The 144179-nt window shown below is 37.8% G+C and overlaps 2 protein-coding genes across 9 annotated transcripts; one reads left to right on the top strand and one right to left on the bottom strand.

Moving 5' to 3' along the window:
• The first annotated feature begins 12077 nt into the window (after nucleotides 1–12077).
• Nucleotides 12078–45227, top strand: LOC117019933 (neuroepithelial cell-transforming gene 1 protein-like). 6 transcript variants are annotated; one of them, XR_004422597.1, is made up of 5 exons: nucleotides 12078–12337; nucleotides 20080–20146; nucleotides 23430–23468; nucleotides 24579–24638; nucleotides 45081–45198. XR_004422597.1 is itself a non-coding variant. In XM_033102155.1 (4 exons), the coding sequence occupies exons 1-4, from the start codon at nucleotides 19234–19236 to the stop codon at nucleotides 45195–45197; spliced, it is 282 nt and encodes a 93-aa protein (XP_032958046.1). In that variant the 5' UTR covers nucleotides 19078–19233; the 3' UTR covers nucleotides 45198–45227. The 6 variants fall into 6 exon arrangements, 2 of the variants coding, with proteins under 2 accessions (XP_032958046.1, XP_032958047.1); XR_004422595.1 differs by lacking the exon at nucleotides 12078–12337 and adding an exon at nucleotides 19078–19268; XR_004422596.1 differs by lacking the exons at nucleotides 12078–12337; nucleotides 45081–45198 and adding exons at nucleotides 19078–19268; nucleotides 42561–42616.
• On the bottom strand, nucleotides 44227–67613 carry LOC117019932 (fibrous sheath-interacting protein 2-like). Of its 3 annotated transcripts, none has more exons than XR_004422593.1 (4): nucleotides 67354–67613; nucleotides 57175–57238; nucleotides 51772–51829; nucleotides 44227–45859 (listed from the first exon to the last, which is right to left on the bottom strand). XR_004422593.1 is itself a non-coding variant. In XM_033102153.1 (4 exons), the coding sequence occupies exons 1-4, from the start codon at nucleotides 67478–67480 to the stop codon at nucleotides 45680–45682; spliced, it is 402 nt and encodes a 133-aa protein (XP_032958044.1). In that variant the 5' UTR covers nucleotides 67481–67613; the 3' UTR covers nucleotides 45659–45679. The 3 variants fall into 3 exon arrangements, 1 of the variants encoding a protein (XP_032958044.1); XM_033102153.1 differs by lacking the exon at nucleotides 57175–57238 and adding an exon at nucleotides 48138–48174 and having other exon boundaries at nucleotides 45659–45859; XR_004422594.1 differs by lacking the exon at nucleotides 57175–57238 and having other exon boundaries at nucleotides 45725–45859.
• Nucleotides 67614–144179: the final 76566 nt, after the last annotated feature.

A 144179-nucleotide genomic window follows, 5' to 3' on the forward strand; every position in this document is an offset into this window, starting at 1 on the left:
GGGAAACCGGTTTGGAGAAAGTACTCACCTGTGTACTCACCTGTGTTCAGATGAGAGAAGACACCAGAGCTGGACCGTGGACCCCAGATCCAGGCCTCTAAATGGAGCCTTGCCTCATAGCCAGACACCAAGGCCTGAGCAGGATCCCCTACCAGGGACCCTGGACCCTAATCTCCAACCCTGACCCTGACTTCTAACCCCCTGCCTCCAACCCTACAGCTGTAATCCCCTGAACCCTTAAACAGTTAACATCCCTGAACATGAACTGTTACTATGAAAAACACCACGAGATCAAATGCTTCGGAAGAGAAAAGGATGCCATCAAGAGACAGAGTAGATGTTAGGTGAACCAGGCTGCTGCTGGTGTAACCCCGTGTGTTACAGTGTCAGGAAGTCCTGACAGTGCTGTTCTCTGGACAGTAACAGAAAAACCCCACTGCTCAGCAGGAACCTTGAATGAGTCGTCATTTTGGTCCAGGTTCTCCAAAGGCCCAGAGAAAAAGAGCGACGTTTCTTCTGGTCTGGATATTCTCTGAGCTGAGAGCTCACACTGGTGTCTGCTCTGTGAAATACACCAGCGGTTGTGTCAGTTTTACGCTGTAGGACAGCGGTCGAAACTGCAGAATCCTGAAACTAAAGCATTAAAATTCAGATGCCCTTTCTCTACCTTTTGACTTAAAGCCGTAGATGAGCCACGTTTTATGTTAAGTGTGTAACTAAAATGTTATGAAAATCTTTCCCCTTTCTTAAGAGCATCTCAGTTATCACTGAGAGGTCACACCACCATTTCAATGCCCACACTAAGTACACGTCAGTTGCCAAGAAAACATAGTAAAAGCAGACATTCTGTTCACAGATATTAATATCAAAAGTTTAACATTTTCCAAGTCCAAAAAGAATAAACGACCCATGCTTCCTGCTCCCTGCATGGGGTTCATCAGTGACAGTTTCCATGGGAGTCCCAGAAAGACCACAGAGCGTTTTACAAAGCACAGGCATTGGGTCCTATTTGCCCCCTGTGCACAGAGCTGTGTGTGGGATACTGGCAGCAGTGACTGGAACTCATTGACTATAATGAAAGGACCAGGCAGTGTTACTGCGTATGGGGCCGGGGTCTGCAAACATCCCATCACCCACTGCTCCCACTGCATGCCTCTATAGTAAGGGTGAGATCCAGGGAAGCAATAACACAGTTAGACGTAGCTAGTTTGCAGTGTGACTCACCGCATAGCTCGCTATCTAGCCGCCTGTAATTAAACCTAGTTACTGATCCATCCTGATACTCAGCTGTTTTCTCTCTGTTTCTCCCCTCAATGATTAACTGTTTGTTCCCTTTCTCAAGTAAACCCATACCTCGTTCGTTAACTAACATCCTAACCTGGAAAGAGCAATTTCTTAATCCTCAGGCACCCGGACACTGGAATCCAATTTACAACTTCTCGCAGTTTTTTACTGGTGATGCACTCGAGTCCCAGGCCGCTATGGCTGAGTCCTAGTTTGGAGTCCGGACATAACATCGTCTTCAAACAGACCAGACCCAAGAAGGATGTCAGCCCTCAAACCTGCCTGACCGGCTCCTCCTTACCTAAGTAAGAGAAAGCTAACCTGGAGTTAGGCGCCGCTGTGCACCCTCAGACACTGGACTCCGCCCCGGTGACTCCCCCTCCCCCACACCCCACCCCTCGCCCATGTTTCTCTCCTTCCTACCAGAGGCAGCCGTCCTTGTTGGGCACTGCCATGGGCATTCTCTCTCTGCCCTAACTGTCGTAAAAACTTCCTTTGTGGAGTCTGTCATGCGGGGAGTCAGGCAGGGTCTCTGGTCCCGCTCCCTACACAAGAACGCAGGATATGGCTAGGCCAAAAAGGAACACGCACGGAGCCATAGGTAGGGAAGTCATACCACTATGGTCTCACTGGAGGCTGGGTTTACACGACGTGCGACCTGCTGTCCACTTTGCAGCCAACCGACCGACTCTCCTCCACTCTCCTCCACTCTCCTTCAGTCTCCTTCAGTCTCCTCCTCTCTCCTCCTCTCTCCTCGACTTCCCTCCGTAGCCGCGGCAGTTATATTAGTGGCCAATGGCTCAATGGTTACAGCTGACGGCCAACCAGCCACAGCTGATGGCCATCTACTACCTGAGCCAGCACCTTTCCACATGAGGCCGAGAGCCTGGAAACTGCTTTTTGGGGCTCTGTCCCCACAGAATCTGTGAATGCTTTCACCTTTTGTAAATTCCACGCCACGACACCTATCTGTCCACATGGCTAAAAATTTGATTTTATCTTATTAATCTGATTCTTAATTTAATGATTAGCTCAGCTAGAAGAAGTTTTCTTATAGGCAGAGAGAACAGTGCCTCAGGGAGAGACGGGAGGAAAAGAAGGAAGATGTGAGGTGAAACAAAGAAAAGAGAGATGAGATCACTCCTCAGAAATGCTACAGCTACAGCTAATTGTACAGGGTTATAACACTGTCAGCATTGCAGGCTGGGAAAAACCTCCCCCCCTGTGTCCCCAGGACAGTTCCCACAAGGAAATCCCTCTTCCTGGTGGGAGGGAATGGTCAGCAGAGACCCACCCTGGGAACGCCCCGGAAATGCCCTGGGCTCACCTGTGACTCCACTCCTGAGTGTTTCGCACCCCCATTCAAATATCATCCTAAATTTTCTTTGTTTCAGCACAGTCGCTCTCCTCCTGAGCCTGTGCACTCCTGCATTTTGGGAATATATTTTCTTTTTAAAAGTAAATCCCGGTCTGCTTGCCTTTGTTCACAACGAGTTGTTCCTACATCCTGGAATTCCTTCCTGTGATGACTCTGACCTGCTCTCCGATAACACACTTACTAGGTTAGAGCAAAAGAAATGATTGTTAAGCCCCCACAGTATTGGGGGAGCCTGCGAGGAGAATTACTGGCCGGGGCACTGCTGGCTCCCGGCAGCCGCTGCAGCTGGCAAGGACGTCTGCCGGCAGAGATAAGCGGTGTTTTTGTTCACCCTGTGAGCCTCTCTGGTGTCTACATGTAGACTGGCAGGAAAATATATTTGTGAATCTAGCTTCTCGAGAGTAGCGACTCACAGGTTTTCTTTATTGAAACTTCCCTGCCAGAGATGGTCATTTTTTGTGTCTCTATGTCTCTTGTGTCGTTTGTCCTGAGTGACAGAAAGCCTTTGGCTTCCTTGGTTAACCTGTAAAAAGGCTTTTTGGTTTGAGTAGCTATTAAATCCTACCATCAATGGCCAGAGTATGGATCCTTTGAATTGGAAAAACTTCTAAATTGGAAAATGTGTTAGAGAACTCTCATAACAAAGCTGTTTTTTGGAACATAGAGAAAGACCACATGTTTAGTACAAAGGGATACAAGGAAATTTAACTATTTTTAAGCTTTTGAATTAGTTCTTCAGCTTCTTGGGTCTGAATAGATGCTAATATCAACATTAGATTTTAAAAAGGCAGAAGAGAAAATCAAGAGATGTGTATGTGTTAAAAATCTTTATGGAGATTTAAGATTTTGAGAACTGGTATGTTGAAACCGGGTTTAAAGGATTTAATAACCAGTCAGAAATTTGAGAAAAATGGAAGCTGATTTTTCAGTCTGGTAGAAGTGAGAAAGTCTCACCATCACCCCTAGGCTCTCTGCCAAGTAGATCTGAAATGGAAACAGAGCCCACAACTGCCCCAGGCCCGCTGAGGTGAATAAAATAAAAACTTCAAAAGGGGCAGTTTTAACAATACAAGCCTCCCTCTTCCAGCCTGGCTCCCCGTTTCCTGCCTCCTTAAAGACTGTGAAGCACAAATAAAACCCTGAGCACAATACCCTTAGCAGTAGAGAGGAAGACTCCATGCAGGAGCCTCACAAAACTTTACCTGCCACGTGTGTTGAGCTTTTCCTGAATTACCTGTAAATCTCCCATTTTTACACCTAAAGCCTAAGAGCCAACAGCCACCCTTGTGTAAAATGTCATATTTACCTGATTTCTCCTCACTGTCTTTGGAAATTTGTGTGTGTGTGTGAATTCTAGGAGTTCATATATTACAATTCCTGGTCTCTGTCAGCCCTTGGGCAGAAGTTAGCAGGGGTGCGAGGCCTTTGTCTGCTTTCTGAATTTAGGTCGGCAGATAAAATATCGGTGCAGCTACTTCCTGCACCTAGAGACTCTAGCGTTTTCTTTATTCTTTCCTCCCAGAGATGTTCTTTGTTTCCTGTGTCTGTGTCTTGCGTGTCCTTTGCCCTAAGAAGGAACTACCACGGGGACAGAACACAGGCACAGGCTCCCATAAGCCTGTCGTTGGAGACGGCCCCACAGGCTGGAGAGTTAAGCAGCTCTCTCCAGACCAGTGTCTGCGGAGACAAACTTTGCTGTGGGTCCCTGTCTAAAAATCTCTTTAGGTTTTTCTTTCCTTCTCGTTCTGTGTCCCGGGAGTTTGGCTTTGTGACCGAGGAAGCTAATCCTCTCCAGTCCCCACCATCGGTCAGGTGCACTTACTCCATTGAGCCTGGTGGCCAGTGGGAGAAGCTGGGGTTCCCAGTGCACCTCTGCCTGGCTGTGCCAACTCCCAGGGGAGTGTGTCCTGAGGGGCTTCTGCCCATAAGGGCCATCTGTCCCCCCAGCCTTCCTTACCCCTTAGTGCTGGACAGATCCCGGTCCAGTAGCACCTGCTCAGGGCCACAGATTAGTGGGTTTGGGGCTGGAGGTGCCTCACATTTTGTGGGAGACCTGAGACACGCTGTCCACCCCACCATCCCTACTGCCTGGGTGAGGAAGGTCTGTGCTTTCTCTGACTGTCTTTGAGGGTGACCCTTTGGCTGTAGGAGGGCTGCTTCCTCTGCACTCTGTGTGGAGAGGCCTCTGGCTTCCTGGCCTGAGCTGTAAAGAGGCTGGTTGGTGTCTCACCGTTTAGACCTCACTGTCCATGTACAGATGATGGGTCCTTGGAATGGGAAAAACTTATAAATTTACATTGTGTTGTAGAACTTACATTGTCTTGTGACAACCAGCTGTTTTCTTGGTAAAACATCTTGTGTGTTCTCTATAGTTATTACTAATTCTGTTAATTTGTGATCTCTGTGTGAAACCAGTTTGTGTTTGTGTGTGGTAAGATGTTTTGTAGCTCCAGATGGTGTTACCAGTTTGTGATATTTGATTGGCTTGAACAAATTAAATGCTTATATAAAGTAAAAAATAAAATACAAACTAACCCAAATACTTTATGATCTGGTGAAATATTTGATGTTAAAGCTGGTTTTAGTTTGGTTTGATTACACAGTCATGCGTTTAAAAATTATCAGCACAAAATACAATTTTTTCTAACTGGGTTTATAAAAATTAGTTATCTGTTAAAAAATATGTCAAGAAAATAGCTTTGGTAATTACTGACATTGAAATCTCAAAGTTTTAACTACTATATAAAATAGGTACAATTAAAATAAAAGATATTTAGGTAAACTTTTAAGTGATAATTACATTGTATACATACATTGAAAAGATTTTCTAGGTGTCTTTGGTAATTGGAAATTTTAAAGTTTTATCATATAAATTAAATGAGGCATAGTTATTGAATGTCTAGAGCATTTCCAAATAGGAGAATAATGAAACACTAATTACTGAACATTGATTTATCAACTTTTTGCTATTTATTGTAGATGAACTAAATGTTTTTGGGTGTATTAGTAAACATGTCTTCTGCCACATTAAAATTTTTTTGCTGTTAAGGTCCGGAATTGTCCCCCCTCAGACAGACAGAGAACACACACAATAATACAAGTCACACAACAAGGTTTATTTCCAGCCAGCTGGGGTCCGAGTCTCTGCCCGACGCAGCGGGTTTTAACAAGGACCCCAAACACTTAAAGCCAAGGGTTTATATAGCATTTTCAAGGCTTTCCATAGCTTCAGAGAGTACTAGATAAACTACAGGACTTACATAGCTTCAAAGAGTATAAGATTTACTACAGGACAAGGCGACCAGGAGTATAAGATAAGCTACAGGACTTGCATAGCTTCAAGGAGTATAAGATTTACTACAGGACAAGGAGACCAGGAGTATAAGATAAGCTACAGAACTTGCATAGCTATAAGGAGTATAAGATAAGCTACAGAACTTTTAGTCTCCATGCTGCAACTGCCACATCCTGGAATTTACAATTATGTTGTTTCAGTCTAGGGGCTGTTAACCCTGACCTTAAGATAGCAGTTCTCATGCTAAAGGTCTCTTACAACTTAAGTAACTATTCATTATTGTCCCCAAGGACTAAACTCAAGAGAGGACAAAGGTGTCCGTGCATTTTACCTCGCAGCACAGATCAGTTTAGCGATGGTAACCTGGGTCTGAAGTCCCCAGAAACTCTAAGAGCATAACTGAAAGCAAAGCAATTGATTGCTATAGAAAAAATCAGCACACCAAGTCTCAAACAGATGAAAAACTGAATGCTTCAGCACTTCAATTAAAGGCAGTGAACAACTGCAAATCAACTAAGCTTCCCCCGCCCCACCCCAAAGCAGCAAAAACCACAGCTGAATAGATAAAGGCTTATTCAAATCTGCTTCAAATGTGGCCATTGAAAGAAACAAATGGCTCTTTAAAATTTTCTTCTCTCATATTAATAATTTATTAAGAATTGCTTGGTGGAGAAGAGGGCCAAATACGATTTGTAAAATTTGCTACAGCACCAAAGCAACACTGTCAACAACATACAAGTACCGTGGCCACTTACCATGCTGATCTAAAGGTGCCCCCAGTGCCCCCTGGTAATGACTGAGGAGTATGCCCAGGTGAGCCTTATCACCGGACAGGAAGTGACTCCACCTGCAGGCTGAGCCGCTGGTTTCACTTAAAGCAGCAACAGCCTCTTTTCAGGTTTTCAGCTTTCTAGTCTCAAAGTAGCTGTAGTGGCCTGAATACCCCGAGATAAAGCTGTAATTAACTGAGATTTGCAAAGGAATTAAGAGAAAACGAGAAAAATCTCTTTTATAATGTAATTTTTTAATGAACCTTTTTTTAAAGTAATTTCTTTCTCCCTTGAAAAACTAAGTCTGAAAAGAAAAAAGTTTCCTCAAGTAATAATAATTGGAATTTCAAAGCCTGGAGAGGTCTTCTGGTGTGATAGTTTTATGTGTCAACTTGGCTAGGCCACAGTGTTCAGTTATTCAGTCAGACACTAATCTAGGTACTGCTGTGAAGGCACTTTGTAAATGTGGTTAACATTGACAATCAGTTGACTTTAAGTAAAGACTGCCTTTGATAATGTCGGTGGGCCTCATCTAATCAACTGAAAGGCCTTAGGAGCAAAAGAGCAGCTTCAGCTCCTAAGCAAGAATTGCCAGTCTGCCAGTCTGCCCCACCAATTTCAGTCAGACTCTACAGCGCCCATCGTCACATAAACCAAGTCCTTGAAACAAATCTCCATATATAAATATACTACTCCATTATCTCTCATATATAAGTATATAAATAAATTTCCATATACAGAGGGTGCCAAAAAAATGTATACACATTTTAAGAAGGAAAAAACTATTAAAATGGTAATAATATACACCGATAACAAAAGATGAATACAAATCATGTTTGACTTCTGTAATTACAAGAGGTGCTCAAAGTGGTTACCATCAGCGTCCAGACACTCCTGATTACGGCAAACTACTGCTTGAACAATGTTGACCAAAGTGTCCACTTGTATACTTTTTTTTGGCATCCTCAGTATACACACACACACACACACACACACACACACGTATAGTATACTGATAAATGATAAAAGTGAACTGGCATCTTAAGATGATTAACCATAGAGCTGGGAGGACCATGGGGTGGAGCTGGGCCCCTTATTAATTCTCTAGTTCTGACTTCCTGTTAAACTTTGTGGTAATTTCCGTGGCAGGGATTCATATAGAAAGAGAGAGAGAGGGGCCATCTTGGGAAGGCTCTCTCTTGTTTTTGCATGCGCTTTCACACGCTGCTGTGGTGGTCTCATTTCTTTTTCTTTTCCCAAATAAACTGCTCTTTTGGTGGACTACCTGGAGAATTAGTTTGTCCAGTCAACAACATATACATACATAAAAAGTCTTAAAAGTAAAAAGTGTGTGCGTGTGTGTGTGTGTGTGTGTGTGTGTGTTCTGCTTCTCTGATAGAACCCTCACTGACACACAAGGTGGCTCTTTTTAGGTCCTGAAAAAGAGTGAAAAAACTTGCAAGCATTAACGTTTGGTGTCTACGGTTAGGATTTCATTCCTTTCTTAAATCTTTTTTAATATAGACTAGTCAATTACTGGCTAAGGTAATGAGAAAAGGAAAATCTTCTAAGAAAATCTCGTTAAAAAAAAAGAAATCGTCAGCTCTGAGAAATAATTCTGAACGATGTTCTGACATTTCAGAAGTTATCTTTGCTAATTCTTTGTTGGCAGCCCTGACTGCCCCAACCCAAATCACTTTCCATTGTCAGTCCCACACCCACAATGCCCACATTTCTCTCTTTTTCCTCCCCATCCTCCTCTCCCATTACTAGCATAATTCAGTATTTTAACGCTTCACTGTCCTCTTTGTAAGATAGTGTAAACATACAATAAATTAGTCTCAATCGACTTCTAATTAATAGTGCTTTTTCTGGCCACATATTTTTCTTCTCAAGTTTTAGTCTCTTTTTAAAACCTATAGTAAACACTCCAGTTTCTAATTTTTTGTGTGTCTCTCATTGGAATGTCTGAAAACAAACCTTTAGAGAAAATAGATGATTGACACATGCAAAAAAATGAAACAACTTTCCTTCCCCACCACACACAATGGATTTTAAGCAACAGCAAATCTGATTTCAAATTTTCTGCCCCATTATGCCTATAAATACTCTTCAGCTTAACAGGTAAGATTATTAAAAGTTTTTTTCGTAAAATAAGTTTACCGTAGAGGAAGCTTCCCATTGGCAGCTTAAGAAATCATAGCTTCGATATCTTTAAAGCATTCTTCTAATTCTGATTTTTCTGTAAAACAGGCATCTGATGAAAGAACTGAAGTATCTATGATGCAGAGTGGTAGATCAGATTGTTGCAAGTGGCAGAAGACAAAACAACACGGAGCTCACGAGAAGAACTGTGAATTGCCAGCATTGTCCCTCTAAAACCCATTGTAAAACAGCTGGTATATATTGTGTGACCTTACTGGTTGCTACAACCAGCATATGTATCACTTGGTAAGCAATTTTACAAAAATGAGTTTGACTTATTTAGACAATGTAAGAGAATAATTTTTAGAATTATTAATTTACATATTAATTTATACTAGTATACTAGTTGTTGAATATGTTTAATATCAACCTACATGATGAGTGCTGTCATTGAGTATGGCCGAAGATTTTGGAAGTGATCTTTGAGGATGTCCCGCAATACAATATTTGTAAATCTGCGGTTGAAGAAATTTGAATAATGTTTAGGTCCAATTAAAATAATGGGAATATCTTCTCAGGGAGGGAAACCTAGAGTCTGATTTTTATAATATATATGAAAGCTGAAACTTCATCAATTCCCTCAAACCTTGCCCTAAAGAATATGTTAATAGAGGTGGATGGTTTGCATGGAGCTGGAAAAAAGAGGAGATTCAGGGAACATTTGTCATATATTCGGGCAGAGTTCTAGGCAGAGTAAGATGTTGCATTTAGGGGCAGGGATGTTCAAACTCCAGAAAGTTTACCTCTTGTAGGATTAAGACAGTTCACCGGACTTTACCATGTCTCCAATGACCACCCTTCAGAATAGTAGACTTTCCTTTGCTCGGCATCTATGGTACCCAGCAATTTTCTGATTAAAATTTGTCTCCTATTAATTCTTTCCCTAGTATCCAACACAGGGCCTGGTGTATTATAATAGGAGTTCAATAAACACTTGTGAATAATTGAAGAAAATATAATAGTAAGTTCCCAAGTATCTGAAAATTGGAAAGAGGTTCTCAGCAGTATTCTGAGAATCCCCATTCAGTTGATGTGGGGGTTCTCCACACCGAGGATCCCCACATCAACATCCGGGATTATCTATCACTTTGGGAACTGATTATTAAAGTTCCCAGAGAACTGACCATCTCTAATTATACCATCAAAACCAGTTTCAGGACCTGCAGAGCTGACAGACTCTAAATTCTGGAGCTCTCACTAAAATATTAGGTTGAAATGATGAAATTGCTGCTTTGAAAAGGTCAAATGTTGGCGATTTCACAAGGTATGATCTAAATGCGTACATCCTATAAAGCTCTGTCCGGGTAGAGATCAACTCCCTAGGTGGCATGTCTGTGTTGTTTTGCTCTAACAAAGCAGTACTTTCTTCTTTAATTTTGGGGGGTGGTAGAAAAAGGTAAAATGGAGGTGGATCTTAACTATGGGCATCTTACTCCCTAACTTCCTACCCTCCTTAAAACTAAAACATGTTTTCCCTTGTGTTATAAATGTGATGTGAGTTCAGTACCTCACCAGTAAAAAAATTATAAATACAAGAAATTAAAAAAAAATTTAATACCCAAAGTCTGATCTCCTAGAGACATTTTAATACATTGATTTCATATGTTTCCTTTGTTAAGTCTCTTATGCATAGCTCTGAATACACAAAATATACCTTTATATTCCATTTTTTAGAAAACTTTTATTTTGTGTGTTTTTCCAGGACCCATCAGCTCCAAGTCAAGTAGTTGTTTCAATCTAGTTATGGAGGGCGCAGCTCACAGGGCCCATGCAGGGATCGAACCGGCAACCTTGTTGTCAAGAGCACTGCACTCTAACCAACTGAGCTAACTGGCCACCCTATATTCCATGTTTTATTTAAAAATTACAATATACTATTCTATAACACACTTCATAGTTAATTTTTACTGGCTGAAAATATTCTTTCCAGTGGATCAACCATAATTAACCATTTCCCTATCATTGTTTATTTAGATTGTCTTTACTTTTTCTGATGCCATTAAATAACAATGCCATCAATAACTTCATGTTGTAGGGGAAACACAAGTTTACCCTCAGGGTGTCCAACTCCGCATGAGCGTTAAAATGACAGATGACAGATTAACAAAGGAAAAGCAAACAGAGTTTTACATGAACATGGGAGCCCCCATAGGAAAATGAAGACCCAAAGTGGCAAAATCTAAGTGCTTATATACTAAGACAAAGGAAGAGAGGCAATTGGGGAAAAGTAACTAAAGTATATGGAGAGACCAAGGGAAGATAAGAGCTATTTTAATAAGGTCTGTTTGTACAGAATTTGGTCTCCCTTGACTCCCCGCCATCTTTGCCGATAAACATGTTTCTTTCCTCCTGGTATAGGGAGGGCAGCTTTCACGTGGCTTTTAGCTCCTGCTTTCAACAAGAGACCGGGAGGCCAGAGTGCCCTTCCCGCACCTGGTGTTCTTTAAGTGCCTGTAGTTCAAAATGATCCTAATGCCAAAGTAGCACATGTGGTGCTGGCATATTCTGCCACCCTTCACTGCACCTATAATTTTATTTCCTAGGACAGATTCCCAGAAATAGAATCATAGTGTCAAAGGAGAGGTTACTTTTAAAGCCTTGGACACATAAAAAGCAATATTTAAAATCAAAGAATGTACTATTTAGCATTTTTTTATTTGAGAAAGTCCTTATTTGACGTTGTGCATTTTGCTGCCTTCTTTACTCTTTTGCTGACTGTCTCTTCCGCACTGGGAGACAGAAGGGCGCATGATTAGATTTTACTGGTTTCCTAGAGACATCCCTGAAAACACATTTCCATTACCTTTGGTAATTGGGGATTTATCTTACATGAATAATTTAGCAGGTAGGTGGCCAATAAACAAACCTCATCTTAAGTCATTACTTTCAACCTCTCTTGTGCCCTGGCCTGCGGGGCAAGTCCTAGTAACAGTGAGAGGTATCAGGCCTTGAAGAGTCAGGAATGGAGTCAGAATTAAACCCAAGGCCACTCACTAACGTGCAGGGATATTCCCTCCAACCATCCTTCCTTTCCTGCTTCTGCTTCAGCGCCAGGAAGGGTAGGGAGAGGGGCGGGACTCATGTTTCCTAGCAACTGCCCGTTGTCCCCTGATTGGCTGGTCGAAAAGCGGCCGCCATTTTCAAACCCCGGAAGATGGCGGGGGCTGCGGCGGCGTGCTCCTGACTGAAACTTTTCTGCGGGCAGAAGTGGTCCGGCGCGGTGCCCGTCCCTGAGGGCCTCCCGGGCACCCGGCCACCGCCCCACCCCTCTCCGCGCCATGGAGCCCGAGCTGGCGGCCCAGAAGCAGCCCCAGCCGCGGAGGCGAAGCCGCCGGCTTCCGAGCTCTGCGCGGGCGGCGCCGCGGGGCCTTCGCCGGACAACCCCCGCCCGGAGCCTGCCGGCAGGTGAGCGCAGGAGCAGCAGCGACTGGGGACCCAGGCAGGCGGTCCGAGGCCCGGGAGGGGGACGGGGGGACAGCCTGGTCACCCTCCTCCTCCTCCTCCTCCCTCCCTCAAGTGGGGAGCGCGGGCTGACCGCGGGGGGCCGGCTCTCGGCGCCAGCGTCTACTGGCTGGGATGGGGGCGGTTCCGAAACATGCAAATGAGGAGGCTGAACCTATCCAGGAGCCTGTGGGGAAGGGGGAGAGGGATTGTCACCCGAGCGCGGCGACTTCTGACAGACACCCAGCAGTTAACAATGCCGGAGCCCGACTGCCTGACGTGAATCTTGGTTCTGTCACCGACAAGTTAGGTGATGCATGGCCCCAGCTCCATTTATGAAGTGGGAGTGGTCATAATACCTGCCTTGTAGAGTCGCTGTGAGGATTGTGAGGTAATGCAGGTAACTCATATACGCATCTGAAATGCTTAGAGTAGTGCCTGGTCCATAGTAAGCATTCAGCAAAATTTGTTGCTGCGATTATAGAAAAGCATTGACTCATCCATTTTAGTATTGAAAGAGGAGGCCATGGAAATTAATTAGTACAGCTTCTTTTGTATATTAGGCTTTTTAAAGCTCAATGAAATGTCACGGCTAAATACTGGGCAGATTTTGTCCTGTATTTCCAAACTCCTAATTTAATGTTCTATTTGCCATGCGTCCTCCACTGTATGTCTCTAAAGATTTGTGTTAGTAATATTAATCAGTGAAGGAATTACTTTGACTCACATAGCCTCTTTCAAGGAGCTCTTCTTTGCAAACATTACAAATATTTTAATAACATTTACATAATTCTGTTTCTGCCCTTTGGGGCCTTAGGAGAATCACCTGTATGGCTGGAATATAAATATATAGTGATCCTTTTAAGGGTTTTATAATATTTTCCTTTTAACAGACTCTAGCCATTGATAGAAAGATAATACCGGGACCTATGATGTATACCAGTAGTGACGGACTTACTCTTTGAATTTTGTTTTTCCAATAAAATCGATGACTTGTAGAATGAATATGGTTTTAAGGTAAAGTCTCAAGCAAGGCTAGCTGTTTTATAAACTCAGATCTGAGAGTTCCTGTTCCTTTTAAGGGAACTTCACTTTTTGAGTGGACTGTTTTTCAAAACATTTTAAATTAAACTAGGGCCTATAAACAAACTGAACCAGGACTGTCATTATTATTACTATTTGTTAATATTAATAGTTGCTAAAAATAACAGGATGTCCACTAGCTCCTAAGACTATTTGCTTCCACATCAACTGGCTGCACTTTTTAACAGTTTGAGATGTGATTTGCATATCATAACATTCACCCATTGTACGTGTGCAATTCAGTGATTGTAAGTAAATTTATAGTTGTGCAACCATCACCACAATCCACTGTTAGAACATTTCGTCACTCCAAAGATGACCTGAAGTTTGTTGACAGTCCCCACTCCCACCCCCAGGCCTAGGCAGCGATTCATCTGCTTTCCATCCCTCTAAATTTCTGTTTCTGGATATCATATAAATGGAATCAGGCAATATGTTATCTTTTGCACCTGCGTGTCTTTCCTGTTATCCATTATTAGGCGTGCATCAACATTTTCATTCCTTTTTATTGCTAAAGAGGATTCTTCCACTGTGTGAAATGAATATTCCGCATTTTGTCAGTCCATTTACCAGTGGTTGGAGATTTGAATTGTTTCCAATTTTGGTTATTATAGATAATGCTGCTAGGAACGTTTACATGCAGGTCTTTCTGTGGACATGTTTTTGTTTCTCTTGGGTAGATTCCTAGGAGTGGAATGCTGGGTCACTTGGTAAACTCACGTTCACCTTTTTAAGGAATTGCCATACTGTTTTTCAAAGCCTACTAGATTTTTTAATGATGTATGTTTTCAGATTTTTTTTTTATTTCCTCACTGTTACTTGTTGCTGTCATTGTGCCTTGTACCCTTGCTCCTGAATTTGATGCTGTGGGCAAGGCAACCTGTAAGTATGTTAGAATGGCATAATACGAAGGCTCTAGTGGGATGTTTGGAATGTGTGTGTGCTGGTTTCTACACGCTTAACTGTGTTCTAGACTAGAGATGTTCTAAGCTGTATCTGTTATTTGGGACTCTCAGAGACAGGTGACAAGCCCCATGTGGTAGGGGATATATGATTATCAGCTCCCCCAGAATCTTTATGAGGTAGGAGAAGAGACAGTTCCTTGGTAACAAACATGCTGAGCAGTCAAAAAAGCAGGAGATGTCTATTACATCAGACTGACCCAAATAAATGAATTGTTTCCGTGATAATTATCTTTTTGTTTTGCCTGATTTGCAAAGAAACTGAGAACCCGAATAATAGTTAGCATCCCCCAAATCAACAAATGTTAACAATAGAGAATAGTTTACATCATTCTTTCTACATTCATAGTAAAATGTTAATCTTAACATTTTTACTTTTAGCTTTTTTTCAGTTATGTGTAGTATTTTGTAATTAGACTGAGGTATTTATTTGAGTTTCACTTAACTCAAAGTGGTGTGTGGGAGCAACTTCCTTAGCCCAACAGCTACATTTCAGTACTACTGTATTCTTGTTTTCACATAGGAAGGGATTCTCAACAGATCTGGAGGCATCCCAAATAATTTTCAGTTACACTTTGTCATATTTTGGGTGTCCCTATGCCTCAAGTCTTCCTTCTTGCTAATTTCAATGACTTACACTGCTATAATACTATCATTAGTCCTTCTGTTTTGCTTGCTTTTTAAAAACTTTACTTTGCTAACTCATTTTGGTTGTTTTTCATTGTAAACCCCTAAATATCTTCCTTATTATAAGCCAGTATCTTTATGTTTTTGTAGCTTGTTTCCTTTGTAATTGGAAGAGTAATGTCACTTATGTTGTGTGGTACACTTTATGAAAATATTCATTGAGGTACCTTTCTGCCATTTATAATTCCAATTCAGCTCTTAATTATCTACCATGATAGGGGGAGGGCAGTGACACAAATCATAACCTCTGAAAATATCATTTGGCTTAAGAATGAATTAACAGGATAATTCCCTTTTTGAACAACTTCATCATTGCTTTCTTTAGACTAACACTAACTTAGTGTAGAAATAATATACATTGTTTGAAAACATACCAAATAATATGAAAGGAAGTATGTTAGAGGCCAAGGAGTAATCCCAAAGAGGTTAATAATAGGAAACACAATTTTATATACCCAGCTAGTTCCTTCATGTATTAGTTTATTCTTAAGCCTTAAGTGTTATAATTATTTAGATGTATGTAAAAGGGATTTGGACAAAAATTCTTGAAAAGAGGAAGCACCATCCCTTCTTATTTCAGCCTTTAAACTCCCCTCTAAATGGTCTGTATTGGGTATCTTCTAGAAAGGGCAGTTATAATCGTAATGCTTTGTGAAATCAAAAATTTTTTTTCCCCACAAGGATTTAAAACAGCTATTATATTTTGAGTATGACCCCTGTGAAAAATGACTGTGTCTTTCCAAGATTTTTGAAAGTTGGCACTGTCTCACATGCTTTCTGGACACAATTTGTTTTTTGGGTTACTTTTTTCCATGGGTATTCAAAATAAATAGTTACTTGTTATTGGAATGGGAAAAAATAGCATTACTGTAAAGCTGATTACAGCAAGTGCTGGAAAGAATCTTGCCAAACAATTGGAAATATTTTTCCAGTTTAACCTGTTTAAAATTCCTAAGAACTGTTTTTCTTTCCAGCTTTCAGACATTGAATTCATTCTGAGGTCAGTATGGTCAATTCTAGGGAATAAATAAAAAAAGCTTTGGTTTTGTGTTCTCCTTAACACTTGTCTTATACCTAAAAGGCAGTGTTTATTGAATATTTTAAGTGCCAGTATGATTACTACTTTGTAATAAATATTTGTATTAAATTAAAAATAGTTTGAGAAATCACAATTGCTGCTTTCTCAGCCCTGTCTCCAATTGAAGGCTCTGTTTAACCATGTAGTATGTAACACTTCCCTCGAGCAGTGTTTTTTTTTGTTGTTGTTTGTTTGTTTTTAGTTTCAAGTGTACAAAACGTAATAGACATTTACACCCCTCACAAAGTGATGCCCTCCCCATCTACTACCCCTCTGACATGGTATATAGCTGTTACAATAATACTGACTATATTCCCTATGCTGTACTTTACATCCCGTGACATATATATGTATATATATATGTGTATATACATGTACACACATATATATTTAATTATAGTTGACATACAATATTATTCTACTTCAGCTTCAGGTGTACAGCGCAGTGGTCAGGCATCTACACAGTCTATGAAGTGATCCCCCTGATGAGTCCAGTACCCATCTGGCACCTATATAATCTTTACATTATTGACTGTATTCCCCATACTGTATTTCGCATCCCCATGACTATATTGTAACTGCCAATTTGTACTTTTTAATCCCTTCACCTTCTCCCCCTCCCATCTAGCAACCATTAGTTTTTCCTCTATATCTCTGAGTCTATTTTTGTTTTGTTTGCTTGTTTATTCTGTTGTTTAGATTCCACATATTAAGTGAGATCATAATGGTATTTGTTTTTATGAAGTGTGATGTATGGACTTGTGGTATGAAGGTCCTGTTTTCCCTGTAATCTTGTAGCATTTATTTATAATACAGCTATGTATGTTTAGTCATATGAATTATAATGTATTTCAGATGTCTTTTGTGTTTAACTTAAACACCTTGTTCCAGTGTTTTATCAAAAATCATAGTTTTCTTCATTGTTGCTTGACTTTTCTACAGTGGCAAAACCATTTCCTTAAGTTAACTTGCTCCACTAAAGAGACCCTTAAAAATATTTTTTTGAGCTCCAAGAGTAATACAAGGCTTACTGTGTTTTAATTTGTTGAATAGACACAACAGACCCAGAATGGAGTCAATTGTGCCAAGCTCCACATCAGCAAACTAAGATTTACTACTTAACCTAATTGCAGTTTCAGCTTCCCAGGAATGTAACCTTTTAACCAGGTCACGCGGAATTACCTGGTCAGCACTAGTGAGATGATCTGTCTGATAGGATAGGTCCCTTCCCCTCAGGAGGGTGACTGCCTGAAACAGTGCATTCTTTACTAATAAGGTGCTTTTCCCACCCCCTTTCTGCCTCTAAAAACCTTCCGTTTTGTACAGCTTTTGGGAGGAGCTCCTTTCTATTTGCTAGATGGATGCTGCCCGATTCATGAATCGTTCGATAAAGCCAATTAGATCTTTAAAATTTACTTGGTGGAATTTTTGTTATTTAGCAAATCTTTCCCAAATAATTATTTAGGAAATACTTGCTTTAAATACCTTAAGATCTTTCTGCATCTATTTCTAGTTGTTATTAGTGACATCATATTTCACTGTGCTAGGAACCTTGGTAATAACTGAGCAGGCATAGGGAGGAAAAGGGAAATCTACCCGTGTTGTCATTGAGCCCTGTTTCTAATTTCTTCTCAAATCTCGCTGCTATTGCTCAGCCCCTTACCATTATTGTAAGCAGTATTGGAGCTGCCTCCTAACTGGTCTTTCTGACCAATCTTGCCTTCTTCCAATCCATCCTTCTCCTTACTTAGAATTCAGTAGCTGATGGCGGCCATGCATATTCAAGATCAAATCCATACATACTCTTTAAGGGTTGTATGTAAGGCCTTTTATCATGATCTAGCCCTTCCTTATTTCTTTTGATTCTCAAACGTCAGGGACTACTTGCAGTTTCCTGAATATAATTCATTTCACTCCTTAACAGGTGCTATTCCCTTTGCACAAAGAGCCTTCCTGGCTCTTGTCTGCTGTGCTAATTGCTGTTTCTCTTTGATTCAGCATTTGTATTACTTTATTAATTCTTCTGTGAAGCCGTTTTGACATCCTCTTTCTCCTGTAGCCCTTTTCCCTGTGCTCCTTGCCAAAATGTAAACAAACTTCTGCTTTATAGTTAGCTTTGAAAACTATAGGAGCCCTTGTATTTGATTTAAGCTTGTAAATTATTGTAGGAAAAAACAGCCATCTGTGGTGTTTCTGTAACTTACAGTGAACAAAGACCATGAGGATCAAAGGATGGAGACAGAATATACAAATGGATAATGGACTTGATAATCCAAGAAGTTAAACAATAACTTCTATAACAATTGGCCCCAAATGACCAGGACTTGATAAATAACTACCAGCTTCCCTAATTTTTGTTCTCCCTTCTGACTTAGAACCAACTAGAGTAAGCCAAACTGCACCCTTAATCAATCACATAGGATGACCTCCTTCTATTAGGTTGGTACAAAAGTAATTGCGGTTTAAAAGTTTAAAAATTGCAAAGACCGGGGATGGACCGGTTAGCTCAGTTGGTTAGAGCGTGGTGCTAATAACACCAAGGTTGCCGGTTCGATCCCTCCCTGCAGTGGGCCAACCCCAGTTACTTTTGTACCAATCTAATAGTTAGCCTGCCTGCAGCTCCCCTGCTACAGCCTCGAATCAGGGCATATGTGAAGTCATCCCTTTTTTCTGCTATAAGGCTTTCCCCTCTTCAGTCTGCCCTTTTTTTTTTTTTTTAAAGATTTTATTGGGGAATGGGAACAGGACTTTATTGGGGAACAATGTGTACTTCCGGGACTTTTCCAAGTCAAGTTGTTGTCCTTTCAATCTCAGTTGTGGAGGGCGCAGCTCAGCTCCAGGTCCAGTTGCCGTTGTTGTTGCAGGGGACACAGCCCACCTTGCGGGAGTTGTGGTTGAGAGCTCGTGCACCGACCAACTGAGCCATCTGGCACCGGCCCATGTGGGAATTGAACTGGCACCCTTTGGTGTTATAAGCACGAAGCTCCAACCTCCTGAGCCACCGGACCGGCCCCCCTCAACCTGCTTTTGAGTCTGCCTAAACGCAGGCGATGGTGGCTGACTCCCTTGCCATAGCAAGCTTTGAGTAAGTAGCGTTTGCTTTTCTCATTTGGTTCATCTTCATTTATTTTTACACGGGAGAAAAACGTAGTATATTTATTTACATCTGAAGCAATTGACAATAAGTATAGTTTATAAACTATCTTCATTTCCTGTGCTAGTTCTATTTTGCAATTTTTCTGTGTGTTTTATAAACAGAGGTTTATATTTTATAAAAGGTGAAGACAGGTTTTTGTCATAAGGATTCTCTTTATTTCTTTACGTTGAATGAAAAGATGACACAAGAAAAATCTGTCACTTAACAAAGAACAAAATTCTAGTCAAATTTTAATCTTACCAGTCTGAATTTTGTCTCAGATGTAGTATTCAGAGCTTTTTATTTGGTTTATTAAATCATAGTTTTAAAAAATCAGTACATGAAAGAGATTTAATATGACATATAAATTAAATGCATTTGTTTTATATCAAATAATTTTTTGCGTCATTTACTGTTTTTATGTAACTTATTTGTGCAATATATAATGAAATTTCATATAATTGAACCATGTATATGTTCCTACAATAAACTGCTTGGTTTGGCGAATTATTTTCTTTAAGTACTCTTAATCTATTCACTAATTTTATAAAGGTTCTGTCACCTCTGTAGAGATTCTGAGAGTAACCAAAACCTATACCCTGATTGGTTTTTTTTTGCCTACCCTCCCTCTTATTTCTATGATTGGATGACTATAAACGGCTACTTTAAACAGTTTTGAAACTATGAAAAAGATAGCTTTTTATCTGTCTAGTGCTTTACTAAAGTCACTCTATTTATTGTTTTTATTTTCTATTAACAGATACTCCCTTTGGAGAGATAGCTCCTTCACATTTTTAACACCTGGCCCACATTGGGACTTCACTTTGGTGAGTAGATGCCTGGATATCTTTATCTCAAGACATTCGGTAGAATTAATTCCTGGGTTGTCTTTCAGTGTGGTGTACAGCTCATTTGTCTGTACTTCTCTGAATATCTTGACATACAGAGTTCTTGACATCTTTGGCAGCCTAATTTAATTCTTTTCTGCAAACAAACTGAAAGAAATTTTTATTTCAATTAAATATAAAACGTATTTTGAAAAGTACCAGACCTATTCACCTTTAACTCTATGTAATCCTTTCTCTTACTCCTAACAGTGTTAAAATTTAAGAGAATATATTATGAAAGGTGAAGTTTTAATGTACATACTCTAACAGCTTTTTTCTTGGTTGAAAAATATAAAAATATATATGATGAATGAATTATTTTCCGTTATTAATCATTTTAGTATAGAGGGACTGCTTCATTATTTTTAGAATGAGACTTTATAGAGGCATCTAACTTTGTGCAAAGTGACACCAGAAAATTGATTCTTTTGTAATTAAAACCTCATTATTTCATAGTACTCATATAAATGAAGTATGTACAAATAGGGCATGATTCTTAATGCTTTTCTTATTTGGGGAAATAGCAAAGATCTGTTTCTAGTTTGCCAAACTTCATTTGTGTGCATGTGTTGCTGATGGGTTCAGCAATACTTACTTAATTTGTATTCTGTTCTTTGTCTTTCATTTATATTTCTGTTGGGGACTCCTGTTCAAGATTCTTGTACTCTTATACTGATTACATGCATTGATTCGTCAGTAAAGCATTTATAGAAAGTTGTCTGATTTTAATACAATTTTACATTTTCCTTTGAAACTGTTTCATCTTGGTCCCTTTCCCTTACTAGCTGACGAGCCTAAACTTAAATAGAAAAAGTTTAGAAGTGTCTCCAAACTTGATTTTGCAAGCCTATCAGCAAAACTATTTTGACCCCGATACATGTACCCCGATACAATTTTTATGCGTGTACCACCATTATTAGCTAATATCTTAAAGCACAGTACTCACTTAGAGTGAGGTTAATGATAGTGGACATAAATATGTATTTCAAATAGCCATGATAATTTCACAGTTTGGGACTGTTTCTTATTTGATCTAATTAGATCGCCATTGTCTTTAACCTTATAATGTGAGTGATGATGAGCTCATCATCTGTATATTAAATATTAGTAAAGCTTTTAAGGATTAAGAAATACATAAAAATAAAAATTCTGATATTTTCCTCGTGTACTCCAGAGAAGGTATCTTGCATATCCTCTGGGAAGGGTGCCTCCCACTTGTGAAAACACTTTCGTAGAGGTCTCCCATGACAAAACGTATCTCATGGTTCATGTATTAAAACTGTTGGAATGCAATTGAGTTCTAAGAGGAAGATTTAAAATTTTTAAATACATAGTTTAAGAAGAGAACAAAAATTAAGCATCTAACTCAAGAGCTTAGACAAAGAACAATAAAGTAAACCAAAGAAAATAGAAGGAAACATAAGAGTGCAAAAAAGTAAAATCAGCACCCAATCATGATAAAATTCTTGGCAAACCAAGAACAGAATAGAAAACTTCCGTAGTCTGAGACCTACCACAAACAACATACATAATGATAAAATGGTTAGAAGATTCCTTTCAAATTTAGAAAAAAGGCTGCTGTCACCATGTCTGTTCAGCATTGTATTAGTGCTCCTCTCCAGTACAGTAAGACAGGAGAACAAGTAGTATACAAACTGGAAAGGAATGGACAGTATGAGGACATTACTTAGAGAAAATATGTAGCAAAATTGTCTATATAGAGCATCCAAGAGAATATTAACAGTAGCTGTTAGAACTAATAATAAGAGTTCAAGCAAGGTTATTGGCTATAAAAGGTATAAAAAGAAATCGATAGAATGTATATATACTAGCAGTAAAAAGTTATAATTTTTAAACACGCATTTTTTTTTTTTTTTTTTTAAAGGAGGGCACAGCTCACAGTGGCCCATGCGGGGATCGAACCGGCATCTCTGGTGCTATCAGCACCACGCTCTAACCAACTGAGCTAACCTGCCATCCCTAAAGATGCTTTCGCTGAAATAAAAACAATTTTGAAATCTAGGAATAAATCTATGAAAATATTTGTGAGACTTTAATGGGAAATACTGGAAAGCATTAATAAAAGAACACCTAATTAAGTGGAGACGTACCATACTCATGCAAGGAAAGACTCAATAGCATAAAAATGTCAATTCTCCCCAAATTAATGCATAAATTCAGTGTAGTTCTGATAGAAATCCCACTGGATTGTAATAGATCTCATTCTACAATTCAAGTGGAAAAGTAGAAGGTCCAAAACAGCGAAAGTGGTGTACAAGTTGGAGAGCATATGACTTACTTATTCGCTGTTAAGATGTACTGCAAAGGTGCAATAATTACACAGCTTAATATGGGTGTAGGTATGCATAAGTAGACTGATGGAACAAAACAGAGACCCCAGAAACTGACCACATATATATGAGAACGTACTGTATCATAAGCACTATGAAGGAATGGTGTTGGGGGTGCTGACACGCTGGCTATGTTACCTCACACCACATACATACAAAATAAATTCTAGGTGGATCTGGGGGAGGTAGATGAGGGTAAAGGGGATCACATGTATGGATGGAAGGAGAACTGACTGTGGGTGGTAAACACACAATGTGATACATAGATGATGTATTACAGAATTGTATACCAGGAATCTATGTAACTTTACTAACATTGTCACCCCAATAAACTTTAATTATAAATAAATAAATAAATAAATAAATAAATTCCAGGTGGATTGAACATATAAATAGGAAAAGCAAAATTAAAATATTTAAAAGAAAATACAGTAAAATGTTTAAAATCTTAAATTTCTTCCTACGTAGGCCCACACACATACAATTTTATATAAATGCATAAATATGATCATGTAGATCATGTGTGTGCTTTTCCCCCCTCAGTACAATCTTTTTGCCTGGCAGTTTCCTCCTCCATTCTCCTTCCCATATAAGTCCTTACGCCCTACAACCTTCAGTCTAACCCATGTCAACACCACCATATGTTTCCCTCTATATTTTGCTCATATAGTTATTTATGAATGTATACACAACCTCACAGATAAGATACACATATGCAGAATTTTTGCTTAGTCTGCTTTTCAAAGTTAGGATCTTATTATTCATACTTTTCTGCATCTTCTGGGTGTGACCTTAAGATCAATAAAGATTTCTTGAGTTCTGTCACCTCAATTTTTATTTTCTTCTCACTCTGATTTATATTGTTCTTTTAGGTGCCAGTAGGACTGAGTGAAGGCGATGAATAACTGAAGGTATTCCAGTATATCATTTTCTTAATGTCTTTTAGCTAAATTTGAAATAGTATGTTATAGTTTTTCTCTGCTTCTTTGAACGTTTCATCCCCTGTAGGAATGTTATTCTGCCCCTTATTCTCCTTTTTTTTTTTTTTTAGAGTTATTTTGTGTAAGATTTGACTTGGACAATTTTCTGTTCATTTTAATGTGGATTTAGTTTTTCTGACCTTTTCACAATTAGGCTTAGTTCAGATAGCTTTTCTAAATTCGTAGAGCTCCCTCTTTTGTTGTTTTCATAGTGGCTTGCTTCTGAGACTAACTGGTTCCATATGTTTTCCCCACTTCTGTCTGGACTTTATTTTTCCTGTATTGTTCCTGTCTTGCATGATTCTGATTCTGCTCCCACTAGTTTCTCCTCATGGTGGGGCCAGGTCCTGGAAGAGAGCTCTGGCTGGTCAGTTTTGAGAGTTCACAAGAGCTAAGCTGTATCACAGGTATCTGAAAAGATATCTTGGGATGTGGGAGAATGAAGTGCCACTTAAAGATTCTACTTCAATATTGATTAAGGACCAGAAATTAAAGCTGTGTACACAGTTTTGCCTCTACTGGTGCCAGTAGGACTGAGTGAAGGCAATGAATGACTGAAGGTATTCCAGGATGAGTATGTTCATCTTCCAGCTGATAAATCTCACTGCGGGCAACAAATCTTAATTACTTTAGGCCATGAGAAAAGGATATTTTTTCCTAGTGAAGACACCTCCCTCCCATAGAATAAATAATATGTGTTCCTTTTTAAACAAAACTTGTTGCCTTTATATATAAAACATATTTACTTTTTCTCTAACAAGTATAGGCAGCCCTTGACTTATATAAGTGTTCTGTTCTGAAAAACTTTACATAAGTAATTTTTTAATAGGGTGGAATCACTTCACAGAGATGATTTAGAGGGAGAACTATTTAGACAGTATATTTGGTAGACATAATTTATGAGCATCCCTCACAAAAGTATTCTTATAGAGCCAAAGGCTCCACTTTTAAAAGTGATTTTTGTAGTCATATGGAGTGTTTGCTTAGTGGAGTAACATTTATTCCTTCTCTATAAGGATGAAATATTTTTTTTTCTTACAGAAAAGAAAACGAAGAGCGAAAGATGATGATGTTGTACGCCTTAGCAGCCTTGATCTGAAGGTAAGTCTTAACTGCTCTGTCAAAAAAAAGCATTTACAAATATGCAGATAGCATTTATTTCTGTGCTAGAAGAATAAAGAATGTTGATACTTTTTTTTTTCATTTTTAAGTATAAAACTGAATGATATTGGCTCTTACCACCTCTTTTTTCCATTTTACTTCTTTGTTAAGAATGGGGAGGAAACTTCCCTCAGAACAATGTTAGGCTGTAACTGGTGATCACAAACTCAAAAGTCTAAGGAGACCAGGCCTATATAATATGTGCAAGGAAAGGAGGTTCGATAGGGGCTGTGGTAAAAAGGAGAACGCATACCCCTGCTGAAAAAGGCAGCTGGTACTGTGCTGTAGCCCATTGCTGCATGTAGCACTGTTGAAATCTGGATTTTATGTGAAGTCTCTTGAATTTTAAATGTCAGATCAAATTTTTTCCTATAAAAAACCACGCAAGCTGAGCAACTCATCTACAACTCAGATGTGTGTGACCTATGAAAAACTGAAACTCAGTGCACACTTAAAAATAATTTTGTCCTTCAGTGTAAAACTTGGTATCTTTGGAATTATGTATTCCATTTTCTGTCATTGGACAAATTTTATGGAACCACCTTGGTTCTGTAAAATAATTTTAAAAAGAAACCTTTTTAAAATGATTGTTATAAAAAAGTTATACATTTTTAGAGAGATTTAAAAAAAAATAGTTTGACATTGTGTTTAATGATGGCAGATGCTTTTACTTCTTAAAGACAAGATATTTTCTAAAAATTAAATTTTTATAGGTCTGCACCATTAACATTTTAGCGAATCCAACAAGCCAGAATTTGTTGTGTGTGTGCATGTGTGTGCATGGGCGCGGGCGCGCGCACATGTTTTGTAAAAGAGTTGTGTTTTAAGTGTTAGGTCTTTTGCAAAACAGTTTTCGTTGCATTTTTTTAAATATTCAAAGAAAGCAAAAGTATGAAATGGCAACCCTGAGTGTTTTTAGGTATGCTTCAAAACAAATCATATATGGAAATAAGACCGTGTTTGTAGTTTGCCACAATAAAATCACGGTTAAATTCAATTAAAGACAATCCTTGTCTTCACCCCAGTTTCAGCAGTTATAAATATGCAATCAGATAGGTCTAGTCTCATCTCTCCACTTCTCCACTCCTTTGGATTATTTTGAAGTAAGTCCTATTGTGTCATTTCACCTCTATCATCAGATTCAGTTGTTCATTTTCCTGGGTTGTCCTACACATTTTTTTTTTTCATTTGGTCTGTTTAAATTGGAATTCATATAAGGTCCGTACATTGTGATTCACTATATCTCTTAAGTATCTTTTAATCTACAAGTTTCCTCTCTGTTTTCTTACAGTTTTGTTGTTGTTGTTGAAAAAACCATGTCTTTGTTCCTGCAGAGCATTCCCCAGCCCGAATATTTATGATTGCATCCCTATGTTCCTCTATTCCCTGTATTTCTGATAAATTGGTGGTTAGCTCTAGAGATTGCTTTGGGCTGTGTACTTCCTTCAGGGGATGTGTAACATCTTTCTGTGATGTTTTAAAAATTAATCATCATTGCCTAGATCAGTTTATTCGCTGGATGTTGCAAAGTTGTGAGATTGTGCTTTTATCAGGCCTGTGTTTATTATCTGGGATATTTCTATAAAGAGAAAACAGCCCTCACCAACCATTTGGTTACTCTGAGGTTCTTATTTATAATAAAGGTGGGACAAGTGCTTGATTCCTTTCATCAGGTTTCAAAAATAATGAGTTTTATTCATTAACATTCTCTAAAAGTGATTAATGGTTTTTTCTTCATAATATTATGAAATCATGGATTTGAACACCTTTGCTGTGTTTTGATCCATTTTGGTTATTACTCTATGATCCAATTACCCCTTCTTTGGCCACTGGACACTGCTTGAGGATGGCTCCTGTGTCCTTCACCGACCCCCAGTTTTATTAAGATATAATTGACAAGTAATTATGTGTAAATTTAAGGTGTATAGTGTTTTGATTTCCTATGTCCTTTTGATGTGACGCTCACTTCCTATCTAGAGGCTTAATCCTCCTTTTCTTCCAGGATGACAAGTTATTCCAGGCCCACTTGTACATAGGAGGTATGATCATAAAATACAGTGAATGTTTCAATAAAAAAATTATTACAGTAAAAAACATATTGCCATTAATGCCCCTCAGAATACTCCCCCTCGCTTCAAAGACACTTATCCCATTGTTCTAGCCACTTTCTGAAACAGTTCTGGAAGTCCTCTTTCGTGAGTGTCTTCATTCTCCATCATGAAAACTCGCCGTGTCGTGTATCGCTTCTGGTACAGCAGTTTCTGTCAAATAAAAACGTTTAGGGTGTGCCCTCATCCACCTTATTCTGGTACCATGCGACTTCTGGCTCTTCCCCATTGAAAGGAAAACATTTTGAATCTATTCAGAACATTGAGGCAGCCATGACAACATAACTAAAGACATGAAAGAGGACTTCCCAGAACTGCTTCAGAAAGTGGCTAGAACAACGGGGTAAGTGTGTTCAATGCGACAGGGAGTATTTTGAGGGGGGTTAATGGCAATGTGTCTTTTACTGTAATAAATTTTTTTAAATTTAAACATTCACTGTATTTTGTGATCACACCTCATAGGTTTTTTGTTTTGTTTTGTTTTGTTTTCCTGATCCACACTTGGAATCAGTCATTTCTAAAAGTCTTAATTTCCTTAGGAAGTGGTAGAGGCTAAATTCTGGGCATTGTGAACTACTTGCTATTAGATTGATCATTATTTCTAGGCCTTTTTATTGGACAAAGCTAGGAAATATAATTTTTTAAGATAAAATAAATTACAAGTTTATATTGATACTTCACATTCAAGGCTAACGGGTTTTTTTTTTACTTAATCTCATCAATCTTACCATCTGGATCTCTTTCAGCTGCACCAAAAATCTGGGTTCTGGGGGATACTTGACATAATTATTCACTTGATTTACCCAAGGTTTAAGGACAACAGTCTACATGACTACAAATGATATGATTACCGAAAATATTTTATGTTATTTATATTCTTCCGTTTTTCTTTGTTGTTTTTTTTTAAAAGATTTTATTGGGGAAGGGGAACAGGACTTTATTGGGGAACAGTGTGTACTTCCAGGCCTTTTTCCAAGTCAAGTTGTTGTCCTTCAGTCTTAGTTGTGGAGAGCGCAGCTCAGCTCCAGGTCCAGTTGCCGTTGCTAGTTGCAAGGGGCACAACCCGCCATCCCTTGTGGGAGTCGAACCGGCAACCTTGTGGTTGAGAGGATGCACTCCAACCAACTAGCCATCTGGGAGCTCAGCGGCAGCTCAGCTCAAGGTGCCGTGTTCAATGTTTTTTTTTCCAGTTGCAGGTTGTGCTGCCCACCATCCCTTGTGGGAGTCGAGGAGTTGAACTGGCAACCTTGTGGTTGAGAGCCCGCGCTCCAGCCAAGCTCCAACCAACTGAGCCATCCGGGAGGCAGCTCAGCTCAAGGTGCCGTGTTCAATCTTAGTTGCAGGGGGCGGAGTCCACCATCCCTTGCGGGGACTCGAGGAGTTAAACTGGCAACCTTGTGGTTGAGAGCCCGCTGGCCCATGTGGGAATCGAACCGGCAGCCTTCGGAGTTAGGAGCATGGAGCTCTAACCGCCTGAGCCACCGGGCTGGCCCCTATTCTTCTGTTTTTTACACATAGACTGTAGTAAGGATATACAAAGGATGTACAAGGATATACTCTGGGGTTTTTTGTTTTTTGTTTTTAATATTATTGGGGAATATTGGGGAAAAGTGTGTTTCTCCAGGGGCCCATCAGTTCCAAGTAGTTGTCCTTCAGTCTAGTTGTGTAGGGCGCAGCTCAGCTCCAAGTCCAGTTGCCGTTTTCAATCTTTAGTTGCAGGGGACGCAGCCCACCACCATCCCGTGAGGGAATTGAACCAGCAGTCTTGTTGTTGAGAGCTTGCACTCTAACCAACTGAGCCATCAGGCCACCCCTCCGGCAGCTCGTTGTCTTCAATCTACTTGTGGAGGGTGCAGCTCACTGGCCCATGTGGGAATCACACCTGTTGTTCAGAGCTCACGCTCCAACCAACTGAGCCATCGGGCCGGGCCACCCCAAGATACACTCTTTTTAAATTATTGAACTAGTTCTTTTCTATGTGTCATTACGTCAACAACTCACTTGTTTCTTTTTACTTTCAATTTTATTTTTCAATTTTTAAGAATTACTACTTTTTTAAGTTTCGTTTTTCTTACAATTACGTAACAAAATTGTATACAATTTCAAAGTCAGTTCTTTAATATTCTTGTTTCTATCCTGGCTCTTCTACCCTACTCCTTTCTTCCATACAGAATCTTTTTTATTTGATGGTGTATGCTCCCCTTTAAAAAATATAAGCAATTGCAGGTATATTTGTAGATCCCACTTTCTTGAATAAACAATAGCATGCTATCTTTCATTATGTGTCCTCTTTTATTCTCTCCTTTTTTGTTTTACGTGTGTGCTTTTGATTTATCTTTCAATATTTAGGAAGGTTCATGTTTGTATTCTTTTGGTTATCTTTATATAACGCCTCTGGTTTCCTCTTTGGTAATTGTGAATTGGCTCATTCCTATCAGCATTATTTTAATTAACTAGCACCTCTTCTTCCCTGATTAAAGCAATATCTCTTTATTCTAAATTAATACGTTTAAAGTAATAGGTACTTTTCATATACACTCACCATTCTCCATTTTTAAACATAGTTCTGCTGTATCTAAAGGGCCAGAGCATTTAGCCATTACAAACTATGGTGTGTACTCTTGATAACCATCACTTAGTCTTAGTTCTACAAGTAAATACAGATTTCATGCTCAGCACCAGTCCTTATCTCACTACCTTCCTAGGTTTTTGGTTTACTGAGGTTCATTCTCTAGTACAGGGGTCAGCAAACTGTGGCCCATGAGTCTTGGCTGCTTTTAAAAACACTACAATGGCAGAAGTTGAGTAGTTGTGACAAAGACCACATGACCTGCAAAGACTAAAATATTTACTATTTGGCCTTTTACAGAAAAAGTTTGCTGACTCCTGTTCTAGAATTGAGTGAATTCAGAGGAACTGTTCATGGGAACCGTATTCCCTGAGTTAGTGAATGTTCCTATCAGTTTGTTTGCAGTCTTTCTAGTTGAAGGTTAGTTTGGATGGATGTGAGAGATCCATGGCTCACATTTTCTTGCCTTGAATATGTTAAATATTTTACTCCGTTGTTTTCTGCCATCAAGTCCACCCTTAAAAAGTTATAAGTGGGTAGTTTCGAGTCATCTTTTAGGAACATTTTCTTCTTGAATTATAGTTTTCGGTATTTTTTCCTATTCTATCGTTTTGTCTTCCCTCGCCACCCTTTATACTTAGCTTGGATTTTAAAAATATCTTTCATATTTATCACTTTCTCTCAAAGCATTTTTTTAAAATCTCTTTATACGTTTTTACTTTACTTACCTTCCTTTTTGTCTCTTTTTTCTCTTAATGCATTAGTCATTTGTTTCATTCTGAAATAATATTTCTTTGATTTTTAATTTTTTCCTTAGTTCTGTAACTTTATTTCACATTTTCTTCTTTCAAAGCTTGTATAATTTTCATAATTTTATGCTATAGAGATATTCTACTCCACATTTTCTGTTTTCTTTATAATAGTTTTAAATGGGACTCATGATTCTTTTCTGTTGCTCATTTTTTAAGTGCAGTAAGTTTTCCTGTATTTTTAGGTGAGAGAAGTGGGCCGAGAGAGCCTGTTTTCAGCTTCATCAGTTCCCTCTTCTATTGTTTTCACAAAGTGATTTTAAAAAATACAGGCTCATGCTTTCTGAGATCTTTCTTTTCTGCTCCCTCTCTCTTTTATCTGGACTTTTTCTTATCTTTACTGCTATTGTCCTGTTATGCTCAATTTGGATCCTACTCCTAGCAGTTTTTCGCAGAGCAGTGTTAATCTCACTGCTATGGCCCAGATTGCTTTAGCACCTATAAACCCCTTGCATGTTAGCGTTCTTGCCCTCAGCCTAAGAATTTGATCCTTAGAGTCTTTCCCAGGTTAGACTACTGTTCTCAGATTAGCATGCCATTGTGGGGTTTCCCCTATTCTCAGGACCATCAGAGAAGCCCACTGGCCTTCCCGTTGCTTCTTTGTGCACAGACTTGATGCCATGTGGGTCTCACAGCTGTCTGGTTCGTCACTGAACATTTCTCCTCACATTGTTGTAGATTGGGTTTTCTGTTTTGCTATTCTAGTTGCTGTCTCTGCTTTTTTTTTTTTTCCTTAAAGAGTAAAGACCTGTCAAAGATGTACGTGTAATTAATGTATTAATGAGTGAACCAACCGAATGATAAAGCTGGTCAAAAGACGATAGGGGGCAGGCTTTCCAGGGCCGCTAACACACCAGGAGCTGCTGTTCACACAGCAAGTGGTTTCTTGCCATGGAAAGCAGAGTCTCGCTTCAGTACCTGGAGATCTGCGTTGCAGTCCTCCCCTGGCCTTGCCAGAGACATCACCTAGCATCCCTGTCTACCATGGATGCCTCAAGCCTGACCAGAATGCTGGGGCAGCTCGCACCACAGCCTGGACCTGCTACAGAGCCTTCTCCCCTGGATCTCATTCAGAACTGCCAGCGTTTCAGAGTACCCCATTAATGGGTCAGCAGAATCTCCAAATGCAGTACACGTTCCCTCCACCAGGTAGAGCCCTACCTAGTACCATGCCTCTTTCTTCCTACTGGGGGATGCAAAGTGCAACATCAGGCCGTTGGACCTATTTAAGCTTCTCTAATGTTGCAGCGCCTGAATTTTCATGGCATGCATTTGACCTCCTACAGTGTCCACAATGCTTGCCATTTCCTGTTTACCAGGTCCTGTTAGTATGATGTCATCAGTGTATTAGACTAACATGTTCTTCTGTGGATATAAAGGTCCTTGTGGACACTCTGTGATAACAGAAAAGTTAACAGCCTCAGGACATAGAATACAGACTGCTGTCCTTCCCACGTAAAAGCTCAGTGCTTTTGATCCTCCTTACTAATGGGAGTTGAAAAAAACACATGGGCCAGATCAATAGCCATATATCAAATGCTAGAGGATGTGTTGATCTGTTCCAGTAAAGGTTCTACATCTTGCACAGTAGCTGAGATTAAGTTTACACTAGTCCACTGTTAGCCATCACATTCCCTCTCATCGTAGGAAGCACACAGATTAACTGAATGGAGATACAGTGGAGACTACCACTCCTGCCTGCCGTAACTTTTGATGGCTATTTCTGCATTTTCTCCTGGTGTGCAATTTTCCTGCTATTTATTATCTTGGCCCAGGTGGAGCGGGTGAAATTTCAGGGGCTCCCACTTGGCCCTTCCCAGCAATAATGACTGAGAACATTATGAAGGTACCAGCTGCTTTTTCAAGGCTTTTAAAGCAGTTAACAAAAGCCAGCCAGCTCAACAATCCGTAACATTACTATTGCCCCTCTGTTGTTCACTTGCCACCACTGCTACATGACTTCGCCTCTCCCTCTGGACGCAATCCATATCCATAGTCCTTCTCACCATTTTACCCATGAGTGACCCATTCCAGAATCCCATCCTGTGTGTGTATAATTCTCTAGGGCCAGTCTCAGCGTCAGTGTCTTAGCCAAGCTTCCCTCCAGAAATCAGAGCCTGACTTTATGTAAGTGTAACTAAGCTGGTCACCACTTAGTGGGCAACTGAGGCTTGATCTTGCTGGGACCTTCTGAAGAGCTGTGTAAAATACACTGCAGAATTGCCTTCTCAAGGAACTGAAAGGGGAGCTTTTATCCACCAGCTCCTGGGCTCCATTTTGAACAGTTGCCCTGGGGGTGTTAGTCCCTCACACTACGAGGCTACACATGTAAATGCCACACTCTAGCCCCCGAGAAGCCCAGGGTGGAAAGCAAGAGAGACACGGTACAGCTGAGGCAAGGTGCTGCCGTGGAGCTGGTTGCTGTGGCAATGACCGAAACAAAAAGTGGGCTGAGATAATAGGCTAGAACAAGACACATTGTCCATCTACAGGTTTTGGCCTTAGCTGAGTTTCAGGGGAAAATCCCACTCATGTAACATCCTGTTGTTACATGAACATAAGTGATCTTATGTTCTACTGGAAATTATTTGTTATCCTGTGTACTTGAGATTAAGTCACACCTAATAGCACCAATATCCCATTTTATATGCCGATGTGTTATCATTGCCAAAAGAACCATGCTCTTGATTAATACCAAACTTCTGAGCCTGTCAACTATTCTGTTTATAGTCTTTCTAGTAGTATTTAATTGATCGAAATTGATCTTGTCCCAAACCAAATTTTTAGTAAAGCTTGGAGACACTCAAATTTTTAATCCAAATAAGTTTTAAAAATTCAGATCCACATATAACTTCATTACCAGCTTCTTTCATACTCATCTAGTCCAAATGCAATTACCTTTTTTGTTGTTTCTTTAACTCATTACTAGATAGTTTGGAATTCTGGTTTCTCTGAAGTTCTATTTTGTTAATAATTCAGTGTTGTTTTTTTAGTAAAATTTGAAATTCTTTTTTTAACTAACCTATTTTTAGTGAGATACATAATAATTATTTATAATCTTGAACTCTAGAGTTTTAAAGTAGAACATAGTTTTCTTATATTTAGAAAAAGCCCTTGAAATATTTCTTGTGAACTGTGGAATCCTTTTATACCATCGTATGATTTTTAATTATATGTTTAACTTAGTAATATAAAACATGAGAGCTACACGAGGGCTGAGAATACAAAGTCTACTGTCATGCATATTTCTCTACAGATTAAAAGATTGTTTATGTATTCCTCCGTGTAAGATCCTTACGTTAATTACCATGTTGAAAAAAGCAGGTTGTCAATTGCATTTCACAGTATCCCATGTAGAGGGCAGCAGAGAGCTTGGATTTAGTTTTCTCTTTACCCATAATGGCTTTCCTAGCCTCGTTTCTAATTACTTGTGTGGTTGTTTTAGACAAAAGTAAATAAAAAATAATATCTAGACTAAAAAAAGTAAAGATTATTCTTCAGCTCTAATTTATTTCTACATTCCAGAATTCTAATTTCACATTAAAGGGAGAAAACAAGGTAAGTATAGCCTAAGGCTCCTTTTTCTATAGAGAAGGGAAATAATCCTATCTTTCTCTTTGCCTTATTCATATTTTAGGAAAGAAAATATTGAAGCCCCCATAAAAGCAGAAGAACAGGCGCTATAACTAAATCTGGTCTTTGGGAACCAGTAATTTTACCAAAAACTTGGTATCTTTTGCAAAGCTGCATTGTTATTTTTAGATAACTCAGTTAAGTTTATAAATTCTAGGTTTTCTACACACAGAGAAGACACTTAACGAATCTTCAATTATGTCATTTATAGAAAGTCTTATAAATAGTTGCTATTAATAATATCATTAAACCATCAATTGGAATAGGATTTCTTCTAAAACTTAAACAACTGGAACTATTTGATTATCTTTTTATGTACCTGCCTTGATATCGAAAGGCTAGAAGGCAAGTAATGTCTCAATGGCATTGATTAACCATGCAACTTTGAACAAGTTTCTTCAACTTTGAGTCTGGTTTCCTCCATCTGTAAAATGGAGGTAATAATACATACTTCATACAGTTGGTTATAAGATAATATGCATAAAGCTCTTAACATAGAGTAAGGACTAAAATTTCCCTTTCCTTTTTCACTGCTGTCCTTCAGTTTCCTCCTAAACAAAAACTGAGGAGGCCACAAACCGAAACATTCCCAGTGAAACTAAGATTTCAGGATTGGTGAGCTGTGATTTTTGTACTGTGACTATCCCTATTGGACTCTATTTGGCTCCTGTAGGCTTTTTATTTTTCCATATAAAGACTTCTACCTTTACCTTGTGGATCCTCAGCTAAAGGCGGAAATGAAAGATACTCCTTCCCCTCATTATCTCGGCCTCACCTATATCAGAACTGACACAGTTTGGAGAAAGACCCATGAAAACTCCCTAGAAGCTTCTTTCTTCTCCCTGTGCATAGGTCCTTTATTCCCTTAGGAAACTAAGTGGCCATAAACAATTGGCCTTACTTGCACCAATTTTTAACTGATGAGACTACTGATGAGACTACTGGGTTCTAGCCTAGCCTCTTACTATCTCTGATGGGCTTAGGCAGATCAGTGTTCTTACCTATAAAAGTAGGGAACTGGGTTCCATGATCGCTAAGGTGATTCCACCTTCAGGCTGTACAGAACTGTCTTCTACAAGCAGCCACTCTTAAGGCCAACTGCATCATATACACACTGCCCAGGTGTGATTGGGTAATAACACAGGCTAGATGATGAAATATAACCAATCACCATTAGGTCTCAATGCAGAAAGACAAATAATTAACATCATCTTGAATACAAAACCCACTGGTGTTTACAGAAGGGCAGCGTTGGCCCTTCCTCAAGAAGTAACACTGTCCTGCAAACCTTAGTAAATTTTTTTTTATAGGTTGTTTGTCCTTGTAGTCAGTGCCCACTATTGATTTGTTCTCACGCTTCACCCTCTGTAATAGGTCCTCGTTAAACTTGTAATCACGAAGACTCTGTTCTTACCCTTCTTAACCTTGGCTGTAATTAACACCTTTTGTCCCCTTGGCATCTTATTTTGCCTCCTTCTGACTGTTCCTTTTCAAAGTTCTTTTTCCCTTAGCATTTCCCTAAAGTTAGATCCTCGGACCCTTGTTCTTTTTGTCCAGATTTTCTTTCCCAGGCATCTCATTCACTCCCAAAGCTGCGACTCGCTATCTGACTCCCCAGTTTAAACGTACCCTCTGGTCTCTTCCAAGTCCTTGGCCAGCATTTCCAAGTACTAGCGCGGTATTTTCATTTACGTGTTTTTCCACCACCTCAGACTCAGTATTTCTAAAATGAAACTCAGAATTTTCTTTCAAAGCTTATTCCTCCTTATTTATTTGCGTTAACAGTTACCCCTCCTAACTTTAAAGTCATAGGCATCTTTGAGTTCTTGCATATATTGTCTCTTGCATGTTTCCTTTTCCTATCTTACACAGAGTTCTTGATACCTGATGGTGGTTTTTGCATTGTTTCTAGTCCTCTTTCAAACCATCTTAAACACCGTCTTACAACATAACTTTTGCAGATGACCAGCATTATCTGTCTCTTGCATCTGCTCAGATAAAACCCTCTGCAACCCTGTCTTTACCCACAGCTCGTGACCTCACTCCCTCATGTTCCTTTGAGAAAATCTTGCACTCTTCCCTTGCTTAGACCTATGAAAAACATAACATGGCCTTCAAGGCACCACTAAAATAACATCGTAAAGCCTTGCTCATCTCAGCTTGGAAGACTGCCAGAACTGGCTCCTCCTTCTGACCTCCCATAGCACTTGCTAGCTGTACAGCTTACTTTGGAATTTTCTAAAGCTGTCTTGTATTGTTCTCTCTTAGTGCAGCCTAACTTTACACAATGGTCCATTAGCACTTTAGGGACAGATAGGAATCCTGTTTTTGTGTCACCCTCGGTATTTAGAACGGTGCCTTCTACATAGATTTTTCAGGTTTCTCTGCTCCTAATAAATCCTAAGAATAGAAATGCTTTCGCAGATTACCAGCATTATATCATTCGTAGTAATATATACAGCTAGGATAAAAATCCTACCTTTTAAAACAGAATGCAGTACTTTCTGTTAAAGAAGAAAGTGTGCTTTGTAGCAAGCCTACCAAACCAACAGAAGAAGTGTTTTTACCAGACAAGAAAGGATTTAGACTAGAAAATTAGAGACTGTCACAAGTATGTGGCTTCCGGCAGGTCACTTCACCGCTGTGAACCTCATTTCTTCACCTGTAGGTCTTTTGACCCTATTAGGACTATATCAGGATTGGTTAATTTGCAGTAGAGGAGGACCCCGTGATACATTTTTAGAACAGAAATCACCTTTTAGGGCCAGCCCGGTGGCTCAGGCGGTTGGAGCTCCGTGCTCCTAACTCCGAAGGCTGCCCGTTCGATTCCCACATGGGCCAGTGGGCTCTCAACCACAAGGTTGCCGGTTCAACTCCTGGAGTCCCGCAAGGGATGGTGGGCAGTGCCCCCTGCAGCTAACACCGGCAACTGGACCTGGAGCTGAACTGCGCCCTCCACAACTAAGACTGAAAGGACAACTACTTGAAGCTGAAGGGCACCCTCCACAACTAAGATTGAGAGGCCAACAACTTGACTTGGAAAAAAAAAATCACCTTTTATGTATTTGCTATACAACATCTATTACACAGATACCAAAGGTTTAAAACATAGAAAATAAAATATCTGCCTTTAAGTCTAGGACGTACTGAACTTTAAAATCTGTAGCCCAATTATACTTTACCCATAGCCCTTGGGAGATTTACTTCAGGAGCAGAATGAACTGAAGAGTGCATACTGCACTTACTCTGTGGTCTTAAGAAAAATGGTAGGAACCAGTTTCTGAAGACTCAGATTAATTTTCCAGTTGTGAGTATACTTGTGCTCATGCAAAACAAAGGCAGGGTTCCTGGGTAATTAGGCTTTTCTTTAGTATGTACACTTATATACTCCGAATTACGATTTTCTTATTTACAGTTGTCAAGTTGTCTATACTAAATTCCTTTCTAGGTAATAGGGTTTTGTCTGTGATTAAGTACTGAAGAGTAGGTAACCTAGATGAGCAGTTAGTTCCCTTTGGGAATGCTTTTAAGTCAGGAAAAGCCTTACATTAACCCAGTTATCTTTTCCCTTCTCATAGAAATTCCAAACCTCCTCTTGATAAAGAGCTTTCTCTTGCCCAGCGATAACTGAGAAGCCTAGGTGTGCCCTGCTGACAGTTAACTGGAGTCATGTGTCCCTTAAGTGCCCGCCCACAGAGCCTTGAGGTGTGTGTGTGTTTCCTGCAGCTCCCAGAGGCAGTTAGCTCCACCACGAGAAGGAGGCATGGGTAAATGGCTGCCAAGGGTGGCTGAGCACTCAGAAGAAAAGCACTGTTTCTGTACAGTGCTGGGCTGTAGGGCTGACTTGGGTGTGGATTAATTCTAAAGATTTGGAGGGATACTCGGTAAAGTATGGTGGCACATGATGAGATTGGAGGTCTCCTACCTATTAAAAGGACTATACGAGTCCTAGATGTGAATAATCAGTCCTTCAGAGAACAAGAGGTAAGACTTTCAGAGAAAAATGAAGCCTAAGGAATGTTTTCTAACTCCACAGAACTTTTAAGATTTCTTTAACAGTTTCTTCACGGTATAGTTTTAAACTTTTGATCTTGCTGAGTGTTAAAATGTGTGACTAAAGGCACATTTGAAATGTGTCTAGGAACTATGGTGTAAGTTTAGGAACTGTGGTATACTTAGGTTTATATATAGCATGGCGTGAGTGTACACAAATTTTATTTAAAAAAAAAGATTTTAAATGTATATGCTACTCAATTTGGTTAAATTGGTCACATTTCTGATGCTTAATACAGTTTTTTTTTTTTTAACTTGCATTTATATTACCTAGTCTTAGGAAGTACATTATGGAGTGAAGACGACTTCCTTCCTTGCAGGTTAATGCTAGTAAACACACAGTAACTAAAACGTGTCTGATCCAGTGCTGATTTTTATTTTTCTTTCCCTAATAAGTTCAGTCTGTGTGACTTTTTTTCTTCCGAAAGGAGAGTGTTAAAATATTTAAACCAGTGAATCATTATTTAGGTGCCTCCTTCCTTTAATTTTCTGAAGTCATTGTGTTTTTTAAGAATCTTTATGAACATTTACCAAAATAAGTGATTTTTTTAAATGCTATTTTAATTTTGACAGTTTAAATACTATATGGGTATTCCATTTATACTGTGTACTATAGAACATATACTACAGTGTTCCTCTGTTCAATTAACTGTATGCTACTTATATTGATTGTGGTGATGATTTTGTGGCTATATACATATATCGAAACTTATCTAATTATATATTTTAAATATGTGCAGTTTTTTGCGTACCTCAGTAAAGCTGTGTATCACACATACACCTTTTGGTAGTTCAAACAGCTGCTATCTTTAGGAGGTATGCTTTCATTTGGTGTGGTTTAGCTATGGTTTGTTTTTCTGTTTGTTTGATTTGGGTTTTTGCTTCTATGTTTCAGTTTTCTCAAAATGTCTAAGCATTTCCATTGATTAGGGCAAGTTGTAGTGGTCATCAGTGTAAATAATGAAACTCATCATCTTTTGGACCATCAAGAAGAACTAGTCTTTTTTTGTTTGGTATCAGACACTAGCCATTTTTATGACATACCTTTATTCCAAAGATTAAAAGCACCAGGAGTGTTGTCAGGTTTTTAGTACTAGCAACACAGCCTTAAATAAATAACTAAATTTGACTATTTCTGTTACTAAGTAGAAAGGGAAGAAATCCTATGTGATCATAACTCATTTTTGTCTTCTTATAACTTTTTTTCATTCTTATTTTAAAATTCTTGCCAGATAGAGAAGATTATTTATCCGGTAACCAAAATGAATAAACCCAGACACATACAGTATTTATTTAGGTGTCTTGGTTTGAAGAGACCCTCCTGAAATACATACTCTTACATTACACCATTAGTAGAAAAAACCTTTTTTTAAAGCGAACGAGCAGCAGATGACAGCACAGAGGGCTACTTTTTATTTATTTTCTCTAGTGTATGTTCAAGTTTAGAGGATCTTTTATGAGTTTTCAAATTCAATTTAGAACTGTGTAGCTTTTTAAGCTATAAATTGTTTTCTCTGTTTTAAAGTTTGATCTTACACCACTTTTAGTTGCTGTGTGTAAGAACAGACAGAAAATGGTGGAATTTTTACTCAAGAGACATGCAAACATACATGCAGTTGATAAGTGGAAAAGGTACAGTTATTTGTTCTTTTCTTAAAAAAACTTAGTATTGTTTTAGAGCAGTAACAGTCACTCAAGACAGAAAGATTAAATGAATAAGAAGAGGATTAACCTATAATTACAAAGTTAAAAATATCAGCACATCATCAGTTAGGAAGAAAAGCAATTATTCTGACTGGTGAACAGGAAGAACCGTATCGTGCAGGATACGTATTCATTTATGATATCGACTGATGTCATTTGTCATTGCGGTTTTTAGTCACATGGTATTATATTAGCTAAAGGGTTTTCACAGTAATTTTAGTAGTTTTGTATAGTAGGGACTCTTTTAGTTTATGATACAATATTGGATTTAGTCTCTCTGACGGTTTTTTTAACCTCTACTGTATATTCAGTTTTCCTTAAAAGATGCACGTTAAACATAAATAGGAGTTGATTTGTTGTTTGGATAGCTCTGCTTTAAATTGTTTTCTTCAAGAAATACTGATGTTTTAAGGTTTTCCCTAAGTGACTGTGAATTACTACTACCAGATATTCCTCAGTTTTTATCCTTTTTCATTTCTAATCTATTTTGATATTTGTTTGTTTTTTATTTTTAATTGGTATGGGTAGAAGGGAGAAAGACAACATTAACTGAATAAACTTCTTTAATGAAACAAGTCATGGATGGGTGATAAAAAAGAGATGGGCTTTCAATTCACTCAGGACTGGGTTCAATGCTCAGCTTTCCTACATGTCACGTGTGACCATGGGAACATTACTGTCATCACCAAACATGTTTCCCAATGTGGAAACGAGGGAAATAATATCTCCTTCAAGGACGGTCGTGTGTCATGACCTGGCATGTGATTCAGTGCCCGGCACATGCTTATGAGCACCATTAACTGAACAATGACAATGATTACTAGAATTATTACTAATATTATTGTTTTGAGCCTGCCAAGTAGCTTTAACTTACCTGACTTCTAGCTGACTTTGGATGTACCATATATAAGACTAAGGAAGAAACGGGAAGTTCTTCATTGAAATCTTCACCTACTTCAGATAAGTGACCTCAGCAGAGTTACCTGTCTATTAAAGAACTTTAAATTAGCAACTTCTAGGTAGTACCCAAGTGGGGCAAGAGGCTTTTTTGGTTTTTTGTCCCTTGATTTTAGCCTTGGACAAGATGAACACCTAAGCATGTAAATGGTCAATTCTATACAGATAAGCAATATATTGAACTTGGTAAAGTCTATCAATGTTGCTGTTTACATAACTTAAAGTTCCTAAGGGTGAAGTGATCTGTTATTTCAGAACGGCCCTCATACTTGCTGTAAAGGATAAATCCTCAAATACAGTCCAGCTTTTGCTTCAGGAAGGTGGGATGTCTTTGCTCGAGATGTCAGTAGATGGACTGCAGAATATGCTTTCTCCAGTGGTTTGAAGGCATAAGTGTTTTGAAGTGGTTTGAAGGCATTGAAATGCTAGTTATCACAAAACTGAGCTTCAAAATACTTTAACTGTTACTTCTTAGGTAACAGGTGAGACTTCATAACTGGGTTCAGGCAGTGGGGGAATGGCAGTGAGTTAGTAGACATCCTCAGCCAGAAACCAAGCAAACGGTCAGACGCGTAAGACGTAGCAAAGGGACAGATTCCTTATCTCACAACTTTGAAGACCTTTATCTTTAGGGATCCCAACGTTCTCCATTTCATTCCAAGCATAACTCTTGTGTGTCCGGTACCAATAATGTCTCTTCTCTGACTTTTCGAACTAGTTATTTGGGGGTGTAAAATGCACAGTTTAGCAGGAAATTCTTTATTTTCTGGAGGCTATCGGCTATGCTCTCCCCCTTGAATTTTTCAAGAAGCCAAAGTGTTCCCTAAGTCCAAGGGGGACCATCCTCTTTCACAAGTCAAATGGAGAGGGAAGGAAGGTCATTCTGGTCATTCATTGGTTTCCATTGATTGTGTTGCTGCACGGTTGCTATAGAAATGGGTCCTGTCATCATGATTACCTGTGCTCCCAGGCTGCCCTTGCTGATCCCGAGTCCTGGTGTTCATGGTTTTCCACACTTGGACTTGAAAGTGGCAATATTTTTTACTTGACATGCAGGTGCTTGCTTACATTCTCAGCCCCTATTCCAGAGCACCAGCACCCTGTCCCGGGAGCTTGGACTTTTAGCTTTAGCCACACACACCCTTCCCCAACACTGAAAAACTATGCGGGGCTCACATCTTAGCCCAGACCTCATGATGACTTACTCTTTTTAGTGTCTTGTTTTGTCTTCTGCTAGCACATGTTAGTTGGAACATTCTGAGCTGTCAGAGAGGTGCCAGTAATGCTGCAGGAAAAGATCAGACTTTCCTTTTTCCTTTGTTACCAGATCTGTACCCCAAGGCCACTTGCTATCCATGGAGTATCTTTCCTTAGGTCCTGGAGGGTCCCATAACGCCTTTCCCAGAGTAGTAGGCACTAACTTGCCCTTGATTCCTTAGTTAAGATGAGGCTCAATGATCTGTTTTCCAAAATAATGAAAATCTCAAGTGACTTGACTCTCCCTCAGGTTTCAGAATATTTAAAGTTTTGCCTGACAATGGAAGCCAGTAAACAGAAAGCTCTGGATCTAAAGGAGGTTACTTGGTGTTAGAATAGCTGCACCCCTTCCATGCCTCATAAGTGTGCATGTGTTATATTTTCCAAGTCAACTGGGGATGCCGAGGAAGGTTAGAAACATCTGATAGTTCAGAGTTTCAGGAGCTAGACATGAGACAGTAGTAGTCCAAGCCAGGTCTTGACTTCTATCAGTTTTCTGCCACTGGTGTGATTAGCTACGATAATAGGGGGCAATTAGGTTATCTGACTTTTTGAGGTAACATATTTCTAAATACATTTAATTACAAATTATATAATAGCTGAGATGTACTGAATTACAAACCACAAAGAGGAGCTACTAACCAACATTGAAAACATTTTCTGTAAACTGCAACATTTGAATGTTAGATAGAACCTATGAAAAGAACACATTAGGTTTATTTGGAATTCCAAAATAATTTCAAAAACTAAAGCTCAAAAAAACTTATTCCAGAGTGACGTCATAGGAATGGCAGCGGGGCGCACTTTTTGAGTTCTCCGGATCTTATCACAAACGGGACATCTATAACACATCAAAGGACTCTCTGCTCATCACGCAGAACAGCTAAGAGACTCATGCAAGGATTACTTGAAGGTGGGCAAATTGGTCGAGCAGGGGAAGAGGGAAGGAAGCGGAGTGGAGACGCGGCCTGCACCTTCAGCTGTGGAGACGCAGCCCCCATCTGCAGCTGTGGGGAGGCTGCCGGCATCCGCAGCTGCAGAGACGCAGGGGATCCCAGGACAGAACAGAGAACACAAAAGCCAGGAGATGGGCTCTTTACCTGCGTCCCACAGCTGATCTCTCCTGCCAAGGGGGCAGCATTTGAGGCAGTAACCTCAGCTGAGACCTCCGTTGGGCTCTACCTCAGACAAAGGACACAAACTTCATACCTGGGCCCCTCCCCACCTTCCATTCCTACCCCTGCCCTTCCAGAGATTTAAACTAGCCCCCCCGAACTGAGGAGTAATGTCAGATTACAGAGGAGCCTTAGTGCTCAGGCTCTGGGATGATCTGGATGCTCCATCCATCCATCCAGGATGGAAGACCCCTCCATCCCCAGCCCCCACCCTTTCTGGCTTGCCTAGGGCAGGGCAGTTACAACTGCAGAGGCATTCCCAGGGATCAGCAGTAGGCGGCAGATGCAGCTCTGGACTTGTAGCAGCTCAGAAATCTCCCGCCCGCCACACACACACACACACACACACACACACACACACACACACACACGGAAGTGCCCTAAGACTCAGGAGAACTGGACACACAGCTGGCTGTGATACTCTCAGTGCGCATATGTGCAGACAAGAACAGAAACTGCGCTGACTTTGTAGAAACTACCATCCAGACCCCTCAGCCCCACACATCTAAATCTGCAGTCCCAACGTCACTCTGGACACCAGGTGACCAGCTCTACCTGCACAACATGCAGAGGACTCTTTGGTATACCAGAGGACAACCTGGCGATTACTTGGTGGGCTTAAGCCAAGACTGGCGCTGCTTTTGGTTTTGTTTTGTTTTTATATCTTTGATAGCTTTACCTGTGTTGAGTGTGGGTTGTCGGTTGTTCATACATGTGAATGTATTTGATTTTTTCTTTGTTGTTGTTGTTGTGCTTGGTGATTTGCTTTGTTCTGAAATTGCCCTACCAGGGCCCAGCTTAAGAGGCAAAAGATTCAACAAACCCGGAGGCCAACTCCAGACCAAACCAGAGTACTACCGGGTTTGACCTACAAGTGACACCCAGAAGGAATTCTCTACAGGCACAAGAGCCCAAGGAGGCCAAACCACATTTAAGTGGTCAACCCTCACGCAGCAGAACACCCTGTGATGGGCAGAGCCAAGTCTCACAACTAGTCAGCCTAGGAGTTACCCCCACCTACTCACAAGCGAAAAGCAATTAAAGATCTTTAACAGGACAATATACACAACACAAGAGTCATTTTTGGAGCACACAGAGGAGTAGAATGAAGTAGTGCAAGTCAAATATAAAGGACACATACCTAAGCTCCTTAAACATTCTTATCATCAGTGTTCTGAACTCTATCTCTGATAGGTTGGTTACCTCTGTTTCATTTGGTTCCATTTCTGGAGGTTACTTCTGTTCTTTTATTTGGGACATGTTTGTTTCCCCATTCTGGCTGACTCTCTGCGTTTCCTTCAATGTATTAGGTAGATCCCCTAGAGTTCTTAGTTCTTGTTGGGTTACCTTTTATAGTGTGTGTCCTTTATATTTGACTCGCAGTACTTCGTGTCTATTTCTTCATTATCATCTTCAGAATAAAGGACCATGCCAGGAACATTAATAGGTGGAAATGGTTTTCTAGATCTAGGACCACTGGGTAACCTAGTGCCAGTTATTCTGTACTTTCCTTCAGGGTCAGAAAAATTAGTCTAGAGCGTCTACATTTTTCACCATCTGCTTTTAATGGCTCCTGGTGCAACTGAGTGAAGATATCATCGAGTAGCTGAAGGAGTACTACCGTTTCTTCAGAGGCAGTAAGCCTCTCACTATCAAGTTCAGTTTGTATGTACCCTACTATAGCACTGATTGCTTCCTCTATGTAGCCAACCAAAGGGGACTGCGAACAGATATTTGATATTAAGTTTTATAGTTCTTCTTTAAGAGTTAAATTGGCTTCATCTGTTTCAAGACTACATTTCTTTTTGTCAGCTTTTTTAAGGAACGTACATCTTTGATCTGTCATATGTTGCTGATAGGAAAGTTTTAATTGGATCTCCGAGATGAGGAAGTCCATCTTGCTTACAAGGTGCAAGAGTCATAAACTTTTGTAAAATGGCATGCACCATACATATCCTCTGTAATATCACACATGTGTTTCATAGGGTAAGGCAGTGAAGTTTCTAAACGTTATCCATTTGATGGAGTGAGATATTCTCCACTGGGTGTTAAGCTTGGTTTTATGTCTACTGACAAATCTTTTAAAACATCTCAAAACATTTTTTTCTCAACTGCAGACTGGAGCTTCTCAAGCATATTTTCCACACTCTCTGAAGCAACTGAGGAGATATCAGCATTGGAGAGCAAGGCTGTTTTATCAGGCTTGCTTTGATCAACAAACACTTCAGCAGTAACAGAATAGATGGAATGGCCTCTATTAAGTGAGACATTGTTTCTTCAAAAATTCTTTCTAAAATTAATTCAGTTTCTGCTTTTAAGTGACACTTAAAATTAACAAAAATATTCTTTAAATTCTTTCACTCATGGCTTTTCCTTTTTGATCAGAAAATTCTACACTCTGTAAGCCATCTGTTTCAGTGGTAGCATCCTTAGATTTTTTTTGTGCCTGTTTCAAATGATGCTAAAAGGTGACTATCAGATTTATAATTTCTTAGCTTAGGGTATGCATATATCATGCTGGTTTTATTCTTTTTGAGTCCAGATGTTATAGATTGTCCTTTTATGTGATGTGTTTTTCCAACTGCTCTTCCCACATGTGTAGAAGGTGGTTTTAAAGGTGAGGTTGGTCGCCTCACTGATCTGTCAACTGCAAATACACAGGGCTCTCTGAAATGTTTTAGTTGTTGCAGATGTATAGCTTCTATACGTAAACTCTTCACTGCATGGGGCTACAGAAACTTGAACTATCTGAAGAAAGGAAAGACTCATCACACACTGTATTATTTTGCAACCTTTCTTCATACTTTGTGATGGCTGGACATAATGTACTGGTCACTGTAGCCACAACCCAGGTCATTATATTCTGAATTATACTATTCAGTTCTTCAGACGTTACCTGGGAAGGAGGCAAACAGGTATGAAAAAGTCATATCAGAACTCACTCCATTCTGGGACAGAGGGTAACATTTATTAATTTATTTTTATATCAAACGATGCAAGGCTGGATACATACCATCATGGTTATGAAGAGAAAATGGTAAAGAATCTATTTTGAATTTCAGATTAACTTCAAGTTGGTTTATTTTTTAATACAATAAAATAATTCTATATAAGTTCCCATTTGATTCACATTCCCTTAGAAGGTTTTTTTCCCTACCTCTCCACTCCCCCCACCCCCGCAACATTTATTGCTGAGCTATGTGACTTTTTGATTTAAAAAAAAAAAATCACTGAATCGCTGTATAGGATCATAACATGCAAGGGTTTTGGCAAGAAGAAACAGTGTCTGTGACCCAGCAAAATTATTTTAAAAACACAACAGATTATTTCTACCAGAATATTTCTCAAAACAAATGTGGTGAAAATATTTGGGTGCTTTGAGAGGCATGTGTCTAGCTAAGATGTAAGGATGGAAAATAAGCCATCTCTGTTCCCCATTCCCTGGCACAGGCATGAGCCTATGATCTGTATATATGGAAATGACTCATTGTTAAGAATTATTTGATAGGCAATAAGATAATTAATGCGCTGCGGAGATTGAATGGCTTTGTATCCAACAAAAGAGTATCCGTACAAACTGTCTTACGGAGGCTGAGAAAAGATGATGCAGTGAAGGAACCATTTAGTTTAGATAGAAAATAAGGGCTACGCTAGAACCGGGTCTTGAGTCAGGAGCTGAGCAAGGGTGGGGAAGTTGGAAAATTCCTCATTTTGAGCTGGAAATAAATTTGGATGACCATTTCCTTCGTGGTCAATGATATTGTCACAGATTAAACTGGAACAAGAGTGGACACTGAATGCATCTGTAGAATTCCATCTACCTCTCCTTACTTACTGAAAATCTGTTTGGGGCTCGCAAAAATCCTTATGCCTGTAATAAACTAGTAGTCTGTTTTTCAATTGGTACTCTTGAGACATAAAGGCTGTAGACAATAACTGGCAGCAAAGCCTGCAAAGCTGGTATGTAGGTAGCAGGGTAAACAATCGGATTCTTGTAATGGGCTGTTCACATTCCAAACATTGTCTTACGTTTGCATGGCATTATTCATGTTTTGGGCCAACATTCAAAAAAAATTAACACTTATGTGGCATACTGTCTCCTGACACATTTGAGAGTGTTTGGGGGCACCTCACGAAAAATTTTATTGTGCTCTAATAGCCAAATCTCCTAAAGATACTGTCTTATTGCACAGACAATTATACAACAGATTACGTATGTATAATACTTGTCTTATATAATCACATGCTAAATCAAATATTTTAAGAATAAAACCTAAGTTTTAACAGAGATGACACTTGTTCTAATCTACTATAACACATATAAACTAAGACATTCAATATATATTACTTTTCTTATAATCAGATAATAAACGACAGACCTACATTGTTATTCTCTGGCTAGGTGCAAGAAACTGTTTCCAATCTTGATATGTGAAAAAGAGATATTCCTCAAGTTTTCTACGTAGTGAAATATGGTATATAGAACCTAGTTTTCACTTGCTTTACATTATAAAATTAAACTGGGAAATACTCTCTTGAATCAAAGCTTTTGTATTTGCTACATATTCTATGAATTGAGCAGGTGTCCACGTGAAAAAGTACGTCAGAATATGTGTTGTCCTCCAATCCCTTTCTCTTTGCTGGCTGGTCTGACTATTTGGGACTTACAACTATGCCCTCTTCTCTGACTGTTCCAAGTCTCAGCTCATAGGTGACCAGGTACCTTTTTATGTGACCTTTTTGGGTGACCAGGTCCCTTCCTATGAAAATGGCTAGGGACAGACCTAGGCATTTCAGCTCCCCAGCCAAGTCTGCAAAGCTGTGTCACTTAATGGCTTCCCGTGACACAAAGGGTTTGTGGTGATCTCATGCTGTTCTTATGATGGCGAGGCCCCGAATGCCTCCTCCTCCTTCTGTCCCCATAAGACCCCTTCCTGACAGGCCAACATTATCTTTTGATTAGAACTTTAGACCACTGAGAAATCTAAGAATTAACCGAAGGTAAACATTAAAAAAGAAAAAAAGGGTGGGGGGGACAAAGAGAGAGAGAGAGAGACTGACTAATATCAATAGATGATTACTCATTTTTGTTTCAGAGATTTTTTTTTTCTATTATGACACATTAGAAAGTATCATTAATATGCTGCTTTATCAGTGGTTTTTATTATACATACTTTCTTTTGCAAGCAATTTTGTAGAAGATTCTGTTGTCTGTAAAGTCAAGAAAGGTTGATCATTTAGTTATTTTTAGGGTCAAGAATTTATGTAATTTTCCCAAAATTTCTGATCTTTGAATGTCTTTTCTCTATATAGCTGAGCGTTTTTCTACGGAAATTCAAAAGGAAGAATTGACTTTATTTTGTTCAACCCCCCCCACACCCACCCATTTCTCCTCCTCCTTCTGTACTGACCCACATGCTTTATCACTCAAAGGAGGAGAATTATAGCTAATGCATAAAATATTTATCTGTCTGAAAATTCTATTGACCAGCCTTATCTATGCCTGCTCTGTGGGTCTCTGAGGAAAGACAGAATTGGAGGAGAGTGTGGGCTAGTCTTTTCTGTCTTCCAAAAGACATGAGGTAGCAAGGCATCTGACTGGACATTTCTGATAATCCTTTACTTACTTCAAATTCCATAGACCTACCCACATTCTCATCAAAAAGTAGGAAGGGAATATGTGGATGATTATTCAATAACTATGGTTAAAAACATAGGTTTCTAGCCATATTCAATTTCAATTGATATGTAGCCCTTTTCTATGTATGACAATATTCTATCATGTGTTCTATTTAGAATTATCATCACAACTAATAATATAGTTTTCTGAATTGTAACAAACAAAAGAAAAACTCAAGAATGAAAATTATAGAATAACAAAACAAATAGTGAGATATGATCTAAGACTGTAGTTCTGGTTTCTTTTCACATGTTTCAGACATATGATAATTATTTTTTCATGTATTTCCACATAGGCCCTTTGCTTATCTTCTTTCTGTGTTCTTAAAAGAAAATTGACTCTTTCGTTTTTTAGGCCTGTACTTTACATTATGAAATTTGATTTTCCCAAAGCCTAAAATTATGAGAAATGTCAAGGCTGAGAATTACATCCTTCATCTTAGCAGAAAAAGAAAACCTCACTGGTGTCAGCTCAGAAATTGGGCTTGATAGCAACAGTCCATAATTAGATTAGTATCTTTTTGCAATATGGAACTTGGAGCATGACAGCTGATGTCGGTGACAAGTTCACGATCTTTGACTCGTTTATTTTTTTCAGTATATGGTTTCTTAGGTTAACCTAAGCATAGTTTTCTTCTTTCAGATCCTGCAAACTATCTCCCATATTCATTTTTCTATTTTCTTCACATCATACTGTAGGCACCAAATTGAACTCAAGGAGTCCACTGTATTGAAGGAAACCTGTCCCCAACAGGCTTTCTGCCCCAAAGACATGCATATAGATCCAAACAAAGAGCAAAGACCTAAGAATAAAATTAACCAAATGACTAAGAAAGCTTTAATGAAGACCACTAAAAAACAACTGTAATAACCAGATAAAGAATGTCAGTAGAAATGACAGAGTAAGGAGCTCTGAAAAATTTACTCCTCCATAAAAGTAATGGGTAAACTGGGAAAAAAATTGTTTCTCATAATTTTATAGCAAATGTTTTTATAATAATTTTTTTTATAGTTTCAGAACTCTGAAAATTAACTACAGGGTTTCAGCATTCCAGAAAAGTTTGTTTATTCAAGAAAAATGGCTGATCTAGGTATGAGCAGTGAGCTTTGTGTTATTTTTAACTTTCAGTATTTCCAACCCCTTTCTCCAGCAACACGGTGTCCTTTGAAAAGAACACCTCATCATCCCAGGAGCATATCTGTTCATTGGGGTGGCTGCCTAATATCTAGAAGCTACCATAGTAGGTTCTCATTAAATGTTTGATAAATAAACTCCCATTTAAAGTCTTTTGGACTGGGATTATTCTTTAGTGGAAAATAATGTCTTTGTGCAGGCGACTACTAGACTTCTAGAACTGGTTCCTAGTTTCTTGCCTTTGAATTTTTTTTATATATTGCTGCCACAGTTATCCATCACATATGCTAACTGGACCATAACATCCCCCTCCAAACCATGTCAGTAAATGACAATTTATTAATGTCACCCAATAAATAAACTTTGAATTTCTTACCATAGTCTGCAGGGCAGCCGATTTATTGTCTTCTTTACTCTGTTTCTCCTGGCTTACATCTTCCATCCCAATAATACAAACTTACTCATTATCAAAGTACAATGTTTAATTTTTGCAACTCGGTTTACTCCCACTGCTGTCATATTTGCTTTATCTTTATTCTCTTGGTCATGAATTTCCATGTCTATTTGATAAAGCTTTCTGTATATGTCTTTTATATTAACATTAGAAAAAATTAGAATTAAGCAACAGGGGAGCAGGAGGTGGGTGGTAGAACAGATGTGACGATTCCACTGTAAAGTCTTATGACAACTAGAATTAAATTAGAAGAAGAATGTGACATGTGTCTGATGGACAGAGTCATACCAGGAAGTATTAGCTGTGTTTTGTTTGTAGTCTGACCTGATGTTAGGCTGGGTGGGTGCAGCTAGAAGTATTTTATTCCTAAGAATTTGGGAGGGAGTGATGGGGAAGCTCCAAATCATGCATAGAGTTTTTCATTTTGGCTGAGCTAAGCTTTTTCATGGAAGAGTATCCAAAGTATTTGCTATGAAATATTCAAGTGACTCTGTAATCTTGGGTGGGGAGAATGAAGAGGCAGGAATTAAGACTTTAATATGAGCCCCCCCTTTTTTATATAAAGAGGCAGGTATTTACATTTTCGCTAATAAAAGTGTATTACATTTAAAAATGGTCATTTTGTACCCATACTCACCTTGTTCTGTTGCTTTCAACTAGCCTAGTCAGGTTCCTTCCTTCTGCGTGTATTACAGTGTTATGTGTTCTGTGAACTCGCAGTAAGTCAGTCAAATTGACATCCATTTGTCCTAAAGTCAAGCTCCTTTCTCCAGGGAAGCTTGGTCTGAATATGTCAACCCTTTTACCAACCCTACACCACTTAACTTTACCCATTTTCATAGAAATTTGGGTTTTGTATAATCTATCCTGGACCTTATTTTGTGGATTGATTTTTTTTTAAAGGTCATAGTTTTGGGTCTAAAATAATAGTCTCTCTTATTTAAAGTTGAGAAAACCATACATAAATACCAACAGAATAGGTGGTGACCACCAAGGTTTGAGGAATGAAATTCTCTCAGACCCCCAAAATTTCTTTTCTAAAGACTTGTAATTTCTACCATTAGAGATTATTATTTTGGATTATACTGCAAATACCCTTTAAGAGAGGAATAACTGATTATCAATTACTTTCAGTAACCTCATTTACCATCCTTAGGAAGCCAATAATCTCAAAAAGCCTAAGGAATGGTATAAGTTTCAAAGCGGAGAAAGGCAAAGGGACAAATTCCGATCCTGAAAAGACACCTGAAGAGGAGAGGTCACAGTAGGACATACTTGAAAGTGGCATAATGACTCTGAATGTAGGGGAAGTATAGAACCACAGTGGGATAAGGAAATAGAGAAGGAAGAACACATGTGCTTTGTCTATCTTACAGCTGAAACCTAGTGGTGAGAGTTTGCAGAAGACAGAATTTTCACTAATTCCAAGTAGAACTACAAGAATGAAGGATCCCACATGATCATTTACTGTTGAATAGAGCTCATGAAATTATTAAAATATTAGTTTATAATTACACATTAATTTCCTTAAGATACTTACGTATTTGAGAAAATATGAGAAGGGAAAATTCCCTGGGCTGTGGCAGGAGCCTGAAGTCCTATTTATCAGGAAAAGAAAATTATAATTAATTTATATCCTTCCCCAGCAACTTGTAAAATTGTCATTAATATCCTCTAGTAGGTCTTCATTCTCTGTTGTCACTGCCTTGGTTAAAAGTCTCCAGAGACTCTACCATGAAGTTTTAATTCTTAAGCAAGGCATAAAACATACGATACAATCTGATGCTCTTACCTACCTATCCAGGGTCTTCTCTGGCTATTCTTTCAGATCGGTTCTGTGGTCCAGACACACAGAATGACATATAATTTCCTAAATATACCATGTTTTCAATGCCTCTGGGCTCTTGTTTTTGCCATTTCCTTTGTCTGGAGCACCTCGTTCCTTCTTTTAACATCTGATTTTTTAGGTCTCATTCAGCTTGTGTTAAGTCCTCTAAAAAGCTTCCTTTGCAACTTGCCTAAGGCTTGGGTAAGTAAATATCCTTCTCTATTTCTCCTTACCTATGCTGTATGTTTCTATTTTAAAACTCATAATGCTACATTGTAATTAAGAGTTTACTCTTCTGTCTCTCAGACTATGATATAAATTTACCACTAAACACAAATTATTTAATGTGATTTATTTGTTGAATGCATAATTTAAATGGTTTATTTGTTGAATGCATAATTTAATTAGTATGTTTCCTCAACATTTATTCATTGATTTGTCTGTCAGTCTTTTCCCACTTAAATATTGTCAACAAGACTCCATTCCTGGATTTTGGTGAATACTCGGGATGCACATGACACAGGGAGTCTTTGTGCAGAACATCTCTACAGGCACACTGGATTAGTGTATGTCAATTATGCAAATATACAATGAATACAAGTTTTAGACAGAAAGAATGTCCTGGTTACAGAAAGTAGTATTGGTAATTAGAGCCAATTCAAAGTCAAGTTTAAATGGTTACTCTTGTTTCTTCCAATAAATGAGTGAAAAATAGGTACACATGATGTGTATAAAAATTCTTACTTAAATCCTATGAACCTTTCTGAGTTTGTTTCTGTAGATATGTTTTTTTGTGTGTTCAGTTTCAGAGAAGAAGTAATGGGAATTCAGAGTGCACTGACCTGAGAAATTAATCATGAAAACAATAGTATTTTAAAAGCACAAGAAAAAACAAAGAAAAACCTCTTCTACAGTTTCTAATAATAAGCTGCAATGAATATTCTAAAAAAATATTGCCTAGAATTATGTATAAAACATTACAACCATCCTCTTAAAAATAGCTAAGCTTTTAAGAAGGTAAGGGAAATCCTTGAGAGTAAAAAATTGGGGGGAACACAAATCTGGACTGGTAAGCAGTATTAAAGCTGATGTCTGTACTATGAGTATTGGCCATAACTACAAACGTAATAGCAGATTAGAGGGTTTAAAACAGGATATCAAGGGTAAACAAAATGGGGAATTAAAACTAAGAGCCCCTAAAAATATACTGGAACCCAAAGAGCTACATCTTCTGAGAAAGAGTGGTCTAGAAAAAGGCATGCCACAGAGGTAGCAGTACAAATAAACTATATGTCTTGGTTTTAGCATGGATAGAGGAAGAAGAGTCATGGTAGGACATACTTTAAAGTGGCATAAAGGCTGACAGATACACAGGGTATGAAGAATTAAGAGGATCCTGGGACCTCTTCTTGACACAAAATACCCTATTTAATTGAAACTCTGTTCACAAAGCAATAATTAGTGTCTCATTCCTATTGGGCTCAGCCAAAGATCAGTGCACAGTACAGTGTGTGTGGGTGACGCGGAATTTCAGAATTGAACTATGTGCCTGTAAATGTTCCCTAAAGAATTGTGGTGTATATGACACCTGTATAATAAAAAGTATTCTTGATAGAAAAAAAAATAAAGTGCTAAGAAAAAATAACTGTCCCCAAGAACTTGTAAACCCAGCCATAATTATATCCCAGAATATGGGTAAAATACACTTTTTATCAAATAAACTTTGAGAGTTTACTCTCAAAATGCATTCATTAATAATATTTCTAAAGAATGCATGTAATTCAGGAAGAATGCAAGTTATTCTATAACATATAAAATGCAAAAAGGAATGGTAAACAAAAAATGGTAAACACGTGTGTAAATATAAATAAAATTTGGATAAAAAATAGAAAACGTAATTTAGGTAGTAAAAATTCAAAACTAAATTATTGGTTAAATATGATATAATGATTAAATTATTCTAACTCTGACTTTTACTTTAAGTATCTATTTTAAAATTTAAGTGTAATTGTCAAAAGAAATATATAGTATACAATTTCCAAACCAGTAGAAGGAAAACTGAATTAAAAAATAAATTTAATACTCTAAAAGTAAGAAAAGAATAAAATACTAAAAAGAAGGACAAACTGAGAGTACAAATAAGGCAGTAAAAAATCTTCCAACAATTTATAATTAACATAAATATAAGTGGCTAAAATTCAGTTAAAAGTAGTAAATTGGAAGACAGAATAAAACTAAAGCAAAATCTAGGGGAAGAGTGTTTACAGGAGACACATCTAAACATATAAAGACATTATGATTGAAAGCTGATATAGCTATATTGATATCAGACATTTTAAATTTAAGACAAACATCATTTACAACAAAGGACACTGTATAATACGTAATAAGATCCAATTCACCAGGATAACCTTGGATATGTCTAATAACCCAGATCAACAAATTAAAAGCAAAAATGGACAGAACGACATGGAGGAGTTGAGAACTATCTTATCATGTCCAATAATTTTTAGAATAGAGAGTAAAAAAAAAAAGTATATAAAATAATAGAACTGCAAATTAAACATCTTGATTGAATGGGAATTTTTAGAACATTGAACCCCCAATTGACAACATTCATTGTTTTCAACCAACCACATAGAACATTTAAAAAAAAATCATCATGTGTGCTAAGCCAATAAAGCAATTCTTCATAAATTGCTCTCTTTATGAGAATATAAAGACCCTGCGCTCAGTCCATAAAGCAATTAAATTAGAAATCAATCACAAAAATAAAACTAGAAATCCAGAATGCTTAAAATTTAAAAACTAGTTCATGAATACAAAATAAGAAGATGGAATTTAGGTATGATTTAGAAAAGAATGAAAATGTTGCACAGCAAGTGTTGCAGTACATTTAAAACTCTTACATATCACCAATTGTCACACATTGTTTTAAGCACTTTACAAATATTAACATATTGAATTGCTATAGTAATCTTATGAACTATGTACTATTATTATTCTCATTTATGGTTGGAAAACTAAAGAACAAAGTTAAATAAATTGGCAAAACATAAATTTTAAGTGTTGGGGTGTGTATTCAACTTAGCTAGTCTGGGGTCAGTGTATATGTTCTTACCCATTAGGCATACTGCCTTGCAATCATCTGATCTGTATGGATAGGATATATGATGACTTTATGCCAATAAATTTGAAAATTTAGAAAAATTGAATAAATTTACAAGAAAAGTGTAACTTGATGAAAACTTGAAAATAAATAGAAAATTTGAATAGTTCTGAATCACTAAAGTAATTAAATCTGTAGTTTAAATTTTTTGTTCACCAAGAGAGCTAGGACCAGCTTAAATATTTTGCCAGTGATTTCTACCAAACATTTAAGGAATATATAATTCCAACTCTAGAAATTTCCAGAAAATAATAAAAGAGGCAGCACAACTCATGAGGCTGTTGTCATCTTGACAAGAAAAACAGACCAGGATACTATGAGAAGGGCACATTGCAGCCCAACTTCTCTCAAGAACCTAGATAATAAAAGCCTAAAAAATTACTAGAAAACCTAATCTAAAAGTGTATGAGGAAAATAATACATGATAAATAGAAATAATTTAATCAAGCAAAGCATCATTGCTCTAACAACAAAAAAATGAGTAAACAGATATATGGAATACATTTTTAAAAGTCAACATTCACTGATTTAAAAAAAAAATCTTAGTAAATTACAAACAGAAGGGCATTTCCTTAACCTGGCATTGTATTACAGTAGACATCATTTTATGGTGAATAATTTTAAGATATGTTTTTTAAAATCAGAAAGAACACAGAAAGTCCACTTTCATCACTTTGTTTGCCATTTCTATGAAGGCCCTAGGAATGGGAAGAGTGCCAGAAATAATTTAACACTGTAAGATTACAGAGGAATATTAACAAAGCTTTCATTATTTGTAGATGATATGATTATATTAAAAAACAAGAGAATCAACAGATAAGGGAGAAGAATTAATTAGAGAATTTGGAATGGTTGCTGGACACATAATCATGACACGGAAATCAATTACATTTCTATAAGCAACAAGCAGTTAGATAATATACCATGTTAAATAACAACAGAAGTATTAAGTACCGAGGAATAAATCTAACAAAACATGTAGAAGAGCTATCTGGAGAAAATTACTAAACTTAAAACAAGGTAAAGAAATGTAATTTCCATTAAATAGAGTGACAGACCATTTACATTAATGGGGAGAATCAGTATTCTCAAGATACCTATTTTCCCTATATTGATCAATAGTTTCATTGCAATTTCAAACAACACCTCAGCAATGTGTGTGTGTGTGTGAGAGAGAGAGAGAGAGAGACAGACAGACAGAGAGAGAGAGGTCAATTTCAAATTTATTTGGAGGAAAGTAAGGTGAGAATTAGCCAAGGCACTCCAAAAAAAGAACAAGAAAGTGGTAGGAGTGGGCAGGTGAGGCAGAGAGTGTGAGTTTTATTTCATTTGTTGATCTCAAAATCTTATGAAGGATCAAGAGTGTGATACTAGCGCAATGACAGACAAACTGGTCTTTTGGAACAGAATACAGAAATCAGAAACAGATCCACACATATATGGTATCTGAATATATTAATGATACAGCATTCCAGAGTGTATGTGTCATATATATTTATCTACATGTTGTATCTGTCATATATACATTCTGAAACAATAGTTAAGACAAGTGGAAAGGCATTCAATGTTCAAAGAAAGAGAGCAATTAACATTAAAAGTGTCAACTTTCTCAAATGAAAACATAAAACTCCTTCTCATTTTTTGATGTCTCCGGTATGTTTCTTTCATAAAGGCTCGCCTGACTACCCTAGGCAGACCTAGGCACTGTCTTCTCTGTACTTGTTCTGATTTGTTTACACACCTACTGTCTTTATTAATATTGGGTTGTGGTGATTGGCATGACGGTCTCCTCATTTCACTGTAATAGCCCTGGATAAGAACCATTGGTTTTCTTCATTCAATATTTAGCACCATACCCGACATGAAGCAGGAGTTCAATAAATGCTCGATGAAAGAATGAATTAAAATATTGCATAATTTACTCAGTAGCTGTTGCTGATATTTACCTGATTCACAGATGTAGTGTGATCTTTTGTTTTGTCTTTCACTCCAAACAGCATTTATCTCCTTCTGTATAACCCAAACAACAAAACAAACATTTTCAAGGTCTTTTTATCGAGAGTTTGAAAATATATGTATATGTATATGTATATGTGTGTGTATATATATATATATATATATATATTTGAAATACAGAAATTTCAGATTTTGAGAACTTCCCTTAATTGTCACTTTTTAAGGAATACATACATTTTGTGTTTTATAATACATCTATCATTTACAGAATTCAAATGTTCATCGCTATGTCATAGGAGGTCCATAAGACCACCTACACATTTGGCGGTTGGTTAAGACTCATGGGACTCAGAATATATGTTTACTCACATCTAAGATTTACTACAATAAAAGGATACACTGTAGGATAAGTAAAGAGAACAGACCCAGGTAAGTCTGGAAACATCCATGTATAGTCTTCCTGATGTTCGCTCTCTCCTGTGAGAGGCCATGCAGCAATAGGAAATGCAGGAAGAGGTGTGCTATGTGTCTGCCCAGGGAAACCCATTAGGAACTCAGCACTCAAGGTTTGTACTGAAGGCTGGTCGTGAAGACAGCCTCAATGCAGACCCAGATTCCAGCTTCCCAAAAGAAAATCAGATTTCAGCAAAAATTGTTCGCAGTGTCTAGGTATAGTGTACCACCCATACAGTTAGGAAAAGTTCCATATCCACTGGGGAATGTTAGAAAAGCCAAGTTCCCAAACACTGGCCAAAGCACAAATTGCAAGCAGGCCCTTTAAAGACAGCAGACTCAAGCCTCCCAGGTTAACATTTCTCTGCATAATAGTATTCACTGGTATTCCAAAAGTAACTGCACTGATGAGTAAGGAAGTTAGTCAACTCAATAAAACAAAAGCATAGGTGTGTTTTTTTTAAACAAAGCTAATGATATAGAAAAGTTTAGGCAGAGACTGAAGGCAGAGAACAGGTTTCCTGAATACATAAGGATGTAGCTCTCTAGATTGTCCAAGAACTCGACCTGCTCAGAGAGGTAAATCCAGGGCAAGAACTTCTCTTTTCTTTCTAAGCCTGAGAGATAAACATGAGCCACCACAGATACATTTTATGACAGAGGAAGCCTATATTGAAAATGTTGAAAACAGGGTGATTACTTATAATAAAAAGCCATTTCTCATAATAAATTAGATACTTGTGGACATATGATACTCATTGGAGATCAATGTAGGTGGCGGATTTAATATACCCATTACCCAAAAAAGGTCACTAATAAAATTGAGGCACTGTTTTTTAAGGAGTTTATTTTTTTCCTTTTTTTTTTTTAAGTAAAGGACATAACCTTTGAAATCTATTGGACAATATGACAACTTCAAATGTCAAAGTTGTTAAGAAATCTTTTCCTGACTCATCACACTTAATGTAGATACTGACATAGAACACTGAGCTGTAAAATGTTTATTTACAATACAACTCCACTACAATTAAGCATATTATGGTAAACATACTACATTTTAGAAGTTATGCATAATATAATGCCATATATTATGCATTAGAGATCACAGAAAATGATGCCACTTTCTACCTTAATCAAGTAGAATTCATTTGGAAAGAATTTAGTAAATTTCCAGTTTATTGAAATCTCTTTCAAACCGTGTTAACTCTTTAGCACAGTTGAACCAATTAACACTGTGCTACTAATAGAATTAAAGATGTGATTTTGACTTCTATAATAGTAAGTTGGCAAGCCATAGATAGAAAAACTTATTACATCCAGCAGCTGAACCCTGACTCTTTGCTGGTAACTTCTCACCAGTAGATAACTGGTCACAGGTCAGAAGGGAATGGGGAGAGATAGTATGGCTGTCCCTGAACAATCCATCAGTACTAGTCAAAGCCCAATCAAAGAAATCCAATTTGATACTTCCTCTTAAGGCTGAAGGTACATACTGTGAACTATCATGATAGCCTATATTTAGGAAGACTACCCTAAGGCTATTAAAATTTTATTATGGCATGATTAAGTTCAGGGAATAAAGCTATGCTGTATGTTCACTTTATGAATGAAAATTTGTTATACCAATGATGATGAGGTACCATAAGATGGTACCTCATTTATTCTGTTTGCATTTGGGGCGAAAAACAATATTATGTACCTCATGCTTTGTAGGACCCAAATGAGACTGTGAAGATCTGGGAATATTTCTTGTGGGTGAAGTGTGAGCTGATATAATTGAATCTTTAGCTGAGATGTACATAGCTCCTACAGGAAGAAAAGATACGTATAAATATGAGAAGATAATATTGCTGGAACAGGGGTGAATATTAATGAATTGACCCAGTGTTCTCTCTGCTGAGAGGCCACAATCACTGGATTACCATAATAATGGATTTGAGTTGCGGAAGTACCTGAAAGAATACTATGACCTTTTTTGATATTCACAAGTTTTCAGTGGCTCACTATTACTGTCAAGGACAAGTCTGAAATCCTTCACCTCTGATCTTAATCCATTTAATATTATGGCAGCTTAATCTCGCTACCTAACCTCAGACCATGTCCTGAATTAACTGCTTCCATTTCATTCGGTCTGTAGTGGAAAACCACTAATGACTCGAATAGGGGAATAACCAAAGCTATGTTAGGGAGATTGCTTTCACAATAAATGTATGGTGGATTAAAAACAGGAGGACAAAACTGGAGGAAGGGCACTGAAATAGGAGGGGATGGAGGAAACAAGGGCAGAAGCTGTGGGCATGGAAAAGCAGAGAGGGCAAGATCAGTTAAGGAGGTAGATGAGGCAGAAAGTGGCTACGTTGGAATGCAGAACACGAGAAAGAGGGAGTCAGAGAGAACTCCGGTTTTGTTCCCGGGGGAAATAGGAGGATCAAGGAGATGATGAGTTTGATTTTATATTGAATTTCAATGACCACTGAATAGCGGTGTCTGTTGTTTTGTGTGTGTACATGTAGGACGTGCATGGATCTTTAGTGACTTCCGGAACCCTAACGAAGCACATAAAAACTTAGGCAATGTACGTTCTGCTCAAGGCCACATAGGAAATAGGCTGTATTGTCTGTGGGAAGTTGATGCAGTGGACCCCACAGGGACCTTCCTGGCTCAGTACCATAACCTACTGCACCACAATATGTCAGTAACTTACTTTACCTATCGATACAAATAGCCACAGTAGGGACCCTAACTTTTCCACAGTTTGCAAACTTCAAAAGCCATACTCATCAAGCAATCACTCAAATATTTGATCTAATTATAACATCTATATGCATAAAAAAATTTATACCATGCTTTATTTTCTAAACAACCAACATTTTTATAAAATCAGGTAGAACAAATACCTTGGAACACTATATAATGAAGCCACAATTATGTACTTAGGTAACAAAAGAATTATATTTTTCATTTTCTTACCTCTGTCATTGCCAGTACTTGATTTTTTATTTATCACTCCATATTGCTATATGGTACAACATTAAAGAGAAAAGCATTCATGAGTTAACTGTACCTCTGAAAAAGATTTTGCTTTCTATAACCCAAATAAAGATTTTTTTTTCCGCTTTATCCCCTCACTGTCTCATGAAAATTGTCTCAGGGAGACTACATCTTACTAAGATCGTATGCTATCTTTCACAGGGATCTCAAATTTAACTACTTCAAAATTGAGTTCAATATGTAGCAATGCACAAATTTGTTCCTCCTGTTCCATATTTTGTTTAAATCATAGAATCCATTCAATGGTTGTCTTAAAAATTTAGAGTTATACAATTTCTCAGGGAAATACAATAGCACCACACTCTAACCAACTGAGCTAACCGGTCCATCCCCGGTCTTTGCAATTTTTAAACTTTTAAACCGCAATTACTTTTGTACCAACCTAATAGAAGGAGGTCATCCTATGTGATTGATTAAGGGTGCAGTTTGGCTTACTCTAGTTGGTTCTAAGTCAGAAGGGAGAACAAAAATTAGGGAAGCTGGTAGTTATTTATCAAGTCCTGGTCATTTGGGGCCAATTGTTATAGAAGTTATTGTTTAACTTCTTGGATTATCAAGTCCATTATCCATTTGTATATTCTGTCTCCATCCTTTGATCCTCATGGTCTTTGTTCACTGTAAGTTACAGAAACACCACAGATGGCTGTTTTTTCCTACAATAATTTACAAGCTTAAATCAAATACAAGGGCTCCTATAGTTTTCAAAGCTAACTATAAAGCAGAAGTTTGTTTACATTTTGGCAAGGAGCACAGGGAAAAGGGCTACAGGAGAAAGAGGATGTCAAAACGGCTTCACAGAAGAATTAATAAAGTAATACAAATGCTGAATCAAAGAGAAACAGCAATTAGCACAGCAGACAAGAGCCAGGAAGGCTCTTTGTGCAAAGGGAATAGCACCTGTTAAGGAGTGAAATGAATTATATTCAGGAAACTGCAAGTAGTCCCTGACGTTTGAGAATCAAAAGAAATAAGGAAGGGCTAGATCATGATAAAAGGCCTTACATACAACCCTTAAAGAGTATGTATGGATTTGATCTTGAATATGCATGGCCGCCATCAGCTACTGAATTCTAAGTAAGGAGAAGGATGGATTGGAAGAAGGCAAGATTGGTCAGAAAGACCAGTTAGGAGGCAGCTCCAATACTGCTTACAATAATGGTAAGGGGCTGAGCAATAGCAGCGAGATTTGAGAAGAAATTAGAAACAGGGCTCAATGACAACACGGGTAGATTTCCCTTTTCCTCCCTATGCCTGCTCAGTTATTACCAAGGTTCCTAGCACAGTGAAATATGATGTCACTAATAACAACTAGAAATAGATGCAGAAAGATCTTAAGGTATTTAAAGCAAGTATTTCCTAAATAATTATTTGGGAAAGATTTGCTAAATAACAAAAATTCCACCAAGTAAATTTTAAAGATCTAATTGGCTTTATCGAACGATTCATGAATCGGGCAGCATCCATCTAGCAAATAGAAAGGAGCTCCTCCCAAAAGCTGTACAAAATGGAAGGTTTTTAGAGGCAGAAAGGGGGTGGGAAAAGCACCTTATTAGTAAAGAATGCACTGTTTCAGGCAGTCACCCTCCTGAGGGGAAGGGACCTATCCTATCAGACAGATCATCTCACTAGTGCTGACCAGGTAATTCCGCGTGACCTGGTTAAAAGGTTACATTCCTGGGAAGCTGAAACTGCAATTAGGTTAAGTAGTAAATCTTAGTTTGCTGATGTGGAGCTTGGCACAATTGACTCCATTCTGGGTCTGTTGTGTCTATTCAACAAATTAAAACACAGTAAGCCTTGTATTACTCTTGGAGCTCAAAAAAATATTTTTAAGGGTCTCTTTAGTGGAGCAAGTTAACTTAAGGAAATGGTTTTGCCACTGTAGAAAAGTCAAGCAACAATGAAGAAAACTATGATTTTTGATAAAACACTGGAACAAGGTGTTTAAGTTAAACACAAAAGACATCTGAAATACATTATAATTCATATGACTAAACATACATAGCTGTATTATAAATAAATGCTACAAGATTACAGGGAAAACAGGACCTTCATACCACAAGTCCATACATCACACTTCATAAAAACAAATACCATTATGATCTCACTTAATATGTGGAATCTAAACAACAGAATAAACAAGCAAACAAAACAAAAATAGACTCAGAGATATAGAGGAAAAACTAATGGTTGCTAGATGGGAGGGGGAGAAGGTGAAGGGATTAAAAAGTACAAATTGGCAGTTACAATATAGTCATGGGGATGCGAAATACAGTATGGGGAATACAGTCAATAATGTAAAGATTATATAGGTGCCAGATGGGTACTGGACTCATCAGGGGGATCACTTCATAGACTGTGTAGATGCCTGACCACTGCGCTGTACACCTGAAGCTGAAGTAGAATAATATTGTATGTCAACTATAATTAAATATATATGTGTGTACATGTATATACACATATATATACATATATATGTCACGGGATGTAAAGTACAGCATAGGGAATATAGTCAGTATTATTGTAACAGCTATATACCATGTCAGAGGGGTAGTAGATGGGGAGGGCATCACTTTGTGAGGGGTGTAAATGTCTATTACGTTTTGTACACTTGAAACTAAAAACAAACAAACAACAACAAAAAAAAACACTGCTCGAGGGAAGTGTTACATACTACATGGTTAAACAGAGCCTTCAATTGGAGACAGGGCTGAGAAAGCAGCAATTGTGATTTCTCAAACTATTTTTAATTTAATACAAATATTTATTACAAAGTAGTAATCATACTGGCACTTAAAATATTCAATAAACACTGCCTTTTAGGTATAAGACAAGTGTTAAGGAGAACACAAAACCAAAGCTTTTTTTATTTATTCCCTAGAATTGACCATACTGACCTCAGAATGAATTCAATGTCTGAAAGCTGGAAAGAAAAACAGTTCTTAGGAATTTTAAACAGGTTAAACTGGAAAAATATTTCCAATTGTTTGGCAAGATTCTTTCCAGCACTTGCTGTAATCAGCTTTACAGTAATGCTATTTTTTCCCATTCCAATAACAAGTAACTATTTATTTTGAATACCCATGGAAAAAAGTAACCCAAAAAACAAATTGTGTCCAGAAAGCATGTGAGACAGTGCCAACTTTCAAAAATCTTGGAAAGACACAGTCATTTTTCACAGGGGTCATACTCAAAATATAATAGCTGTTTTAAATCCTTGTGGGGAAAAAAAATTTTTGATTTCACAAAGCATTACGATTATAACTGCCCTTTCTAGAAGATACCCAATACAGACCATTTAGAGGGGAGTTTAAAGGCTGAAATAAGAAGGGATGGTGCTTCCTCTTTTCAAGAATTTTTGTCCAAATCCCTTTTACATACATCTAAATAATTATAACACTTAAGGCTTAAGAATAAACTAATACATGAAGGAACTAGCTGGGTATATAAAATTGTGTTTCCTATTATTAACCTCTTTGGGATTACTCCTTGGCCTCTAACATACTTCCTTTCATATTATTTGGTATGTTTTCAAACAATGTATATTATTTCTACACTAAGTTAGTGTTAGTCTAAAGAAAGCAATGATGAAGTTGTTCAAAAAGGGAATTATCCTGTTAATTCATTCTTAAGCCAAATGATATTTTCAGAGGTTATGATTTGTGTCACTGCCCTCCCCCTATCATGGTAGATAATTAAGAGCTGAATTGGAATTATAAATGGCAGAAAGGTACCTCAATGAATATTTTCATAAAGTGTACCACACAACATAAGTGACATTACTCTTCCAATTACAAAGGAAACAAGCTACAAAAACATAAAGATACTGGCTTATAATAAGGAAGATATTTAGGGGTTTACAATGAAAAACAACCAAAATGAGTTAGCAAAGTAAAGTTTTTAAAAAGCAAGCAAAACAGAAGGACTAATGATAGTATTATAGCAGTGTAAGTCATTGAAATTAGCAAGAAGGAAGACTTGAGGCATAGGGACACCCAAAATATGACAAAGTGTAACTGAAAATTATTTGGGATGCCTCCAGATCTGTTGAGAATCCCTTCCTATGTGAAAACAAGAATACAGTAGTACTGAAATGTAGCTGTTGGGCTAAGGAAGTTGCTCCCACACACCACTTTGAGTTAAGTGAAACTCAAATAAATACCTCAGTCTAATTACAAAATACTACACATAACTGAAAAAAAGCTAAAAGTAAAAATGTTAAGATTAACATTTTACTATGAATGTAGAAAGAATGATGTAAACTATTCTCTATTGTTAACATTTGTTGATTTGGGGGATGCTAACTATTATTCGGGTTCTCAGTTTCTTTGCAAATCAGGCAAAACAAAAAGATAATTATCACGGAAACAATTCATTTATTTGGGTCAGTCTGATGTAATAGACATCTCCTGCTTTTTTGACTGCTCAGCATGTTTGTTACCAAGGAACTGTCTCTTCTCCTACCTCATAAAGATTCTGGGGGAGCTGATAATCATATATCCCCTACCACATGGGGCTTGTCACCTGTCTCTGAGAGTCCCAAATAACAGATACAGCTTAGAACATCTCTAGTCTAGAACACAGTTAAGCGTGTAGAAACCAGCACACACACATTCCAAACATCCCACTAGAGCCTTCGTATTATGCCATTCTAACATACTTACAGGTTGCCTTGCCCACAGCATCAAATTCAGGAGCAAGGGTACAAGGCACAATGACAGCAACAAGTAACAGTGAGGAAATAAAAAAAAAATCTGAAAACATACATCATTAAAAAATCTAGTAGGCTTTGAAAAACAGTATGGCAATTCCTTAAAAAGGTGAACGTGAGTTTACCAAGTGACCCAGCATTCCACTCCTAGGAATCTACCCAAGAGAAACAAAAACATGTCCACAGAAAGACCTGCATGTAAACGTTCCTAGCAGCATTATCTATAATAACCAAAATTGGAAACAATTCAAATCTCCAACCACTGGTAAATGGACTGACAAAATGCGGAATATTCATTTCACACAGTGGAAGAATCCTCTTTAGCAATAAAAAGGAATGAAAATGTTGATGCACGCCTAATAATGGATAACAGGAAAGACACGCAGGTGCAAAAGATAACATATTGCCTGATTCCATTTATATGATATCCAGAAACAGAAATTTAGAGGGATGGAAAGCAGATGAATCGCTGCCTAGGCCTGGGGGTGGGAGTGGGGACTGTCAACAAACTTCAGGTCATCTTTGGAGTGACGAAATGTTCTAACAGTGGATTGTGGTGATGGTTGCACAACTATAAATTTACTTACAATCACTGAATTGCACACGTACAATGGGTGAATGTTATGATATGCAAATCACATCTCAAACTGTTAAAAAGTGCAGCCAGTTGATGTGGAAGCAAATAGTCTTAGGAGCTAGTGGACATCCTGTTATTTTTAGCAACTATTAATATTAACAAATAGTAATAATAATGACAGTCCTGGTTCAGTTTGTTTATAGGCCCTAGTTTAATTTAAAATGTTTTGAAAAACAGTCCACTCAAAAAGTGAAGTTCCCTTAAAAGGAACAGGAACTCTCAGATCTGAGTTTATAAAACAGCTAGCCTTGCTTGAGACTTTACCTTAAAACCATATTCATTCTACAAGTCATCGATTTTATTGGAAAAACAAAATTCAAAGAGTAAGTCCGTCACTACTGGTATACATCATAGGTCCCGGTATTATCTTTCTATCAATGGCTAGAGTCTGTTAAAAGGAAAATATTATAAAACCCTTAAAAGGATCACTATATATTTATATTCCAGCCATACAGGTGATTCTCCTAAGGCCCCAAAGGGCAGAAACAGAATTATGTAAATGTTATTAAAATATTTGTAATGTTTGCAAAGAAGAGCTCCTTGAAAGAGGCTATGTGAGTCAAAGTAATTCCTTCACTGATTAATATTACTAACACAAATCTTTAGAGACATACAGTGGAGGACGCATGGCAAATAGAACATTAAATTAGGAGTTTGGAAATACAGGACAAAATCTGCCCAGTATTTAGCCGTGACATTTCATTGAGCTTTAAAAAGCCTAATATACAAAAGAAGCTGTACTAATTAATTTCCATGGCCTCCTCTTTCAATACTAAAATGGATGAGTCAATGCTTTTCTATAATCGCAGCAACAAATTTTGCTGAATGCTTACTATGGACCAGGCACTACTCTAAGCATTTCAGATGCGTATATGAGTTACCTGCATTACCTCACAATCCTCACAGCGACTCTACAAGGCAGGTATTATGACCACTCCCACTTCATAAATGGAGCTGGGGCCATGCATCACCTAACTTGTCGGTGACAGAACCAAGATTCACGTCAGGCAGTCGGGCTCCGGCATTGTTAACTGCTGGGTGTCTGTCAGAAGTCGCCGCGCTCGGGTGACAATCCCTCTCCCCCTTCCCCACAGGCTCCTGGATAGGTTCAGCCTCCTCATTTGCATGTTTCGGAACCGCCCCCATCCCAGCCAGTAGACGCTGGCGCCGAGAGCCGGCCCCCCGCGGTCAGCCCGCGCTCCCCACTTGAGGGAGGTAGGAGGAGGAGGAGGAGGGTGACCAGGCTGTCCCCCCGTCCCCCTCCCGGGCCTCGGACCGCCTGCCTGGGTCCCCAGTCGCTGCTGCTCCTGCGCTCACCTGCCGGCAGGCTCCGGGCGGGGGTTGTCCGGCGAAGGCCCCGCGGCGCCGCCCGCGCAGAGCTCGGAAGCCGGCGGCTTCGCCTCCGCGGCTGGGGCTGCTTCTGGGCCGCCAGCTCGGGCTCCATGGCGCGGAGAGGGGTGGGGCGGTGGCCGGGTGCCCGGGAGGCCCTCAGGGACGGGCACCGCGCCGGACCACTTCTGCCCGCAGAAAAGTTTCAGTCAGGAGCACGCCGCCGCAGCCCCCGCCATCTTCCGGGGTTTGAAAATGGCGGCCGCTTTTCGACCAGCCAATCAGGGGACAACGGGCAGTTGCTAGGAAACATGAGTCCCGCCCCTCTCCCTACCCTTCCTGGCGCTGAAGCAGAAGCAGGAAAGGAAGGATGGTTGGAGGGAATATCCCTGCACGTTAGTGAGTGGCCTTGGGTTTAATTCTGACTCCATTCCTGACTCTTCAAGGCCTGATACCTCTCACTGTTACTAGGACTTGCCCCGCAGGCCAGGGCACAAGAGAGGTTGAAAGTAATGACTTAAGATGAGGTTTGTTTATTGGCCACCTACCTGCTAAATTATTCATGTAAGATAAATCCCCAATTACCAAAGGTAATGGAAATGTGTTTTCAGGGATGTCTCTAGGAAACCAGTAAAATCTAATCATGCGCCCTTCTGTCTCCCAGTGCGGAAGAGACAGTCAGCAAAAGAGTAAAGAAGGCAGCAAAATGCACAACGTCAAATAAGGACTTTCTCAAATAAAAAAATGCTAAATAGTACATTCTTTGATTTTAAATATTGCTTTTTATGTGTCCAAGGCTTTAAAAGTAACCTCTCCTTTGACACTATGATTCTATTTCTGGGAATCTGTCCTAGGAAATAAAATTATAGGTGCAGTGAAGGGTGGCAGAATATGCCAGCACCACATGTGCTACTTTGGCATTAGGATCATTTTGAACTACAGGCACTTAAAGAACACCAGGTGCGGGAAGGGCACTCTGGCCTCCCGGTCTCTTGTTGAAAGCAGGAGCTAAAAGCCACGTGAAAGCTGCCCTCCCTATACCAGGAGGAAAGAAACATGTTTATCGGCAAAGATGGCGGGGAGTCAAGGGAGACCAAATTCTGTACAAACAGACCTTATTAAAATAGCTCTTATCTTCCCTTGGTCTCTCCATATACTTTAGTTACTTTTCCCCAATTGCCTCTCTTCCTTTGTCTTAGTATATAAGCACTTAGATTTTGCCACTTTGGGTCTTCATTTTCCTATGGGGGCTCCCATGTTCATGTAAAACTCTGTTTGCTTTTCCTTTGTTAATCTGTCATCTGTCATTTTAACGCTCATGCGGAGTTGGACACCCTGAGGGTAAACTTGTGTTTCCCCTACAACATGAAGTTATTGATGGCATTGTTATTTAATGGCATCAGAAAAAGTAAAGACAATCTAAATAAACAATGATAGGGAAATGGTTAATTATGGTTGATCCACTGGAAAGAATATTTTCAGCCAGTAAAAATTAACTATGAAGTGTGTTATAGAATAGTATATTGTAATTTTTAAATAAAACATGGAATATAGGGTGGCCAGTTAGCTCAGTTGGTTAGAGTGCAGTGCTCTTGACAACAAGGTTGCCGGTTCGATCCCTGCATGGGCCCTGTGAGCTGCGCCCTCCATAACTAGATTGAAACAACTACTTGACTTGGAGCTGATGGGTCCTGGAAAAACACACAAAATAAAAGTTTTCTAAAAAATGGAATATAAAGGTATATTTTGTGTATTCAGAGCTATGCATAAGAGACTTAACAAAGGAAACATATGAAATCAATGTATTAAAATGTCTCTAGGAGATCAGACTTTGGGTATTAAATTTTTTTTTAATTTCTTGTATTTATAATTTTTTTACTGGTGAGGTACTGAACTCACATCACATTTATAACACAAGGGAAAACATGTTTTAGTTTTAAGGAGGGTAGGAAGTTAGGGAGTAAGATGCCCATAGTTAAGATCCACCTCCATTTTACCTTTTCCTACCACCCCCCAAAATTAAAGAAGAAAGTACTGCTTTGTTAGAGCAAAACAACACAGACATGCCACCTAGGGAGTTGATCTCTACCCGGACAGAGCTTTATAGGATGTACGCATTTAGATCATACCTTGTGAAATCGCCAACATTTGACCTTTTCAAAGCAGCAATTTCATCATTTCAACCTAATATTTTAGTGAGAGCTCCAGAATTTAGAGTCTGTCAGCTCTGCAGGTCCTGAAACTGGTTTTGATGGTATAATTAGAGATGGTCAGTTCTCTGGGAACTTTAATAATCAGTTCCCAAAGTGATCGTTCACTCACTCACTCAATCCATCTGTCGGTAAGACAAGAAAACTTTACTCTAGCCATCAAATCACAGGCACAGACCCAGGGGAAGCTGGAAATATAAATGAAACATTTTGTCCTATATTCTAGTAGGAGTAGAGGTATTATAATACATGAAACAATAAGAACAGAAAAGTACCGCTCTCCACTTCGACACCCCAAATGAATAAAGTATAGTAAGGGCACAAAATAGACAACAATCAGTTGTACCAGGGAAGCTCAGCAGATGCTGCAAAGATAGGGCTGCTCCTTGAAAGTTATACAAGGTGGTGAGGGAAAGCATGAAGGGGATTCCAGAAGGGCAGCAAGAGCAAAAGCCTGAGGTATGAAACAACATATTGCAAGTAAGGGCCACAAAGGAATGGGATAAGCCTGGAACACTGAGAATGGGATGGACATACCACTGCAGTTTCAGAACCAAATCAAAGAAGGCACGTGTCATGCTAGCATATAAATTTTACCCTCACATAATGGGGAGTCACTCGGTAAGCAGAGGTGTTGCATCATCACAATTCTATTTTACAATAGTCACTCAGGCTGCAATTTATGATATTGAGCACTTCTGTTTCTTTCTAGTATTCTATGCATCAGCCTGTCTTGCATCACAGCATAGCCTCTCCTCGGTGCCTCTAAACCCACAAAGAGTAGGTCACTTTGTGGCTTCTACTAGGTGGCTCCAGGTTGGGCACAAGCAGCAGCTGACCTGGGCCTGCCCCACAACCCCTCCCAAGAGGCCCCAAATCCAACACACCTGATGATCAGCTTCAGCAACACCAGAACACCACCCAATTAGCTCCATAAATGACACGCCCAAGCCATGGACTGAGCAGACACCGGAGCCCTGCTACAGCCGATTCCACTGTATGAGATCAGCCCACACACATCAGCTCATCTACTATAGTCACAGCCAGTCGTCCTGAGGGTCAATTCCACACACCGATGTGCCAACAGGAGGGCACACGCCACCCACACGAGCTTCTGGAGCACCCGGCTCAGGTGACCGGGGAGACTGTACCACTGGGCCCTACACGACACCTGTTATATGAGACAATGCTGCCAAGATGAGGAGAATTAGCAGATCTACATAATACATAGAAACAAACACAGAGAGGCAGTGAAAAAAGAAGAGGGAAAGAAACATTTTTCTAATGAAAGAACAGGATAAAACTAGAAAAAGAAGTAAACCAAATGGAGACAAGCAATCTACCAGAAACAGAGCTCAAAATGCTAGTTATAAGGATGCTCGATGAAATTAGGAGAAGAATAGATAAACTCGGTACAATTTCAATGAAGAGACAGCAAACATAAAAAGGACATAGAAATCATAAAAAAAGTCAAAAATGAAGAATACAATATCTGAAATGAACAATTTATAGATGGAATCAGTACCACATTTGGTGAAGCAGAGGTTCAAATAGTGATTTGGTAGACAAGGTAGCAGAAAACACCCAATCAAAACAGAAAAAAAAATGAATATAAGTAAAAAAATAAATAAAGACAGAGAATACTTTAAGGGACCTCTGGGACAATATCAAGTAAAACAACATTCGTAAGACTATCAAAAGGAGAAGAGAGAGAGAGAGCAAGGAATTGAAAACCTATTGGAATACACAATGATGGAAATCTTTCCTAACCTGGAGAAGGAAATAGACACACACAAGCGCAGGAAACACAAAGAGTTCCAAACAAAACGAACCCAACCAGGCCCACACGAAAACATATCATAATTAAAATGCCAAAGGGTAAGGACACAGAGAGGATATTAAAACTGTCAAGAGAAAAGTAGTTAGTCATATACAACGGAGCTCTCATAAGACTGTTAGGTGATTTCTCAACAGAAAATTTGCAGGCCAGAAGGGATTGGCAAATATTGAAAGTGATGACAAGCAATAATCTTTGACTAAGATTACTGTATCCAGCTAGGCTCTCATTTAGAATCAATGGAGAGGTAAAGACTTTCCGGAGAAAAAGACGATGGAGTTCAACACCAACAAACCAGTATTACAAGAAATGTGAAATGAAGAAGAAGGAGGAGGAGGAGGAGAAGGAGGAGGAGAAGAAGAAGAAGAACAGAAAGAGGAGGAGAAGGAGGAGGATGAGGACGAGGAGGAGAAGAAATATGAATAATAAAATGGAAATAATCACATACGTATAAATAATTACTTTAAATGTAAATAGGTTAAATGTAAAGAAGGTGGCTGAATGGATAGGACTACAAGACCCATATATGTGACATCAAACTAAAAATTTTTTGCACAGTAACGGAAACCATCAACAAAATGAAAACACGACCAGATGAATGGGAGAAGATATTTGCCAATCATACATCGGATAAAGGGGTTGATATCCAAAATATATAAGGAACTCATAAAACTTAACACCAAAAGACAAACAATGCAATTACAAAATCAGAAGAGTACCTGAATAGACTTTTCTCCAAAGAGATCATACAGATAGCCAAGAGACATACGAAACATGCTCAGTGCCACTAATCATTAGAGCAATGCAAATTGAAAACACAATGAGCTATCACCTCACAACTGTCAGAATCGCCATCATCAATAAATCAACAAACAACAACTGTTGGTGAGGATGTGAAAGGAAACCCTGTGCACTGTTGGTGTGACTGCAAACCCGGCCAGCAGCAATGGAAAACAATGTGGAAGTTCCTCAAAAATTTGAAAATAGAACTACCATGTGGCACAGCAATCCCACTTCTGGGTTTTTCTCCACAGAAATACAAAACACTGATTTGAAAATATGTATGCATCAGTATGGTGCTTGTCACATTATTTACAATAGTCCAGATAAAGAAGCAACTGAAGTATCCATCGTCTTGGATAAAGAAGAAGTGGTACATATATACAACAACATACTACTTGGCTGTAACAAAGAATAAAATCTTACAATCTGTGACAATGTGGGTGGATCTAGAGAGTATTATTCAAAGTGAAATAAGTCAGACAGAGAAAGACAAATACCACATGATTTCACTTATTGGTAATTTGTAAAACAAATAAATAAATGGACATAGAAAAGAAAAACAAACTCATAGATGCAGAGAACTAACTGATCATTGCCCAGTTCAAGGATTGTTTGGGGAATGCTTGAAAAGGTAAAAGGATTAAGTAGTACAAATTGGCAGTTATAAAATAGTCATGAAGATGTCAAGTATAGCACAAAGAATATAGTAAATAACATTGTAATAACTAAGTATGGTGTCAGGGATACCAGACTAATCGGGGTACCAGTTCATACATTATATAAATGCCTAATCACTATGCTGTACAACTGAGGCTGACATTATATTGAATGTCAACTGTAACAGAAATGAAAAATTTTACATTTAAAAAACAAAACTAAAAACTTTCTGAAATTTGATATTTTACTACATGGTTTTTAAGAATGTCTGCTTCTAAAATTGGTTATTATTTTATGCAAAACATGTACTCCTCAATTAGATGAAGACATTTAAATATAGTCATAATGCAATGATTTAGAACATGGTGGAATCCCTTTATAATATGGGGTTTAAGAAAGAGAACTTGAATTTTAAATTGTCACAATTTCTATTATTATTTTAATCTAAATTATGAACCCAGTATACCTGAAACTTATATAAAATATTATTGCATGTCAACTGAATATAACTAAAAAACACAAGAAAAAAATAGAGAAAACACTCGCTCCTAACAACTATATGATACCAAAATACAAAGTGTAACAAAAAAAGAAGTATATGTTATATGCTGTATAGTTTTAAAACTGAAAGGTACCAGGAAGATTACATGACTATGACAATACGTAATTGAATCCATCAAAGATTTCATTTAGACACGAGTATTATAAAAGTCATGTTGGAATAATGTAAAAGATATATTAAGAATCCTTACCCTTAACCAAATTTCGTATCTCTATCACTGTGGGATACCTCCCAATATAATTATCCTATCACTATATATTTCCCAGGCCCTTCTTTTTTTCAGCTCCCATGTTCAATATTTCCCAAAGTTTAAAAAAAAGCCTCAAATGGTCATATTTTATAAAATGGTTCACGCTGACCAATTTTCCATTACAAACATAAAACAATGATAGATGGACCACTACTAAATTTTACAAGTAAGTGCTACATAAAACTAAATTCAGAGCAAAAAAGTTAATTTCACAAAGGAGCATTTTACCTTGGTATCAACATCGAAGAGTCCATCAGCTGATACAGATCATTAGTGCCAGGTTTGCAGGTAAGACTTTAGGGTAAAGATACACAACAAAAATAAGTGAGTTCATTCCTTTACAAAAGCAACAACAACAACAAAAAAGTAAAAGGTCAACTATTTCCGTATTAAATGAAGTTTCTTGCTTGATTTAACTAAAATTTGGACTCTGTTTTACAAAAGCTATTAGTTATCTATTTCTGCCTCTACCACTCCCAACTCATTAAATGCAATATTTAATGAAAATACATTCTAAGTTTCCATAACAAAGAATGACAGCCTGAGATTTGTCAATGCCTGAAATTACTTTGTTTTCACCAAAAGTCCTGAAGTCTGAATTGAAAACCCAATTAATAGCTGACATTACTGGAAACTGAACTGGGACAAAACTGATGAACTAAATCAAGGGAGAAAGATACACTGCCCCTTCTCCATTGTTTGTCCCTTGTTCAAAGACTAATCTGTGTCGGTCAAAAATAGCAATCTTGGTTCTTTAACATAGAAAGCAGTTACTAAACTTACCCCATTCCTTCTTTTCACTCAAAAACACTATAGTGAGTTCCCTGAAGTGTTAATAATGTTTGCAAGTTACACGTACAAAAGTCAAAGAACAAATATGTATGTTTTTAGCTTTCCCACTCCCAGATCACTTGTCCTCACAGCTTCCTGGCAATCTCCAACCTTGAAAACTTCAGCCTACAAAGGCATAGACTCCTGAAACAAGGATGGGCTCAAATGACCCACAGTAGGCGTTCTCTATTTCCCTGTTCCTGGAAAATAAGCTAAATGGAGCCTCAGTCATCCCCTCCCAACACAGGCACGTTACCACCTACCCAACTCCATTACTGTTTTGACAATCAGTCTTCCCTCTGCCCAACACTCCATATATACTGGAAAGGACATGAGCGAGTTGGGAAAAGAGGTGGAGGTGATGAGACGCCTGCCTTGGGCCACAGATCTATGTAGTTCAGCAATCTCCAGTGCCCTAGGACTGGAAGGGATCTAAGCCCCCTCTGTAACCTGGGGTGCAGGTAGGTGGTACCGCATTCCTTCTTACTGTAAAGAGAATCTTTCCAGTGGCCCAAATTATTTTAATATTTTTGATAGAAACCTTGAGTTTTCCTAGCTCCTCCAAGTCAACAAACCAAAAGGCAGCAATCTGTCCAGGACACTCTTGAACCCCTTGTTTTAATCTATTTCCTAGGCAACTGCTAACATCCTGTGTCATTCTGATTTCAATTTTCTTTAACTTGTCACAAACCCCACTACTCTGATCTCCTTTCCCTGATCTGATCTCTGATCTCTGTTCTAAAACCCTTATTCCTATCCCAACCCACTGGTGTTCCTCTTCAAACTTGGATTCCTCTGCTAATTCCATTCTGATCCTCTTCCACTGTGTTCACTAGACATTTCTATTATTAAAACCCTCACGGACAGGATGATAAGGTAGGAAGTGTATGCGATTAGAAATCGGAAGTTAAATCTCTTCTCCATCACTCACTAGACCCAAATAAGTCATCTGAATCTCTTTGAGTTCCAAACTCCCCATGTGAACAACCACTTGATCCTTAATGACAGCATGAATTAGTAGAGGGTGTTTTAAACAATTAACACCTCAGATTCCTTAAACCCCAGAAATTCTAGATGCTTTTGATTCTATCAAAAAATGGACACTACTTGGCCGGCAGAAATGGAAAAAATAACACAACCAAAGAAACACCAAGAAAAGCAGAGAAGAAAGTAAAAAATCAAGAAAACTCAAGGCAGAAGAACAAAGACTCTAGGAAATATCAAAAAACCCTCATAGAATTAGGCAAAGGAACCGGCCTGAAGGGAAACCCAGACTGGGGAGTCAGTCAGTAGAGAAATCAACTAAAAATACCCTCTAATTTGATGCTGAACTCCATTAACCCAACATGGCCTGTACATGGGTATTTTTCACTTACAGAAAAATAATTCCTCTCCAGAAGGGTAGATGGCATCACACCGAAAACCACCTGCCTGATCAGGTCTTGCTTATGTTCTGGGGCCACAGCTAACTCCCATCTGCCCTAAATTCTGATGCTGAAAATAAGCTTCTCGTTACTGCTGCAAGTGTCTAGTATATTTAGACAAATGCTTGCACTAACCGGGCTTCTAAGGAAAACTCTAAATCAGCATTAACACATAACTAAATTGGACTCTCTGAGCTCCTCTGACCTGCATCTGAATCCTGACTCCAGAGCTGCCCAGGAACTTCTCAGGACAGGCTGAGGGACAGGAGAATGGCTTTGGGGAGCCAAGCAGGCTGAAGGTCAACTCACGGGTCAGCCACTTGGTAACTATGGAACCAGGGTCAATTAATGCACCTCCCGGAACCACACACGTCCAATGAATAAAAACTAGGCCGAACAGCACAGCCACTTTGCAAAGCTGCTGTGCCGACCACCTGGGATAACCAATGTTAGGCACATAGTATAGGGTTTAACCCAGAGCAGAACACTCATTAAAGCTTCCTGGCTTCTCTCCGCAGTCTCTTAGTTAACATGCAAGTTTAGAAATCCATAAAATCCTACCTGCTTGCAGGGTCGCATTTAGAACACTCATCCACTGTTAAAGAAAAAATTGAAATACATTGTAAATACACAGCAGAGAAACACCCAACTTTGAAAGCGTCAGATTGAAGTGATGTAAAAATATTTCTTTGGGACAACACCTGAAGACTATAGTAGAGTGAATATTACTGATACAATTGGTGAGCAATTAATACGTGAAGAACTTTTACTTCCTCTCCTATTTATGTGTGTGTGTATATATTTATATTTATATATTCATACATATATACGTACACATATATATGTATATGTATGTACTTATGTATGTTTGTTTGTATGTATTATATATTTATATCAAATGAAAGAAAAATAAACGGGATGTGCAAAAATTTGACACCTACAAGTCCAGTGCTACTTACAATGACTGTAATCCTAAGCAGACGCCATCAGACTGGACGAAAATGGTATCATTGGTAAAAGCAGTATCATAAACTGACAAGGTCAAATTTAAATAGCATGCTTTTTCTGGACTTCTGCCATGAAGGGCAGTTAGAACACTTGTTTTGCTCCTACACAGTACCACAGTACCACTTGTGCCGCTCTTCAGTCCAGGGTGTTCAGTTTAGGATGAGACACCTGTCGTTAGCAGCTTAGTCAAGAGCCAGCCTCCTTTGCAGCACGGCAAAACACAGCACACAGACTCCTTCTGGCCATCTCTCCAATGTAGGGTAAGTATGAAAGACTTTGTGATTCCAGTTTTATCAAGTATAACCCCTGAGACTGTTTCCCTCCATTTGCAGAGAGTCTATCTGGACTCACCTTATAGAGCAGGAAGGTCCAAAGAGTTATTGCTGTCCAGCAGCGTGTGACGCCATTTTTCTCATCCCTCCCCATAGTGGCAAATGTGTATAGAAATCATGGTTTTTTACCTTGTAAGTCATATATCATCAGATCCTAAACCGATGAATAACAGCAAACAAACAAAAACCCCTCAAAAGACAAAGAAGTTATCTTGAATAACTACATTCAATGACCCTGGAGTTTTAATTTTTTAAACATTCAAAAAGATGGCCACTATATGATTCCAACTATATGACATTCAGAAAAAAGCAAAACTATAGAGGCAGTAAAAACACCAGTGGTTTCCAGAGGTTAGGGAGAAGGGAGGGCTGAGGAAACGCCACAGAGGGCATCTAGGAGCGAATCTATTCTGTGTGATACTGGAAGGGTGGAGACACGTCCTTATACGTTTGTCAAACCCCACAGACTGTACACCACCAAGAGTGAACTCTCATGTACAGTGTGGGCTGTGAGTGGAAATGCTGAGTCAGTGCAGTTCATCGATCGTCGTAAACGTACCACTCGGGGGCAGGGTGTCAACAGGGGGGAGGCTCTGTGTGGACGGGGATATGGGCTTTGCGGGAACTTGCTGTCCTCTCCACTCAAGTTTGCCCTGAACCTAAACCTGCTCTAATAACGAAGGCTTACTAATTAAAAAAAAAAAAAAAAAAAGTTTTCCACTGAACCTGCCATTAGCAGATACGAACACATTAATGCTATTTTCGAAACACAGTCACCTTGAAGATGAATATAAAGATCCAGTGTCAGAATATGATTATTCACCCAACTGAATGAAGCATATGAAAATCCATAAACAAAGCAAATCATTTTTTGGAATGCTCACACAAGAAAATAACTGATAAATGTGATTGAACATCTCGCTTTACTATGGTGAATAGGGATGTAGTGCCAAGTGAATCAAGATGGAATCATCCCTGTACTTAAAGGACAACATTTATTCTAATTTTAAATCAGAAATCATTATGCTGATTTTATTCAAAAGCTGTATAGATACATTAATCACACAAAAAGATTATAATTGCCATGGTTATTGCCATAGTAATGTATGTACAAATACCTGTGAAATACTCACCAAAAGGCAAAAAAGTAACCGGCACTGCAATTTTTAATGGACGATACAACTGAAACCAGTACCAAGGCACGTCACCATATTACTTGCTATTAAAATTTTAAGCAACACCCAAAATTAAGTCAGGCCTATAACTGCTGTGCAGAAAAGATTTCACACAGCAGGCCTGACTGCTATCCTTTGAAAGTCCTACTTGAATGGCTGGCCCTTGGCTGGTGTCTGGAAACCTGCATATGGGGAGGGTTCCCACCAGTCCCTCACTAAGTGTGGCTCCCGGCGCCTGAACTGCTTGTACAAACAAGGGGGTTCGTGCTGAACACTCGCTTTCCTTCTGGAAATCAGGAATGTTGGCACTTGCTAGGGGGACGTTGCCCATGTGACTGGCTGGCGTGCCATGAAAGCATTAGGCACTGAGTCTAATGAGACCCTGGTACCACTAGCCAGCATTTCACGTGTGGTGCCAGAATTTAACAGTGGAGGAATTAAGCACATCCTGCTAACTCCACAGGACATGAGTCTTGGAAACTTGCGCCTGGTTCCCTCCAGACTCTGTCACATACACCTTTTTTCTTTGCTGATTTGACTTTCACTGTAATAAATCACAGGCATGAGTACAGCTACAGGCTGAGTCCTGTAAAGTGCTCTAGTGAATAACCAAACCTAGGTGTGGCGTTAAGAACCTCTAATAAATTGCATTATATGAAATTTTCATTCTTTGGGTTGATGCTTTCTACATGATTAAGGTCAGAAGGTGATTTTGCAGATTACCTGTCATTAAATTTGGTTTTCTTGATTCTTCTTTTGCAGATTCCTGTAGAGCTAGATATATTTGAATAAAGGCATAAAGGGGATAAACAAAATGATGTCAGAAAATGCTGTAAAACAAGCAACCATCCTATTTTAATCAGAAAAAAAAAATAGAACATCCTAATGACAACATGTTCTATCAGTTCCTATATAGCAAATGAAGAGATCACACTGTCAATTTTCTGCAACTATGCAGAAAACTATTTTTATCATAGTTATGAATCAATCAAGTAACTGGGATAATTACAGAAAAACATGTAACTATCACTTGGAGTATAATAATGTACACTGATTATAGAGTTCCTTTGGTTTCTAAATTTTTTCATTTCTTATAAAACTAAAAACATACCTCTGCTATGAAAAGGCAGTGGTTAACAGAATAAGTGAAAATAAAATAAAAAATTACATCCAACATGTAATCCAATATGTAATCCAACATATACCATCAAACTCAACATGCAGAGAAAAAAACATGTCTTCCCTGTTGACCTGCTGCTCTTCTCTCTCCATCTGATAACGTCCTAATTACTCTTTTCATGTCCCATTGAAATGCTAGTGCACAATCTGGAAACCTAGGAATCATCTTAGTTTTTCTCTCTCCACTAACTTTTTACATTCAATCATCACTAAATCGTACTAATCATAACACTCTCCAGGCTCTGCTTTATTTTGCCACAGCCACTGCCCTAGTCAAACAGGGGCTCTTAGCAGATGGCTGTCACAGGGGGAGAAAAATGAAACACCACCAACTGTTATTCTTACTTCTTAACTAAATAAGTTTTATTTTCAGCAAAACAAATGAGAAAGACATAAGCCAGCAAGGAACAACATGTTAAATTAAAAAAATTGAGCTTCCTGATTTTTTTTCTTTCAGCATGGATGGTGAAAACATCACAGTGGACTGATACTAGTCCAAGGAAGTAAAAGCTTCCTTTGTCTGCCAGTTTTTTTATGCGCTTTTCTTCAATCTATCGTCTATGTGAGGGGCCAGAAAACGATGGCCCACAGAGCAACTCCAACCTGCCATCAGGTTTTGTAAATAAAGTTTTACTGTAGCACGGTCTTGCCTATTCACTTGGCCCACGACTGCTTTCACACTGTAATGGCAGATTTGAGTAGGCATGACAGAGACCACATGGCCTAAAATCAGGCCCTTTACAGAAAAATCTTGCTGGTCCCTGCTTCATACCACAACCGGAGTGTCCGAAGGCCATCTCAGCTTGTTCCCCGTCTCCTCAAAACTCTCCCTTGATCCCTGCAGTAACCATTGCTGAGTCCCTGCCCACTTGCCATCTGTTCGTCTTCATTCTCACTGGAGAACCACAATGCTGTGTGGATATTTACTGTCCCAATACACAAAGAACAGGGCCTCTCTCCAGCTCCACAAAGAAAAGTGATTATACTAAGCTAATCACAGTGACTGCTTTACCACTAACTGGTGTGGGAACCAGCACGTGCCGTACCCCAGCCTGTAAATGTTACAGGGATCTACTGGCAGCCTCTCAGTTTTCTTCTTATTTAAAAGAATCACATAGCTGAACATCACTGATGATCGGGGAAACGCAAATCAAAACCACAGTGCAATACCACCTCATAACTGTCAGATGGCTATCATCAAAATGGCCCCATATAACAAATGTCGGCAAGGAAGTGGAGGAAAGGGAAAACAGAACCTGCACTGTTTGTGGATTTGTAAATTGTTATATTCACTGTGGGAAACAATCTGGAGATTCCTCAAAAAATTAGAAATAGAACTGCCATGAGATCTTGTAATTCGACTTCTCGGTATCTGTCCAAAGAAAACCAAAACACTAATTTGAAAAGATATCTGCACCTCTATGTTCACTGCAGCAGTATATATAATAGCCAGGATATGGAAGCAACAAGGTGCCTTCGATAGATGAATGCATAAAGAGGATTTGGGGTGTGTGTGTGTGTGTGTGTGTGTGTGTGTGTGTACAGTAATACTATAACTGATACTAGAATATTATTAACTCATCCATAATATAACCGATATAATAATAACTCATCCACAAAAGAGGAAATCTTGCCCTTTGTAACAATATGGAAGTTCCTAGAGGTACTATGTTAAGTGAAAGAAGACAGAGAAAGACAGATACCTTATGATCTCACTTATATGTGGAACCTAAAAAAGCAAAACAAACAAAACAGAAACAGACCCATAGCTACAAAAAAGCAACTTGATTGTTCCCAGATGAGAGGGTGTTGAAGAGATGAACGAAAAAGAAAGTGAACGAGAAGTACGAACTTCCAGTGATGAAACAGCTAAGCCACAGGGATGTAGTTTACAGCACAGGGAAAACATCAATGATATCGCAGCCACTTTGAAGGGTGACAGATGCTTACCAGACATATTGTGGTGATCACCTCGCAAGGTACGTCAATGTCAAATCACTCTGTTGTACACCTGAACTGATATAATATTGTATGCCAACTATATTTTAATAACACCTAAAAAGAAAATAGAAACACCTACAGAAACACAGTCCTTCAGCCTTTGGATATTGTCGTGTGCGAATATGATGCTTGGAGCCGTTGCTAATTAACCAGCCAGCAAACGAGACTTAAACAAAACACTGACGACCTCACAACTGAAACAGGGACAACACCAGGGATCCTGATGGCATCACTGAACCCCCAAAACCATCCTGGTTCCTCCTGTTGTAACCACTGTTAATTAGGTCATCTATTACCTGCAGCTAAAACATTCTAACTGATATATTTCCCAAGGCCTACAGGATAAGAGCAACTCCTTTCTCTAGATCTAAAGACTTTCCTAAGCTTGCCTTACCTAGGTATTCACCACCTTCTCAACCATTCCCACAGCACGCGTTTTATACCATCAAAACTGAACTGCTCAGAAATCCTGCAAAGTTCACTGTGCATCTTAGCCTATGTCCGCAGTTCCTTCTGCCAAACCTGTAACCTTGATTATTGTTTCCCCTGCCCAACACGGTCCTTCTGCCTCTTTATGTGGCCAACTCCCACTCACGCTGCATACTTCCCTTAAATCCTACCCAGATTTTTACAACCGAAATTGTCATCATGGACGTAAAGTGTCTGGCCCACGAGATCTGACAATTAGATTCAGGAACTCATCCTAGAAAAAGTGCTGCATACCTCACTGCTGAATATCACTATGGTCACCTTCGAAGTACACCCCTTGGGAAGCTATGCACCAACGCTAGCACCTAGTCCACCTATGAAGCAATTTTGGAACTCTTTATCTAGAATGGCCATCAGAGCTGTCGTTGTATTCCTTTCATGTCCTGAATGTCATCAAAATGTGTTCCTTTCAATATTTCCTTTATCTTCGGGTAAAGAAGGAAGTCATTGGGGGCCAGATCAGGGAGAAGGGAGGATGTGTCATACAGTTATTTGTTTACTGGCTAAAAACTCCCTCACAGACAGTGCCATGTGAGTGGGTGCATTGTCATGATGCAAGAGCCATGAATTGTTGGCTAAATGTTCACGTTGTTTCCTTCTGACTTTTTCATGCAGCCTTTTCAGCACTTCCAAATACTAAATTTGGTTAACTGTTTGTCTAGTTGGTCCAAATTTATAATATATAATCCCTCTGATATCAAAACAGGTTAGCAAAATTGTTTTGATTCTTGATTTGGACTAATGGAACATTTTTGGTTGTGGAGAATTAGATGACTTACATTGCACACTTTGATGCTTTGTTTCAGGATCGTATCGGTACACCCATGTTTCATCACCAGTGAAAACATGGCTCAAAACATTGTCTTGCCTCTCCAAAAGGTCTTGGCAACCTTTGACTCTCCTTTGCTTTTGTTCATCAGTGAGCTCCTTTGGATCCGTTTTTGCACACACCTTTCTCATGCCAAGATTTTCAGTTAAAATTTTCCCAACTGTTTCGGTATCGATGTTTACTTGGTCTGCTGTGCTTCTCACAGGCAGCCAATGATTTTGACTCACAATTCGATGAATTTTTGCAATGTTTTCCTCAGTTCTGGTCGTTACTGGCCACCATGACGTCTCTTCATCAGTGACGCAATCTTTCCCCTCAGAAAAATGTTTAATCCATTTGTACATGGCCGTTTTCTTCGTGACATTATCCCCACGAACCTGGACTAACATGTTCCTGATTTCACTTCCACTCTTGCCAAGTTTAACAAGAAATTTAATGTTTGATCATAGCTCTAATTCAAGCTCAGACAGCCTCGCAATGGCACACAAAAACATGCAACAACAATAATGAGTGCTACTCAGCAAGACACCACATCAACACGAACACAGCTGTGAGACACTGGTATACCCAGGTTATAAAACCTCACTGAGCTGTTTGTACAGGGCTGCCAATGTAAGTGCACGGTGGCAAGTTCTCGAACTTAATTGTCAGATCTCATACTACACACCCAATAAAAACAATAATGGTAATTATAAGCTCTCAGTGGGCTCTGGCACCTAGTAAGCACTGTATAAAGTATAGTAAATAATAAAAATGACAATGATGATAACAAGGTCTTGGAGGGTAGGGACTGTGGTTTTAAAATGCTTGTCTTCTGCAACATCAAAATAACACTTAGGACCTAAAAGACACCTGATGGTTACATAGCAAATGGCTACAGAGGCAAATAAATAAATGAATGAAAAGATTGCCCTTGAAAATTCTGTTTTAAGAAACCATAGAAATAAACCAGGGACAGCTCTAAAGTATTAGGGGCATATTAAAGATCAATTCCGTTTCATCTCTGTGTTTCCTATAACTTGCAAAACCACCGACACAGGTGCTTTGATAGAGGTCTACTAAGTTAAAGGGGTCCTCGGGCATTTCAGATTGCACAATGCATAAGGTGCCACATTCAGTGAGTAGAATAGCGTTTTTGTCGTTGTGAAACTTTTCTGTACTTTTATTAAAATCTTTTGAGTCCTAAGTTAGGCTATGGGAACATTTATTATGATTATCTTTTGACTAATGGCTACAGAGCATCTTGTTCTAGAGAAATTACACTGTCATAGCAACTATCCAACTAACAGAAGAAAACATCTTCTTCTAATGAGGTCAACATGTCTCACTCTGTTTTGACTTATGAGGAAAAAAGGTGATAATAGTGAGACCTTGTTGGCATATCCCCATGGAAAATAACCCACGCTTCTCAACAAGGCACAGCTTTACTGACTTGTATCAGTAGATACCTTTCAAAAACTGTCTCACACTGGCTAAGTTTTGCAGTTCTTATTGTTTGCCATTTGTTTGTGGGACTAGGAAGGTATTGTTGAGTTCCTAGTTTTAGTTACATTTTGGAGAGACAAACCACTATGTAGTAACAAGAATTCATTCACTAGATGTAACCCATTTGGTGTAAAATTTAAACAAATATACATTTTTATAACGAGTTCAACTTGTTGCAAGGTGATTATAGAAGAAACATACAACATAGTAACTTAAAAATCTTTTTCATTTACACAAATATCATATGGGATTGTAGGGGTCATGACTAGATCTTTTCACACAATACTCTCTCAGATTTTAAATTACCTACAATTAACCTTTATAATAATTCTGAATACTAGACTATTAAGAAAGATATTAATTAAGAAAGAAAAAACATACATGCAATATACACATTTTTTTTAAACGGCTCTTTCAATAGCAAAACTTTCTTAGTCTTACTGTATGTTTGGTAGGACAACAAAGAATACTTCACTATTAGGAGTCTTACCTCGACTGTTATTGTCAGAAGACTTTTTACATCTTTCTTTTTTTAAATCAGAAATTAGTATGGCGTTGCTATGCATAAAAGAGGTGATAATATTACTGCCTTAATACTGACAGGAAAACATTTATCAAATACATGGAATTCTTAGATATTTCAGGTAATGTCTGAGCTAATATAAAAACTTGAATTATCCCATACACTTCAATTTTGTAAGTTCTAAAGACAAACAAATAAAGAAACAAAAACTCATAGACACAGACAACAGTTCAGTGGTTGTCAGAGAGTAAGGGGAAGACAAGATAGTAGAAAAGGGTAAAGAGGGTCAAATATATGGTGACAGAAGGAGAACTGACTTTGGGTGGTCAACACACAATGTGATATATACACAATATATTAAAGAATTGTACATTTGAAACCTATGTAATTTTACTAACCATTGTCACCCCTATAAATTTAAGTTAAAAAAAAACCGTGGTAAGTTGTACAAAAGTTTTCTTAAGCATGTGATTAAAGAAGACAAAAAAGCAAGGTGAACCAGTCATGTTGAGGGCAGTATAGTTCGGTCAGTTAATTAGAGTTAGCAGAGGCAAGTGTCGTGAACTCAGAAATCCTAGTTCCATAGTCCACAAGATCCGTTTTCGGAGAAGTCACTGCTGTTTGGCTCAGAGTTCTCCTCTACAAACCAAGCATCTCACTGCCTTATTTTACAGGTTGTCAGAGGATCAAATAGATGATACAGCAAAATGGTAAGGCAATGGAATAAGTTGTTTTTTTTTTTTAAGAATTGTATTTCATAAACTTTATTCAGCTGCCATGACAGAGAGAAATGCAAATAAAAACAGGTATAAAACCATCACCTTTTCAACCAATGTTTCTTTTCATGAACACACCTATGGAGAAAAGTCCTCTGTTACTGTGCTGGACAAGAATCCATGTATTATTCAGTCCAGATTCAATGTTGACAAACAGGCCAACGTAAATGTAGTTGAAGATATTGTACAGGCAATATTAACAAATCTAGAAACTTTTACTGCTCACAAAGTAAAATCCCTTTTTTGTCCCCAAATCAACTTCATAGTTCCAATGGCTTTACCTGTTCAGCAGGATAAAAATACATTAAGCAAAACATTATCACCTGAAGATTCATGTTCTGATGATCGATTTTCTTGCTAATCAGTGGATCATATTACATCAGAAAAGACCAACTCGTGTCAACTCTCTTTAAATAAATTAAATACATATGCAACAGAAGTGGCCAGAAAATTTCTACAAGCAATCAAACATGAGTTAGATAAAGAAATGGAAAGTCCTTTCTTAACTCATAACATTGTGGTTTCTGAAGGTATTGCAAGTCAAATTGTTACCACAGTATTAGATATTGTATCGTCTAAAGGCAAATGTGACAGAAACAACTGTGACAAAGAGAGGAATTCAGATCAGCAAGAAGGTATTATTGAAAAGATGTTTAGTAAGACTGAATATGGAAAAGTACTTCAGTTTCAAATGCAAGATACCATTGAAGGTATCTGATGTGATATTTATGAAAAAACATTGTATCAAAATAATCTCTCATTTGCCACACCCACTCTGAAATGCAGCATAGCTGATAAACAACAGTCTGGAGCAAATTCTGAAATGTACATTGAAGGTGCAAATAAGATTATTCCAAAACTTTCAGTTCCTAAATCAGATGTCATTTTGATATCCAATGATATAGTCAACATCGTTCTTCATAATAGTTCTGCTGTCATGCTTGGTACAGGGACAGAGCCCCAGAGAGCAGTTTCCAGGCTCTTGGCCTCACATAGAAAGGTGCTGGCTCAGGTAGTAAATGGCCATCAACTGTGATTGGATGGCCATCAGCTGTGGCTAGTTGGCCGTCAGCTGTAACCAGTGAGTCATTGCCTACTAATATAACGACTGTGGCTACGCTAGCAGAAAATGGGGGCTAGCAAGAAGATGGTGGCTGAGCTGGCAAGCGCGAATTGCAGTTAGGATGGTGGGTTGTGGACAGTGTGGATCCAGCCGCCAGTGACAATATAGTAGTATGACTCCCCCAACTATGGCTCCGTGGGTGTTCCTTTTTGGCCTCACCATATCCTGCGTTCTTATGTGGGGGGCGGGAGCTGAGACTCTGCCGGACGCCCTGCATGACACATGGCGCAGCCAGCAGAGCAGGGTATGGTGCCGGCCAAAGCTTTCCAAAGGGCAGTGGAGCAGTTTGTGGGTGTGAACACTCAGTCTCAGGAAGACCTGGAGCAGCTGCCAGAGAGCTGGACCCCCGTGGAGGGGTGGGAAGACAAGGACGGTTCCCCAACCAGCACAGGCTGGAGAAAGCCAAGGTCGTTGTGACCCTGTGGGCTGGGAAGTGCTTGCTGAGGCAGCCCGGATGGGGGACTTGTAGTCCCAGGAGGAAACGCTTGTGGAGTCCTCTGTGGGAGATGAGGGTGAGGTCAAGGTCGTCCCTCACCCCCAGGACAGCCCTGGTGACTGACTATGGACTATGGGGCATTGCCTTCCATCCCTAATTTAATGTACCGCTTGACTGTTTGCTTGGGAACTCACCACCATATAGTGGAACTGGTGGATGTTTGCTTTTGTGTCTCGACCAGCCACCTTAGAGAACTTGAGTCCAGGAAGCCTGGCTGTGCCCAGAGAGAGTGGCGGTGCCCTCAGAGGCCCTGGCTGTGCCTGGGGAGACTGGTGGTGCCCTAAGAAGCCCAGTAAGTCTGGCTGTGCCTAGAAGAACTGGTGGTGTCCTGAGAAACCCTGGCTGTGCCCAGAGAGCCTGGCTGTGTCCAGGATACTTCATTCACCTCCAGGCTCCTCGCACAGGGCCCCTCGGAGAAGACGCTGTGGCATAGATTGTGAGGCGAGACCCTGTAGGGGTGGAGTGTGGGGACAGAGCCCCAGAGAGCAGTTTCCAGGCTCTCGGCCTCACGTAGAGGGGTGCTGTTTCAGGTAGTAATTTATACCAATTTATATGTCTATCAGCGATGTGTAAGAATTAAAATTCCTCAAAATACTTGCTGGCCTCTTCATTTTAACCTTTATGTTAGAGTTTTAATGATGTCAAATTTTCTTCTAACTTTTATTTTTTTGACGACTGTTAAAATATTTAGCATTTTTAGGCACCGCTTCCTCCCTCTCTGCGTTTCCAGGCGCCGGTTCCCGCATGCTCGGTCAACATTGAACCTCTGGGAGACAGCAGAGGCCACCAGGGGACAGTAGAGTCTGCCACCAGCAGAAGTCATCTCACAGATGGAAATGGCGCAGTGGACTTTGTGCCTGAACATTCCCACTATGAAAAGATTCTTCTAGGCATTGGAAGTGATATGACAAAATATACTGATTATCAGTTTACACTAACGCCAGATAAATACTGATCACTGGTGGCGACAGTTTGAAGGTCAAAAAGGAACCATGGACTAGAAATATTTAAGGTCTCACTCTGCAGAAAGCATCTGGCACGCAAGATGAAACTGAACGTCTACAACCCACCAAAGGACTCTGCTCATCACACAGAACAGCTAAGAGACTCCTAGGAGGATTACTTGAAGGGCCCAACTCAAGAGATTCAACACACCCCAAGGCCAACTCCAGACCAAACCAGAGTACTACCGGGTTTGACCTACAAGTGACACACCCAGAGGGAATTCTCTACAGGCACAAGAGCCCATAGGGGCCAAGCCTCATTTGAACGGTCAACCCTCACACAGCAGATCATCCACTGTGGGCAGAGCCAAGTCTCACAACTAGTCAGCCTAAGAGTCAATCTCACCTACTGAGAAGCCAAAAGCAATTAAAGCTCAGCTTTAACAGGACAATATACACAACACAAGAGTCACCTTTGGAGCACACGCACAGGAGAATAGGGAAGTGGTGCAAGTCAAATATAAAGGACACATACTACAAATAAGATAAACCAGCAAAACCAAGAATCCTAGGGGATCTACCTAATACATCAAAGCAAACACAGAGTCAGCCAGAATGGGGAAACAAAGAAACATGTCCCAAATAAAAGAACAGAAGAAACCTCCAGAATTGGAACCAAATGAAATAGAGGTAACCAACCTATCAGAGACAGAGTTCAGAACACTGATGATAAGAATGTTTAAGGAGCTTAGGATGACATAAAGAGGGATGTAGAAATCATAACGAACAACCAGTTAGAACTAAAGAATACAATTACTGAAATTAAGAACTCACTTGAGGGAATTACCAGCAAGTTAAATGAGGCAGAGGATCATCGAGTCAGCGACTTAGAAGACAAGTTAGCAGAGATCACCCAAATGGAACAAAAAGAAAAAAAAATTAAAAACAACGAAGATGGTTTAAGAGACCTCTGGGATAACACCAGACATAACAACATGCACATCATAGGAATACCAGAAGGTGAAGAGAGGGAGCAAGGGATCCAGAACATATTTGAAGTAACAATGTCTGAAAACTTCCCTAACCTGGTGCAGGAAACTGACATACAAGCACAGGAAGTGTAGAGAGTTCCAACCAGGATGCACCCACACAGGCCCACACCAAGACACATTATACCTAAAATGGCAAATGTTAAAGACAAAGAGAGAATACCAAAAGTAGCAAAAGAAAGACAGCAGGTTACATACAAGGGAACTCCCATAAGACTATCAAAAGACTTTTCTTCAGAAACATTGCAGGCCAGGAGGGAGTGGCAGGAGGTACTCAAAGTGCTGAAAACCAAAGGCCTGCAACCTAGGTTGCTTTATCCAGCAAGGCTATCATTTAAAATTGAAGGAGAGATAAAGAGCTTCCCAGAAAAGAAGAAGCTAAAGAAATTTATTACCAGAATGTCACATGCAGAGTACTTCTGGATGATGGCAATATCATATTTCTTGAACTGGGTGGTGGCAATATAGGTGCTTACATTATTAACTATTTGTTTAACTATATGTTTTACACATTTTTAATATGTTTCTCATATTTCACAATAAAAAACTTTTAAAATAAAAAAAAATTTAGCATTTTAAAAAATAACCATCTAGGTAAACATTTCTGTGAAGCACCTAATATTTTACTAGATTGTATGTCTTTTTATTACTAATTTTTAGGAATTGTATATTCTAGATGTGAATCCTTTGTCCTTTGAGTAGAATTTTTTAATTTTAATGTACTACAATTTACCTTTTATTTATCTTTATCATTTTTATTCTTATTTCTGATTAAGGTATTATTATTTAGCTCAAATCATGAATCTGTATTCCCTTTCCCCCAACCTCCCGAAAGCTTTATTATTTTAATTTGACTTTCGGGTGAATTATATAATTTCATTGTCTTCTGGCCTCCATTGCTTTTTTCGAAGAGAGAACATTCTTATTGTTGTTCCTCTGAATTAAACTCTAATATGACTCTGGCTACTTTGATTTTTAACAGTGTTATGATAAACTTAGAGTATTTGTTTTTGTATTTATCTCTCTTAGAAATTGTGGGAACCTATAACCTTTATAATGGGTATCATATATTTTCTCAGTTTGTATATATTGTCAGCTTTATTCTCGGGAAACATTGCCTCTGAAAACACAGAATTTTAAGAATATTTTGTACAGTTCACTTATTTTTTATCCTCAGGAGATCAATTTCATTAAAAAGAAAATACTTTCTTCTCTCTTAAAGACTGTTTTTGAAATTTTTTTAATAACTCTTTTTTCTTCTGAATACCTTGATAAAATAACTGACCACAGGTACAAGGCTAATATACGGGTGCATTGGGCCATAGATATTGAAAAGCCATTCAACGTTTCAGCAGTAGTATGATAGTCTCAGAATTGCATTTTAAAAAGAATACTTTAGCTGTGATATTAAGGGAGGGAAATGAAGGTGTGTTAATCACCAAAATCAGGGAAAATACTTAAAATGCTTTCTCACTAGTAAAGTAAGTGACAACATAGGTCTAAATTTAAGGGGAAAGAAGAGGAGGGATCAGATAGGGGAAAAATATTATGAACTTAAATACTGATCCAAATTTAATATAATCCTTTATTCTTTGTAATGACAGTATACTGCTTTATTCCATACTATGATTAAAATTTGTCTAGGGTAAATTCTTAAAATCAAAGTCATTCTCAGTGGAATTTTTACTATAAGAATACAAGGTAGAAAATTATTCTTATAAATACAAATATTCCTTGCAGTAGCACAAACACACTGATTTGCCTGTGTTATGGTTTTCCACATTTAAATAGCATTACTAGTGTAACAATATTACATATTACCTTTTAGTGTAATCACTCAGTACCACGATTAGTGGCCTTTCTGTCAAAACATTGCAAAGCATAACAAAAAATAAATAAATAAACAAAATAAAATTAATAACACATTCCCCAGGCACTAAAGAGTAAGCTGAAAGATTAAAGTGTGTTGTCAGTGTATCATATGACAGACCACAGCAGGGTTTGTCACAGGAAATTCTACAATGCATATTTCAATTGAAGCAATGAACTTTAATAGGAATTCTTTACACATGAATGTATATTGCGTGATAATCTCCAGCCTATTTATTCAAGAGCTAGATGTCAGGATTCAAATAAAGGTGACAAGAGCATAGAGAATTATATTCCTACAGATTAAAAAAAAATCTTATTAACATTTAATGACCTGTTTTTCTTGGGCTTTTAGTTTAAAATTCTGATATAGCCTTCTGGTTATTTTGTTTCATTTTATAGGTTAGACTCATAGTGTACAAAAGAAAAAATATAAATATATATAATTATTATTAATAGTTATTTTAATTTAGCAACTGAGCCCAAAGCAAGAATGGGTATTTAGAGATTGACTTTGAAGTGACACAGGGAAGCTTATGTATGCAAAACATGAAAGCACTGGATGCCATCATAACGCACAGCAGTGTACATCCAGAAGTGAAATCTCAGTGCTACAGTACTTTCTGTGCCATTCAGTAATGCCTCAGTTCATTTATCTGCACAGCTCTCATATTACAGCAACAACAAAGCCTTTCATGACTAACTAATGGGTTATATATTAGTTTAATTATTGTCTGGCCATTTAGATATTCAATTTCTTAGAAAGGAAATGGTGATTACTACAATTGGCAACTCCCTAGGCTCACACTTCATTCAGGACACTACCTCATGGACTTATTATTTTGCTATTTTACATACAAGAAGGACCTTAATGTTTCATTAATGAATTTTCTGTTGTATACAGTAGCACTTGAAAGTTTATTTTATGACTTTTTAAACAGTGGATCTTATAAATATTTCTTCACTTGATAATTTATTTATATGCATTTGATCATGTTAAAATTTTAAAAAATAATAATACTCAATATGTTCCAGACCCTGTGCTAAATGTTTATGTGTAACTTCATATAAGACATGACTCATGTCTTAAAAGAAATGCTTTAATAGGAAAAGTAGTTAGAACTTAAATAACTATTGTGTAATTGCCATGCTAGCAAAATAAACTTGAAGTACAAAAGATTTGAAATTAGAAAAACATTTATTTTTAATATAGTGGCCACAGCAGCCTTAGAAAGACACATTAGACCAAGGAAAAAGGACATTTTAAGAGATTGTGAGGAAAGATGAGGGCTAATTTGGGTTTTAAACAGACTGAATTTAAGGTACTTCCAGAATACTGAGCTAATCACTTTAATTAGGACACTGGACTTCTAAGCCTGCGTATCAGAGACTTAAAATTATGTATAAGGGATGCTTGCAGAAGAGGTGGGAAGAAGGAATACTGGGGAATAAGAACATGGAGAGATAACGTTTAGTCTTTGTAAAGACTTCTCAATGAACATGGAGAGGAAGTTGACTGATGAAAGGAAACTAATGGATGGATGTAAGAAATTCAAGGTGGGTTGCATAAATGCTGAAGCAAGGTCAAGTAAGATGTAGCATGGCTGTTACAGATAGGAGGGCATGGGTGATTTCTTCAAGAATGGTCAGAAATTAAGGGATTAAGACGTGATTACATAATAGTCAACTCTGGTTTAACTTTCTTAACATCTTGTTAATTCATAAGTAGACAAGCCAGGAAAGTTAGACCATCTGACCTCAGAACCTACGAATTTAAGTTTTTGTTTTGTTTTGTTTTGTTTTGTTTTGTTTTTATTTATTTTTTTTTAAATTTATTGGGGTGACAATTGTTAGTAAAATTACATAGATTTCAGGTGTGCAATTCTGTATCACATCATCTATAAATTACATTATGTGTTCACCATCCAGAGTCAGTTCTCCTTCCATCACCACATATTTGATCCCCCTTACCCTCATCTCCCACCCCCCAACCCCCTTACCCTCTGGTAACCACTAAATTACGTTCCCCAGATTAATTTTCAAACCCCGTGGCCATCTTGTGGTTACTGATTGTTTTCTAATCCCCTCACCTTCCCCTTTACCCCCACCCCCCCCGCCCATCTAGCAACCCTCAGTTTTTCCTCTTTGTCTCCAAAACTGTTTCTGATTAGTTCATTCACTTATTCTTTTCTTTAGATTCCGCATATAAGTGAGATCATATGGTACTTATCTTCCTCTGTCTGACTTATTTCACTTAACATAATGTTCTCTACGTCCATCCATGTTGTTGCAAATGGTAAGATTTCTTTCTTCTTTATGGCTGCGTAATACTCCATTGTATAAATGTACCACAGTTTCTTAATCCAGTCATCTACCGATGGGCATTTCGGTTGTTTCCATGTCTTAGCTATTGTGTATAGAGCATTTCTTCATATGTCTATTTGCCATCTGTATGTCCTTTTTAGAAAAATGTCTCTTCAAGTCCTCTGCCCATTTCTTAATTGGGTCGTTTGTTTTTTTGGAGTTGAGTTGAGTGAGTTTTTCATAGATTTGTGATATTAATCCCTTATCAGATATATCATTGGCAAATATCTTTTCCCATTCAGTAGGATCCCTTTTTGTTCTATTGATGGTTTCCTTTGCTGTGAAAAAACTTTTTAGTTTGATATAATCCCACATGTTTATTTTTTCTCCTACTTCCCTCGCTCCAGGGTATATATCACTAAAAATCTTACTCCGGGTAATGTCTGGGAAGTTTCTTCCTATATTTTCTTCTAGGTATTTTATGGTTTCAGATCTTACATGTAAGTCTTTAAGCCATTTTGAATTTATTTTTGTATATGGTGTAAGGAGATGGTCCAGCTTCATTTTTTTGCATGTGTCTGTCCAGATTTCCCAGCACCATTTATTGAATAGACTGTCTTTACCCCATCGTACATTATTGCTTCCATTGTCATAGATTAAATGGCCATATAGGCATGGATTTATTTCTGGACTCTCTATTCTGTTCCATTGATCTATGTGTCTGTTTTTATGCCAGTACCATGCTGTTTTGATTACTGTAGCCTTGTAGTATAATTTGAAGTCAGATATTGTTATACCTCCCACTTTGTTCTTATTTCTCAAGATTGCTGAGGCTATACGGGGTCTTTTATGGTCCCATATAAATTTTAGGATTATATGTTCTATTTCTGTGAAAAACGTCGTTGGTAGTTTGATAGGAATTGCGTTGAATATGCATATTGCCTTAGGCAGTATGGACATTTAAACTATATTAATTCTTCCTATCCATGAACATGATATGTGTTTCCATCTATTTATATCTTCCTACATTCGTTTCTTCAGTGTCTTATAATTTTCTGAGTACAGATCTTTTACTTCTTTGGTTAAATTTATTCCCAGGTATTTTATAGCCTTTGGAGCGATTGTAAATGGGATTGTTTTTTTAATTTCTCCTTCTGATGTTTTATTATTGGTATATACACATGCAACTGATTTCTGAATATTAATTTTGTATCCTGCTACTTTACTAAATTCATCTATCAGCTCTAATAGCTTCTTGGTGGAGTCTTTAGGGTTCTCTATATATAGTATCATATCATTTGCATATAATGATAATTTTACTTCCTCCTTACCAATTTGGATAATTTTATTTCTTTTTCTTGTCTGATTGCTGAGGCTAGAACTTCCAGCACTATTTTGAATAGAAGCGGAGATAGTGGGCATCCTTGCCTTGTTCCTGATCTTAGGGGGAATGGTTTTAGCTTTTCCCCATTGAGTATGATGTTAGCTGTGGGTTTGTCATATATGGCCTTTATTATGTTGAGATATGATCCCTCTATTCCCACTTTCTTAAGGGTTTTTATCATAAATGGCTGTTGGATTTTGTCAAATGCTTTTTCTGCATCTATTGATATGATCATGTGATCTTTATTTTTCATTTTGTTAATGTGGTGTATCACATTAATTGATTTGCGGATGTTGAACCACCCTTGCATACCAGGGATGAATCCCACTTGATCATGGTGTATGATCTTTTTAATGTATTGCTGAATTCTGTTCGCTAATATTTTGTTGAGGATTTTTGCATCTATGTTCATTAGAGATATCGACTTGTAGTTTTCTTTTTTTGTGGTGTCTTTGTCTGATTTTGGGATCAGGGTGATAGTGGCCTCATAAAAAGTGTTTGGGAGTCTTCCCTCCTTCTGGATTTTTTGGAAGAGCTTGAGGAGAATAGGTGATAATTCTTTTTTGAACGTTTTGTAAAATTCACCTGTAAAGCCATCTGGTCCAGGGCTTTTGTTTGTTGTGAGATTGTTGATTACTGATTCAATTTCCGTGGTGGTAATCAGTCTATTCAGGTTTTCTGTTTCTTCTTGAGTTAGCCTTGGAAGGTTGTACGCCTCTAGAAAATTGTCCATTTCTTCCAGATTGTCAAATTTGTTGGCATATAGTTGCTCATAGTAACTTCTTAAGACGTTTTGTATTTCTGCGGTGTCCGTTGTCACTTCTCCTCTTTCATTTCTGATTTTATTAATTTGGGTCCTCTCTCTCTTTTTTTTAATGAGTCTGGCGAAAGGTTTGTCGCTTTTGTTTATCTTCTCTAAGAACCAACTCTTGGATTCATTGATCTTTTGTATTGTTTTTCTGGTTTCTATTTCATTTATTTCTGCTCTGATCTTTATTATCTTCCTCCTTGTGTTCCCTTTGGGCTTATTTTGCTGTTCTTTTTCCAGATCCCTTAAGTGTGAAGATAAACTGTTGATTAGTGATGTTTCTTGTTTCTTTAGGTAGGCCTGCAAAGCTATGAATTTCCCTCTTAGGACTGCTTTTGCGGCATCCCATAGATTTTGGGTCGTCGTGTTTTCATTTTCGTTTGTCTCGAGATATCTTTTGATTTCTTCCTTGATCTCCTGCTTGACCCATTCATTATTTAGTAATAAGTTATTCAGCCTCCATGAATTGGTGTGTCTTCCAGTTTTTTTCCTGTAGTTCATTTCTAATTTCATAGCATTGTGATCAGAGAAGACAATTGGTATGATTTCAATTTTCTTAAATTTATCAAGACTTGTTTTGTGGCCTAACATATGGTCTATCTTGGAAAATGTTCCATGTGCGCTTGAGAAAAATGTGTATTTTGCAGCATTGGGGTGAAATGTTCTGAAAATATCGATTAAATCCAAGTGGTCCAATGTATCATTTAAGGCTGTTGTTTCCATATTGATGTTCTGTCTGGAAGACCTGTCCCTTGTTGTCAGAGGTGTGTTGAAGTCCCCTACTATGATAGTGTTACTGTTGATCTCTGTCTTTATGTCAGTCAGTACCTGTTTTATATATTTAGGTGCTCCTATGTTGGGTGCATAGATGTTTACTAGGGTTATGTCCTCTTGTCGGATCGATCCCTTTATTATTATATAGTGCCCATCTTTATCTTTTAATATGTTCTTCATTTTGAAGTCTATTTTGTCCGATATAAGGATTGCAACTCCAGCTTTTTTCTCATTTCCATTTGCATGCAATATCTTACTCCAACCCTTCACTTTCAGCCTGTGTGTGTCTTTTGTTCTGAGGTGAGTCTCTTGTATACAGCATATACAAGGGTCTTGCTTTCTTATCCAGTCAGCCACCCTATGTCTCTTGATTGGAGCATTTAATCCATTTACATTTAAAGTGATTATTGATAGGTACATAGTTATTGCCATTTTTAAATTTGTAGTTAGGTTGTTTTGATCTTTCTTTTATTTACAGAAGTCCTTTTAGTATTTCTTGCAATGCTGGCTTGGTGGTAATAAATTCCTTTAGCTTAATTTTTTCTGGAAAGCTCTTTATCTCTCCATCAACTTTAAATGATAGCCTTGCTGGATAAAGCAATCTAGGTTGTAGGCCTTTGTTTTCCATCACTTTGAGTATCTCCTTCCACTCCCTCCTGGCCTTCAATGTTTCTGTAGAAAAATCATTTGATAGTCTTATGGGAGATCCCTTGTATGTAACCCTCTGTCTTTCTCTTGCTGCTTTTAGGATTCTCTCTTTGTCTTTAAGCTTTGTCATTTTAACTATAATGTGTCTTGGTGTGGACCTGTTTGGGTTTATCCTGGTTGGAACTCTCTGCACTTCCTGGGCTTGTATGTTGGTTTCCTTCATCAGGTTGGGGAAGTTTTCAGACATTATTACTTCAAATATGTTCTCAATCCCTTGCTTCCTCTCTTCACCTTCTGGTATTCCTATGATGCGCATGTTGTTGTGCTTGATGTTATCCCAGATGTCTCTTAAGCCATCCTCATTGTTTTTTATTCTTTTTTCTTTCTGTTGTTCCGTTTGGGTGATCTCTGCTACCTTGTCTTCTAAGTCACTGATTCGATCCTCTGCTTCATCTAACCTGCTGGTAATTCCTTCAAGTGAGTTCTTAATTTCAGTAATTGTGTTCTTTAGTTCTAACTGGTTGTTCGTTATGATTTCTACATCCTTCTTTATGTCTTCTCTAAGCTCCTTAAACATTCTTATCACCAGTGTTCTGAACTCTGTCTCTGAAAGGTTGGTTACGTCTGCTTAATTTGGGTCCAGTTGTGGAGGTTTCTTCTGTTCTTTTATTTGGGTCGTGTATCTTTGTTTCCCCATTCTGGCTGACTCTCTGTGTTTGTTTTGATGTATTAGGTAGATCCCCTAGATTTCTTAGTTCTTGCTAGGTTATCTTATGTAGTATGTGTCCTTTATATTTGACTTGCCTACTTCGTTCTTCTCCTCTGCGTGTGCTCCAAAGGTGACTCTTGTGTTGTGTATATTGTCCTGTTCAAGAAGATCTTTAATTGCTTTTTGCTTGTGAGTAGGTGGGGTTAACTCCTAGGCTGACTCGTTGTGAGACTTGGCTCTGCCCACTGCAGGGCGTTCTGCTGCGTGAGGGTTGACCACTTAAATGTGGTTTGGCCTCTATGGGCTCTAGTGCCTGCAGAGAATTCCCTCTGGGTGTATGACTTGTAGGTCAAAACCGGTAGTACTCTGGTTTGGTCTGGAGTTGGCCTCTGGATATGTTGAATCTTGTGCCTCTTAAGCTGGGCCCTGGTAGGGCAGTTTCAGAACAAAGCAAATCACCAAGCACAACAGCAACAACAACAACAAAGAAAAAAATCATATACATTCACATGTAAAAAACACCCGATAACCCCACTCGACACAGACAAAGATATCAAAGATATAAAGACAAAGCAAAACAAAACAAAACAAAGCAAAACAAAAAGCAGTGACAGTCTTGGCTTAAGCCCACCAAGCAATGTCCAGGTTGTCCTCTGCTGTACCAAAGAGCCCCCTGCTTATTGCGCAGGCAGAGCCGGTCACCTGGTGCACAGAGTGACTTTGGGACTGCAGACTTAAATGCGTGGGCCTGAGGGGTCTGGATGATAGTTTTTACAATGTCAGTGCAGTTTCTGCCCTTGTCTGCACATATGCACACTGAGAGTAGCACCACCAGCCCCGTGTACAGTACTCCTGAGTCTTAGGGCACTTCTTCAGTGTGTGTGTGCATGGAGGGTGCGGGCGGGAGATTTCTGAACTGCTGAAAGCCCAGAGCTGCGCCTGCCTTACTGCTGATCCCTGGGAGTGTCTGCAATTGTACTTGCCCCACCCTAGGCAGGCCAGAAAGGGTGGGGGCTGGAGATGGAGGGGTCTTCTCTCTCCCAGCCCAGCAGCGCGTCACCCTCTTCCCGCAGGCCAGAAAAGGTGGTGGCTGGGGGTGGAGGAGTCTCTTCTCTCCTAGCGCAGCCAAAATCACACTCCTCCCAGTCTCCTTCCTGGGTCAGGGCTGCCTGTCAGGCTCAGTCTTCCCAGAGCCTGAGCACTACTACGGCTCCTCTGTAATCTGGCACCACTCCTCAGTTCAGGGGCCAGTTTAAGTCTCTGGAAGGGCGGGGGCAGGACTGGAAGAGAGGGGCGGGGGAGGGGCCCAGGTATGGAGTCTGTGTTCTTTGTCTGCCCCAGGGCCCACTAGCCGCCCTCCCGGCGGGAGAAATCAGCCGTGGGAAGCAGGGAAAGAGCCCACCTCCTGGTCTCTGTGCTCTCCGTTCCGCGCTGGGATCCTGTGCGTGCCCAGAACTGCGGGTGCCACCGCGGTTTTCGGTTTTCGCCGCCGCCGGCTGAGACTCCACTGCGGGCTGGGATTTCCCGCCGCCGCCGCCGCCGCCGGCCGCGCGTTTTCACTCTGCTCCCTTCCTTACTTCCTTCCCCTGCTCGCCCAATTAGCGCACCTTCAAGTAATCCTTAACTTCAAGTAATCCACGAGTCTCTTAGCTGTTCTGTGTGATGAGCAAAGAGTTCTTTGATGGGTTATAGGTTCCGTTTGTAATAAGATCCGAAGGAGAACTCAGAAAGTGCGCCTCGCTGCCACCATTCTTATGACGTCACTCCTAAACTTCAATTACTTTTGCACCAACCTAATAATTCCTCTTTCACTTGAATAGGCCCATCTGTGTTTTACTAACATTGTCTGCAACTTTACAGAATTTTGTATTCAGAGGCATACGTTCATATTTGAAGGAAATGCCTTAGAGGATAGGAGTATGCTACACAGTCCTTAGCTAATAGGAAGGTTTTTCCTGGAAGTGCAGTGGCAGCTGCTTGGGAGTATAAGTTCAAAAAATTATAACATATTATATTCATGTATTTACAAAACGTGAAGGAAGAAGAAATTATTAATTAAAGTTCGGTAACACTGAATATTGTCATTATGACTTATACAACTATAACAGCCACACAATAAACAATTATTTAGGGTCATGGGCTATGGTGTCCTTTTTTTCCTTTTTGCAAGACATACCTACTGTCTTAGCAAATTTGGTGAAGTGATGGATGTGTTAATTAACTTGACTGTAGTAATCATTTCACAATGTATATGTATATTAAATAATAATTTTGTGTACTTTAAAAAACCACATCAAATTTTACAACCTACATATATACAATTTTTATTTGTCAGTTATATCTCAATAAATGTAGAAAAATATAATACAAAATAGGGACATAAATAAATAAAATACAGATGTTTTTCACCGTATGTGTGTGTGTGTGTGTATTCTGCAAGTGACAAGGTATTTATCTGAAACGATTTTAAAAACTGAAATATTTTTCAAAGTCTGTAGGTAGAGTTTTTAAATGATGATTTAATGTAATTACTTTTGTCTTTTCTTTTCTGAATTTAAACTATGAAATGTCTCTAATAGGATTTCCTCCTAAAAAATATAATTATAATGAAGGGAAGTCAAATTTTCAGAGACAAAACTTACCAGAAATGAATAAAAGACAGATTTTTCAATACAAAGAAGCATAAAAGATTTCAAGTAGCAAAAATAAATTAAAAATTTACAGCTGAACATATCTTAGTGAAATTTCATGACACTAAAAATAAAGAGATTTTAAAAACAATCATTGGCAAGACATAAAATTAGATCTATAGCAAATTTTTCATGAGCAATATGAAATCAACTGAATATCTTTAAAATACTGAAAAAAAAAGTAAGGCAAAAATAAAGCTATTGTCTATCAAAATGTGTCTATCACATACAACTTTCCAACAACAACAAAAAACACTGTATATGTAAGTAAAGAAGTAGAGAATCAAGTATAGAGGGAGATAGAAGAGAAGAATCATAGAAAGGAAGAAAAGAAATGACTGAAAAAATGTCTAAAGCTTGGTGTGTAAAACACAATAAAAATTAATAATGAAAAAATAAAAATGTAAAAATAAGTCAGTTAGTAGAGGGGAGAAAAAGATCTATCCATGGAAAGCTAAAAATGAGAATTATAGAAGCAAATAAGTATTCTGGAGCATTTCTAATAGAAAGAACATACTGTGTTTCCCCAAAAATAAGACCTAGCTGGACCATCAGCTCTAATGTGTCTTTTGCGTATATTATAATGCGTATATTATAGTAAAATAACACTGGATCTTATATTAATTTTTGCTCCAAAAGATGAATTAGAGCTGATGGTCCGGCTAGGTCTTATTTTCAGGGAAACAGGGTAGTACATGTATTCTTCAAGTTCCGCAAAAGAGATGGAGGGATGGTGTCAGAGTCCATTGGGATAGCAAAGTTTACTACCAACATTCTCATTTAAGTTTGGTGACAAGTCAATTTATATATTTGAGCTACTCCAGAATATATTGAGAGTAGCTAACATACTATAACAGCATCAAGACCAGTGCCCGACCATTAGGTGTTTACTATTAATGACAAAGGATCTTATGAGTCACAGAAATCCGAAAGGACCCACAAATACCCATGAAGGGAATGCCACTACACATTTTGTGATAATCTCAGCAAAGCAAATCTGAGAACAATCAGTGAAACACCAAGAAGCCTTCTTAGGCTCTAAATTGTGGGTGAGTGCGAAAAGAACACAATTGCCACTAAAGGAGCTTCAAGATATAAAAACAGCTCTGATGAAGTCTAGGGAACTCTAGGACATCTTATCTTTATTTAACAGCTGTAAAAAAAATAAAAATAAAAAAATAAAGCAAGATAAACCCAAATAAAGTTATAAAACATTTGCCTCCATTCAATCTACATTTCCAAGAAAGAAACATTTTTGTAACCCATTTTATGTTCTATTTTATTGAAATATCTTAATTTCCTTATGTTTTCATCTCTGTTTAAATATAGAACAATTGTTCTTTGACATATAAATACTTACTACGTTAACAGATCACGTACCAAGAAGCATATCTTGCTTTCATTTCCTGCTCATTTACTTAAGAGGAGTGTCAGAGGGTGTCTGAACCCAAAACAGGAGCAAAAATTACTGTGTTCAGAAATGATTGCCTACCATGTTTTATATTCTGGGTGTGCTAGCAAGTTCATATTAAGTGAAACTAGTTCCTATTTTATTTCTAAACTGTCAGCAGGTGACAACAAAATTTTAATGGAAAATTTTTTACTTCTTTATTTGTAGGAGCCACATGATTATATGTACAATACAAAATGATATTACACGATGCACTGAGGTATTAAACTCCACTCAACATTTAGTTGTATTTATACAGGGCTTGTGAGCCAAACCAAAATCCAGAACTCTTTTTTTTTCACCTGGGCTCTGCAAGAATAAGAATTTTAACTGGCACACAAATAACAAGGAAAGAAGAAACCGGTATCATTTTTTTTTCTTTTCTTTTTTGGTCATTAAAATTGCCCTTCTTAATAAGCAAAAGAAACAGGAAAAAAAATTACTCCTTTAGAAAAAATAATCAAAAGTGATGTATGTAAAAGTACTTCTAATGCCCCATAAAAACATAGTCAAAGTTTAGGCAGGGTCAATGTCTAACTTAACTATGTGATTCTGCTAACTTGACACTGGTGCTTTAAAAGAGTAATGATATATTTATATATAAACAATACTATATTGAATTTGATCGATTATCTCTAAGTACAATTAGACAAAGGTAAAGAACTTTGTTTTTTTCACTTGATGTCATGACCTTGCTATGTCCCACCCCCTTTTTTAGGTCACATTATACCTACACAGAGTAATAATGTAAGCAAATAGTGTCTTTATTGCCCTACATTTCCTTTGTGTCCCCTTTCTGGACTGGCTAATTCATACATGTTTAAACATAATTGTCCTAAATATTAATTTTAATGTTTCATTATTCAATGATACACTATTTTTGCATATATCTTTAATACATATGTAATCACAGAGCAGGTACAATTATGTATCTGAATGGTTATTTTAATGATTGTTTAGTTGTTCACTGATTTTTCACAGACACACACACACACACACACATACACACACACACACACACACACACTTTGTTGACCGTGTATAGATACTTTACTGCTCTTTAAGTACAAGAGGAGCCCCATTTATTTTAATGATAAAAGGTGACGTGTGCATATTAATAAAATGATTACTGAAGCATTCTCATTAAATTATGTTCATATGTGGGCTGTTAATATATATATGTGCTGGGAAATTCTCTTGCCAAATGTAGAAAATAAAAATGTATTATATTTGATGAGCTAAGGTACAAGACAGAAAGAAAGAGAAAGGGATGGCTAGAATCCATTACAATAGATGCGTACAGTTGAGTCAGAGAACAGAATTTAATATAGTGTGAAAGCTGTATCAACCAGTATTTGTACTCATGTTAGTCCTTTAAGGAATCTCATCAAATTGTGTATTTCTTGAACATAAATAAGAAAAGGCAATGGATTAGTGTCAAATGAGGCTGAAAAATTAGACCAGAGAGAACATGCGCAGGATATGCTATAATTTTGCTACAGTAGTCCCCCTTATGTGGGAAGGATACATTCCAAAACCCCCCAGTGGGTGTCTGATACCTCAGTACCAAATTCTATATATATTATGTTCACGCCTATGCATACATACCTATATTAAAGTTTAATTTATAAATTAGGCACGGTAAGAAATTAACAATAACTAGTAATAGAACATTAAAACAATATACTATAATAAAAGTTATGTGAATGTAGTCTCTCTCTCTCTCTCTCTCTAAATATCTTACTGTACTGTATCTACAAAGGAATGATTCACATCCCAGGCAGAACAAAGTGGGACAGCATTACATTTCAACACACTACTAAGAACGGCACACAATTTAAAACTTATGAATTGTTTATTTCTGGAATTTTCCATTTAATATTTTCCATTTAATATTTCCATTTAATATTTGCAGTTGACTACAGTTAACTGAAATCACAGAAAGCAAAACCACAGATAAAGGGCAACAGCTGTATTTATTGTTAGGAGATTTAAAAATATATAAACTACATTAATTAAAAAAAGAAAAATTATATTTTCTCATTCTCTTCGTAATTTGTATTATTGTACTGATATATAATATAGTAATATAGTAAAATATGTATATAATTTATAAAAATACAAATATAAGTATCAGAATTTCATATATTTTTGCCACTAGGATAAATTACACATAAAGGTTTGCAATCGATTAGGTTTTAACACCACATTGTTTTAGAGGAGGTAGTTGAGAAATGGAGATGAGAGGTTAAAGGCCATTTAGAATATAAAGCAATAATCTGGAGATAATTACATAGTAAACTAAGGAAAATTCTACCAATTGAATTATAGATCTCCTATAAGGCCTTGGCCTCCAAGATTTGTCCTGGATGGTCCCAACTATGATATAATTCATGATACTTGGTGATTTGGTGTCATATAGTAGTATCTCTGCATCCATGTGATGAAACATTGTCTTAGCTCCCCATGACTTTAGATTATTTAGACGATGCATTCTGCATTCTCCTCTCTCCAAGTCTGTCATCCTGCATGCAGCCACTTAAGTTGGCCAGAAGAAATCTACAGAACTGTCTAGGTTCATTCTTCCAAAAAGTCAATGACGTGCCACAGGGTTACAGATAGCAAGCAGGAACAAGTTCTTCCCTTCTTATGTTAAATTAAAAGAACAACAAAAAACACCTATCTGGAGCTTTTTGTTAGTTCCCAGATTTCAGCCTGGGAGGGATGAAACGTAGAGTTATCTGAGGGAATTTTTGTTGTTGTTGTTATAAGGACGGACAGAGAAGCAATTTTCAACTGGCAGAGACTATATATATATATATATATACAGATAGTGCTGTTTCAAGGACTTGCAATGTCCTAATCAAGTTGTATTGCAATTTCAACCTCATAAAACCTGTGATATCTGTGAACTGTGACTTATGGCAGCTGTATCATTGCAGCGACTATAACCAGACAACAAATGACCTTGCAGCCCTTCCATAAAGCTTTATTGAGAAATGAAAGCATCCACTCTAAATACACAAAGATAATACAGAACTGTCTAATATCCCAGTGGAATCGATGTCTACCCCAAATTTCTCTGTCACAGATATTTCAGTAGGCCACAGGGTCTAGGACACATTCATAATACAACCAATTGTTTTATTTCTCAATTTTGCTTTCCTACTAGTGGTTTTTTGAAGATGTAAAGAAGTAATTTAGACTTTTAACCATGAGGTCAAAGAGGTCAAGAAGTGTTGTTATTGCGTGTTTTTTTTTTCCTGAGTTGCAGATAGTTCATTGGTATTGGTATGTTTTAAAATAGAACTCATTTTGCAATATACTTTGCAATGAAATAATAACAGTAAATCAAGGTGAAGTCAGAAAGAATAGGTTTATTTTTTTAGTGACAGTAAACCTATAGCCTTGAGAAAATATTTTCAAAGGCCACTAATTACTAGTCACTTTAAAAATTGCCTCATGCTATAATAACATGCCCAAACTTAAGTTTATTATTAAGATTTTTTAAAAAATAGAACTTGAATGGGAAGAACAGACTTTTTAAATTACAGCTTTCGGAGGGTGCCATTCAGCCCCAAGCTGCCGTCCCCTCTGTCCTAATCGCGGAGGGCTCAGCCCAGCTCCAGGTCCAGCCGTGTTCAATCTCAGCTGCAGGGGGCGCTGCGCACCAGCGGGACTCGAGGAATCGAACCAGCAACCCCGTGGCTGAGAGCCCACCGGCCCATGCGGGAATCGATCCGGCAGTCCCCAGAGCCAGGAGCACGGAGCCAGGAGCACGGAGCTCCAACCGCCTGAGCCACCAGGCCGGCCCCAAATTACATCTTAAAAATAGTCCCTGTACCACTTACATCCTAAGACAAAAATAACAGTAGTGGAAGCTCTAGAAACACAATAGTTTATAATTCCCAATCTCTCTTGGAATCTATACAAATTTAACAATATAAGAACCAAGGGTTTGCTAGGAAGCAAGGCATTCGGTGATTTACCAAATATTTATTGAATGATATTGTTCAACATGCTGTGTTCCATGCTCTGTACTAAAAGACAATAGTAAACACAATAGAACTCTGACCTCATTTGTTTATAGCAGACAATAAACACATGTATGGATAAATAAATAAGATGATCAGAGAGTGATATTCAAAACTTTCCATTTATTGGTAATGGGAATCAGTGTGCAGTGGCTGCAGTGTGCAGGTTGATGTCATAGGAACTTTTAACCATGTGGACAATAATGATATAAAGTGTGATTATTGGACATATGAAGAAACCGAGGTATAGATAGATTCAAAATGTCACGAAGCCAGTCAGTGGTTGAGTTAGTATTAACACCTTCTCTTATTTCTCTAAAACTGGTGTGTGGGGCCAGCCCGGTGGCTCAAGCGGTTAGAGCTCCATGGTCCTAACTCCGAAGGCTGCCAGTTCGATTCCCACATGGGACAGTGGGCTCTCAACCACAAGGTTGCTGGTTCGAGTCCCGCAAGGGATGGTGGGCTGTGCCCCTGCAACTAGAAAACGGCAACTGGACCTGGAGCTGAGCTACGCCCTATACAACTAAGACTGAAAGGACAAAAACTTGACTTGGAAAAAAGTCCTGGAAATACACACTGTTCCCCAATAAAGTCCTGTTCCCCTTAAAAAAAATAAAAAAATAAAACTGGTGTGTGCTCTTTCTCTTAGTGTTCTTCATGCCCCTACTCCGCCAACTTAGTGTTTTCTTAAAAAAGATTAATTGTCCATTCGATGGGACATTCATCATTATAGCTTTTAGTTGTGGCCTTTAAAAATGGTCTATAAAAATAATAAAACTGGTTAGCATTTTTCAGCTGTGGGGATTATCTGTGCAAGATGTTTTGCTGAAAAATTCCATAAATTGCAAGAAATGAAATACTTTCTCTCTTTGGTCTTTCACTATCAGTAAAGGTTGTTCGTAACACGGTGACAGAAAGAGAATGGGCTTAAAATGAATAGCCTGGCCCAATAGACTCATTTGTTCCAGCATGGAAGTCACGCAGGTAGTCCTCTGTGAACAAACTGTATCACCTCTTAGACCACAGGTTAATCAACCACCAGAGTGATTCCTGGTAAAATCTAAAAGGAATCTACTCCCTCAAGAGCTGTAAGTGACCTTGATAACCTGCCTTATGGACTATTAGTAGATTTCTTGTATTCTATGTATTATACAAAAAGGAGAAAGTCTAATTTTTTTCCTTCTCTTAATTACATATCTTTGTGAATCAGATTTACATAAGTGAGAAAAGCATTTCTAACAAATAGAATGAACACTCGTGGTTTTGATGGTAGATGAGCAGTGTGTTCACTGCATGAAATGTTACAGTATAACAGTACGGCATAAAGAAGAACTGGTAATAAAGAAATATAAAGGTAAGTAAATTCAATTTTTCTATATAATGGCCAAATTCACCAATGAATAATCTAGCTAATATAAACAACATGATCAAAAAATACACAACCAACTTACCCTGATTACATATGGCATCACTTTCAATCTGTTTCATTTTATACAAAACAGTCATAGAAAATATAGTCAGAAAAAAAACCTGTCAACAAATAATATTTAAATGGTAAAAAAAGACATAAATATGATAGAGTTCACTTCACTCTTATTTTCAGATTTTTAAAAATAGAGTGATATATAGGATGTCTAGATCCTATAGATATTGAAGACAACATGCATGTAAGAAGAACTTAATATGATTTTTTTTAAAAAGAAAGAAAACATACTTTTCCATTCTGATTTACTTTGTTTTCCTAGACCAGAAATAACTGTATATCTACCAAACAGAAACTAGAGGAAAACAATGCTTAAATTTCACGTAGTATCTGTTTGTTGTAGACTTTACCTGTGTGACAAGACCTTTCAAATTTCAAATAGAGTGAAACAAATAAAACATTGGTGTTGGGTTCATTAGCATTTAATGAATAACAAATTAGCTTGCCTGGGCTAGTAATCTGAATTAGTCTTCCTCCTGAGTTTTTCATTTATGTTATCTTCTTTCATGCAAATTAAGGAACTACACAAACACAATTAGATGTGGCAGCAGCTCTATAGCAAGTAACAGGAAATGGGCTTTATAAAATAAATCACACATAGATTTCCTCTTATGTGAGCAACAATCAAACACTACAGTTCAGGCAAATTTTAGACTTCTTTGTACCGTCTCCTATAAATTAAAGGGTAAGGTAATACAAAGTAAATGTTTTCAAGGAAATGAATTCACTTGTTTTCCCCATTTTATTTCTCCTTATGAATAGATGATTTCATGAAGTCTTGGGGGACAGGCACCTTAGGGCATTTCTGCTAAATCCAAAGTTTGCCCTTTTCATACAATCCACTGCTCTCACCAAACAGGCAGGAGCATAACCACACTCATTCCCACTTGCCCACTTGCTTTGACTTTATGCCTTCCGCAGCAAAAGTTGGGTTCTTTAAACAAAAGTAAAATTTGATTCCAGTTATTCAGCTATACTATACTCTTTTCAGGCATAAATAAAAAGTGACTGCCTCATGGCACAACTGGCTCCAGGTGAAGCTGTAGAGTAAGCAAAATTTGTCTCTGCAGTTGCTATTATATTTTTCCACTTCTGCAAAAACATTCCAGGCATTAAATTTACCTTAGTTAAACATTAACTCATTTTGCCTGTGTTAAATAATTTAAGCCTCCGCAGAACTCTGTGAATTAAAATGAGCTAAATTTTAATTCAAAGAAACTAAATGGCAACAAATTACACAGCCAGTAAATGATAGATGGGTTCATTAGCATTTAATGAATAACAGTGGTCAAACACAAATCTGAATAACTCCAAAAGAAATGCTCTTAACTGTGTTACACTGACTGCCAGAAAACTCGGTTTTTCACAATTTCCTGAACATGGTAATTTGGACTGAAGTCTCACTTCATGGGATCCAATTCTTTAACTAGGTCAATACTACTGGGTCTACTTCTTGTCTTCTCCCTTAAGCCCAGTGTGCCGATGACAGCAAACATTAAGACCTCCATTGCTGCAGTCGCTCATTTTTAAGCACCTGATAGAAGTGGGTTATTATTTTAGTGTCAAAAGGCGTCACTTCTGTACTAAAGTGGTCTGGAGTCCAGTGGGACAACAGATAGATGATGAATTTCTGGAGAGAGTGATGAATGGTAAAGTAAAGATATGTAGAGGGCTGTGGGAAAAGAATGTAGTGCTTTCTGCAAGTATCTGCAAATTTCCAGGGGAAACATTTACATTATGATCTCTGGCTCCAATGTCATGACTCATTTCTTTGTTCAGCACATCGCAAGTGTTAATTTTTTCAATAACACAAATTTTTCAATAATTTTTTCAATAACACACAACTCAGCTCCTTTTTTTATATTGTTCCATACAAAACTAAACTGAAAAAAACAAAATATCCTGCCAGTCTAATCCTGAATTTGAAGCATTGTAGCTGAGTAAAGACAGGAGAAAGAGAGGAGAGTTAACTGAAAACAGAATGAACATTAATCAAACAATATATCTTTATCCTTGAGGGTTCTTCAACCATTCTTCTATGTTTTCCTCACTATATCTTACTCTCTCCCCTCACTCTCTCTTGTTTCTTCTATTCTTCCACCACCCTTATTTCTCTGTTTTTTCTGTCAACTAGAAATCTAACAACCTTGTGTGTGTGTGTGTGTGTGTGTGTGTGTGTGTCTGTCTGTCTCCATATAAGGCACTCATTTTTTATCCCAAGTATCAATCATATTTTCCTAAACACAAGCTCTTACCAGGGAGAACAGAAACTTTGCGGATAGTGATGTAGGAATATGTCTCTGTGAGTTCCCAAATGATGTAAGGGAGCCTTTGAGTGAGTGAGTGAGTGCTGGGATTGTGTCTCGTGAGACCGACGAATGGAAACATGGACCCAGGAGAGGCAAAGAGTTTTTAAAAGAGAATAGTTTTTTGAAAGCCAAGGGTCAGAGCTCCCAAGTGGGAGCGGGTCTCGAATGGGGGTTCCCAGTGACTGAGGCAAAAGTTCTTACTTTTATACCTTCCCTTGCCTGCTTGGGGAATTCACAGGGTCCAATTCTTTAACTAGGTCAATACTACTGGGTCTACTTCTTGTCTTCTCCTTTAAGCCCAGTGTGCTTTCTAATGGAATTCATCTATCAGATTTGTCCTGTTTGCCCATCCTGAAACAATTAACGAAATAACCCATTTCTATCTATCAGATCTGCTCTTTTGTCCAGCCAAAAGGGATTTGAGATACAGTGGTACCTCGGTTTTCAAACATAATCCATTCCGGAAAACTGTTCGAGTTCTGAAATGTTCGAAAACCGAGGTACCACTGTAATTTATTAACCTCAAGGTGCATTCTCGTATCTTTGTCCTGGAGTGGAGGAGCCATTCCAGGACCTGGAGTTTCAGGATATGGCTGCTTTTTGTTTATTCCACCAGGGACCTGCCGCCCCCCTCTGTCTACCTAGCAACATACTAACTAACCTATCGCAATAGCTCTTGAAGTTAGGTAGGTAGGTAAACTCGAAGGAGAGTACAAAAAACAGAGTACTTTGAGCACATTTATAGGAGTTAGCCACATAAGTCAAAAAAGGATAAAAATTAGCTTATAAACACTGAGAAGGAATTTCCAGTATGGTGGGTTTCACAGAACCCTAGGAGAGAAAAACTTCAGAAAGGAAAAGTAAGTAAACAATGTCAAACTGCAGAAAGATGAAGGACGCGAGAGAAAACACACCATTGCCTCTGGCGATGTGGCAGGTATTGCTGACTTCAGCAAGAAGAGTTTCAGTATCACAGGTAATACTGGCCAACTCTTACATAAACATTCAATTGAAAGATAGGGACCCTTCACAATGGAAAGGTTTTTCTTAAAAGCTCGGGGTTTTTTGTTGTTATGGTGGTGGTTTTTTAAGGAACTTGGATAAATGTTTTAACATAAAAGTATCTTAGGTTGACTAGAGTGTTATTATTTTTAAAGAGCTTCAGGTTGATCTACAGTTCTTACAAGTTATATACCAGAGAAGTGTATACACAATATCCTCCTCATCTGAAATTTAAAGAAAAATATTCCCCTATATATAATTATGATTATATAATTAAAATATCTTTGTGGGTTACGGAGAATGAGGGAAAAGTATCCTGCCAAGCTTCTCTTAATCACCTCTTCCTGGTTTTACCTCTATACTGGCATAAACAGCTGCTTGAACCAAGAGCAAAAGACGATTGACATCGGGTTTGGACAGGAATCAGAGGTAAGGCACATTTATGTTGCCAGTTTCTAGAATCTCCATACCTTTTTTTAAAACCTAACTTTTATTATCACATCTAATGTAACTTCATTTATTATTAGAACATTTTGAAATTAGGTTTATACATGACTGTTCCTTTCTTTATGCTTCTTATATTTTATGCAATATTAACCACTTCAAAGGAGAAAACTATGTCAAATGGTGTACTGACATCCTCTCATCATCATAGGTTAAGATCTAAATCCCAATATTGATAATATTAGGAGACAGGGACTTTGGGAGGTAAGTAGACCATGAGAGTGGAATCCTTATGATAAGGTTAGTGCCCGTACAAGAAAAGACAAGTAAGAGATAATCTTTTTCTCCACCATATGAGGACATGAGAAGATGGCCATCTGTAAACCAGGAGGGGGCCTTTATAAGAATCCAACCATGCTGTCAGTTTGATCTTAGACTTCCAGAACTGTGATAAATAAGTATTTGCCACCCAGTCTATGGTGTTCTATAATAGCATCCCTAATTAAGCCATTCAAAAATTTGAAAAACACTATTGTTCAATGTTTTGCTTGTTATTCTTGTGTTTGACCAAAAACTCACCAAATACCTGCTAACTTGACTTGACCAAAATTTAGTCAGGCTTCTCTCTTTTTTCCAGACCCCTGAACTAATATATCCTTTGAAGCAAAAATTAATATAAGACCTGGTCTTATATTATATTATATTATATTATTTTATATAAGACCCGATCTTATACCATGTTATATAAGACCCAGTATTATATTATATATTATATTATATATTATATGTTATATTATAAGCCCGGGTCTTATTTTACTACAAGTAAAATAAGACCGGCTCTTATATTAATTTTTGTTCCAAAAAATGCATTAGAGCTGAATGTCAGCTAGGTCTTATTTTCGGGGAAGCATGGTATCTTTCTATATATAATTATATATGTGTATATTTCTTTCTTCCTTTCTTTGTCTTTTTCTCTTTCCTTCATTTTCTTTTTTTTTTCTTTTTTGGTTATGTGAACATTCTTTTAGAACTTGTTTTCACTTATACAAGTCTTATTTTGAGGAAACATGATTTGGAAAGATTCAAGAGCCAAAGCCGAAGTAGTTCCTTTATCTGCACATTATAGTTAAGTGATTTTGTTTTCTTTTTTTTTTTTTTGTAGTTAGACACATCTTTCTTTCTTTCTTTTTTTTTTTTAAGATTTTATTGGGGAAGGGGAACGGGACTTCATTGGGGAACAGTGTGTACTTCCAGGAGTTTTTTCCAAGTCAAGTTGTTGTCCTTTCAATCTTAGTTGTGGAGGGCGCAGCTCAACTCCAGGTCCAGTTGCTGTTGCTAGTTGCAGGGGGCGCAGCCCACCATCCCTTGCGGAGTCGAACTGGCAACCTTGTGGTTGAGAGCCCACACTCCAACCAACTGAGCCATCCAGGGGCGCAGCTCAGCTCAAGGTGCCGTATTCAATCTTAGTTGCAGGGGGCAGAGCCCACCATCCTTTCTGGGACTCGAGGAATTGAACTGGCAACCTTGTGCTTGAGAGCCCACTGGCCCATGTGGGAATCGAACCAGCAGCCTTTGGAGTTAGGAGCATGGAGCTCTAACTGCCTGAGCCACCGGGCCAGCCCGATTCTGTGATTTTTAAGTAGGATAACTCTTTATTCTTGGAGACTATGCCTTTCCTAGAAAGACTCCATTGCTTACATATTTTCATTAGGTCATAATCACACTTTTATTCTATTTCAACCCTAGTGTTTGCTCTGAGTTCTGGTAGGAGAATACGCTTCCAACCCTTTGGCAATTCCTTATGTCAAAGAACAACTAAAGCCCATTCATTCATTCATTCAACAAATATTTATTAAGCTTATACTATGTAACACAAACTGTTCTGCTCGTTAAGGATTCAATAGTGGGGGAAAAGACACAGTGTCTAGAAGCTTACATTACATCGGGGGAATAAAACAAGAAATTAGTAAACAAACATGCAGTACACTAACAGGTTATAGTAAATACTATGTTAAGAAATAAGCAGGAGGCAGAAATAGAGAGTTCAAGTGGCAGTGATGGGATAGAAAATATTTTAGCTAGGGTTGTTAGAGGAAGCTTCAATGAGAACATATTTGCACACACACCTGAAATGAAAGAGGTGGAGGAAAAGCATTCCAGACAGAGGGAACAAAAAAAGTGAAAGCTCTGAGGTGGAACTATCCTTGGGCTAATCAATGAATATTAGTCCGCTTGGTAAATAAACTGCAGAGTTACCAATGGAAAGAATAATGGATTTCTGATGAACAGATACCATTCTCTGCCACACATGGCATACAACACAGCTACCTGGATCAGCCTTATTAGCACGATATGGATTTTACACAAGGATTTCTTCAGATCCTCCGATCTAAGTCAGCTTATTTTGTTATGTCCTCACATGACATACTTGTGACTTCCTTTCGGTGTATCCTCCTCATATAGCAATAATGTATCCATCAGCAGTGATTTAATTAATATCTGTCTCCTCCACTAAATTTATGAGTAAATACATGGGTAATGTGAGTCCATTATCCAGTGCTCCCAGAGTAGTTGACCAAATCTGACTGTATATACGAACTTTGGATTTGGAGTAATCTAACTTCCCATGATATTCTTTCAATAATTTACTTAGTTTAAGCCTGTTCAGTTGTCCTATTTTTATGACCCAGCATTAGGCCCCTGACCCTATACAGTTGTCACCAAGTCTAGGAATTGATGTACTCAGACTTGCCTTGGATCCATGAGAGAGAAATCTTATAATTTTACCACAAAACCAAGATACACAGCCAGTGCTATTGCATGCCATGTAAAAATTTGAAGTGACTGAAAATATAAAAATTACAATCCCAAACCCTTTTAAACAATGAAAGTATAATAGAGAGATTCTTGATTGCAGAGATCAAGCAAATATTACGGCAGTCTTTTAAAGTCTTTATAGCACCAAAATAACATAAGAAAATTGAATTCCTGATATACCCTGGGCTAAACGTGGCAAATTATCTTACAAATAAAAGTCTAATATTTTGGAATAGAACTCCCTAAAATAAGGTACTAGAGACTTATTAGAGACTTATAGTCGGGAGTTTTGGTATAGCTTTTTTAAAAACAAGAAGAACAAAAGGATCACATATGATATTTGCCCCATTTCAGTCAAACTATTGATTATATCTCAAAGTCAAACCATATTTAATCTCCATACTGATGGAAAGTAATGTCTCAGTTAAGTTTTATCACTGTAACAATCCCTACATGTCAGGATATTTCAGGTCATGGAAGAGATAAAGAAAGACACAAGAACAAGAACAATAATATGTATGCTTTTTACAGATATTCACCTCAAATGGAGACATTGGGAGGCAGTAGAAAAGCTACAAAAAAACACTTGATAATAACTATTTAAATCAAAAAATTCCAGGAGATGTTATATTTATAATTAAGTGTTTATATATTATTTCCAGTGACAAATATTCTTTGGTACACCACAAACCCAAACTACTTTACTCTCCCTATAGGTAAGAAAACAAGGATAGACAAACCCTTTGGCCACTGAATTTGGTCTTCCCCAATTTTTCCCCAGCATGAGATGAAATGAGAACATCCAAGTGTGATGAGTTGTGACTTCTTTGATATGAACTGTTTTCCTTTCCTCCTGAAGATCCTGTCATACTTTCTCCATCCCTTGCTTGGGGCCTTTCCACTGTAAATCAGAGACACTCCCTCTTCCAAACCAATGTTTGCTGAGAAACATTTTCTTTCTTCAGACAAACCAGTCACCTTAACTTCCATCTATGATGGAAGCAGGCCAATGTTTAGACCAAAACCAACAATACTATAATTGTTTTTAAATTTGAAAATTTCATTTGAAAGGCATCAAAGAACTGCAAAGGAATCCAGGACTTGAATGGTAAGGATCTTGAGAACAAGATAATTTTTTTCAGGGTACACCCAATTTTCTGTGTACAACCGTAATGTTTTTATTTGACAGAAATTGCTTTACAGCAGAAGCAATGTGTGACAGAGGATGTTGTCATGATGGAGGATGATTTATGACACATTTTAAAACACACCTTTTCTCACCTGTAGCTCACATCCGACTGACTGCACCAAACAAGTTGAAACTTGTCACACATGGTTACTAAAGTTTGATGTGCCACTTCCCATATTGAAGATCCCTGCCTTTCCATTGAATGGGACTCGGCAGCAGCATTCACCATATTTTGTGATCATAATGGAAAGGCTCCACATCGCACATCACTCTGGTATGGCAATTTCTGTCAAATAAAAACATTACAGTGTGTCCTCATCCACTTTATCCACAGGATCTGGCACCATGTGACTTCTGGCTTTTCCCCCTAGTCAAAATGACCATGAAAGGTAAATGTTCTAAATTGAGTCAGGGTATTGAGGCAGCCACGACAGCACAACTGAAGACACTCACGAAAGAGGACTTCCAGAACTGCTTTAGAAAGTGGCAAGAACGATGGGACAAGTCTGTTCAAAGTGAGGGGCAGTATTTTGAGGGGGATTAATGGCAATGTGTCTTTTACTATAATAAATTCTTTTAAATTTAAGCATTCACCATATAGGAATGGTGACAATTAGTCTGACAATTAAGTTCGTGAACTTGTCACAACGATGTTGCTAACTTTTTTTGATATCAGTGGGATAATTCATCATGAATTTGTACCAACCAGATAAACAGTTAACCAAGTTTACTAGTTGGAAGTGCTGAAAAGGCTGTGTGAAAAAGTTAGACGACCTGACCTTTTCGCCAACAATTCATGGTTCTTGTATCACGACAATGCACCAGCTCACACAGCACTGTCTATGAGAGGGTTTTTTTGGAACACCCTCCCTACTCACCTGATCTGACCCCCCATGACTTCTTTCTTTACCCAAAGATAAAGGAAATATTGAAAGGAAGACATTTTGATGACATTCAGGACATCAAGGGTAATACGATGAGAGCTCTGATGGCCATTCCAGAAAAAGAGTTCCAAAATTGCTTTGAAGGGTGGACTAGGCATTGGCGTCAGTGCGTAGCTTCCCAAGGGGAGTACTGCAAAGGTGACCATAGTGACCAAAGGTGACCACTATTTCTAGGATGAGTTCGCGAACTTAATTGTCCAACCTCCTAGAATGTAATATATACAATTTCCAGTATATGTAAATACACATATGCACAAATACAAAAATGTTAGCTAATTCAATCCTTTATTTTTTTCTGTATAGGTATTCCTATGTACTTTTCTCTTTTAAACATTATTTATATTTTAAACCAATAACATCTAAACTTCTCTTTAAACTCTTAGATCTTTTTAGTTCTCAATGGCCCTATTCAGTTCTTAAACTTTTTCGGTCAAAGATCCCTTTACTTTAATCATGGAGCTTTCATTTGAACTTTCAAAGAGCTTTAATCATGGAGCTTTCATTTGAGCTTTCAAAGAGCTTTCATTTGGGTCAGCTATATCTCCTAGTATTTAGTGTACTGGAAATTAAAATGAAAAAGGCTTTAAAATATTTATTTAAACATTAAAATCATAAACTAAGCAAATGTTCATTTAAGTAGCACATTTTTATGAAAAATAGCTACAATGTAAAACATACAATGGGGCATTATTATACATTTTAAAAAATCTCTTCGATATCTAAATTAGTAAAAGACAGTTGGATTCTTTACCAGCTCTGCATTCAATATTTTGCAAATATTTGAAATAGATGCAGAAACTCCAGCCTCAAACTGATACGTAGTAGGATAAAAGAGGAGTATTTGAATAGTCTCTTCATAGTCTCTTCAGATTATACGGATATTATTCTTTGATACTACTCCAAAACTCAACAAGTGGAGATTTCTTGAAAGATATCCACAGTGTAGAATCTGGAACCATATTAATGTTACATTAAAATCCACTGGTCTGCCTTATAATTTGAATTGGTCTTTTGTCCATGCATGATTTTATAGCATCATACATTGATCATTTGGAAGATGTTAGTTAACTGAATAATGAAGATCTTTCCATTGTTAATATATTTCATTACACAATATCAAAACATGATGCTCATTAGTATCACTACAGTTCTCATCAGAAGTGTCTTTAAATATTGGAAAGTTGTCAAGGTTATGATGGTGAACACAAGTTTTCCAAAGTTGTAATTTTAGCTAAATCTTATATTTTATCATTGTTGAAATATCTTCATTGTTTTCCTTAAAGTGACAGGCTTACTCCATTTATTTTTGAGATCTAAAAAAAACAGTTTCCTAGTAAAAATGCTATTCCATGAAAATAACCAGTTCTGCTCACAACTCAATCAAATTACTTTTTTGGAGAATATGACTATATTTCTACATGAAGCATAATGCTTCATTCGTATTATCCATTTTGTCATACAACCTATTGAAAAGAATTTTATTCAGGGGTCAGGATTTAATAATTTTTTTTACTGCTTTATCAAGAACATTCTTAAGTAAAAATGACATTTTAAAAATTGTTATGGTGTGGTGGTGATGAGTACAATATTATTAACAATTGAAATGTACAGAGCTTTCACCTAGCTGAATTTATGGTTGGCCTCGTTGCTGAATTTACAAACAAATTGGAGCCAGTTTACAGTACTGTAACTATGGTAAAAGCTGGCAGAGTGAGTCAAGTAGAGAACCCATGGAAGAAGATAAATTGGGAATCAAATAAAACATAGTCAACACAAAAAGAAGTAGAGAGAAAATAATATTCAAAAAATTGCTCAATAATTATAGTTAGCAAAGTGATTTTGGAGAAAAAATTTGCAAATAGAGCCTGAGAGATTCTCTAATTTACTAGCTGGTAGCAATTCACCTATGAAGCAAAGAAGGTAGGTAGTTGCATTTCTTTCAGGCTTCTGGTACAAAACAGATGAGTGGAAACACAAGGATTTAGATGTTGGGGATGCTGGCAAGAACTTGTTTACAGTGTCTGTCGTGCGGGGTGACAGGCGGGGTCTCTTCTGGGGTCTCTAGTCCCGCTCCCCACATAAGAACGCAGGACATGGTGAAGCCAAAAAGGAACACCCACGGAGACATTGGTGAAGGAGTCATACCTCTATAGTCTCTCTGGCAGCTGGGTTGGAGACACAGGAGGCAGGAGCCACACGATCCTCAATCCACACTCCGCCACACTACATGCTTGCCAGCCACCATCTTCTTGCTAGCCCCCATTTGCTTCTAGCGTAGCCACAGCAGTTATATTAGTGGCCAATGGCTCACTGGTTACAGCTGACGGCCAACTAGTCACAGCTGATGGCCATCCAATCACAGTTGATGGCCATTTACTACCTGAGCCAGCACCTTTCCACATGAGGCTGAGAGCCTGGAAACTGCTCTCCTGGCTCTGTCCCCACAGTGTCACACAGTGGAATTTAGGCTACATGGGGAATGAAATTAGACAAGAAGACTGGTGGCTAGAGTTAGAAGAGTAGGTTTGGTGAGAAAAAATGTTTATTAAATTTTATAAATTCATTAAAACTCACATTAATGGAAGTGGATGAAGTAATATGAAGGGCATAATCATAGTCTAATCATAGATTAATCAGAGTAATAGTGATTATTAAGCATGGACTACTAATTTATTCACAAATGAGCACAAAGTTAAAACACTAGAAGAAGTAATCCATTCAAAATAAGAGAAAAATGTGGTTCAGCCATTGGATAGGTCACTGACATGAATGTTATACTTTTCCAGAAAGAAAGCTTTATTTGAACTGGAGAGAAAAACTAGCAGTTCAGTTCCAGTTTCTTGATTGGTGGAAGACAGGGTGATTATGGATGTAGAAAGGAAGCAGATGGTATTAATAAAGAGCAATAAAGAGAAAGGTAGAACCAAACATAAGCATATGTTATTACGTAATAGAGGAATATGAAGCGTTTGAAACCAAAGCGGGAGTCAAAGCATCTTCAAGTGTCCTCAAGTGGTGAAACAAAGTATGTACATACGCATATCAGGTTCTATGGTATAAGGATTGTGGGATATGGGTTAGTGAGCAAGATGCTTGTAAGAGTATTTCTGAGAAAACACTATTCTCTTAGGGAAATCAGGTTTGTTATGGGAATAAGTATAAATGTTGTTTTGTGAAGTAATCCTGAAGGGGAGTATGAATATTAATTTATAGAGGACACAAGGAATAGAATGTTAGCAATGGAATGAGGGAAGGGGCCATAAAGAAGAAGACAAGGTCATATATGAAATTATGTGATAATATAGACTGGAATTGAATTGAGTGGGGTGCATTTTGGAGGTGGCTGATAATGACAATGATAAACCTAATCATGGATTTACCTAGATCCAAGATTTTGAACAGATGTATGCAAAGTTTTAAGTCAGATAAGACTTACATGTTCCAACTCCATTATTGGTGAGGAATTTTGGAGACCCTTGAAGTGAACAGAATTGTAGTATGAGGTGATTAGGAGACATCTAGTCTTAAAGAGATCATTTTTCTAGGTGTTTGTCAGATAAAATACACTATTTCCAAATAAACTCACTGCCTAGAGAATTAGACAGCTAAGTCCTCAAGTGGTGATAAACTCATAATAATCACCTCAGTTGTCCTCTTGGTTCTGATATTACATCTCTTGGTCTCATTTGTATGGCTATTGGATGTAACTCTGAGTTGGGAATATCACTATAAAGATAGCCCCAAAATGAAGTAAAAACATTAGCAGATATCGGGTATAATTTATCGAATAGTGACTATTTAGCATGAATTACTGGCTCGTTTACAAATGGGCACAAAAATGGAATACTAGAAGAAGAAATCTATCCAAAATGAGAGAAAAATCTTTTTTCAGGGATTAAAAAATAAGATACTATTCTTAATTATCTTAATACAATAGAAAATCCCATAGAGTTAAAAAGTGAAGTTCAGTCTTTGGCCAAATAGAGAAAGTGACTCAAAGTAGTAGTTTCATAATATCACTGTGTTAATTGAAGAATTAATAATTGAATATTTACATGTAAATTTCAGAAACTCTATCAGTATCCAACATTTTGTTCTAATATTAGTGTCTTCAATGCTAAATATATGTTTTCTTCTTGCTATAAAACTTGTGTTATACATACATTTGTAGATAAGTTGATCTATTTATAAAACAACTTTTTTTAGCGTAGCATATGCAAGGTCTTAGAGTATTTTCCTCTGTGGTCCATAATGTTTTTATCTGTGCACTTTAGGTCATTGTCTATTGATAAATGAGCAGATTGTAATACAGATTGAAAGATATTTCTGTAAAAAACACTCAGGGAGTGCATCTTTTCATAAACTATGTGACATCATTTATAAGGAGAATTTAATAACTCTAAATCTGATTATATTGTAAGTTGAAGAGGAATGGAATTAATTTCTTGGTGTACTGCGCCTTTTTATTTGAAACTCATAGTCACTACTCAAAGAGAGGAAAACTAAGTCCTTTTCAGTAAGAAAATGGTTTCTATAACCAGACTATAAATCAACACGGAGTATATATTTGTAATATAGTCTGACAGAACAATTCAGTGCTTGATTTATGTCTAGAAATTAGAATACTATATACAGTAAGTCTATAAATATGTTTTTTAAAACTCAATATTTATTATTACACATACTCCATTTACTTCATTGTTATATGCCAGTTTCACAACATGACATTTGACTCGTGGAGTGATGACACTTGGTATGAATTTAATGTGTTGTCTGAACAGTCACAGACAATTTAACATTCTCAGAATATATTATTTTTACTGTCACTATAAAAGATCAAAATTAAATTCCCTGCAGGGATTTTTATCTGCTATATTAGGATATATAAAGATAGTTGTTGTTTTTTAATAAGATGGGCTGCAATAATGATGTCTGAATTTCATTTTGATTGTGACAGATGCTGTAGAGATAAAAGGGGAATTCTAAATTACTTTTTTGATATTTTCATTATAATTTCATCTATCACCGTATTTGAAATGCCTATAAGGGAAATATGTAAAAAGAGAACAAACACATACACATTGCAAATATCTCCATAGCTTATTATTGTGCTTCTCTTCCTAAAGCCTACTTTACTCTCTGCTGGTTTGATTGAGCCTCCTAACTGATAAAAGAAAACAGTAAAATGGGTAAATATATGTTTACAGTTTGGAATCAACTATTTATCAATAAACATGAATTTATTCAATGTAATGTGGACATTTCATTGTCTGGTTTTTAGTTATGGAATTTTCCATGATTTGTTGCAAATCCAGAAAAGGGCATCCATCTGACTTTTCCATTTTTCTGAAACCTTATATTAAAAGTTTTGACACTCCCCAAACAAAGTATACTTTAATTTTGGTTTATTGTGAATTTTACATCTTTCTTTCATCAGAGGAGTCTTTAATATTGTAACAGATTTTGATGCATTATGCAACCACTTAAAATTCTCAGCAGAGTTGTAAGTACTCCAGTCACCTTTGAAAACAGGGATCCCCATGTGTTCTAGACCATAAGGAAAAATCTGAGATAAATCTCAAAAAACGAGATTTTGATCCTGCTGCCTCTATTACTGTTGTTGATCTTTTCCGGATTCTGTGGAAAGAACTGTTCCCATGGTACCATTCAATCTTGCAACCACAAGAAAGACAGAAGGCAGAAAAACTGGTTTAAACTTGTTAACCTAAAAATAAAAAGCCAAAGTGAGAGGAAACAGGCATTGGTTTGAGATCAAAGAATTACGATTGAGGGGCATAGATTCAGGCAGAAACCCAAATTGTGTCCTAATTTCAGAGGGAAGGCAAGAGGTTTTCATGAGAAAAAGGACAGAAAATAATTACTTGAAAAGAAGAAAGGAATTTCCATTGGTGCTAGCATGAATTTCCACTGGTATAGCTAAGTTACTCTTTAGTTATACATAGCTGGTTACTGATTCTAAAGACTGTCCATGATTACCAATCTTGAGGTCAGGGCATCTGCTTTCCTGTCAGCTTAACAAACAGTTGCTTGTAAAACAATGTTGGTTTGGCCTAATCCAAAAGTTATTCTGCCCAGTTTGAACATTCCAAAATTTCAAGGAGTAAAATGTACAAGGCAGTTCCTCTTGGATGGCTTTCTTTGCTGCATTTTAAAATGGCTCCACTTATTTCAACTTTTCACAAACTAAAGGTGTAATAATGATTTAGTGTATATGTATGTTGGTTATTCTTCAAATTCTGTTATTTAAAAGTGCTTGACTTCCAAACATTATTTTCCTAGATCATGTATGTTTTGTGTGCCAGTCTCAGCCTGTCAATAACCAATGCTGTGGCTAGACCATCCCTTATGGTTCTCATTATGATTGCAAGGTACCCTTCAGCAATAGCCATTAGGAAACTTTGGGAAAACCATGTTTATAACTCAGAGATCCTAGAAAGCACATGGCACACCTGGAGTCACACGGGAGGTCAAGGGGTAGGGGGTGGAAGGTGAGAGAGAAGTACACCAGCATGAGCCTGGGATTCTTTATTGGGGTCGAGGGTGGGGGCCTAGAGTTTCCTAGGCTCACTCTCTATTTGGTAAATTCAAAACATAAAAGTGGGAATTTAAAATGTGCAAAGAGAAAACCAAGCAGCCCAAATAGTCAGTTACAGAAATCAAGATCTTTAAAACAAAGGAGCCTAAGGAGGAGGGGGGCATGAGGGGAGTGAATGTCAAGGCAATCAAAGCTAAACCCAGGCACTTGCATTACAAAACAAAAACAAACAAATCAACAAACAGAAAAAACAACAACAAAAAGACACACAAAAAAAAACTTGTCAGGGCTTACACTACAATGTAGCGATAGGTATGGTACCAGTAATACAATTTATATCAATAAGTACAGAGTGCAATTTCCAGATTTAAACTGTTCACAGATATAATAGTATGCTTTTTATTACAGGTAAAATAACCACTCATCCAAATGATGCAATCCAAGTATTTCCAAAGGACCATCTAGACAACACCGCTCTCCTCTTTTCTAGCTTAATTTGAGTGAAGGTCTCAAATATACTGGTGATCTGCATAGCTGAAGACAATTAAGAACACATATGAATTCAAAGAAAGTTAGATTTATGAGTTAGATTTATAACCTAACCATGGATCTGAGATAGTCTTGTTATTGGACGTGGGCTTGTGCTGGGTGATTTGGGAGAGATTAAGGAAGTGGGAGTCTGTTTTGAATGTGGTGCCACTGTGAGCATGTCTTTGTAGTGTCTCGTAGCAGAAGCATGCTCCTCTTAGGAACCAGGACCTCTAATCTGGCAGAGTGTAAAACTGCGTAGACAGCAAGCATAAATTTCACACACTGGTGGCTCAAAGCAATAGGTAAAGATCCAATCCTCTTTCTATTCTTTGATTACCAAACTGATGCATTCTAACCACATATATTGTGGAAGCTAAATAAATTCCCACCTTCTAAATTCTTCTAGCTGGGCTGATTATCAAAATAACAGAGACAGATAAACAGAAGAAAATTAAAAATTTAATACATGTCCCTGGCGAATTCACATAGGCGTGAAAAATTCAAAGACAGTGAGGCTACATTGGGTTTATAAGACATATTTGGACAAAGGAGAAAGGAGAGGATGACGTATTCGATTTTGGAAGAGAGTGGGCAATTTACAAGTACATGAGGAAGAGGCGAACATACTTGGCAGGGACATTCTTTCTGGGCAACTCAGAAACAGTAGAACATGGGCTTTCTATCTAGGAACAGGCGCCTGCCTGATGTCTTTTTATTTACCATACTTAATTCAAATTAGGTTAAGGCAGCATTCTAAGATTTCCTTTCTGTAGCAGGTTTCTCTGAATCTCTTGAGCAGGAAAGGGGGAGGGTCAAAGATTCTTTCTGAGTCTTCTTTCTTTATAAACAGCTTAAAATCAATACCCCAAAAGGCAGCTTCAGGGTGGAAAAATTTTGGTCCCCTTCAATATCAATCATAGTTTTAGTACATATACCAAATTCTGGAAGACATCACCCACAGGCTGTTATTCTGTGTTGACAGTTTAGCCCAGGCCCTACTATTGAGTTAGCTGCACCTAGGTGATGTAATATATGCAAACAAAACGGGATTATTTGTTTAAGTGCCTATTGTCACACTATCTTTGCAGGGAAATCAGACATCTTGTTGATCTTATCATGCTAGTTCATCAAGCCATCTGCAATCCTGGTGCTGGCAGAGGCTCTGGGAAGAAAAGAAAAACTATGTCTGAAGTCAATGCCAATTCTAGAAAGAACAAATTGTACCCCGTCCAAAGTGGAAAGAGATCAAATATGATCAAACTGCCACCAAATGGCTAGCTAGTTGAGAAATGGTGCTGTATGAAGACCTTAGTATTAGGCTCTGCTACAGGCATCTTGACAATTTAGCAACAACCATAGCTACACTGACCTTGATGAAAGAGATGTCAGGATGTTGGTTCTGGTTAGCTTTTGTTTTATAACCAGACAGAATCAAAACTAGTATCTTATAAGGTGCCAGATGTGACAGTTAAAGAGGTAGTAGATTGGAGGAGGGGGGGTTATCACTTTGTGAGGGGTGTAAATGTCTAATTTAATTTTTCTTTACACCTGAAACTAAAAACAAAACAAAACGAAAGAAAAACAAAAACCCTAGCATCTTAAAATAACAATCATTTTATCATGGTAAAATATAAAGTTTCTTTAGGTAAACAATTTGGAAAATTTTTTACTGGACTGTCGTGCCTCATGCACTCATGTCACTCTAGTCAGATGGTGACTAAAACAGGAACAGTCGGGGATGGAACAGCAGGGGACTAGCCAAGCAGCTCTATAATTACAGAGTTGTAGGACTCTTCACATTGGGTTATATTGAGCTTCCTCACAGCACGGCTGGCTCAGAGAAGCCAGACTTCTTACTTGGTGGCTGGAAGATTCAAAAGCAAGAACTCCTGAAAAATTGCTTTGTTATTTATGAACTAACCTGGTTTAGTTTCCATCTATTTATATCTTCCTTCATTCGTTTCTTCAGTGTCTTATAATTTTCTGAGTACAGATCTTTTACTTCTTTGGTTAAATTTATTCCCAGGTATTTTATAGCCTTTGGAGCGATTGTAAATGGGATTGTTTTTTTAATTTCTCCTTCTGATGTTTTATTATTGGTATATACACATGCAACTGATTTCTGAATATTAATTTTGTATCCTGCTACTTTACTAAATTCATCTATCAGCTCTAATAGCTTCTTGGTGGAGTCTTTAGGGTTCTCTATATATAGTATCATATCATCTGCATACAATGATAATTTTACTTCCTCCTTACCAATTTGGATGCCTTTTATTTCTTTTTCTTGTCTGATTGCTGTGGCTAGAACTTCCAGCACTATGTTGAATAGAAGCGGAGATAGTGGGCAACCTTGCCTTGTTCCTGATCTTAGGGGGAATGGTTTTAGCTTTTCCCCATTGAGTATGATGTTAGCTGTGGGTTTGTCATATATGGCCTTTATTATGTTGAGATATGATCCCTCTATTCCTACTTTCTTAAGGTTTTTATCTTAAATGGCTGTTGGATTTTATCAAATGCTTTTTCTGCATCTATTGATATGATCATGTGATTTTTATTTTTCATTTTGTTAATGTGGTGTATCACATTAATTGATTTGCGGATGTTGAAGCACCCTTGCATACCAGGGATGAATCCCACTTGATCATGGTGTATGATCTTTTTCATGTATTGCTGAATTCTGTTCGCTAATACTTTGTTGAGGATTTTTGCATCTATGTTCATTAGAGATATCGTCCTGTAGTTTTCTTTTTTTGTGGTGTCTTTGTCTAATTTTGGGATCAGGGTGATAGTGGCTTCGTAAAAAGTGTTTGGGAGTCTTCCTTCCTTCTGGATTTTTTGGAAGAGCTTGAGGAGAATAGGTGATAATTCTTTTTTGAACGTTTTGTAAAATTCACCTGTAAAGCCATCTGGTCCAGGGCTTTTGTTTGTTGTGAGACTGTTGATTACTGATTCAATTTCCGTGGTGGTAATCAGTCTATTCAGGTTTTCTGTTTCTTCTTGAGTTAGCCTTGGAAGGTTGTACACCTCTAGAAAATTGTCCATTTCTTCCAAATTGTCAAATTTGTTGGCATATAGTTGCTCATAGTAACTTCTTAAGACGTTTTGTATTTCTGCGGTGTCCGTTGTCACTTCTCCTCTTTCATTTCTGATTTTATTAATTTGGGTCCTCTCTCTCTTTTTTTAAATGAGTCTGGAGAAAGGTTTGTCGATTTTGTTTATCTTCTCTAAGAACCAACTCTTGGATTCATTGATCTTTTGTATTGTTTTTCTGGTTTCTATTTCATTTATTTCTGCTCTGATCTTTATTATCTCCTTCCTTGTGCTCCCTTTGGGCTTATTTTGCTGTTCTTTTTCCAAATCCCTTAAGTGTGAAGATAAACTGTTGATTAGTGATGTTTCTTGTTTCTTTAGGCAGGCCTGCAAAGCTATGAATTTCCCTCCCAGGACTGCTTTCGCGGCATCCCATAGATTTTGGGTCGTCGTGTTTTCATTTTCGTTTGTCTCGAGATATTTTTTGATTTCTTCCTTCATCTCCTGCTTGATCCATTCATTATTTAGTAATAAGTTATTCAGCCTCCATGAATTGGTGTGTCTTCCAGTTTTTTTTCCTGTAGTTCATTTCTAATTTCATAGCATTGTGATCAGAGAAGACAATTGGTATGATTTCAATTTTCTTAAATTTATCAAGACTTGTTTTGTGGCCTAACATATGGTCTATCTTGGAAAATGTTCCATGTGCGCTTGAGAAAAACGTGTATTTTGCAGCATTGGGGTGAAATGTTCTGAAAATATCGATTAAATCCAAGTGGTCCAATGTATCATTTAAGGCTGTTGTTTCCATATTGATTTTCTGTCTGGAAGACCTGTCCCTTGTTGTCAGAAGTGTGCTGAAGTCCCCTACTATGATAGTGTTACTGTTGATCTCTGCCTTTATGTCAGTCAGTACCTGTTTTATATATTTAGGTGCTCCTATGTTGGGTGCATAGATGTTTGCTAGGGTTATGTCCTCTTGTCGAATCGATCCCTTTATTATTATATAATGCCCATCTTTATCTTTTAGTATGTTCTTCATTTTAAAGTCTATTTTGTCAGATATAAGTATTGCAACTCCAGATTTTTTCTCGTTTCCATTTGCATGAAATATCTTACTCCAACCCTTCACTTTCAGCCTGTGTGTGTCTTTTGTTCTGAGGTGAGTCTCTTGTGTACAGCATATACAAGGGTCTTGCTTTCTTATCCAGTCAGCCACCCTATGTCTCTTGATTGGAGCATTTAATCCATTTACATTTAAAGTGATTATTGATAGGTACATAGTTATTGCCATTTTTAAATTTGTAGTTAGATTGTTTTGATCTTTCTTCTATTTACAGAAGTCTTTTTAGTATTTCTTGCAATGCTGGCTTGGTGGTAATAAATTCCTTTAGCTTATTTTTTTCTGGAAAGCTCTTTATCTCTCCATCAACTTTAAATGATAGCCTTGCTGGATAAAGCAATCTAGGTTGTAGGCCTTTGTTTTCCATCACTTTGAGTATCTCCTTCCACTCCCTCCTGGCCTTCAATGTTTCTGTAGAAAAATCATTTGATAGTGTTATGGGAGTTCCCTTGTATGTAACCCTCCGTCTTTCTCTTGCTGCTTTTAGGATTCTCTCTTTGTCTTTAAGCTTTGCCATTTTAACTATAATGTGTCTTGGCGTGGACCTCTTAGGGTTTATCCTGGTTGGAACTCTCTGCACTTCCTGGGCTTGTATGTTGGTTTTCTTCATCAGGTTGGGGAAGTTTTCAGACATTATTACTTCAAATATGTTCTCAATCCCTTGCTTCCTCTCTTCACCTTCTGGTATTCCTATGATGCGCATGTTGTTGCGCTTGATGTTATCCCAGAGGTCTCTTAAGCCATCCTCATTGTTTTTTATTCTTTTTTCTTTCTGTTGTTCCGTTTGGGTGATCTCTGCTACCTTGTCTTCTAAGTCGCTGATTCGATCCTCTGCTTCATCTAACCTGCTGGTAATTCCTTCAAGTGAGTTCTTAATTTCGGTAATTGTGTTCTTTAGTTCTAACTGGTTGTTCGTTATTATTTCTACATCCTTCTTTATGTCTTCTCTAAGCTCGTTCGTTATGATTTCTACATCCTTCTTTATGTCTTCTCTAAGCTCCTTAAACATTCTTATCACCAGTGTTCTGAACTCTGTCTCTGAAAGGTTGGTTATGTCTGCTTCATTTGGTTCCAGTTGTGGAGTCTTCTTCTGTTCTTTTATTTGGGACGTGTATCTTTGTTTCCCCATTCTGGCTGACTCTCTGTGTTTATTTTGATATATTAGGTAGATCCCCTAGAGTTCTTAGTTCTTGCTAGGTTATCTTATGTAGTATGTGTTCTTTATATTTGACTCGCACCATGTCGTCCTCCTCTGCGTGTGCTCCAAAGGTGACTCTTGTGTTGTGCACACTGTCCCGTTCAAGAAGATCTTAAATTGCTTTTTGCTTGTGAGTAGGTGGGGTTAACTCCTGGGCTGACCCATTGTGAGACTTGGCTCTCCCCCCCGCAGGGCGTTCTGCTGCGTGAGGGTGACCACCCAAATGTGGTTTGGCCTCTATAGGCTCCAGTGCCTGCAGAGAACACCCTCTGGGTGTGTGACCTGCAGGTCAAACCCGGCAGCACTCCGGTTTGGTCTGGAGTTGGCCCCTGGATATGCGGAATCCCGTGCCTCTCAAGCTGGGCTCTGGCAGGGCAGTTTCAGAACAAAGCAAATCACCAAGCACAACAGCAACAACAACAGCAAAGAAAAAAATCAAATACATTCACATGCAAAAACACCCGATAACCCCCACTCGACACAGGCAAAGATATAAAGACAAAACAAAACAAAACAAAACAAAGCAAAACAAAAAGCAGTGACAGTCTCGGCCTAAGCCCACCAAGCAATGTCCAGGTTGTCCTCTGCTGTACCAAAGAGCCCCCTGCTTATTGCGCAGGCAGAGCCGGTCACCTGGTGCACAGAGTGACTTTGGGACTGCAGACTTAAATGCGTGGGCCTGAGGGGTCTGGATGATAGTTTTTACAAAGTCAGTGCAGTTTCTGCCCTTGTCTGCACATATGCACACTGAGAGTAGCACCACCAGCCCCGTGTCCAGTACTCCTGAGTCTTAGGGCACTTCTTCAGTGTGTGTGTGTATGGGGGGGTGCGGGCGGGAGATTTCTGATCTGCTGAAAGCCCAGAGCTGCGCCTGCCTTACTGCTGATCCCTGGGAGTGTCTGCAATTGTACTTGCCCCACCCTAGGCAGGCCAGAAAGGGTGGGGGCTGGGGATGGAGGGGTCTTCTCTCTCCCAGCCCAGCTGCGCGTCACCCTCTTCCCGCAGGCCAGAAAAGGTGGTGGCTGGGGGTGGAGGAGTCTCTTCTCTCCTAGCCCATCCAAAATCACACACTTCCCAGTCTCCCTGGGTCAGGGCTGCCTGTCAGGCTTCCCAGAGCCTGAGCACTACTACGGCTCCTCTGTAATCTGACACTACTCCTCAGTTCAGGGGCCAGTTTAAGTCTCTGGAAGGGCGGGGTAGGATTGGAAGAGAGGGGCGGGGGAGGGGCCCAGGTATGGAGTCTGTGTTCTTTGTCCGCCCTAGGGCCCACTAGCCACCCTCCCGGTGGGAGAAATCAGCCGGGGGAAGCAGGGAAAGAGCCCACCTCCTGGTCTCTGTGCTCTCCGTTCCGCCCTGGGATCCTGTGCGTGCCTGGAACTGCGGGTGCCACCGCGGTTTTCGGTTTTCGCCGCTGCCGCTGAGACTCTGCTGCAGGCTGGGATTTTCCGCCGCCACCGGCCGGGCGTTTTCACTCCGCTCCCTTCCTTCCTTCCCCTGCTTGCCCAATTAGCGCACCTTCAAGTAATCCTTAGCTTCAAGTAATCCACGAGTCTCTTAGCTGTTCTGTGTGATGAGCAAAGAGTTCTTTGATGGGTTATAGGTCTTGTTTGTAATAAGATCCGGAGGAGAACTCAGAAAGTGCGCCCTGCTGCCGCCATTCCTATGACGTCTATAATCCATAACCATTTTTTTGATAGAATTTCCAATGTTGATTATCTGAGAGGAGGACAGCTCTTGGTATAAGTGTGTCATCTTGTCAAAAACCAAAGTCCCATTTTCAATTTCATGGATTAATTTAAACAGCGTATTTCCTCATTCAAAATTAAAACTGCTAATTAACTCTTGGCTACTTCAGATTCCAATTACAAGGCTTTCCTCTAGGGCTGGCATGTTTGGCCAGTTGGAATTAAATAAATAAATAAATAAATAAATTTTAAAAATGTGTAGGTAAATTCTCTCTCTCCTCTTTTTCTAATCTGTTTAAAGTCTGGTTTTGTGGCAGTCAGAGATTATTTTAAGCATTTTAATTCCCCTTGTTTCCTCAAAATGATCCCATTTCAATAAAATATTTTTCTTATTTTGATTGTCAATGTTTGCAAAAGATTGGCAAGTGCTGAACTCAAGGACTAAATGGGTTTTGTTTACCATGTATGGGAGGTTTAAAAATTATGTTTGAATACTTTAAATGCATATGAAACATAATCCCCAACAACGATTGTCCCTTCATTGCCCATTGTAATTACTTGTATTACTTGTATTGTCCACAAATATAACAGTATTTATACTTTACATATACTAGACTTAGATATAGATTAGATAGCAAACCTTGGAATGTTAGTTTAGGATCCACAAAGGCATGGGAACAACCAAACTGCCCAAAGTCTTTATGATACATTTTAAAATTTAATCATTTACATCATTCTCATTTTTATTAAGAATTAAGTGGAATGTGAATTAATGACTTGAGATAAGCCTGTATTGTTCCTTTAAAATTCAAATTCATTGTTAACCTACAGTCTCTTCTTCCACCCTACTACATCTTGCATCTAGTATAGAATTAGATACTCCTAATACTGGTTTAAATTTTCCCTGTTTCAGGTGTATATATTTTGATTTATGGAAATAGTATTGTGATGTACTATTATATAACTATATATGGTACAACTATATATATGTAAAGTTATACATATAACTATATACAATATAGTTACATATAACTATAAAATCATATATATATAAATGATTTTAATTTATAAAATTTAAAAAATAGTCATCCATGTTCCTTCGTGTCCATCTAATCTATCATTTCTATTTGTGGCATATGAATTTCATGTTGCACTTATACCATATTTACCAATCCTCTGCAACTAGTAATACACACTGATATTGTCTCCATCTCATTAGCACCACAGATAGCACTTTAATAAACATTGCAATGCATGTCCCATTATAGAACTTTGTGAAAAGATTGATGGGAGAAGAGAGTAGAGGGTAGAATACATAGTGAGGAGTACAATTCCTAGGAAACAGGGTATCAGTATAATTAATTAGACTAAGTAGTGCTATACTGTTTACCTGAATGGCTGCCCCATTTTACATTCCCAAAGGTGAAAAATCATTTTACATATTTCCATATCCCAGAACACTTGTGTAAATGTCCTTGTCCCCTTGCAGGTGACTCTTTTGAATGAGAGGTCTGTGTGTCAGTAGGGGATAACTGGACACAAGGTAAAGTTATAATTACTGTAATTATGTGGATATATCGGGACAGAAACAACTTGACATTGGAGAGGGCACACTTTAGGCCCTGGGAGGAATGGAGGAGGGAGAAGCATTAATGATCTTTTGCATCTGAGAACTGCTCCTGCAGCTTTCTTCATGAAGGGAAATATTCTGGTAGGGCTCTCCCAAGCTGCACTCCCAAACTTGCAAGTATCATAAAATTAACTGATTGCTAGGTCTGCAGTGCCTCTCCAGATAATTCTTCCATGACTTGCTTGCTATTCCCCTTAACCTTACAGAAAGGGCTATCAAAAAAAAGAAAAAAATGCAGGGGATATCTCCAGCTCTTGCGCCTCTTGGGCAAATCACATCCAGATGTCTTTCACACCTTCACTCTCACGTATTCCATAGGTACACGGGAAGAAGGCCACCTCGCTAGTGGCGTGGACAAATAGGACACATTGGATTAACTGTTCTCAGGCAGCAAACCCAAAACAAGGATTATACTCAGTTATTTAACCTGAACTGGGGACCCTAAACCTTTGCACCCTACTTCAAGAACACCTCAGAGGGACTTTTCAACTGCCCCTGTATGATACAGGCCCCATGGGTGGGGGAAGGGCAGTAATTGTAAATACCATTTTCTTTTCATGAGTACATATGTTTTCCCAGAATTGTACATTTTATATACAATTGCAAGCTGTAAACTGGCCTGTCTTATGAACTTTGACCTCAGGTGTGCTCATAAACAATGGAATTTATAAGTAGATTATGTAGCTCTCAGAGGAATTAGGAGAGTCCTCCAAAATAAGGCTGCCCTTATTTATGTGCATGCTGCAGGCAGTTTTCCCAGCAATAGGAGTCATTCAATTAGGAAAGTAGCCACAAAATGTGTCCTTGATTTTTTTATTTTTATTTTTATGTTTTTTGTGTACACATTTAGTTTTATTGTAACAAAGCAACTTGTACACTTTTAACATTTAAAACTGAGCATCATCTTTCCTTTCCAGTGAAACAAAAAGAAAATTTAAAAATAAAGAGGAACAAAATTACAATAGAGGATGTCAATTCCGAATAAGATCCTACAGCTTCTGCTGATTCTCCCATCGAGTGGCAGGGCTCAAATCATCATTAGGAGAAAATTTTATTTAAAAAATGTCATCTTAAGCTGCAAGGATGTCCATTAAACATCACAATTAAACATGCCAAAGGAGAAGCCATGTTGTCAAAATGCCCACTTAACCCACCTAAACATCTCAAACCCACCCTTTGCTGACCTTCTATAATCCCATTTTTTGTTTGTTTGTTTGTTTTAGCTGAAGTGATCAGTGATACCATCTTGGCCATGGAAGGTATTCAGGTCAGCTTTCACTCCCTAGACAAAGCAGGGAGTGAAACACCAGTACAGAAACTTAAAGAACTGATCATCTGACTCTATAAGTTAAACCATGATAGTTTATAAGATTTATTCAATAAACTGAGTCTAGGACTCTGGGGAGGGGGCAAGTTTGCCATCAGTAATGCCGGCTGACTCATCCTCGTGGTCCTAGTGCGTGGATAGTAGCCTTAACTATGTGCTACAGGAAACAAACAGATTTGGTCCCAGCTCTTGTCCTTCAGGTGAATCAGAATGGTTGATAGAGTGACATACATAATGAAAGATTCACCAGAGGCCAAGACTGTGCAGAAATGAGAAGTGAATGTTGTTGAGAAACATTCATCCAGGGGTCTCTTCCATTTCTGCATGTCTTATGAGAAGAGACACTGACAGTTTTTGCTCAAACTACCTTTTCAAGGATATTTGTAAAGCAAAAAACCTGGAAAGATGGAGATAGTATCTCCCATTGGAAAAAGGACAGATTTGTTTGCTTATTCAGGGCAAAGGTTGGGCAGACTTGCTCATAGAAACTTATAATGAATTTGGGTTTCCAAGCTCAGGGTTACTCAGTTGTAATGTAAACCTACTGTGTATTCAGGATCCAGTTGTGTCCTCTTCCACTTAACTTGTGAGATTGAGGGCCAAAGCAAACTAATACAAACATGAAATTCATATTGCCTGCTGTGCTATGAGTAATAAATCCTTCATCTCTGACCGGGGAGTCTCAGGCTATCTTCCAGCATTCATGAGGTCAGGTTAACTTACTACTACAGTAAAACCTCAGACACCTCTCAGTTCATGACCCTACACGAAAATATATTGCTCTTACACCTACTCTTTTCTTCCCTACTACAGGATCTAATTCATTTAAAAAAGTATAACCTGCATTGCCAAATTCACAGGCATGCATTATATCTCATAATATCTAATCTAATACCAAAGGATCAACTCCTTGTATCAATATATTTTATTCCATTGAAAAGAGATACTCATGTGGTACACGACAAAGATTTAAAAAAAGGAAAATAAACCCTGGGGGTTTATAAGTTTTACAAACAGAGTTACCTCTCTTAAAATTATTTGATTTATTTCAATGCACACTGTGAATTTTAGTAACTTAACCAAATATTTTAGAAATAAATTGTAAAAGCCGTTGAAGGAATCTTGTAGGAATATCAAAAAAAGTACAATGTGGACTCAATTTCAAAGTTTTATGTTCTACAGCATTGTCTAGATATCTAATACACTCAGTGTCATTTCACAGTGATACCTGAGAAAGAACCATCCCTTTTATGTGTTCATTCACATATATTTACTCAATGAATATTAAACTAACACAGCATGGATAATTTACAGCTGTGCAAACAAATGCCTGTTCAAAGAATGATGATGGCCTACTTTTGAAAACAAATCTTACTTGTTTGCTATTCCTTATGTTCCTCCTGATGTCATTTTAGAAATTGTCTGAAATTATTTTGAATAATATAGTTGTCATATCATTTTGCTTGGTTGATATTTTAATAGATTGAACAGATACAAATGAGACTTTTTAAAATTAAATACAAACAATTTTGTTGTTTGAATTAAAAACTAATTTATAAACATAGTCTCACCATGATCTAGATATGTAAGCATGAAAACATTAGAATATGTATTTGGAATAATTTTGAACTGCCCCAAAATATGATGATGTCAATGCCACAATGCCTGATGATATCAGGGCCACTTTTTTCTATTACTCCAAGTTGATGATTAGCAAGCAATTATGTGTAAGCCTGAAAACTCTACATATATTAATTCTGTAAATTTTCCATATTAAATTTTCTTTTCAATCCATTTTATTTGTCAAACATAAAGTTTAGAGCAAGCAGAATACATTAAAAAATATTATGCTGTAGAAAAATTGTAGGAAATTATTTAATGTCATTGACATACCTTCCTATCTGCCAAAGAAAAGCAATAATTGCTGATTTCTTCTAAGGTAATATCTAATGATCTTCTGGGATAATTAGATCAATTAACATATTTGAAAATATATGCTCAAGTTTACTAGATACCATGAATTGACAAATGATAAACTGCTGTAATTCTTTCTGAAAAAGAGAACATACAGATATAAAATTATGTGTTATAAATTACTCATCACTTTTTTTTAATGACAAAAATATTTAATGAGAAAAAAGCAAGAGAGATCATAGCTTTAGGCTTCAAATAAAAGAATTTCTTTCCCATGAAATAAATTGTACTCAATATGCTAGTCTTTACATTCATAGTTTACATTCATAGGTTGCTTTTATTACGATAAAAAATGACTTTAAATAAACAATATAATGATATTGAACTTAGAATCTGAAAATGTGTCATGCAAGAACTAGGAAATTGTCTTTATGATTTATTTTGTTTAAATATGTTGACATCACTTTCAAAAAAGAAGAGGGAAAAATCAGTATCAGAAAAATGTAGCTTAAAAATGATCTCACATTAAATTCTAAGAAGAGTTATTCAACCTGAATTAAGAAGAAAAACAACTGAGTGTCAATGACAAACATCAAATTGTTTTAAAATGATGGATGGATCATGTGATTTTTATTATTCATTTTGTTTATGTGGTGTATCACATTAATTGATTTGCGGATGTTGAACCACCCTTGCATACCAGGGATGAATCCCACTTGATCATGGTGAATGATCTTTTTAATGTATTGCTGAATTCTGTTCGCTAATATTTTGTTGAGGATTTTTGCATCCATGTTCATTAGAGATATCGGCCTGTAGTTTTCTTTTTTTGTGGTGTCTTTGTCTGATTTTGGGATCAGGGTGATAAAATCACATGATCATATCAATAGATGCAGAAAAAGCATTTGATAAAATCCAACAGCCATTTATGATAAAAACCCTTAAGAAAGTGGGAATAGAGGGATCATATCTCAACATAATAAAGGCCATATATGACAAACCCACAGCTAACATCATTCTCAATGGGGAAAAGCTAAAACCATTCCCCCTAAGATCAGGAACAAGGCAAGGTTGCCCACTATCTCCGCTTCTATTCAACATAGTGCTGGAAGTTCTTGCCACAGCAATCAGACAAGAAAAAGAAATAAAATGCATCCAGATTGGTAAGGAGGAAGTAAAGTTATCATTGTATGCAGATGATATGATTCTATATATAGAGAATCCTAAAGGCTCCACCAAGAAGCTGTTGGAGTTGATAGATGAATTTAGTAAAGTAGCAGGATACAAAATTAATATTCAGAAATCAGTGGCATTTGTATATACCAATAATAAAACATCAGAAGGAGAAATTAAAAAAACAATCCCATTTACAATCGCTCCAAAGGCTATAAAATACCTGGGAATAAATTTAACCAAAGAAGTAAAAGATCTGTACTCAGAAAATTATAAGACACTGAAGAAACGAATGAAGGAAGATATAAATAGATGGAAACACATATCATGTTCATGGATAGGAAGAATTAATATAGTTAAAATGTCCATACTGCCTAAGGCAATATACATATTCAACGCAATTCCTATCAAACTGCCAACATCGTTTTTCACAGAAATAGAACATATAATCCTAAAATTTATATGGGACCAGAAAAGACCCCGAATAGCAAAGGCAATCTTGAGAAATAAGAACAAAGTGGGAGGTATAACAATACCTGACTTCAAATTATACTACAAGGCTACAGTAATCAAAACAGCATGGTACTGGCATAAAAACAGACACATAGATCAATGGAACAGAATAGAGAGTCCAGAAATAAATCCACGCCTATATGGCCATTTAATCTATGACAATGGAAGCAAGAATGTACGATGGAGTAATGACAGTCTATTCAATAAATGGTGCTGGGAAACCTGGACAGACACATGCAAAGAAATGAAGCTGGACCACCTCCTTACACCATATACAAAAGTAAATTCAAAATGGCTTAAAGACTTAAATGTAAGATCTGAAACCATAAAATACCTAGAAGAAAATATAGGAAGAAACTTCCCAGACATTACCCGGAGTAAGATTTTTACTGATATATACCCTCGCTCGAGAGAAGTAAGAGAAAAAATAAACATGTGGGATTATATCAAACTAAAAAGTTTTTTCACAGCAAAGGAAACCATCAATAAAACAAGAAGGGATCCTACTGAATGGGAAAAGATATTTGCTAATGATATATCTGATAAGGGATTAATATCACAAATCTATGAAAAACTCACTGAACTCAACTCCAAAAAAACAAACGATCCAATTAAAAAATGGGCAGAGGACTTGAAGAGACATTTTTCTAAAAAGGACATACAGATGGCAAACAGACATATGAAGAAATGCTCAACCTCACTAACCATCAGAGAAATGCAAATAAAAACCACAATGAGATACCACCTCACCCCAGTCAAAATGGCTATCATCAATAAATCAACAAACAACAAGTGCTGGCGCAGATGTGGAGAAAAGGGAACGCTTGTGCACTGTTGGTGGGATTGCAGATCGGTGCAGCCACTATGGAAAACAGTATGGAGGTATCTCAAAAATCTGAAAATGGAACTACCCTATGATCCAGTAATTCCACTCCTAGGTATCTATCCGGAGAAACCCAAAACTTCAATTCAAAAATCTTTATGCACTCCTATGTTTATTGCAGCACTATACACAATAGCTAGGACATGGAAACAACCAAAATGCCCATCAGTAGATGACTGGATTAAGAAACTGTGGTACATTTATACAATGGAGTATTACGCAGCCATAAAGAAGAAAGAAATCTTACCATTTGCAACAACATGGATGGACCTAGAGAACATTATGTTAAGCGAAATAAGTCAGACAGAGAAAGATAAGTACCATATGATCTCACTTATTTGCGGATTCTAAAGAAAAGAATATGTGAATGAACTAATCAGAAACAGTTTTGGAGACAAAGAGGAAAAACTGAGGGTTGCTAGATGGGCGGGAGGGGTGGGGGGTGGGGGTGAGGGTGAGGGGATTGGAGGGCAGTCGGTGACCACAGGATGGCCACGGGTTTGAAAATTAATCTGGGGAACGTAATTTGGTGGTTACCAGAGGGTAAGGGGGTTGGGGGGTGGGGGATGAGGGTGAGGGGAATCAAATGTATGGTGATGGAAGGGGAGCTGACTCTGGGTGGTGAACACACAGTGTGATTTATGGATGATGTGATACAGAATTTCACACCTGAAATCTATGTAATTTTACTAAGAATTTTCACCCCAATAAATTAAAAAAAATAAAATAAAATAAAATAAAAGAAAAAATGCATTTTAAAACTACTGTTGTTATAATTCCTTTGATGCTTAATGTATAATTTCACAAATAGCTTACATACTACTCTACCACTTACAAAAATATCATCTTTAGTTTTTTATAATTATATTATTTTGTAATTATGTAATGTTTTATTATTTAATCTACAAATATTCTAAATTCTAGCTGTGTGCTCCATTGGTTAAGAAATAAAACATTATTATTTCCAATGTTCCTTAAAAAAAAAAAAAAGAATGATGGATGGATACAAAGGTATCTGTATTTCTAGCGTATAATGAAAACAAAGATAAAGGGAACATTTCAAGACACTAAGAATATTTGCATTGGGAACTAGGGATTCAATTATAGCTTGATTTTTTTTCTTGTTTGTGTTCATGATAATCTCGTGAGAAGAAATTTCAAATGTTGAATAAGACTATACATTAATATAAGTGTTACATTTAGACATTTCTGACTTCTTTTTATATTTTGTACCGTATTTGTCAGGCCAATAGTAAACACATAGCCCTAATTATTGCTTTCATCTAATCATGGGACTGGCTGCTCTATATTCAGTAAAAGAATTTTGGACGTATTAACTCTCAGACTACATTTCTGTGCATTCCCTTCTTCTCTTTCCAAGGGCCCACCATATTTCAACACATTCACAAAAGTGCTTTTGTTTTTTAAATCATATCTATATCTGGCACATACAACAAACCAGATGCTGAATGTAGTCAGATGGGATTTCCCAGGTCATTTGAATACCCTAGATCTCATGTGTCCTTACTTGGAAACATTACATTTTTAAATAGTATGTGATGTATTTTCAAAATACAAAACTATATTTTATTAAGAAAAAACAGATATAAAAGGATATAAAAGGAAAAAATGAAAATAAATCAATAGTTGCCCAAATACAAAACCGCATCAGGTTTGCTTTAACTGAGGATAGATGTACAATGGAGACAAGTTGGAAAGAACTAATGGAGAAGCACAAGGATACACTATAAAATTCCTATGCAACAAGCAGCTCTATGAATAATACAGATTTGAATTACCATAGTGCAAACTGAGCAGTTGAAAGCTTTGGGGGGAAGAGAATATGAGTTGCATAATATTTATATCTTGTTAAGAAATGAAGTATATTGGTACCCATTCCAGATCCACTAAATTAAGAGGTCTCTCTCCGACCACTGGCCACTCAGGGCCGCTCACAGCCCTTCACGGGAGCCCAGCTCCAGGTGGAGCCATTGTTCTCAGTGTAGCTCTAGAGGGCACAGCTCACTGGCCCATGTGGGAATCCAAGGGGCCACCTGGGTGTTAGGAGCGCGCACTCCAACCACCTGAGTCACCCAGCCTCCCCTCAAAAAATATTTTTAAGCCATTGTTTTAAGATTTCTTCTACGTTAAATAAATAAACAAATAAATAAATGAATAAATAAACAAAAGTTGAGTAAAGTTTTATCTTTGTGAAAAAAATGCAAATGAGAAAGAGGTATAAAAAGTTTCTAAAGAAACACAATTGATTAATTCTGATGGGACAATGAGTCTGAGTCTTTGGGAATCTATGTATTTAACAAGATTCCCAGCTGATTTTTAGGCACACTAGAGTTTAAGTAGCACTGACTTGGGGATGTGGTCCCATAAAAATAAAAGTATTTTATTCCAGATAAATTAGCTCAAACTGACTTTAAAGGAAAGAGAGCTTATTCCATTTGATTTCCCATCAACTCTCAGTTATTTCATATTTAATGTGAAATAAGATTACATAGAGTGTACATTGTCTAAATAGGGGCAGAAAAAGATTTTTCTTTCATGCAAATACCTACTAGATATTCCAATAAGCCTATTTTATTTTATGTTTTTGATTTATAGTTAAATGACACCAGAAGGTAAGTCAGTGTCATTTTTAAATACATGGTAATTTCTAGAAATTCAGTATTGAAATAAAATATACTTCATAATCAAAGGCTGATTTTTTGTGTTATTTCTATAGACAATGGAAAAAAGTGGTTTAATTCCTCTCGTGAATTCTTTCCTTTCTCCTCGGGACTATTCAATGAGTCAAAAACATTATTTAGGAAGGTGGGTTGATTATCAATTGCTTAAATAATAAATCAATTCAAAATGTTGATATGGATTCTGAATCGGAGATATTTTGGCTTGTTAATTTGCAATAAATTCTTATTAAATCCCTTCTTCACACAAGTAACTGAACAACACAGACACTCTCTGTGCCTTGTTGAATTTAATTTCTAGCATGAGATAGTTACAATTAGTTGAAATCAAGATTTGCGGCTAGAAATTCACTCTTTTATCTTCCCCTGTATTAAGAGAGAAAATGAATATTGAAAGTTAGATTATTTTGAAGTAACATGAATTTGTCTTCTGAAGGGAGTTTGAATTTTGGTCATAAATGCTTAGAGCACATCTGGCATATAGGATAAGTAAAATGATAAGTCATTAGACAAACGGCAAAGGGTCACAACGGGGCATACGCACATGCGTGAATATGGAGACTGCCCTCCACGGGTGGGTGCTGAGGCATGTTTGGCCTGCTGCTTTAATTTGTCCTATGTGATTTGTTAAGCAAACAAAAGACATGGGAAGCTTAATTGTCTGAGTGTGTCAGGGCTACAATCTGGCACTTCACCCATTCTTTCCAGCCCACCATCCCTGTGAGAGCTGCAGATGGCAGAAGAGCTGGCTGCTGTACCAAGGGAAACATAGCACAGTAGCCAGAAAGAATTAGGAAATAGAAAAATGTAAACTATAGATGCTGTACTGGAAAGAATACACAGAGATGGAAAAAGCAAAAACAAAAGAAAATTTTAAAAGGATTGAAATATTCATAGAAGGTAGAAATTAAAAGTCACTCTCTTAGATATCTGGATAAGCAAAGTTTGTGTATTTAAATATACTACAGGTAAGGGATGCAAATATTGCTGTGAATTGTATGATAGCAACATAGAAAGTCAAATGTGATGGAAACTGATTTTATAGAGAAGAAAAACTGTCACCCGTGAGGGAAAATGGTTTGCCAAGGCGCACCATAAATTTGAAGCAGGACTGAAATTACAACCCAAGCCTCATAATTCCCAGTCTATCCTCTTTCTACTGCAGCATGCTGTCTATCTGCCATCGCAACATGCTCTCTCTGTTACCAATATCATTCACATTATGTTGCTGTTCAACATGCTGTTTGATTATTTTTCAATTACTATTTAATAAATTCAAATTATTGCTTGATGCTTTGATAGTAAATGAAATAAACATATAAACATGTACAACTCTTGTTAAATTTCTCACTTTATTAAAATACTATAATAATAGCTTCAAAATATTTTAAGTAACACAAGCATATGATAATTTTTCCTGTGACAATATTCTTATTATTTAACCCTTTTGTTGTTGCTGTTTTGGATTTTTTTTTTTTTTTTTAGTTCCTTAAAAAACTGGATATGCTGTACTCTTAATCTTTTTAAGGAATATTAATTACATTTTAAAAAGTGTCTTCCTTTCTTTACATTACCTTTTTGTTATGTAATTGGTTGATTCAATTTTGATATCCTGATCTTTTTCTTTCTGCTGCTGGCTTTCTTCAAATATCTGTTAATCCTTGAGTAATATTTCATAAGTGAAGGATTATGTTGATTTATACTGGTATTGGCATTTTATTATTTTGCAATGATAGAAGGTTGCAAGAACTTAGTTTTCTTTGCATTTTGTAAGGAACAAACCTAAGCTCTGAAAAAATGGGCAGCTTCTAAGTAGAGGCAGACTTCCATCTATGGTATACTATTAGGGGCTGCTTAAGATCCTCCAACTTACTATAATAACAAGGATGCTACTTTGGGGTTGGCACACTTAATATTTATTTCAAACCTGAGTGGCACTGATTTCCTTTTTCTTTTTTCTTTGTCTAATTTGGGGATTGAATATTGTCTTAACCTTTGCTCTCCAATTCCCGCCCTCGTTCCCTTCTGTGGAATGGTTATCTAGAAAGTATTTCTTGGGTTTAGCTAAGGGCAATTACTACAGTCAGTTTTTCCTTGTAGACAGAATGTATACATTCTCAAAGATAGCGCTTCAATTCATTCTATGATTTCTTCTCCAACAGTCCATCAGCACATTCAGATTCTCGATTGCATTTTCTGTACAAAATTAGTTACACATTCTTCTCAGATATCTCAGTCAATAATCTGCTCTCTCTCTCAGAAATTTGTCAGTGCTTCTCTTCTGTCGATGGCACTGTTTTTTTCTCCTTTTTTTTTGATATGGATATAAATCCATAGCTTTTGTTATTACCATTTTGTATATATTAACTCTCACCTTAGATTTTATGAAGCAGAAAGGATAAATTGCGTGCTCTGAATTCTTGAATTAGATGCTCATTTGCTTTTTACCTTTATTATTTATTGTTTGTTTTGACTAAATATTTTTAGAAGTTCAAATAAATTTGTATCTATCATTTTTTTTAAGTTTCTGTCTGCAATTTTTATTAGGATGATTTTGTCCTCTCTAATAATACACCATCGTTTTTATTATCAATTTTAATTATTTCAAAAAAATATATGATGATGAGAATCACAATGGACAAAAAAATAAACAATAATTAGGGGCATCAACATATGATTTATCTAGTTCCACTTGGAGAAGAAATTAGGATGAAGTTGTAGGGGGTATTGTGCAATAAACTAAGGATAGGACCAAGATGATGTCCACTTGGGTTTTAGGTAGATAACAATAAAGAGAATGCAATTCAAGTGTTTAGGAGATCAAAAACCTATCATCCCCCCAAGTGACATGAATTATAATCAGTGTATATAAACTAAATAGTAAGACATCTGTATGTTTACATTCTCTGTCTTGGCATTGCTTCCTGGAAGGACATTTTAGAGCTAGGAAATGATGGCTCCCATTCCCTGGCTTCACATGTGATCTGGCTTGGGTTATTGCTATCTTGCCGATCGATGTATCTAATGTTCCTGTCCCCAGCTGTTACCACAATAGATCAAATATATCCAAAGGAAGAATAACTATACTGACCATACAAGATTTTGCCTCTGATTCTGGAATTTTGGATTGCTAAAGTCTCTGTGGAAATATAATGAATATGTTCCATTTAATATATTTGTGCAAGGACTTTTTCTTTGTCCAGTATTATGACATCTTTTTAATTTCTCCTTTTCATAAGTCTTTTTTAAAACATAAATGTTTAGTTTAATTAGTTTTATGTGTGACACATTAAAAACTGCATATTATACATCATATTTTTAAACTAAGACTATATTTCAGAGCAGTTCAATATATTTCAGAGCAGTCCCATCAAAATTGAGGAGAAGGTACAGAAGCTTCCCATATGCCTCCTGTTCCCACACATAAGTGCTATACTCAGACTTACTTCTGATAGCTTGTTTCATTCTTTCTGTTTTTACGTTCTTTTGTGTTTTTTTGTTCTTATGTTTTCGTTTTTGCAAAATGCAGATTGCCTTTAAAGTTCATAAAATGTAAAAAGAAAACCTTTTCTATTAAAATTTAATCTAATATTTAATAATATTATTATTACTTGAGACTAAATTCTGCTGATCAGCAGTATCGAACAACAAACAAAATCTACTGGCCAGTAATCTCCAAAGGCTTCCTGGGGTTTGATTATGTACCTTAGAAAGTTCAATGAATAACA

The sequence above is a fragment of the Rhinolophus ferrumequinum genome, unplaced genomic scaffold, assembly GCF_004115265.2.
Source record: "Rhinolophus ferrumequinum isolate MPI-CBG mRhiFer1 unplaced genomic scaffold, mRhiFer1_v1.p scaffold_109_arrow_ctg1, whole genome shotgun sequence".
Taxonomy (NCBI): Eukaryota; Metazoa; Chordata; class Mammalia; order Chiroptera; family Rhinolophidae; genus Rhinolophus; species Rhinolophus ferrumequinum.

Bases quoted from the DNA above. Each gene is read 5' to 3' on its own strand.
- LOC117019932 (XM_033102153.1), bottom strand. From the start codon at position 67,480: ATGGAGCCCGAGCTGGCGGCCCAGAAGCAGCCCCAGCCGCGGAGGCGA. The intron at 48,175-51,771 runs GTAAGTATCTTA...TTGACTTTACAG, and splicing joins TCTCATATTTTCTCAAATAC to ACAACAGAATCTTCTACAAA. The intron at 45,860-48,137 runs GTATGTATAATA...CCTCCTTCCCAG, and splicing joins AAAATTGCTTGCAAAAGAAA to GTAACGTCTGAAGAACTGAA.
- LOC117019933 (XM_033102155.1), top strand. From the start codon at position 19,234: ATGGTGGCTGACTCCCTTGCCATAGCAAGCTTTGA. The intron at 20,147-24,578 runs GTGAGTAGATGC...TTTTTCTTACAG, and splicing joins CACATTGGGACTTCACTTTG to AAAAGAAAACGAAGAGCGAA. The intron at 24,639-45,080 runs GTAAGTCTTAAC...TCTCAACTGCAG, and splicing joins TTAGCAGCCTTGATCTGAAG to ACTGGAGCTTCTCAAGCATA.